At 42.6% G+C, this 144179-nt stretch overlaps 5 protein-coding genes across 8 annotated transcripts; 2 read left to right on the forward strand and 3 right to left on the reverse strand.

The window, feature by feature from the left end:
* Nucleotides 1-13162: 13162 nt before the first annotated feature.
* Nucleotides 13163-16779, forward strand: socs1a (suppressor of cytokine signaling 1a). Its single transcript, XM_071912242.2, has 2 exons — nucleotides 13163-13422; nucleotides 14716-16779. Exon 2 carries the CDS (start codon nucleotides 14773-14775, stop codon nucleotides 15547-15549), a length of 777 nt encoding a protein of 258 aa, XP_071768343.2. The 5' UTR covers nucleotides 13163-13422; nucleotides 14716-14772; the 3' UTR covers nucleotides 15550-16779.
* Nucleotides 16780-30597: 13818 nt separating this feature from the next.
* clec16a (C-type lectin domain containing 16A) lies at nucleotides 30598-88400 on the reverse strand. Of its 2 annotated transcripts, XM_078284703.1 has the most exons (23): nucleotides 88226-88400; nucleotides 87567-87695; nucleotides 86252-86385; nucleotides 85334-85482; nucleotides 81903-82008; nucleotides 77484-77607; nucleotides 76898-77072; nucleotides 76504-76554; nucleotides 75660-75776; nucleotides 69012-69261; nucleotides 66201-66312; nucleotides 65826-65926; nucleotides 64652-64771; nucleotides 64335-64444; nucleotides 60838-60882; nucleotides 58233-58283; nucleotides 57856-57984; nucleotides 56538-56658; nucleotides 46471-46622; nucleotides 44263-44467; nucleotides 39010-39180; nucleotides 36811-36948; nucleotides 30598-34933 (listed from the first exon to the last, which is right to left on the reverse strand). In XM_078284703.1, the coding sequence occupies exons 1-23, from the start codon at nucleotides 88297-88299 to the stop codon at nucleotides 34299-34301; spliced, it is 3399 nt and encodes a 1132-aa protein (XP_078140829.1). In that variant the 5' UTR covers nucleotides 88300-88400; the 3' UTR covers nucleotides 30598-34298. The 2 variants fall into 2 exon arrangements, with proteins under 2 accessions (XP_078140829.1, XP_078140830.1); XM_078284704.1 differs by lacking the exons at nucleotides 81903-82008; nucleotides 86252-86385; nucleotides 87567-87695; nucleotides 88226-88400 and having other exon boundaries at nucleotides 85334-85418.
* A 328-nt stretch (nucleotides 88401-88728) lies between these two features.
* dexi (Dexi homolog (mouse)) lies at nucleotides 88729-90347 on the forward strand. The gene is made up of 2 exons (XM_071912262.2): nucleotides 88729-89674; nucleotides 90024-90347. The coding sequence occupies exon 1, from the start codon at nucleotides 89253-89255 to the stop codon at nucleotides 89520-89522; it is 270 nt and encodes an 89-aa protein (XP_071768363.1). The 5' UTR covers nucleotides 88729-89252; the 3' UTR covers nucleotides 89523-89674; nucleotides 90024-90347.
* Nucleotides 90348-94616: 4269 nt separating this feature from the next.
* On the reverse strand, nucleotides 94617-118744 carry ciita (class II, major histocompatibility complex, transactivator). 3 transcript variants are annotated; one of them, XM_071912241.2, is made up of 22 exons: nucleotides 117484-118744; nucleotides 107148-107210; nucleotides 105876-105917; nucleotides 105653-105712; nucleotides 104978-105070; nucleotides 104114-104179; nucleotides 103089-103136; nucleotides 101529-101762; nucleotides 101375-101425; nucleotides 101034-101147; nucleotides 100643-100708; nucleotides 100270-100487; nucleotides 98631-99997; nucleotides 97876-98400; nucleotides 97515-97694; nucleotides 97174-97245; nucleotides 96964-97044; nucleotides 96781-96864; nucleotides 96136-96219; nucleotides 95792-95875; nucleotides 95392-95475; nucleotides 94617-95138 (listed from the first exon to the last, which is right to left on the reverse strand). In XM_071912241.2, exons 1-22 carry the CDS (start codon nucleotides 118676-118678, stop codon nucleotides 95066-95068), a joined length of 4884 nt encoding a protein of 1627 aa, XP_071768342.2. In that variant the 5' UTR covers nucleotides 118679-118744; the 3' UTR covers nucleotides 94617-95065. The 3 variants fall into 3 exon arrangements, with proteins under 3 accessions (XP_071768342.2, XP_078140823.1, XP_078140824.1); XM_078284697.1 differs by having other exon boundaries at nucleotides 105870-105917; XM_078284698.1 differs by lacking the exon at nucleotides 117484-118744 and adding an exon at nucleotides 111738-111875 and having other exon boundaries at nucleotides 105870-105917.
* Nucleotides 118745-121551: 2807 nt separating this feature from the next.
* Nucleotides 121552-143049, reverse strand: nubp1 (nucleotide binding protein 1 (MinD homolog, E. coli)). The gene is made up of 10 exons (XM_078284707.1): nucleotides 143006-143049; nucleotides 141065-141169; nucleotides 140780-140913; nucleotides 133246-133314; nucleotides 132807-132839; nucleotides 132570-132660; nucleotides 132324-132478; nucleotides 126326-126436; nucleotides 123977-124163; nucleotides 121552-122558 (listed from the first exon to the last, which is right to left on the reverse strand). The coding sequence occupies exons 1-10, from the start codon at nucleotides 143034-143036 to the stop codon at nucleotides 122506-122508; spliced, it is 969 nt and encodes a 322-aa protein (XP_078140833.1). The 5' UTR covers nucleotides 143037-143049; the 3' UTR covers nucleotides 121552-122505.
* Between the last annotated feature and the right edge of the window lie 1130 nt (nucleotides 143050-144179).

Below are 144179 nucleotides of genomic sequence, written 5' to 3' on the forward strand. Positions count from 1 at the left end.
CAAAAATAAAACAGTCGGACAAAGGCAGGCGAGGTCAATAATGCATTAAACCAGGCATTGCTGATGTTTTTTAGCTCGAGAACGCTGCATTACGCGCGGTAACATAATGGAGGACATATGAAGGTAAATTATGAACCCTAATGGGTGATCACCAGTAAACCTATTCTATTTACAAAACAGTATTCATTCATTCATTTCCATGAAAAGACTATTTTCATATAAGTCTAACTTCCATTTGTCTGATATTGCTTTCTATGTTGTATACAGACTCTGTAAACTGTGTAAACTGTGTGTTTCCCAAATAAAAGATGGGTAAAACGAGTTAAGGTGCTTATAGCTGCCACTACCTCCCTGAAAACACAACACAGTTATGTTCCATACACAGTGGTATGATTATTTGTATCCATGTCAACCAATCTTTAAGAATACATAAGCAGATATTTCATAGAATGTTGAAATATATGAATGAGGGATGAACTTTTTAGGTGCTTCCTAGTGAATCTATTTGTCTAAAACTGACGTATCATCTCCATAAGAAGCCATTCAAATTGAGGACAATTTTGTCTTGGCCTGGTAAAATTTTCCACTTCTGATACAGATACAGTAAGTTCCTCAAGGTTCAAAAATAGCAATTCCTCATTGACCTATGTTGAGCCAATTTACATAAGCAGAAAGTATAGAAAAAAACATCGTTGAGGCTATTCACAGTTTAGGCTGTACATTTAATGTCAGTCTATTTTAAGTTCTCGCTCGTACTGGATGTTCAATGTGACATGTAGAGCAACACATTTCTATATAGACGCAAGAAAATTGACACATATACTCTCTCTCTCTCTCTCTCTCTCTCTTTCTCTCACATGCACACACCCACCCAGCACCCGCACCCACGCATACACACACATACCATACATTAAGGCACAACCTATGTGGGGAAGTGAGCTGATATTTTTGCGCTGTTCAAGCAATGAAATGTAACCACACAGCACTTCTGGAGGAAATGGGAGGGAGATCAATGAGCATACATAGTATACAAGTGTATACATTAAAGCCACTCACTAGATCTATAGCCCTTCAGCAGAGATACAGCAGGCATTTGCAAATACTACAGGAGTATATATAAGAGGCTACAGTTAAAAGAAAAAATACTGTACCAATGCCAATATATGCTATGTGTCCCTGACTAAGACACTGAATCCTGACCTGCCCTCTTTTCTTTTTACATGACTATGAATAGGAGCATCAGGGCTTGCTATGGAAGCCCATTCCCGCCACTCAATAAAATAAAAAACAACTCAATTATGAGTTTTATTCTTGCAAATGTCGGAATTATAACTTTTTTTTATTTTTTGCAAAAAAAAAGTCAGAATTCTGAGATGTAAAGTCAGAATTGGGAGAAATAAAGTCAGAATTCTGAGAAATAAAGTCAGAAGTTTGAGAAAAAAAGTCAGAACTCTGAGATAAAAAGTCAGAACTGTGAGAAAAAAAGTCAGAATTGTGAGATATAAAGTCTGAATTCTGAGAAATAAAGCCACAATTGTGAGAAAAAAACTCACAATTCAATCGTTTTTGATTTGATTGAGCAGCGGGAATGGGCTCCCACAGCTTTCAGTTGGGCAGGTGAGGACAATGTCATTCGAAACTCGGGCGGCACCAAATAACCGCGCCGAGACGCCTGAAAATGTGCAGTGGCATTCATCGGGAGTGAGTAAGTAATGTGAGTAATCTGAATCAGTTACAGTAAAGGACCTCAAAACGCAAGAATTCTATTCTATGACATCTGGTAGCCAGCAGTTCCTCATGCTTGGAAAGCCTGGCATAACAAAATAAACTGGCAAACCGCAGTCTGGACTGATGCTCATATACAGCTATTTCTACATGTGGTCTTAACTGGTATGAACTGGTAGGGACTGGAATCAGATGTGTTTTGACGACCTGGCAGGATGACAGGTTAGCGATCCAATAAACAAGCTACCTGCGAGTCCATTTGACTTTTGTTTACAAGCCCTAGTGTGCTTGTAACTGGTCAGTGTGAACCTAAATGAACCCAATACAAAAGAATGCAACAAAGTCAACTTTTCCACTACGGTTCTGGACCACAGAGAACAAGCTGTGGGTGTGATCGCACCCGTAAACCTCACAAACGCTTGGTTCACTTGGGTTTCACTTTGCAAGAATGGCCTCATAACACTGCCAAGGCCGGAGAGGAGTTTCTGCCTCAATCCTGAGGGAGACAGAAAAAGGAGGCCGGACTGTGTGTGTGCGTGTGTGTGTGTGTGTCTATGTATTAATAAACAAAGGATAGTGAACAATAAGTCATAAAAGATCCAATAAATTTATCATGCAATCGCAATATAAAAAGCTACCTCAGTGTGTTTGTGTGTGTGTGTGTGTGTGTGTGTGTGTGTGTGTGTAAGGGGTGGGGGGTGGGGTGGGGGTGTAATCAGGATCATGGCATCACTGTTTTGAATCGTTCGGACTTCTGCAGGATCCCAGCTGTGGCATTATATCGACTTTTTGGTCGTTCTGTACAGTTTTCCTCTGTGTGGAGTTTTGTTTAGTCCTTTCTATTTTAGAGCTACTGAATGATGATCTGCAGGTAATGATTTTTTTTTCAAAACAGATATAGAGTTTTGGAAGTGAAGCTTTCATACACAGGCAGGAGATAAGGGCAGAGCTGATAATGAGGGCAGGGCTCTAAAATAAACTACCTTTTGTTCAAACGCCTTTACAGCAGGGATTATAGCAGTCAGCTGTGTGAGAGGGCTGTAACACACACATGCGGGCCTGAGCACACGCACACACACACACACACACGCACACACACACACACACACACATTTACACACACACACAGGGCTTTATCAGATTACCATCTTTGCAGTTTAACAAGGTCATGTGCTTTCAGGGAAACGCAATGAAAAGAAGTGTCGGTGTAGAGCAGTGGTTCTCAAACTGGGGTCCGGGGCCCGCCCCAGGGGACCTGCAGGGGGTTGCAAGGGGTCCCCAGCAAAATTAGCAATAGTTTAACATCACTGTAATTCACTAGAAATGATCCCAATTAGAGAATGTGTAAGAAAGAAAGATTTGAAAACCACTGGTGTAGAGAAGGGGAGAAAGAGAAACAGAGGAAGAGAGAAGAAGAAGAAGAAGTGCAAGAAGAAAGGTATGACAAATCTATGTCTCGGTGTTGCTGTTGCCTGGTGTTTCCAAGACAGCTCTCCAAGGAAGTTGAAATGTTTTTCACGCTTTCAGTACCTCAACCTTTCACTTTTAATGAAGCTGATAAATCCCCCAAAACTGCCTTCTCACCTCAGTATTCCAGAGAAGACAGAGAAAAAGAGGAAGGAGTCCTTTAAAGCCAACCTACAGTACAATACAGTACAACTGTAATCTCTTCTGAGGCTTGTGAATGTTTCAATGCTGCATTCAAGTGCTATGCATAAGCTCCGACTTCCGAACATCAAGTCATAAGTGTAAATAGGCTATGACTTGTTGCACATTCATCAGACATCAGGCCTGCAACTGATGTTTATAGTAATTAATTTGAAAAAAGTTGTGTATATTGGTTGTATAAATAAACTCTAAGCTAAATAGCAATTGCAGCTGTTGTCTCTTTAACACCAAAATAACAAGTTATGTAAACTAAAAGTTAAACAAAGATTGAAAATATAAATACAGTACACATTATGTACACAAGATGCCAAACAATACCAGATAATAATGAAATACATGTGTTTTGCTCGAATTTACGATATTTCCAACAGCATGTGAAGGCAGCATGAGCTCATCGAGAGAGAGCCAATCGGGAAAATTCGAGGGGTATTGCGTCATCTGTTGCCCTGTGTATAGACGCCGGCCGGTCAGTGGAGACGAATACTTTCACTTTCTGATTCCTGGAAACCTGCACGCTTCTTCAGCGTGAACCGCGCGGCGGACTGCATGACAGACGAGGCCGTAAGGACGCGAGACACGCACATTACACACACACACACACACACACACACACACACACACACACACACACAGTATGTAGAATGTAAACACCGCAGAAAAAAACGTACACACATTTATGTCAAGCATGCAGCATAGGCTACACAGGAGGCATTAATTTCTATGCACATGCACGTGAACACGCACCTATAATTACCTGCGAATGTGAATGCAGTTTTTCCACTATTTCACATGCACACGCACGCACGCACGTGCGCACACGCACGCACACACACACACACACACACACACACACACACACACACACACACACACAGCATTTTATTCTGAGGCAAAAACAATTATATTTTGTGCATGCATGCAGATCTATAATTGTGAGTGACCTTGTTGTGGGTGGATGTACAGTATGCTGTAAAAACAAATAACAGTAGACCAGTAATTAGTCTGTGTGTGTGTGTGTGTGTGTGTGTGTGGGGTGTGTTTATGTGGTGTGTGTGCAGCTGCTGAGGTGTCTTCCTCCCTGATAACCATCTGTCCTCCAACTGTCCAATTACACAAGAGAACCTCTTCAATAAGTTTTGGTTTGACTTCTGTTTCTTCAAAGTTCATGCCATTCATTCTGCGTGTGTGCATGTGCGTGTGTGTGTGCATGCGTGTTTACACAGATTCAAGTCAGCAAAGCTCGCCTCAGACCGCAAGATCCCGCCCATGCGCCTCCCTCCGTCTCCCCATCCCTCGCTCCTTTGCCAAACAAACCCTAGCCTCCCTCTCTTTTCCCAGAAAAGCGGACGGGAGTCAGGAAACCATAAATCAGCAGGATTGTCATTCTTCTCCCGATGATTTATTCCCTCGTAGAAAAACAAAGACCTCTAACTAGGATTTCCTTTCATCAGTATATGCCTAAGATGCCCAAGTTACCATTCTGTAGTCAGTTGGCAGCAGCAGCAGCTCAATTTTAAAGCCAAGACTTCACCGCTGGACACTTGACCCTGTGGAAGCTTGTTTTGGTTCAGTTAGGCAGCGTTCCTGGACTCCAGCCAGACAAAAACATCTCAGCAAACACAGCCATAGTCGTCCATAGCTGCTACCTAAATATCTTTCCGATATCGGTTCAAAACAGATTCCAAAGCTGCTTTAATATGAAAATTTACCGTGCCGTAATATCATATTGTGTGCAGCAGGGCAGGAGGCCACATTTTAACACAGTGCAACACACATTAATGCAAGTCTGACGCCGATAAAAGCATAAATCACAGAATGAATCACGTCCGTTTTTTTTTACTTCTTTTGAATTTCCTCTGCGATATATATAAATCGGATCCTATTTGGGGAGTATTTATGTTTCATTGTCTCAGTTCATCGGAACTGATTCACTGCTGCACCGAGACAGCTAAGCCGGGGTTTAAACTCCTGTGGAAATGCATTACTTCTGGCCGGTGGAGCGGACTACAGACTGCTGACCTGTCATCCCCAATGCGCCAATAGTAGAATAGATGCAAGAAATAACAGAGACTGCATCTATTTTTTGGATATTGGATATCAGTGGGGCTGCAGTGCTGAGAAGCTGCAGGGACGATTGAGTTAGTATTGAGGGCTGACAGTGTTGTAGTGATTTCCTCATTATGCGAACATGCAGGTTGACTCATCAAGGGGCCCAGTGGGCAGAAGTTGGGCCAATGTTGCAGCTCTGTAACTTAGCAACGGGTCACTTGTGATTGGATACGCAGGGATTCCCAAACTTTTTCATATCAAGGACCCCATTTGATAAGATTTCACATTTGTGTCCTATGGAACCCCATCTGAGAGGATTTTCCGTTAGATATGACTTGGTGCAGAGTCATATAGCTGTGTATACTGTAGGTGAGGTGGCAACAGGGTGGAGAGTGGAACCTATGAGCAACATCCAAGGAGTGAAGGAGCTAATAGTGAAATTAAACTATTGGTTATTTTTTCTGGGGACCCCCTGGAATTCCAGTAAGGGCCCCCTGGGGATCCCCGGACCTCACTTTGGGAACCACTTGTCTAATGAGTGTCATGTTCGATTTTGGAAAGTTGACACATAGGACACACAAGACTATCCTCCATGTAGAAGAAGCCATAGAAGGAGGATATCTTATCATGTTTTCACAGGTGGCAAAGCTTCAACAACGCTGTGACGTAATATTAATAATATTACAGACAGAAAGTCACCATGAGTCCCCGTTGAAAAATGCTTTGGATATGCATCATCCACCACCAGAGAGCTAGATTTCTACATTTTCTTCTTTTATTTTATTTTATTCATGTATTTTTTTGCTTATTTGTTTTTCAGATTGTCTATTTACTTGGTTGGTTACTTAGTTAGTTCTCATGTATGTACTCGGGTTTGACCAATATGGGTTTTTGAAGGCTGATACTGTTATTTTTGTACTGAAGCGACCAATATCTTATCTATTAATGTCTATTCTATCTATTAATGGAAAAGCTTCTATTAGAGTTCAGCTTTATCTCTACAGTCGCTGGCCTAGTTTCCCAGGGCTTTTCAAGTAAACCAGTTGTTTCACTTGCTGTTGCCATATTACTGTAAGCAGTTGTTTCACTTGCATATCTGCATCTCTCCTATAATGACAAACTTTCGCATTTTGCCTATTCGCAATCACAGAAAGGATGCTGACCAGCAGCTATGCAGTTAGAGAGGCTTTTCTGTGTGAAAAGGGTTCAATCCCCCATGAGTCCAAGCGGCCGGAGACGTGTCCTCAAGCGGGACAGTGAATCCCTGTCCTATCCCAGCTGACCGCTCAAAATATGGCATTGTTTTGTCAGCATTCTGAGGAAACAATGACTCCTCCTCAGTTATTCGGAATGAAATCTGGCAATCCCTGAAGGGCAACCAGCACAATGAACCCATCAGGGAGATGCTTGTTGCCTGTTAACTTATTGAACATCAGGAAGCGTTGGAAACCATTAAGGCCTCAGGGATTTGATTGGCTCGTAAGAAGGCTCTGGCGCAGCTATGAAGTCAATTTCCAAATGCTGCAGTGCTTTCTGTAATTGTTTGGAATTCATGGAAACGCTGCTGTTTCACTCAGACAACACTTCCACATTTCCACTTTCACATTTAGTAGAATTACATTTTTGTTTTTGTGCAAAGGCCACCTGGGGTGTGTGTGTGTGTGTGTGTGTGTGTGTGTGTGTGTGTGTGTGTGTGTGTGTGTGTGTGTGTGTGTTTTCCTCTTTCTGAATTACACGGCAATAAACATCCCGATGACTTTACAGCACTTATACTATAATCAGACCAAATTCATGGAACTGCAGCTTCTTCTCTGCAGCTGTACTTCCACTTTCATTCCAGCTCTTCTTCTGTTTTGAATGAGTATACAGGAACAACTGGATTAAATTTACTTGGAATTGAACCAGGTCGTTGTCGGGGCTTGCAGGTTTATCTCTGCTGTTGCATCAACTCCTACTCAGACTCAACAATAGGAGAAAAGAGACTTTATCCAGGTTACACTATATGTAATATATGGAATTAACTTACAAACCACAGCAAAAATGTACCAGTGTTTTTGGCATCTGGTAATTTTCCGCTCTCTGGTTGGCTGCTATTATGTACAGTAACAGTATGAAACACTATGAAATCACCCTGGTGCTTTGCCAAACATGCAGTAATAATAATGAACAAACCTGCCTGAGGAATTTAGGCCTGCTATATCAGTATCATCTTGCATATCACATTTTATAGACTCATGTAATTGTTTTTGACGCTGCCCACTTTTAACCTTGTGTTGTTTCTTTTATCTGATTTCACCATTCTTTTACTGTATTTTCTCTTGCTGCCTCATTTGACTACTCTTGTTTTGATGCCTTCTTGTAAGCTATGCTTTTAGATAAGTGTTACATAAATGAAGTTAATTATTATTAGCAGTAGTAGTAGTATTCTCATCCATCATCTGGCACAACGCTTGGGATGTGCCTGGTTTATTACTGTCGGTTACAGTAAAACAAAAGTGTAATATGAAGGAGGTGCATAATGTCTGCAGTGTGTTCTGCGGTGTGTGTAATGTTTACTGGAAGCATATCGCAAATGTAGAGCACACACTATTTACTGCCGTATGCATTCATTTCTTATCATCCTTGTTTGCCGTGTAGCAGTAAATGCCGATAACCCTTATCATGTCATGGGTTTATGAAATTTGAAAATGAAAGTAGAGCTCGCCTGTGCTCCACAGTGAAGCAGCTCGGCGCCTTTCTGGACATTGTCATCCAGTCGTCGTCATAACGAAAGCACATTCTGTACCGCAGCGAGGAGATAGTGACCATGTGTGGACTGTCAACTTTATTTGTACAGCCTTTAAACACTGTTACGGTGTCAAAGGGCTTCACAGCAGCCACTTTATGAAAATGACAAATTAAAATGACGCCCCGCAAACTTAGACCCTCAACGAGAACAAGAGCAAACTCCCACGAAAAACCTCATGAGGGAAAAACAATGGAAGAAGCTAAGGGAAGGACTTCATAAGGAATTCACCTTCCAGGACGGGTGATGGGTGTAACAGGCAAAAAAAGATGTAATTATCGCTGACAAAAGAAAAACGCAGGATAAACACAGCGAATACTTGCACTCACACACACTGACACGCACCAACATGAATACACAGACAAACACATATAAGCTATAAGCAGATAGGACACAAAAATGAAGTGAAGCTGAACTAGAGGCCGAGCGACTCCGTAGGGAATTGTGCAAGAATCGGCCAAGAGGTGGTGAATGGTGAACATGGATAGGTCTAAAGCCTGGATTTAAAGTTGCGTGTTCGGTTTTCAGGTTCCAGTGGAAGAATGGCAGTGTTGTTTTTCTGACTGGGAGGGAAGATCTTTGTAACACACACACACACACACACACACACACACAGAGTCCTGTCGGAGCAGACTAAAATAGAGCGAAGAGTGAAGCCTGTCCAATTCCAGATGAGACAAGTCGCATTGTATAAATCATAGCGTCTGTCTTGTTTTATAGGGATGGAAGCAACATTACAGCGAGCAGCTTTGGTTGTGGTCCACCCTTACCACCCCACCCCACCCCTGCCTCCCTCACACACACACACACACGCACGCACTCCACCCGTGCTCAAGTCGAGTGGAGCGAGCAGCAGGTCTTCCTTAGCTCCGCAAGAGGATGTCGGGACAGGTAACGACGCTATATTCTTTTCCTTGTCAGAACCAAACTATAATTAATTTTTAATCTTAGAGTAGGGGTTCCTGTGGCAAAGTTTCGACTGAATCCGGCTGGTGAGCAACCTGGCACACACCTGGCTAAGCTATCCGGCCTTAGGATATAGTGCGGTTAGACTAGCTAACATGCATAACACATCATCATCACATTTTGCTTAGCTGCCTTTGAGTAGTTGTGTTGGAACGTTTCTTTCAGAGCATGGTTTTGCGTGCCGGTGTCAACATGCAGCTGAATACTTTACCGCTACCGAAAAGATAACAGATCGGTGTGTTTGTGTGTTTTTTGCAGTGTATGGTTCACATCGACTGCATTGTCGCGGATTGGGCCTTTAACAGCACAAACACACCAGCAAAGCCCATGTGGTTGACTTTAGCACACAGAGAGCTGAAGCAAAAATAACACCAGAACAAAAGAGAAACAGTAGCAAGAGCAACAAAGCAGGATTTTCTCTGCTCTAACCCTGTCATGTTGAATTTGCACTCCTTTTGTCATCCATCCACACTGCATACTTGCATGCAAGGGCCAGGACAAAAACAAGGGGCTTTAGTTACACACATTTCCATGATGAAGCTATGGGAATTAATGAAATGTGGATGCCAGATGATTTCAAATGCAAGATGTCCAGTGCAGCTGAAATTGTTTTTATTGCATGTATTGAAATGTGTACATACATGAATGTACACACACACACACACACACACACACACACACTCTTTGATCCTCAGTCCGTCCCACTCTCTTGCCTCTCTCGCTGTTTCACAGAAATGAAACTCATGCGTCACAAACACATGCAAACAAACACTTTAGTGTGCATGCACATAATTGCATGATTATACATGATTATAAAAATAAACGGGAGACACATGCACACTGTTGCACGTCATGTGACTGCTCATGCACTCTCTCGATATGCACCCTGCACTGATACACAATACACACAGACTGGAGAGACAGACATAGCAGAGATTCAGTGGTGTGTGTGTGTGTGTGTGTGTGTGCGTGTGTGTGTGTGTGTGTGTGTGTGTGTGTGTGTGTGTGTGTTTTCTGATAGAGCCTAGTGAACAAGATACTTTAACCTGTTGGTAACCTAGCAACCGGGACACAGAGCCGACCACAAAGCAGTGATCCCAGACGTCTCTCCCTCTCCCTGTCTCTCTCTCTCTATCTCTCCTCTTACTTGGATCAGGATGTAGAGATTAGGGTGTATTCAGTATGAACCAACCTTGTGTGTGTGTGTGTGTGTGTGTGTGTGTGTGTACATTTGTGGCCTATAAATTGGAATAAAGTCCTCCTTTAACTGTACATTCTATAGTAAAGTAATCCAAGAGTTATGTTAAGTTACTGATTTTGACAAATTTAAGCAAGTAATCTGTAATGGATTGCATTTTGAAAGGAACTTTCCACACCCTGCAGGTTATGTATATGCAAAAATACATAAGATTCATGTTAAATATCAGTACTGATCATATTCACTTTTTAAAAAAATGACACCTACTCTAATTTTGCTCATTTTTAGAGGTTAGTAAGCAACTTTAAGTCCTTCGTTAACAGAATAACGGCCCTTTCACAGACTGGATCATGTATATTTTTGGGGATATTGAATGATGAACTTTATCACATTCTTCATGTTTATCAAGCTCTGGCTGGGGACCCAAAATGGGTTGCAGGCCTGTTTCCGGTGGGTCCCCATGCTGAAGGGTATTTTAACAAAAGTGTATTTTAACAGGTCTGGATCCCAGGATGATCTGTTTCTCATGTGGGCCGCTGGATGAAAAACACATGACATCAGCTGACAGACATGAGCTATCAGTTGAAGAGTTCTGTCTCATTCCCACACAGCGGGAGGCGTAAACACCCAAACAAAGATACACGACGGAGTCAACAGTTTGCATGCTGCGCTGCTGGAGGATTGATTGGTCAGATTACTCCTGGTAAAAGTGAAACTAACCGAAGGACACCGAGGCTTTCCTTAACTTTCATTCGTCTGGCTGCATGCCTGTCTGCCCCTCTCTGTGTTTATCACCAACAGCTGATTGGCCTTCTTTCCTTAACTTTCAAGTCCGCCGGTCCATCTCAGCCTCTCTCTTTTAAAGAGACAGTAAGCCTGTCTCTCTCTCTCTAACAGCGTGACATTTTCATTTACTTTAAAGACACGCTCTTATCCAGAAAGTGCAAGATGAGGCAATAAATGTCATGACAAGCCAGATCTTGCTTCATCTTTTTCTGTTTGACATGAATAGCATGACTAGCAGACTTTTCAAGAACTTTCAGTATTGTTATGCACTACTGTATGACCCCATCATCCATAATTAGACAGGAGAGGGGTATATGCTATATGGCCTGGAAAGAACATAATATAATAAACATTATACCAACTCAACTGCATACCACAGACTGGGATTCTGAGTGGAAAGGGATTGACATGGACCTTGATGAATTTCAGCTGAAGCCTCTGAAACAGCTGTTATGAGTGGTTTCTGTAGAATGCTATTAACAGCGATTGAGGAACTGTAATGTTGAAATGAACTGAACTGTTATGGTGAAATGGTTATGAGTCATCATGGCATGGCAATGGCTTTAAACTGATCTCGCAGCAAAAGCAATGAGGAGCTTTGGTTTAGTCAAGAATGAAAAAGTTTTGGTCCTTGACTTGGCTGGTTTGCTGGCTTTTTTGAGCATTTATATAGAAAAAAATGCAGTTTTGCTCTTTCCTTTGATGTGATTTAATGGTATTTGGCTTCTCTGCACTGTTGTATGTCGTCTAACTGCAACTTCTGCATCTTGCTGCTGATCTCTTGGCCAGATCTTCCTGGAAAAGGAGATTGCGATCTGAATGGGACTTACCTGGTTCAATAAAAGTGAACACGTGCTGCTGCGGAAGCTTATCTTCATCAGCACCACTTTATCTACATGCAAAATCTGCACTGCTAAAGACAGTTCAGTGGAAATACTAATACTACTAATTACTGCTACCGAATTAGGTCGATCCCAAAACCTAAAAATATAGGATTATTATTGTTGATATAAACCACTTGGGGGCAATGCTGAGGCCAGGACACCACACATCATAAACTCAGCGTGCATACAATATGATGATTGATGTTTTGGTGTATTTTGAAGCTGTGTTGACCAGAGAATTAGTCTTAAGTATATGTTAAATGTGTTTATTTTATTTTATAATTTTGTGTGTGCAGGGTGAAAAAGAGAATACATTTTGAAGTGGTCCAAACTTTAAATTAGTTCAGAATGTATATATATATATATATATATATATACAGTATATATATATAAAAAAGATTTATTTGTATTAAAAAGCACCTGTTGCAAACAAAATGCCTGTTCTGAGCTTCTATCATTATACCTTAAAAAAAAAAAAAAAAAAAAAACCTGTGGAAAAATAATAAAACTAGAACTAAAACTAGACAAAAACTAAACGTTTGTCAAAATAAATAATTAAAAAATAAATAAATAAATAAATAAATAAAAATATACTACTAAATCCACACTGGAAACTAACTAAAACTAAACATAGATGAAAATAAAAATGATATATCATAAAAATAAAAACTTCACAAAAAACCCCAATGTATAGTAACACTGGTAGGCATGTGTAGACTGTAAATTTAGCAGCCAATTAATTTAATGTTGCCAGCACGACCAAACTCAATTGCATTGCACATTAAAGCAAACCGACGCTAATGATGCCAGGATACTTTCTAATATTCCATGCAGTTGTTACTCGAACCTGTCACCTGTCTTTCTGTAAACGGCCCGCTGTTATGTGGCTTTGCGGTTTCCCCTCATTAGAATACGTTCAAAAGAAGCGAAACGTGAACAGGGAAAGGGCAGCTTGGCACTATGAGGAGAAAAACCTTTGGAGTTTCACTTTCGGTTATGGGGTTTAAAAGAAGTCGGAGTCTTGACGCTAAAATACGTGACGGGGGAGGAGCTCAATGAGTTTCAATTCTAGGAAACACAGGCGGAGCTGAAGGAGAAATATAAAGAGCGGTGGTAACGTTTCTCCAGCTTCACACAGACAACAGCAACACGTTGATTTGACCGGTGAAAATCTCAGCTAACCGGCCGAGAAAACAAGCTAGCATAACCTCCGAGCTGACGGATGTAACCTGCAGGATTTAGCCTGTGCTCTCCGCCTTTTGGGAATATTTGCGGTTCATCACATCGCCGCAGTGCAACTTTTGGGATTGCAGACTATAACGGAATCTTTAACCGCTGCAGTTATCACTTGGAGCAAAACGGTAAGAACTGGCTGTCCTACAGTAACGTTACGTGTTTTGAAGGTGAACGTGATGTGTTGCAGCCTGCGTCGCTGCAAGATTTTGTATGGTGCAGTTACAGATTGCATACACAACTGGGTGAAAATGTTGGTTCGTTACCAAACGACTCGCGCATTCCTGACGGCGTCGGCGTCGTGCATTGAGGGGGGCGTTTGCTTTCCACGTTTTGATTGGTTCAGGACGTGGAGAGAAGTGCCCAGGTGTGCTGATTACCTGTCAAACTGTTTCCAGACGGTGTGGCTTTAGCTTTTGTGTAGATGGGGAGATAAAGTCTGGCAAATGGGCTCCAAATCCATCAAGTGTACCCATCTACATTGCCTAAAAATGTCCCCGAATTACAACATAAGTCAACACATGCCGGTATTTACTCTTCTGGAATTCATCCCATGTTTTGGTTACATTATAGTACTAACTTTAGGGAGAATTTGTTGTGTCGTTGAGGAAGTTTGGCTGATAGTAGGTTATTCCCGTTGAACTACGCAGGAAAAAGCTGAATCATATACAGGGTAGGTCTGTTGATGTCACAATAGTCTGTCTGGGTTTGTGGACTCAATACAGATAGTGTGATGTATTGTTTCAGGTATGTTTTTCATCACTTTGAGGATTACCTCTGATGTCAGCAAAACAGAGTCCCACCCAAAAGTTTTGCTGTAGGCTGCAGCTTTCACTGTTTGCTGCAGGCGTGTTCAGTCAGTTTAGCATTTCTGTCATTGTCTTCCAGGAATAGTCAATTCATTCATATCCTTAAAAAGTTATTATATAGGACAAAATATGTCATTCTTCAGCCTGAAACTGTAATGGTTCAGGCTGTATGAAGCTCTTAAGTTAGTGTGTGTGTGTGTGTGTGTGTGTGTGTGTGTGTGTGTGTGTGTGTGTGTGTGTGTGTGTACAGATAGTGTACAGTAACTCAGGCTGTGGCTGACATCAGCGCTGACAGTATTCTAGCCAAACCGCAAAAAAAACGTTCCACTCATATCACACTCAGTACCGCGCACTGGAAACTGGAAAGGACTTTCTAACCACAGTCAGAACTGAAGATAACTAACTGACCATGCCACACACACACACACACACACACACATTCACAGAAGTCCTTGTCCCTATGTTAGAGCAGAGCAGAGCAAGGCCTTACATGACCTTATCTTGAAGATGTCAGTTGTTCTGCCTATTGAAAATGCCTTGGGTTGTCATTGTTAATGGGAATGATAAGAGTTTGGATGCTAACCCTCTGTCTGTCTGTGTTGTCTCCCTCAGGATGTCAGTGCGGTGGTTAGAGATGGGAGAGGGTCTGGGACCACTCTCCCCTGTAGGATGGTAGCCGACAGCACTGTGGAAGGCCATGCCAAGACACACTTGTCATCCTCATCATCATCATCCTCCTCGTCCTCGTCCTCATCATCATCATCATCATCATCATCATCATCATCATCCTCCTCATCCTCCTCATCATCTTCCTTACCCTCCTCGTCGTCACCACGTCGGCACCAGCTCACCCTCAGCCCCTGCCGCCGCGTGGAGCCGGAGCAGCTTCAGCGACGGGACGCCCCGCACCCGGAGCGGGACCTGGACCCGGAGCTCGACCTGGTGTCCATCCCCGTCCCCATCTCCACCCACTTCCCTCCCTTCCGCTGCCCGAAGGACTTCCGGCTCATCACGGACACCGCCGCCAAGCTCGAGCACAGCGGCTTCTACTGGGGCCCCCTAGGGGTGGAGGAGGCGCACCGCATGCTGCGGGACGCGCCGCTCGGCAGCTACCTCATCCGCGACAGCCGGCAGAAGGACGTGTTCTTCACGCTGTCGTACCGCGCCGAGAGCGGGCCGGTGAGCGTGCGCATCGTCTACAAGCGGCAGAAGTTCGGCCTGGCGGGCAGCGAGCGCTCCTTCCCGACGCTCTTCGCCCTGCTGGAGCACTACGTCGCCTCGCCAAAGAAGAGCCTGAGGGTGCCGTACAGGAAATGGCAGCCCACGCTGCAGGAGCTGTGCAGGCAGCGCGTCATGGAGGCGTGCGGCGGAGGGAGGCGGGTGCCGGAGCTGCCGATCAACCGCGTTGTCCAGGACTTTCTGTTGGAGTTCCCCTTCAAGCTATGACCGTGCAATGTGTTACCATGTTATTATTATTGTTATTATTATTATTATTATTAACAAGGTGGGGTTTACCAAGTAACGGGCAGCTGGAGTGGGGAAGGCCCGTCCGACACGGGTTGGAGGTGAAGACTGCATCGCCGTGGGTACGGTTGAACGCGACGCCCTGTTTTGAGCTGAAACGCTGCAAAACGAATCGTACGAGACACTCTTATCCAAGTCGGGCTTTCTCCCAAGTGTTGCTTTTGGCAGAGGCTGCGCACGACATTTCAGTAAACGTTACCTCCAGAGACTCGAGTATGGACCGCAGCTCGGTCGCACACAAGCCCGAAAAGCGGGAAAACGCTGCATTAAGAGAAAACTACAGGGGCGGCGGAGTTACGACGGAGACGGAAGACCTGCCGGATTCAGCCGTAGGGTCTGTTGTTGCCCGTTTATGTCCGCTGGTGGCCCAAAAATGTGTCTGTAGAGGGAAAACCACGGCGTCTATATGGCGGACTTTGTTCAGAACGCAACGGACTCGTAGAAGCCAGACGTGGCGGAGAGTACGGTTGAAATCGCCACGGGCCAGCGACTACGGGCTCGGTTTTGTAGCAGACTTGAACACTCTAATGTGAATGTTTACATCGCACATGAATGTTTGCCAGCACCGATGGCTCCAATACCATTCAGCATCCTTTTTTTTTTAACCAATTTCGAGCACGCTCATCGACCGCTTCAGCCTCTCCTGGAGCACCGGATGAGCGAGCTTTGCACATTTGGGATGTGGGATCGTCATTCAGAAAATCCACATGAAATGTGGTAGAGGATCCCATATAACAAAAGGTTTTATAAAAATCACATAAGCACGTCCTTATATGATTTATATATGTTTTGTGTTCATATATGTGACAGGTTTAATAGTATTAAAGCAGTATGGAACTTATAAGCTGCTTATAACTTACAAGATTCATTGGTTTTTGTGGGTGGATTATAAGTTACAGATCCTGCTGAACATATGCTGAACAAATCATGTGTGATTTTTGTAAGTCTTTCCCATGCTGGATGTCAGATGGTATTGGATTCATCAGGTCTGGTTTTTTAGCCGTACTGTATGGAGGCAAGTTGTCTCTGTTGTTCGATTGTACTCTCTGCCAAGCAGACGCAAACCTCATTATTGTCTATGAGAAATGTTTTTTTTGGTTTATTTTTATTAATATTTTTTTATCACTATTATTCTATTTTATGGAAAATAAAATGGGTTTTTAAACGATTCCCTTACTAAAGTTCTTCTGCTTTTGTTGTTTTTGACAGTGTCGTGTGTAGGCAGGTGTTTTTTTTAAACACTTCCTTACATACAGCAAGTGGGAGAAGTTAGGGGGTGGAAGGGGGGAACACACACACACACCCCCACACAGCTGTGTCCCCACTATGTCAGGCAGTGCCAGTGACAATCAGCCCGGAAGAGTGACAATGCAGCGTACAGTACTGTCACCACACTGATTCATCTCAGTAGGGTAAAGTGACAAGTGGGCGGGGTTACTTTGATAGTAAATGGCCTGTGTTACGCGCATACACACACACACACATACACTTACCAGAAACGGGGGCAGAGGTGACAGAGAGAGAGAGTCTGCGGGGAAGGATCCACATGACGAGGTGTGTGTGTGTGTGTGTGTGTGTGTGTGTGTGTTCTTGTACTTGCTGTAGATCAAAATTTCCTCACAAGGAAGTGGGAAATTTTAGGGTTAGTGGTTAGATAGATCAAGGTCAGGGGAAGAGTTACACTTCACATTCAAAGTTTCGAGTTATGAATAATACACTTTATAATATATAGGACTTATATATAAAAAAGATTATGCTCTAAAACCTTACATAAAAAACAAGAAATGGAACAAAAGGGATAAAAAGGACAAAAGAAGAAAAAAGATACAAGGAATAAAAAGGACTGTGTGTGTGTGTGTGTGTGTGTGTGTGAACTTGGGAAATTGCGCCTCACTTTTTCATGTTGGGTGTGGCAGACTGGAGCCTAGTGGGTATACCTGCATGAGTTTGAATGGATGACTCATAGGTGTGTGTGTGTGTGTGTTTGACTAGTTGTGCACACAAACAGACACTCACATTACTCTTTTGCTTTGTCGCTGTAACATTCAATGGAACCACAACCATAAACCCCCAAACTCTAACATCCAAAACACTGAAGATAAAATAATAAATAAATAAGAAAAAAAATAATACATTCTGAAGTTGATGATTCCATATTTCTAAAATATAGAAGATGCAGCCTGGAAAAAGTGTTATCACTAATGATAGAGTTACCCATTATCACTTGAAGGATAATACAGGATGTTTGTTTAAGTTGGTGCCAAACATTCTTCCTGCTTTGTCCTCACACAGTCAGTGTAGTTGGAGATATCAGCGCTCGTTTTCTACCTTCAGAAGAAGCTATTTGCTGCCATTCATTCTTATACAGCATGAAATACAACTTCCACAGAGCGAGAGAATCCACAGTCAACATGAAGACTTCACTTTGTTTGGTCAGAGTTTCTGTTTTATTGTTGTTTCATTGCACCCGACTGTGTTTTCATATCAGTGCTGTGTACATTCATAGACTCTCTGCTTCTCATCAGTCACCTGACACCCACAAGAAGAAATGGAAGTCTTCCTGGAAATAATCCCTCACTAACATATCACCTTACATACTTCATTGTCACATCCATGTCTTTTAGCCACGGCAGCAGTTTGTTTCAAGCTAAGTGCAACACTGCAAAGTCTGTATTTTAAAAATGCCGAAAAATTTGTAGACATAGACAGCAGTAAATGGGCTATAACTCAAAATGACACCAGTATTCTCCTTTAAAAAAGCGGCATAATTTGGTGTAATTTTGTGGTTTCAATAAATTTGTGAGAGTACAGTATGTGTCACTTTTTCAAATTTCAATTTGAAGTGAAACTTTTCATTTCTAACCTAAAGCTCCCTTCTGACCTGTAGCTCCAGGTCTTACCCTCTGCCTCATCATTGCACTAATTTGAACACCTGAAACCAAACCCTAAGGCTTTATATTCTTGCGGGGATTTTATGTTCTCTTGGGGCTAGACGAGCATAGCCACAGACACACACATGCACACACACACACACACACACACACACAATGTTGAGTCATACTGAATATGCTCACAGCCTGATTCAAGTAAAGCCTGACTAGTTTGACGATATAATTATCACAACTGGAGGAACCAGACTAAGCAGGCACACACACACACACACACACACGTACCACATTGGAACATGAGTTAATGTCACACTCTACGACTGATACTATCTTCAGTTTATACAAGTGTCAATGATATCAACTTTAACTTCTTGGAGCTTTACCTCAAATTGAGATCAACCATCTGATCGCAGTGTGAGTCTCTGTGTGTGTGTGTGTGTGTGTTTGTGTGTGTGTATGTGTGTGTGGGGGTGGGCTGTGTGTGTATGAATCATATGAAGCAGTTTCATTCATAGTTTTCAGGGTATTCCAGACTATTTTGAGAAATGAAAGGTGAACTGAGGTATTCTGTGACTCTGCGCGCTTATCAGCTGATTTCTGAGGAATCCTCTGCCTTGGAGTTTTATGTCCTTTACACACACACACACACACACAAACACACACACACACACACACACACACGCCCTTCCACAGAAATAAACGGGAAACAAGACACCGCAGAGAGAAAGAGACAAAAGGCCAAGGACAGAGTGGGGAAGAATGATGGAGAGATATTTTTTATTTTAATTCAATCTGACTCTCTGTTCTTGAAAGTACTTAAACTAGGACGGCACATTGTTGTTTTCCTTCAACAGCAGGCCTACACTGTGTGTTAAGTGGATTCAAATGAAATGAAAAGACTTTAACAGCATTAGCGGGGCTGATTCGTCCCCCGGCGGAGGCTATTAGCTTATCTGGCAGCCTCTCTGTGAGGCTGCGGTTGCTTGTGGTTCCTTTTTCACTGACCACATACTCTTGAAGCAACTCCAGTGTCTTCATTCTCCCCGTTAAAAATGCCTGAGCTCCTCTTAAAAAGCCAGTTCTCTAGAAGTGTCGTAACATTTGTGTAGAAACGGGCTGGTGGTGCGCCAGCAGGGTCAAGCAGCGTGTCACGCTGGCTTTGAACTTGATTTAGGAGTGAGTGTTATGCAACCGAAGGGCTCATTTAATTTCATTTAAATAATAATATAATAATAATAATAACCTTTATTTGTGTAGCACCTTTCATACACAACATGCAGCTCAAAGTGCTTTACGTCAATAAAAGGCAGATAAAAGACAGATAAAAAGATAAAATTCATATAAAAAACAAACAAAATACATTGCATTAAAAGAATCAAATCAAGTAAAATAGAAAGATAAAAGAACACAACAAATACTCCCACTTTTAGATGCACATTGTGAGTGAACCCATATGTTTTTCTTTAATTTTCTTTTCCCCTGTCCTTCCTGATTCTACTCTTGATCTGGTATTTACGTCAGATCTCACTGCCTAAGGCAAACGAGAATCATAGATTCTCCTCTTGGTCAAAAATCTCACCATCCACAGATGGATGAGAATCATACAGGGTAAAGCTCTGTCCCCCCCACATATAGTGTTCACTCGTGTAAGCATTACCAGGACAAGACCAATGAAAATTTGTACTTGCCCGTGTCAGCTCTGTTGGGATCCTGAACAGAAACAGTTAAAATGAAGGCTATTTAAAAGCTAAGCTGAAAAGATAAGTTTTGTTTGAAAATGCTTACAGAGCCCGCCTCTCTAATATTCTTTGGGAGGGTGTTCCACAGTTTAGGAGCATAGTTAAAAAAGGCTGCATCCCCAATCTTCTTTTGAGTGGGGTTTTGTACGTCTAACAAACCAGCAGTAGAAGACCTGAGGGCTCTTGATGGAATGTAGAACAGCAGGGATTCTGTAATGTAGGCTGGTCCTAAGCCATTAAGAGCTTTGTATATGTTGCACACTTTGAGTGATGACACGTTTCAGGATTCAGGTGCCCATATTTTAATAAAAGATTCTACAAGCAACAAATGGGATATTGTTTTAGATGACTGTAGCCACAAGCAGTTGCTACTGTGCTTTCTATGCTTTCTTTCACACTGACGCGGCTTACTTCTATGCAAGGCTTACAGTAATACATTATGATAAATCAAGAAATGACTTCTACTTTAACCAATATGATCCCTGTGCACATGAAATAACAATAATCATCAAAATATGACCAAGCACCATCACCGTTTGTCAGTTTCTAACATATTGTCTCTATGGCTGACTGTGTCCAAGGTCTCCACAGTCTCTGAGAACAAAGAGATGGTGTCCTTACCTCAATACTGCCCATACCAGTCTCTCGGACAGTAGGTTGTCCCAGTGCATCATATGTCAGCATCCTGGGTCGCCATCGCTCTCTCTGAGGGTAGACATTCAGCGGCTGAGGTGATGACTCATGTTCTGATTCCGAGTCTCTGTCCCTCTCTTGATCCTCTTCATCAGATGCTTGTTCCTCCTGTTGCTCAAGCGGCTCATGATCATCCTGTGTTATCTGGAGCTCAGGTTCCTCTTCTTCCCCAGTGTCAGGTAAGGCTGCCTCACCGTATCCCGACTGAGGTTCCTCCGTTCCCTCCACTTCAGGCTCACAGGTCTCCGCCTCAGGAATAGGTACAGCAAATCTCCTGCCATGGTCATGGTGGTGTGGAAACCTCCACACAAGTTCACCTCCGTCCTCTCCATCACTGTCTGTATCTGTATAGTATCTTTTCCCTCTTGAGGCCTCTTTGTGGGCTGTTTTTGATGCAATATCATACGCCTCTTGCATCCGTGCCTGCCAGTCAGCCACATACTCTCCATAGCTTTCTTGTTGCCCCTTTGCCAGCAGATTGAATAGGTGGTCTATGGGAAGTCGTGGGGTGCGTCCAAACAGCAGAAAATATGGCGAAAAAATTGTAGGCGTGCACTACCTTTGCCAATGAGTTTTTCCAGTCAGCCTTTTCAGTGTCAGTCAGTGTTCTCAGCATGGACAACAGGGTTCTGTTGAAACGCTCCACTTGTCCATTGCCTTGTGGATGATACGGTGTGGTGTGGGATCCACGCACACCACAGACTTTCTGCAGCTGGGCAAGCATCTTATTTTCAAATTCTCTTCCCATGTCGTGCCGAATTTGAGGGCAAAGTCATTGAAGACCTTTTCCACCACTGTCTTCGCGGATTTGTTTGTAGTTGCATACGCCTGTGCGAAGTGTGTGAAATGATCCATCACCATTAGTATATATTCATATCCATGCTTGCAAGTTTCGAGGTGCAAAAACTCTATTGACACCAGCTCAAATGGGTAAGTGGTGGTAATGGTGGTCGGTGGGGCTCTGGTGATCTTATTTGGCCGCTTCCTCTTCAAGCACTCACAGGCATGCATCACAAAGTGCTCCACATCACTTTGCATTCGGGGCCAGTAGAACCTATCTCTTATCAACCCGAGTCCTTTCTGCCCCCAAATGTCCCATCTCTTTGTGCAACTCCGTAAACACTGTCTCATGGTGCTCTTTTGGGAGGAGGAGTTGTTCTCTACCCCCTGCTCTCCTGTGAAGGACTCCATCATTATCCACATACAGTCTGTTCCATTGTCTCAGTAAGACTCTGACATCAGGTGATTCTGCTTTCAGGGCCTGTCCTGTGGGCAGATGGTTGCTGGCCTTGTACTGCAGGACACGTCCGATGACAGGGTCTTGCTCCTGACTCAGTCTGATTTCAGCTGGCGAGAGTGGCTTACTGGTGGGCAGTGATGTGGTGTCTCTCACTAGGTTGATGGCATCCAGGCTGACTGTAGAGATCAAATGAAGGGGGCTCTTCCTCTGCCACATTACACTGTCCACAGAAGCACAAATTACATCCTGCTTTACCTCCTCTGTGCACTGGGCCATGAATTGGTCAATGTCCAGCGGCATCTGGGAGAGGCCATCAGCGTCTACATTCTGTTTTCCAGGCCAGTACTTGATTGTAAAATTAAAATCGGCCAACTCACCCACCCACTGGTGGCCTGTTGCGTTCAATTTTGCTGTTGTGAGGACGTATGTTAAGGGGTTATTATCAGTGTATACCACGAAATGTGGGGTGTAGTAGAGATAATCCCGAAAGCGCTCACAAATTTTCCAGAATGCATATGATAATTTTTCTCAGGAGGTGTTAATGTCCTAGAGCCATATGCAATTACCTTCATCTTGCCTGCTCGTCTCTGATATAACACCGCCCCCAGGCCCTCTTGTGAGGCATCACAATGTAGTACGAATGGGTCTGAGAAATCAGGATAGCCCAGGATGGGTGGCTCTGTTAAGCAGTCAATCAGTGTGTTCAATGTGTCTTGGTGGCTTTGGGTCCAGCTAATGGGTGTGCTAGGTGGTAGACGACCCCTCTGTTTCGCACTGACCTTTCTCCCTTTTGTCGTCGGCACAGGAGGTGGAGATCTGTCTGGGGGTAAGGCCAACAGCTGGTACAGGGGTTTTGCCACTTTGGAGAAATTGGGAACGTAGGCTCTGTAATAGGAGAGAAATCCAAGGATACTGCTCACTTCCCCCACTGTAGATGGTGTTCTGTCCTTCAGTGCTTGGACTGGAGCAATCTCAGCTGGATCCATTGTATATCCTTCTTCAGAGACCATCCACCCAAGGAAGCGTACTTCCCGCTTGAAGACCTCACATTTCTTTGCACTGAGCTTGACACCGTGTTTCTGATATCTCTGCAGGACGGCTCTGATGTGGTTCACATGGCTGTCGAAAGTAGGAGAGTGGACAAGGTTGTCATCCAAGTATGGTTGGCAGATCTCATCACGAAGACCCACCAGGCAGTCTTCCATACTTCTTTGGAACTCTGCTGGTGCTGAGCTGAGTCCAAACGGTATGCGGTTCCATTGATAAAGGCCCCAGGGTGTTATAAAGGCTGTCAATGGCCGACTCTCAGGGTCCAGAAATCCCTGGTGATATGCTTTCCCCTGGTCCAGCACTGAAAACCAGGAGCTACCACGCAGAGAGTCCAGCATATCTTGGACCCTGGGAATCGGGTGCCGGTCTGGTACAGACTTCCTATTGAGTTTTCTATAATCACAGCAAAGCCTCAGCTCTCCCGACTTTTTTCTGACGCAGACGATCGGTGAGGAGTAGGGTGATCTTGACTGTGAAATCCATCCACGGTCCAGCAAATCTTGGAGGTATTCTTTCACTTCCTGGTGTAGGGGCTTTGGCACTGATGTGTAGGTCTTTTGTACAGGTGTGGTGTCATGCAGTGCGATATGCATATTTAAAGAAGGAATACATCCAACATCCTTGTCATCATAAGCAAAAGCATGGCATTCTTCTCGTAACAGCTGTCTCGCGATCTGCTGCTGATCTTCATTGAGGTGGTCTAACTTAACTGGAGGGTCCCACTCAGTTGGCTTCTGACCCTGCTGTGGAGTGGTGGTTACCGCAGTTAGTTGAATGACAGGTTTGTTTTGCTTAGGTTCAGCTGGTGTCTTGTTGTTTCCGGAGGAGTCCCCTGTAATAGGATACACTGCCTTTATTTCTTGCAGATGGCCCAGAATGGTGCGGGGGGTCAGTGTGACATCATGCTTGTTGGTATTAGCGATTGAAACTGGTATGTATACTGACCTCCCCTCGTTGACACTGACCAGACCCTCTTGGATGACCAGACCTTCAGGCAGCTGTGGTAACTCATCAGGGACAAATAACAGACTCTGTCCTGCAAACTGAGCTCCAATGTGTGCACGAGCATAGATGGTAGTGATCTGCTCAGCAGCCAGGTGTATTCCCCTCTTCCCTGCCTGCACTGTCCCCACGTTATGACTTGAATCTGGAGTCTGCAGTAACTTGAGAACTGACTTTGCCGTTTTCACTGAAACTGAGAAGATTCTGCTGACTCTCTGGCTGCTTGTCCCACTTACTCACTACTTCCTCGATCACATTGAATCCAATAATGGGTTGTTCAGCCACACCGGGGTCACTAGACACCAGCATGGGGACCAACAATGTCTTTTCTGGGTGTGTGTCACAGTCTAGATAAAACTCTATCTCTACCCAGCCATCAAATGGAATTTCAGTCTGATTTGCTGCTAACACTACCAGTGGCTCTGGCCCCAAAAGCTCAGCAAGTGGTCTGACTGTGCTGCGTGGAAGGTGTTATTTCCTCCATTCATCATTGATAAGGCTTGCCTGTGCCCCTGTGTCCCACAGGGCCTCGACTGCCACATGGTCTAGATGACACTGGACCAGACATCTTCTCCCAATAAGACTGATGAGCTTGACTTGACGCTGTGAGGGAACATAGCCGGTAGGTGTGTCACAGGTAGGTTGCTTGCCGTCTGTCTGTGGAGTGGCAGGTAGGCTGTCTCCATCGTCACTTGATAGGCTTTGTGATGGTGGTGGGGCTTAGTTGAGAAATGCAGAATTCACTTGGGACCTGGAGAACGGGTGGGCTACTGTGGGTCCCGGCTCAGCAGCCCCCACCCGTTTCCCTGCATTAGTCTCCTCTGCCTGCAGCCATGGGAAAGATGGCCCTCCTGTCCACAGCGATAGCAGTGTCTACATGACTCACTGACCTGTGCCTCTCTGCATGCCTGGCATCCCCTGGTCCATCTCACAGCAGTGGATGGCCCTGTGTCAGTACTGGGGTGTGACTTTGTTGCCCCTAATGCCTCACTGAACATTTTCTTCACTTCCAGAACATCAGCCTTAAGACCCTCGATGAGTTTAGTGGTTTCTGGGTCAGGCCCTTTACATTGTCCTTGTTTCTTCTTTGTGTTTGTTTCTTTGTTTGTCTCTGTTTCATTGTTGGGAGAAAGCTGACTGTTGCCGGAGTGCATCTCTGTGTGTATCTCATTCACTTTAGGTGGTCTTATTGTCATATTCTTTCTCAGTTTGGTTTGTCGCTCTAGCTCGAGACTGGCAGCCTCATTCATCTTATCTATCAAGACTTCATCTGTGACCCTTGGGTTGCTGAGGTGGGGTTTAAGCTGGAACTTCACTGCCTCAATGAGCAGTCCAGTCTCAATTGAGCGCAGGAATTTACGCTGGATTAAATCTGGGCTGAACTGTTCTTCTTCCTCATCTCCAGACTTCCAGAGCAGTTTCTCCCTAAGTTCCATCGCCCGGAAGAGGAAGTTCTGAGCTGATTCTTTAGGGTCTTGGGAGATGTTCATAAGCCTATGCAGCAGGTCAGATGATGAGTCAACTTTATAGTGCCCTCTCAGTATAGTTCTTAATGTGGGAAGTGTGAGGCCTCTCTTGATTTCCAATAGATCACGCAGGTGGAGGCCAGGGCTCACTGCTTTAACAACAGCCTCAATCATTTCAGCCTCAGAGTAACCCTTCTTCAATCCAGATTCCATCTGGTTAGTGAGGCTGGTGAAAGAGAGTTTCTCCTTCTGTCCGGCTTCCCCTATCTGACCACAGTTTCTGAACTCTTTTCTCAGTGTCACCTCTGGTGCTGCAGGGGGCGTAGGAACAGTGACTTCCCTCTCTCTCACTACTGCTGTGATGCTAAGTCGATCTCCCAAAGCCTCAATCTTCTCCTCAAGCACACGACGTGCCTCTGCCTGTGCCTGTTGAAGCTGAGCATACTCCTCTTTCAATGTCTCTATCTCACTGGGCTCTGTTTGTGGTATTTCTGATTTTCCAATGTCATGTTCTTGTAGTGATTGTATGAAAGACTGGAAGCGACTAAGATACTGCTGGAACACTTTGGTTTCTTCACCCTCCTCAATCTCATCTAAAGTTCTCTCTACCAGCCTAATTAGGGACCGACGGTGCTGGCCTTGGAATCTCTCCTCTGCTGGTTCACTGCACTTTAGATACTGACACACCTTGATGAGTTCAGGCTTCCCGAGTGTCCACAGCGCAGAGCTGACTTCATCCTGGAGCTGCTCCATGTCCGTCTCTTATTCAATCACGTCTGTCTGTTCTGGTTCGTTGTCTAGGTTCGTCTCTTGGGACTGTGTCTCTCTGCCGTCTTAACAGCCCCTCCTGGCTGGCTTGCCAAAAATATGTTGCACACTTTGAATGATGACACATTTCAGGATTCAGGTGCCCATATTTTAATAAAAGATGTAGCCACAAGCAGTTGCTACTGTGGTTTCTATGCTTTCTTTCACACTGACGCGGCTTACTTCTAAATGGACTGCATTTATATAGCGCTTTTCTAGTCTACCGACCACTCAAAGCGGTCTACAACAATGCCTACATTCACCCATGGCGGCAAGCTACCACGCAGAGTGCTGGCGCAACCATCGGGAGCAATTTGGGGTTCAGTATCTTGCCCAAGGACACTTCAACATGCGGACTGGACCGGGGATCGAACCACCGACCTTCTGATTAGTGGACAACCCGCTCTACCTCCTGAGCCACAGCCGCCCCTAACACGCGCTGTATGCAAGGCTTACAGTAATACATTATGATAAATCAAGAAATGACTTCTACTGTAATCAGACTCACTATTCCAATATGATCCCTGTGCACATATTCTGACATAATAAGAAAAACAAGAAATAACAATAATCATCAAAATATGACCAAGCACCATCTTTTATAACGGTTACTAAGCTGTAACATTACCAGAACCGTAAAAGCTCAAAGAAACAAAAGCTCGATCATAGGCTAACATGCGAGACTATGCTAGTAGCTATTCCTCGTGCTAAGCATGCTATGCTGGAAAACAAGTTGACATCGTACTACTACTACACACAAACACCGAACATTCAACATGGGATTTATGAACATCAAGTCATCATCAATACTTGGCGACATGATATACTTTCTCACCTGCAAGCAACAAATGGGATATTGTTTTAGATGACCGTAGCCACAAGCAGTTGCTACTGTGCTTTCTATGCTTTCTTTCACACTGACGCGGCTTACTTCTATGCAAGGCTTACAGCGCGTGTGAATGATTTCCCTGTATGGCTACTGCCACCTACTGGCTAAAATTGGTATATATCCAGCTTGCAGGCAATCTGTATCAGTCACAAAATACTGTTCAAATAACCAAAGAAATATTCAAATAACACCAAAAAATATATTATGGGGGGTGTCATAGATAGCCATACAAATTCTGAACAAAATGATAAACTGTACCACATCCATGGCGCCACATATACAAGTAAAAGAACTTTAAAATCAATTCTAAAGGACACTGGGAGCCAGTGCAATGTAGCTAAAACCAGAGTGATATGCTCTTGCTTCCTTGTTTTTGTTATAAGTCTAGCTGCAGAGTTTTGGATAAGCTGAAGCCTCTCAATAGACTTTTTTGGGAGGCCGGTAAAAAGGGCGTTGCAGTAGTCCAGTCTACTTGTAACAAACGCGTGAGTTAGCTTTTCAGCATCTTTCTGGGTTAGGAAGGGCCGCACCTCGGCAATATTTCTAAGATGAAAGAATGCTGTTCTGGTCACCTTGTTTATATGGGAATTAAAACTTAGATCAGAATAAGATAACACCCAGACTTGTTACTTCTGATTTGATCGAGGGATTCAGGTTCCCAAGTCTTGTGGAGAGTTCTTCTCTTTTGGCTTTGGGGCCGACCAAAAGTATTTCTGTCTTATCTTCATTCAGTTTTAAGAAATTTGTGTTCATCCAATCATTGATAGCCAATAGACAAGTAGTGAGGGAGCTTAAGGCATCTGCATGATTTGGCTCTACAGAAATGTATAGTTGTGTATCATCAGCATAGCTATGGAAATTGACATATGTTCTCTGATAATATCACCTAATGGAAGCATGTATAGTGAGAAAAGCAGGGGACCAAGACAGCTTCCTTGTGCAACACCAGAAGTTATATCATGTTTCTCTGATACATGATCTCCAAGACAGATGAAAAATTTCCTCCCTGTAATGTACGTTCTGAACCAGTTTAGGACGGCGTTCTTATCTAGAAGTACAGGAAAGCAAGACAGAGGTGAGAAAGACGTATTAATGACAGTCACAAATGCTCTATAACATATTGTTGTAAAGTAGGGAATTTAGCTCAGTAGGCTAATCCAAGGGAGTACCCAAACTCATGTACTCTTTCAGTTACTTTCACGTTGCTATGCCATATTTGAGGTATAAAGGTACAGATAAGAAAAAGCAAAAAAAATATATATCATAGAAGTGTCAGAATAGAAGTGTAAAGTAATGCAAATTGGTTGTTACTTTCTGTGTTTTCAGGCCTTTAACTCCCCCAGTCCCATTTATCAAACTGAGGTTCAGTTGGGTGAGTTGAGAGAGAGGCTGTTAGCAGTAGAGTTCAATTAAAAGCTATGGACAACATCTATTAAAAGTATTGACAATTGCTGATAGATTCACCCTCCGAAGATCTGACAGTTGCTTGAAACTCATTGAGAGTCACCAGGTGCTTCAGTTACAAGTCTTTGTTCCAGATCATGAAGGCTTTCTTCTCAAACTCTGGTCCAGCTTTGGGGACAGTCAGCAAAAATGAATCCTGGGGACTCAGTGATTTGCTTGCAAGACTTAATTTTTATTATTTTGTTGCTCACTGGAATGGGAGCTCAAGACCATGAGGCAGCTGCTGTAGTCAAGAGCACCATAATCGAGTCCAAGTCAAGTCCAAGACCAGGTCCAATCCAGTTTGAGTCGAGGCCAGGGTTCAAGATCAAGTCAAGATCGAATCCTGAACAAATCGAGTCCTATTCAAGTCCAAAACAGAATGAAAGAAAATGAATTGTGCATCTTTTGAAAAAAGTCGAAAAATTGAGTCCACATCCAGTAGTGTCCAAGACCTCTTGGGACCCAATTTACACAGTTCCTAAGATGACTCAATGAGCTTTGCTTTCATCAAAATGAGCAGATGTCAATGTCATGTCATTTGATGTTTTTAAATGGCGGATATCTCACTTTGGAACAGATCTCTTCGTTTTGTTCTCTTGACACACTGGGAACTAACTCTCTACCTTCAGCAGCACAGCTCCTTCCGCATGAACACATCTTCAAATCTGTCTCGCATCTCCACAGTCACAGCTCATGCATCTCACCTTGCATGTTGTAGCTGTGGTTTGGACAGCCAGAAAAAACACAAAAACACATGAAAGCGTTTTGGTATCTCTGCAGTACCAGGAACCCATTCACATGTTTACGCACACACACACAGATTTCCCTGAAGAGAGGAACCGTGATAAAACAGCAACACGTACAGACCACAAGATGACTGGAGGACTCGTACAGCCGCTACAGGAAGACGCAGCGCAAACATAGAAAGTGTAAAGGCAGAGTCACGCATGCTGGGATGCTTCAAACAAACACACAAATATCAATGTATGAGCATTATAGTATCTGAACAGTATTCTTTATGTTCTGTATGATGGCAGAATTAGTTTAGTGACACAAAAACTCACCTCTCCTCCATCTATAAAAGCAAAGAATTCATGAAATATTCATTTTTCCACTCATTGTGGGAGAATGTGTTTGTGCACTTATGTAGGAAAACATATTAACATATTTTGATGAGAATGTGTAGTGAACCACAAAGCAGTTTTCAGATATTGAGTTTTCAGATATATCCCATGTAGTTGAAGTAATATGACCATTTTAATTTGCATTTTTACACACTTCAGATGGACACGGTCAGATGGAACCTTTAATTTCAAGTCACTGTCTGTGTGTGTGTGTGTGTGTGTGTTTCTAAGTCTCCATCCAAGATTAAGATTCCCTGATTATCAAATTTACACAAAGGAACTGGAATTTCTTCTCCCACTGAAACACATCAGAGTGAAGCATTTAAGCAGTGCATCTGAAGTATACTACTGTGTGTGTGTGTGTATGTGTGTGTTCCTGGGTGTCGGTATAGGTCTCTTCTAGTGTTTTCCTGTGGTTTTCTGACTGAAACATTGAGGAAAACCTCCTCCTACAGCCAGAGTGTGTGGTTGAAATGGAGAGAGAGAGAGAGAGAGAGAGAGAGAGAGAGAGAGAGAGAGAGAGAGAGAGAGAGAGAGAGAGAGAGAGAGAGAGAGAATCACCTGAGAGGAAAATCTCTTCTGCTCTTCTGCCTGTAAACGAAACAATAACAAACTTTCAGTTTTTTTAAGTAGAATAATTTATTGCAGTTCTTTAGTTATTCCTCTGTTTCAGTCCATTAATAATAATTACAGGTTTAAAAGCCGGAAGCATTTACAGAGCATACAAACATATTACATACAGAAACACTACAATCAGAGAGACTTCTTGTTAGAATAATAGTAATCCAGGCGCGTCGCACGAGGTTCGGAGGGTGGTTGCCGACGGTTATGAGGCGATCCGTTTGTCGTCGGTCCTCCATCATGGCGGCGTGTCCCTCGTAACCATCGGCAACCACTCTGCAAACAGGCCTCTATAAGCACGGTCAGTGATCATCGTTATCGCACTGCTGCTATTTACAGATCGCAAGATGGAAATGCTATGAGAAAAAGAGCGAGAGAGAAAAAAAAGAAAGTATTGCTTTGAATTCACTCGTTTCTAAACTTATCGATGACTGTACAGAGTTAAAAAACTAAAAGAGTGATCAAGCTTAAGACTTCATGTTCGGGGCTTTACAGCGATGGCACGGAAAAGAAGAGAGAAAACGGAGAGCGAGGGAGACGGGAGGAAGAAGAGAGGGAGAAGGGAGGACAAGAAGAGTCTGAAGACACATGCACCAATGTTTCAGAACCAGTGTGTGTGTGTGTGCTTTGCTCTGAAAAGTTCCAAATAAAGTCATGAGTCGAGGATGTGATACACCGATCCCATTCAGAGACAAGCTGTCCGTTACATTCATCTCTCCCCTCATTGGCTAGCTCTTTAGATTATTGCGGTAGTAAAGCTTCATTCAGCTGATTAAAGGAGGGGGAGGGGGAGGAGGTTCCCCCCCCAGACGCTGACCTGGGAGCAGAGGCTGGTTTCCCAAAACAGAAATATTCTCCAAGTGGGTTCTGCAAGTGTGTTTCAATGTGTTATTATTATTTTGCTATCATTTATTTTCTAGGTTTCTCTCTTACTCTTCTATGTCTAGTTTGGAACGATGCCCATTTTTTGTGTTACTTTTCAACATAAAATATGCTAGTAACAACATATAATCTTGCTATTAGCATATGCTGCGGTCAAAAAAAAGAACCAATGAAATGAAAAAATACATGGCAATTTTTTTTCTTCTGGTATTTTTTTTTTTTTTTTTTACCTCAAAATCACATTATTTTCCATCAAAACTATATTGTACATAAAAATTCCAACCAATAACAAAACATAATCTTTTAACAATCCCCTCCCACTATATATAACTGCCTTTCTGACAGATACTGCTATCCCATTGGTTTACACTGTTGCTCATTATGCCCCGCCCCAACATCCTGTCTCAGCCAGAAACATCTAACTACAGAAGCGAGGCGCTCTCAAAATGCCACTTCACTGTGACTTTAAGAGTGAATAACAGCATCTGTGAGCATCCATTTATTTAGGAGTCTCCCAGTAAATCGCTTATGCATCTGCACAGTGTGAGTGTTTGGGAACCTCTGTACTAAAACATTCTTACTGACTAGCTTTTAGGTTTTTTGTTTTTACTTGACGAGCTCCTCGCAAAGACTATGATAGTGTTATACTATTGATAAGTCACTTTTTTATAATAAGAAACAAAAGCAAGACTCAGACACTTTGTGAAGATGTAGACGTTCTACACCACATTACATAATTACAAAATAATGTGGAAACCATTAAGTGTTTTGGGTAATTTGCACCCAGATCAGATTTCTGGTCCTTCCACCAGCAGTTACACTTGCAGATCCAGGGAGGCTAAAACTGAGCGCAGGTCAGCGTCTAAGAGGCAACCTGCAGATACATTCAACCCAGTGTTGCAGTGGCATTGTGCAGACCTGATGGCAAGGAAACTACTTCAAATGGTCAAAGTTCAATCAGGCATATCTCATGTTTTCATCTAATTTCTGGGTATTTGAAACCATTTGAAATAATTAGCTGTTCCTAGGTCTTTCATACAAACAGTAAGACAGCGTTATATATTTCATTACGACTGTGTTGGCAGAGGGTGGAATGCTCTATGTACAGGGTGAATGGATGGACGTCCCCTAGGCATCGACTCAAACGGCACCCTATAACCTGTGTGAATCACTGCTAACATGCAACTTAAACCCTATGCAGTACACTACTATGCATCCTCCAGACTGCACTTATGCACCCTGTGCTCCAAGTAGAGCTCCACAGCTCCATTCATATATTCCACTATTCATTCTGCAAATAAACTGTGATTATTGAATAATCTTTAACCAATACATGCAGGGTTTGGATTATGGATTTGGGAAAGAAGGTCGTGATCCAGTTCAGACCTGTTCTGGACTTGGATGGGCGATGATGTAAACGCCAATGCAGTCTTTGTCAATAAGCAAGGTCAAAGGTCAAAGGTCAAGGTCAAACGTCGATGATAGTAGAGTTTATGGATTTCTGTTGCATATCTAAAGCAGCCTGTCGCTCCAAATTTCCCAAACTGTCACCATGACTAGGCTTGGGCAATATCCATAATTTAATATTGCGATGCTGTCCCGCCAAAATATCACGATATACGATATTATCGCCGATATACGATATCATAGAAATTTGATCATAGCAAAAATAACGGCCATTTGGTGAAATTTGCTCATTCCTGACACTTCCAGGAAAACAGGCTGATTGTGGAAAAGGGAACCCACTTGATATAAAATGCCAAATTTTTCATTACAACTATGATTATTTTTGTTTTTTACTATTTTACCACCAGTAGATTATCGCGATACCCGATATTATGAAATCTCAGCCCAAGCCTAACCGAACTGTGATATCAAGTTAACGCCAGGCAAAATCTACAGGGTGCTGTTTGAGACCTACTCCCTCCTTGTTCATGATTAGTGATCAATGATGCAGCAGATAACATATCACACATGTTCTGTAATAGATACCAAGTCATCAATTGATTCTTGCAGGTAACGCATGTAAAATGTGAAATGAACGGATCATTACTTTACAGGTGGTACAAGACGAACTAAATCAAATGTAGAAGACAAACTGACTCTCACACACACACACACACACACACAGACACACACACACACACACACACACACACACACACACACACACACACACACACACACACACACATGCAGTTCTTGGTGGCAGTAACTGCTACTGGGTCAGAGATGCAGTGGTCAAAAGGCTAGTGTAGCTGACTCTGTGTGTGTGTGTGTGTGTAGCATAGTGGTGACCACCACCATAAAGCATTGGTTTGAGTTAATTCATGGTCATTTATGTGAACATAAGACAAAGAAAGAAAGAAGTGCATAAATAGCCCATGGTGTGTGTGCTTGTGTGTGTGTGTGTTTCTTTGAGTTGACAAATCATCTGTCAAAACGGGGCGAGTAAAAAACATTGCTGGTTGCGCGCCTTCACACACACGCACGCTAAAAACACTCACACACACACAACCGCACACGCGCGCCGACGTGCACAGAGACCCAAACTGTGCTCGGAGCGTCCCGTGAGTCGGACCGGCGTCCCGTCTCGTTCTCGGAAAAAGAGTCTTTCTTCATGTGCAAACACAAATGTTGAGATGCCTCCGAAAGCCTCTTGGACTGTTCACACCGCACACACACACTAACTACGGGTCGCGACATGAAAATATACTGCAGCCAAGCTGGATAGTTCAACTATCACGCCTCACTGTCCTCTGTGTGTGTGTGTAAGAAAGAGAGTGTGAGCGCATGAGTGTGGATGTGTGTGTGTGTGTGTTGCTTAGTCCAGTTCAGGAGAGTCCGGTGTGTCTGTCGTTTCAGTGTGTGTCTCCGCGTCTTCCCTCTCCTCTCTAAACTCTGCGGACTCGTCTTTGTCCCGCAGCTCTGCAGCGGGGGGCGTGTCTGCGTCAGGCTCCGCCCCCGGGGGTGTGTCTTTGTCCACAGGCTCCTCCCCCTCTTGCTGCTCAGCTGCTGCTTCTCCCTCCTGCTCCTCGCCGGTGGGCGTGGCCAACTCCGCCGCCGCGCTTTCCTCCTTGACGGTCTCCTCCGTCGGCGAGCCTTCCTCCTCTTTCAGCTCCTCCTCTCCTTTCCTATCCCCCTCCTCCTCCTCTTCCTCCTCGGCGATGGAGGTGTCCGGTCCTTGCAGGGAGTGCGTGGCGGGGAGGTGGGAGGTGCAGGGGTGCAGGTGCGGGGAGTCGGCGGGGGGCAGCAGGGTGAGCGACTCCACGCTGAGGGTGTCGGCGCTGTCGTCCGTCAGGAGGGAGATGGTGGGCTGGGAGGCCGGGGTGAGGCTGGGGGCCAGCGCCGGGGCCGGGGCTGGGGGGGTAGAGGAGAGCAGCGTTACATCCCCGCCCCCTCCTTCCCCTTCTCCGCCCGAGGAGGAGGGAGGGGTGTGCTCCAAAAACGTGCCGTCATCTAGACGAGGAGAGAGAGAGAGACACACACACACACAAGTGAACAGAGAGAAAGACCAACATTAGCACTTTTAATGCCTCAGGGTTCCCACTATGGCCCTGATGTAAAATTACATGATTTCCATAACTAAAGATATTATTCCTTCCTGGTTTGTTAATCTTGTTTTTCAGTTCTAAAGGGGTAAACAGTCTGGCTTCCATTACAGTTGGGCTTGCTGTGGAGAATAACAGCTGAAAACCACCATGTTATGCAATCAATGTGTAAAATACATTCTGCTATATTCCTGTGATATTCCCTGACTTCCCCCGGAGTATTTATCAAATTCCTTGACTTTCCTTTCAAAATTCCACAATTTTCCAGACATTCCATGACCAGTGGGAACCCTGAAACTGTCAGACTGAGAGGATTTGGGAGAAAGGGGAGCAATCTACTGTATGCAGGTATGGAGTTATGATGGAGATCTAGGCAGGTAGGTAAGAGGTACTGCAGTGTTAGCTTCACATGCGTTTGGACGGACACAGGCAGGGGGGCGACTGAAAAAAACCAAGCGGCGTGTTCACCAAGGACCTCTTTTTTATCATTGCTTACAAAGCTGCACCTTTCTAACAAGGCTGAGATTGTTTTGAACATTTGATTGGTGCAGTGCAGCTTCCAAGCAGCTTCTGGCGAGAAAAAGAGGTGCAGGGCAGACACACTGCCTTCGGGTGTGCTAGTAGCAGTAGTAGCAGCAGCAGGAGCAGTAGTAGTAGTATGTGTGTGTGTATATGTGTGTGTAATTGGGGACGGAAGTACAGCATAAACACTGCTACAGCTAAAGATTTAGTTTCAGCATACTTACACAGGTAAAAGAGAGAGGGTGCAGTATGGAAGATACAACAGAATGGTTTTATCGTTTCAGACCCACAAACAGCAACAAACCTGATAGCTTACTGTCGTCTTTTGTGTGTCTGTTTAACACTAGAGAGGCCAATGGATTTTGGGGGTATAAGACGAGGCCAACAAGCCGTCAACAGATGGTGATTTGGAAAATCTGACAACAGATTTGTACAGCAAGTGGTGACTAAGGGGAAAAGTCACACAGGGACATTTTGAGTGCTGAGATATTTCAGTCCTAAAATACAAACAGCAGTCAGTTGACTTTGGCTTGGCCTTTCTAGTGTTAACCTGTTTTCCTTTCCAGAATGTTCTGCTAATTCATGCATACAGGGATATTAATATTTGAGATATGAAGAATATCAAGTCTTTCCCAAGTATGACCTTAAGTTGGATATGAGCCAGTATGCAGAGCACTCTGGCACTCCTGCCAGAACAGCACTTGAACGGGGCAGAGGTGAGGTGTGTGTGTATCTTCACTTAAAAACTGTAAACTGGTAAAAAACTGCTGTAGCAATCTGGCTTGTGCTGCCAAGTGTGTTGTCAATCAAGGTTTTACAATGCAATGCAGAACAGTAGACAATCTCATTTATATCAAGCAGACTTAGAATGCATTTTTTCAGTTAGCGATCAGCATACTGTCTGCATGAGATGCTGTGGGATTTTCACTTTTTTCTATAATTGTATACAATATGAAAGAAAATGAAAGCAACAGCATTCTAATTCTGTAAAGTAACTAATAACTTGAAAAACTGATGCGTTAAATTACTAGTTACTATAAAAAGTAATCTGAGTACTCATTACCCCCAACACTTGTGTGTATGTCTATATGTGTGTATATGCATTGTGCATGTGCGCATGTGTGTTACTTATGAGGCTTTTTGCTGGTGTACCGCTAGCCCTACCAGTCCAACCAGTCTAATTATAGTGTTTGTGCATATAAAGAATGTATATGTACTCTGTGTGTGCTGTTGTGTGAGTGTGTGTGTGTGTGTGTGTGTTACCTGTGGGGCTCTGTGCTGATATAGTGCTGGCTGTAACAGAGTCACATCGTCCTGTACTGCCACTCCCGCTGGAGGGAGGCGAGGGAGAGGAGAGGGGGGAGGGACTGTGCTGGGACACACAGTGGGCCACCGCGAAACCTGGGGAGAGAACACACACACACACACACACACACACACACGTACGGATTACTATCATTTTGAGGAAACTCTGTTGACTTAGTCTGACTTTTGAACCCTCCATAACCCAAAAAGGTCTTCAATTTGGAGGAATATCATCATATTTCCATTCTTTGATCCTTAAAGGATAGAATTACAAAAACACACACATAAAAAAAGATTGTTTGAAGTGTTGTGTGGTCCTAATGGAGCAGATTTTTACAAAAAAACATTATACCATGCAACCTCAAACAGACGGTGCCAGACATAGTTTGTGTGTGTGTGCATGTGCATGTGTCTGTGTGTGTGTGTATGCGTGTTTGAATTTGGTCCATGCTGTAAACTGAGTAAAAGATTAACCTTAGAACTTAAAACTAATTCAAACCGACTTTATGAACTACTTGTAATTTACCAAAAACACGCAGCAGATAAATGCTAATCAGAGAAAATGGAAAACAAATAAATACAAGTTGACTTTCCAAATGGCTATAAATAAAATTCAATAAAACCAAAGGATTAAAATCCACCTCTAGATCAAGGCATCTCCTGTGTAACAAACCCTGACAGTCCCAGGAACTTTGAATACTAATGTAATTTCCACTGGAGAAAGGTATGTAAATACCCTTATTAGGTTCCAGTTCCTTATTAGGGCCAAAAAAAGAGACTTTGATAAGGTCACACACACACACACACACACGCACACACACACATACTCTGAACCAGATGCAAAATCACAGAGACTATACTGTATGCACGAGTCACAAAGAGAGTCTGTATCTGTGTGTGTGTGACATAAAAAGGGAAAGGGAGAGAGAGTGATGACAAGTGTGTATGTGTGTCTGCAATTCGATGGGATAAACACCTAAGGCCAGTAAAGGAGAAGCGAGTCCCTTGTGTGGAGAAATTCTTATGAACTGGCTTGTGTGTGTGTGTGTGTGTGTGTGTCTGTACATGCATATGTGTGTGTACACCCACTGTGTGTGTTTGTGCACACACCCATGTATCTGTTCTCTTGTTGTGCGAGTATATAGGTGTGTGTGTGCATGTCTGGTGTGTCATGAGTTGAAAGACTAAATCATCTAAACATCTCCCTCTCCCCACCTATTCAGGAGCTGCAGCGGGTCATGTGCTGCTTGCAAAATGCACTTAGCAGGAACAGACAGGGAAACGGATACGAATCTAAAGCAAAACTAGGGGGAAATGTGATTTAACATAAAAGACTTTTATGTTTGAAAAATGAAAGCAATAGCGGTCTGAGGTCTGGGGTTTCTGCAGCTGCAGTCTGGGACAGCGTCTCACTTCTACTCTAAATATCAAACTTCTGCTAAAAGGTCAAATTCAGGTTTTTTTTTTTGTTCCACAGCTCAGATGTTAACATTGTTGATTTGAAGGTCAGGGCAACCTTTTGAGGTGATGCACATGGGCAACTTTATCAACACTTAGTTTTTCTAACAGTGTATATCTCTGAGATGCAATACAGAGAAATAAAAGTTCATCATTTCTTATTTCTAATAGAGGATCCAGTCTGTAAAAGTGTCAAACAAGGACTTGCGTTTTCTATTGTTTTAAAAGTAATTATAGATTTTCTGGTATCAATCATTTTGTAAGAGGATTAATTTGTAGGAGTAATTTTTTTTTTTTACAAATGGTGGAAGTCTTATTTTGGAATGAAACTCTACTTGTCACCTCTTGCCCAAGGTGTTGCCCACACTGATTTGGCCCAGTTGGCCAACACTTCCCATCTCTATTGCATGAAAAAGTTCACCATGTCTATGTCTTTTAGTGTAGTGTGAAAAAGCCTGATTCTGGCTCAGTCCACACTGCACTACGGTACGTTTTTATGTTCACATTTTAAGCAGATTTTCTCAGAAATTAGTTCGCCAAATGTTGTCTATTTGAGAATCACTGGCACATACATTGCTAAACAGAAGTCTCTCAGCTACGGTAGATCCTGGGATGCCATGTCTAGACTCATACAACACTCCGAAACAGTCAACAGGAGTGCAGAATACAGAAAGGGGACCCTGGCTAGCCGTGTTTTACCTGGCACTTTATCAACGGTGGCGAAGACCGATCTGTTGGCCGTGGGGTCGTTGGGCGCTCGTCTCGACTGCTCGTAGAAGCGGAACGGCAGGCCGCTAGGCGAAGCGTTGGCCGTCTGACTGAAACCCAACACCTCCGTCGCACTGGGCTGCACAGGCAGGTCCAACAGAGCTGCGCACCGAGAGAGAGGAGGGCGTAAGAGGAGTGTGTATGTGTGTGTATGTGTGAAAGTGTGTATATGTGTGCAAATATAGCACCTGGAAAGCAGTTGGCTTTAAAGTAATCGAAGATGGATCACAGAGAAAGGTGTTCATTCGTTCATGTGTGTGTGTGTGTGTGTGTGAGTGAGAGAGAGGCAGGTGTTTATTTGCCTCCTGGCTATGCCCCACTTGGCAGATATCATAATTAGTTGGGCTTGCTTCAGCAAGCTCAACTAATTATGATGTTATCCGTCATACTTATTTTTATTCTTCCGGGCACTTATTTAAACTTTAATGCGGCTTGAACCGTTTGAGCTATCGACGCGGTTCAAACTCTCACACGTTCAGCATGTTCGGGAATAGCGTGCTATTACTTTTCTAAGTGTTGGGATTTATAGTTTTTTCACAATTTATGTTTAAACATGATATTTTTCCCCATAGAAATGAATGGAGAATCTTCAGCATGCTAGAGTGGCACAGGAACTCTAGAGGCTGTGATTTTTACTAAATATTCCAAGTTTTAAAACCGTGGTAGCTCCCACATTTTTCACCCTACAAACACATATCACACATCAAACTGTTCTGCTACTTCTTGTGCCACTCAAAATATATCTACCAAATATATACCAGTATCTAAGCCATAGCGTTTATAGTTTTTGAGTTACGAACATTTGTTTAACATTAGTGCAAAACTGTTTTTTACAGCCTTCCTCTCTCATTTCATCAGCTGTGTCTTGAACAGATTTTTAAACTGCCACTATTCCCACAATTTTCACAGCACATACATATATTTTACATCAAACTGTTCACACACTCCTCTCTCTCACAATGTAAATATCTAAGTGGTAGCATTTGTATTTTTTGAGTTAGGGACGTTTGTTCAACACTAGTGCTTTACAGTCATTTTGCCTTGTTTCTGCCGATTTTTCATTCTGCAAATACAATATTTGATCTGTAATAGTTCCCACAGTTTTCACACTACATGGACATATTATACATCAAAATGTTGACATACTTCTTCTCTCTCCCAGTATATAAATATCTAAGTGATGGGATATGTATTTTGTGAGCTATGATGGTTTGTTCAACACTAGTGCAATAGTATTTCTGTCGATTTTCAACAGATTGTTTCCTTTTAACTGTAGTCATTTCCACAATTTTAACAGTAGACATACATATTACATATCGAACTGTTCTGCTACTCATCCTCTCTCTGACAATGTAAATATCTAAGTAATAGCATGTGTAGTTTTTGAGCTATGGACGTTTGTTTCAGAGTATTCCACTGCCTTTTTTTCCTTCAGTAGAAAGTGTGTGATTAATAATTCAGAACACCTGGTGACTGGTGGGAGACAGGGCAGAGGCAGAGAGAAAGAGAGAGCGCAATGCCACCCAGTGGACTCAGGAGCCTAGTGGTCAGTGAAAAGGTTTGCAATGCAGAAGATTGTGGGTTCAAATCCAGTGGGTAACATTATCTTCTGACACCACCAAGCTTGAAGCTTTTTAATACCGATAGTCCAAATACTACTACTACTGCTAATTGTATTACTTCTACTCCTGATATTACAACTGCTGCTTTCACTACAAACCATAATACTACAACCTTTAAAAAGGCAGAGACACACACACACACACACGAGAAGCACCCAGCTGCAGCCTGCAGAACGGGGCGGGGCTACAGATCGGGGCGGGGCTACAGATCGGGGCGGGGCTACAGATCGGGGCGGGGCTACAGGTCGACCGCTAAACCAATGAAATCATCAATGGGCGGGATTACAGGTTCGATCTGTAGCTAACGTTAGCAGCTAGCGATCGATAGCTAACGTTAGCAGCTAGCGATCTGTAACTAACATTAGCAGCTAGCGAGCCAGTAATGATTAGCCTGGTAAGACCATCCTGATCACGTGACCTCACATTCTGTTTCGCTCCACGGATCAGTCTGGACTTCTAGCCGCCCACATTGATTTCAGTGGGCGGGAGTACTTGCCTTGACACACAAACTCCTTCAGCCAATCAGCGAATCCAAATTCAAATCCAGTCGGAAGAACGGCGAAAACGTCTTTTCCGCTGAGAAACTCCGCTAGTGCATACTCTTGTTCTTGTTTAATTGTTGTTATTGAGTCTATTTCTGCAATAACTGCACTTATGGCTGTGTTTACTCTACAAACGTTAACGTTACCGCTCGTTGCTTCGGGAGACGCCATTACTGTTTTGCCAGAGGCGGCCTGTATTTCGCGTCATCAACTACGACGCAGTCCCTGATTGGCCCGGTTACGTCATCAACTACGACGCAGTCCCTGATTAGCCCGGTTACATTGTAATTTCAGGAAATCGATGTGGGCGGCTAGAAGTCCAGACTGATCCGTGGAGCGAAACAGAATGTGAGGTCACGTGATCAGGATGGTCTTACCAGGCTAAGTAATGATAGCCTTGATGTTAACTATGCTTGTCGGTTGTGTATTGTGATGATTTGAATAGTGAGTACTGTAGTGAGTGAAAAGTAATGTTCTCTCTCTCTCTCACTCTCTACACACACACACACACTTAGTGTGAATTGTACTGTCTTTGTCATTTGAAAAAAATCGAAAAGGTAATAAATATATTTCACAATAAAACATTTTATTTTAATGGCTGGTGTTATTGACTTAACTTACATGCAACAGGGTGTTTGTGAATATATGTACGATAGGAAACTAAATTGAATAACTACCGCTAAGTAAACAACCATAGTGGATTCTCAGTTTACATTACAGGCGATCTATAGTCCCGCCCTGTTTCGTCCTCTAAACCAATGAAATCATCAATGGATGGGATTACAGGTTCGCTAAACCAATGAAATCATCAATGGGCGGGATTACAGGCTCGATCTGTAGCCCCGCCCCGTTCCGCAGGCTGCAGCTGGGTATACTTGACACACACACACACACACACAGGTGTAATTACCATTACATGTACAATAACTGATTCTACTTCCATTACAACTACTGCTGCTGCTACTACTACTACTGCTACTACTGGTACTGCTACTCCTGCTGCTGCTGCTGCTGCTGCCACTACTACTACTACTACTACTACTACTACTACTACTACTACTACTACTACTACTACTACTACCTAGTAGTAGCGTTCCTACTACTGTTCAGTTACACATTTTAACTACTTCAAACAGTGGAACTTCTAGTGCTGTAGTACTACTACTACTGCAGCTACTACAGTTTCAGCAGTCTCTCTACTACACTCTAGCTGGTTTATAGACTTGCACTGGCTTTCAGTCTTTTACTGTTTCTACTGCTACTACTACAACTATAACTTTAACAGCTACTTCTTCAAACAGCAGATCAAAATACTCAAAATGTACAGACATTTAAACACTTTGTCATGAATTCAACTGTCTTCAACCTGTCTTGCTGAAGCAAGCCCACAAATTTTCTTCAGAAAATTCTATTTCTTATTACTTTTGTATGTAATTCTACAGAAGCAAGGCCTTGGGAGGGGAAACAACTCATGGGTGAATACACTGTGTGAACCCTTGTAAACTTGTGTGTGCGAGTGCTTCCACAAAAGGATTCCTGATAACTCTTTTGTGTGAACGGGTATATAGAAGAATTCTTGCGAAGCTGTGTTTGTGTTTGGGCAGAGTGATAACTAGCGGCTCATTTGCATGTGTGCTCACATCTGTGCAGGGTAGGAAATTAACGCCATCCTGCAACCTGCAATTTCTAACCCTTAATCATGTGCTATGAAAAGACACACAAGAAATAAGAACTAATGATAGATGAGGAAGAGGTTTTTTTTTTACTTCAAGATTAATGGAATGCTTGAGTGAGCAGAGGAGACAGATATGAAAGAAGGGATATGATTCAGAGGAGAGAGTGGTACTGCTTGAGGAGATGAGCTTTCAGCACTGTTGGGGAGTAGTTTCACTATGTGCTACTAAATTGGTCGTTTGAATACAATTTGCAGTAGCTAGATGATAGATAAAATAAATACAAATTTAGATGCCATTTTATTTTTTTTATATTATTAATACTTTTGGACCATCCTCCCCTTCCCCCAACTGTAGTGCGCTTGCTGCTTCGTTTTACAAAAGTTGTCACATCTACTTTTTATGCTTGCCAGAAGAGCATCTACATGCGAAGAGACTGTAGGATTTTCATTAGGTCCTTGTTGAACTGTGCATGTCCTAGATGCCTGCTGCAGCTATTTTTCAGCACAGTTCTATTGCAAGAATACTTTTTTGAATTCAAATTCCTCTAACACTGCAACTGCTTGAGGAAGCGTTTTTTGCTAGCTTGAAGAATAATTTCAAGTTCCCTGGTTTCCTGGACAGTTGTGTACTTTTACAACCTTAGATTGTTTGATTTAGATTTTGAATATCGTTTGTTCATTGTAAGTGGGCTTAATCCTTTGTTAAGGATATAACATTGCCGTAGTAGGCCTTGTTAAGTGTATTTTAGCAATATGTTCAAACTGTTCTTCTATGTGTGTTCAGCTTGGTTACAGTCAGCTGTAGCCAGTTGGCATTGTTGACTCTCTTGGTTTTGTAGCAATCTAGACAGTTTGCTAAAACACTCACAGCTGGCAAGCATTTAACTAGTGCTAAACTAGTTTTTCCAAACAGTAGCACTTTACATTACGGTACACCAATTACAGGGTAATAACTGTGTAATTTCATAGAAATTATCAGAAACTCACAGTAATTACTGGTAATAACAAGTAACCATTTATAATTATAATGTGGAATTTCTTGGTTAATTGCTGGTGATAACCAGAAATTATTAGCATGATAACAGTACTACAGTAATTAAGTTGTGCAATCCTTACTGAATAATTGCTTTGTAATACTTTGGAAACATTTGGTTACTGGTCCTTTCCTTCTCTCTTGAATGGAACCTCCATATTCTAGTTCAGAAGACGGATGAGGTTGTTACAGTATTGTTAACCAATACCTATTATGAAAGCACTAGATAACACCATCAGGCTTGATACATTACACTGACTGCACTCTGTAGGTACTTTATTCCTCGGTTCAGCAGGATTCCCTTTGACTCACCGGCGATCCTCTGCATCTTCATGCGTCGGGCCTGGATGCGTCCCTTGGCCAGCCTCTGCTTGGCGATGATGCAGCGGATGTGGTCGGCGAAGATGAAGTTGGCCTGCAGGATGGGGAGGGGCTTGGCGTGGGGGTTGGAGCTCGGCTTGTGGATGACGATGTTCAGCGCTCTGCTGTCGTCCTCCACGCCAGACACCTGCATGTCCTGTTGGGGGGAGGGAGGGATGGAGGGAGAGAGAGGGAGAGGAAGACAAGAGCGAAGGAAAAGGGCGGGGAAGAGGTAAAGAGAGAGAGAGTGGGATAGAGCAGAAAAGAGGGAGGGGAAAAGAGTGAAGAAAGGAAAAAAGAGCGAGGGAAAAGAGGGAGGGGAAACAACGAGGTAGAGAGGGAAAGAGGGAAAGAAGGAAGGAGGAGGAAAAGAGCGAGGGACCGAGAAGGAGAGAGACAGAGGGATGAGGTAGCAAGTGGAGAGACGGGGGATGAGAGACGAATTTTGACTTGAATTATTTATGCTCACAAGTTGACACTGAAAAAGAGAGCAGAATTGACATGATATTCATAAAATACAAAAGAGGAAAGAAACATCATAGCATCAAGTACATTAAAAGTACAGAGGAAACACCACAGTAATTTCATAATAGCATATTTGGGACACTGAAGAACTTCTGATGCATTATTATTAGGGCTGCACGATATTGGAAAAAACTGACATTGCAATATTTTTTTTTTCTGCGATATATATTGCGATATGAAAAAATACAGGAATTTTCACCAAATGACTTGAATAGCTCTATCAAGCCTTGCCCCTTTAAGAAGGTGGCCTTGTGGGTAAACTGCGCGGGTGACGTAGTAGGAAGTGAGTGTGTTTTTAGCCGCAGCCAGAGTGAGTTGCAGGATGCTAAGTGAGTAAAGTTACCATAGTTAACGGGAAAAGAGCTTAGAACGTCACCGAGAGGCCGTGCATTATGTTCGCTGCTGTACCGAAATAAAGTGCCAGTTCTCCACTGCAGAGTTGGTCCGGGCTCTTAGTAAAAAGCTTGTTACCAGCTACGAGCCAGGCTAAGCTAAAATAGGCTAGCACAACACCAGAGGCTTCCCAACTACGGTTCGGAGCCGCGAAAGCTGGAAAGGTAACATACGCTACTCTTATAACAAACCCTTAAATCGGACTAAATTATGTTATATCAGACAGACTTCTCTTGTAGGTTAGTCATGGAAAATGACTACTGCGCATGCGCACATCGCGATTACGATGCTGAAACGATATATCGTGCAGCCCTAATATTGTTTCAAACGTGTCAGAAAGTCAGAAATTCCACTTTCCTACTAAGAAAAATGCAATAGAACGACCCTTCAAGATGTAGCCACGCTACGTCAACATGGCTACGTCAACATAAACAGTAAATGTTAGCATTATGTTTAACGTGTTTACAATCTTCAAAATACACTTCAGTTACTGTAGATTTTCAGCATTACATGACCATAAATTTATGAAACACCTGTGTGCTAAACAGGTGCTAAATTTGAAATGTTGCACATGCAGTTGCTAATGTTCTATGCTAACTAGCTAGCTAGCATTAGCTGTTGCTTGGGGAAATAGCATTTTATGTTCTTTCCCATTTTTTCTCCACAAGATGAACCACTGGAACACATGGAGGTTTTAATTACCACAGACAAGCTGGGAATTTCCAACTTCTGACTTTGAGGGGAACGCAACATTTAAGTTGACAAGAACTGATTTAGGTTGAGCAAAAAGTAGGAAGGGTTGAGCCAGGGAGCAAGAGAGAGAGTGAAAGAAAAAAAAAGAGATGAAGGGCTAAGGAAACGGTGAGGGAGAAGGGACAGAGCAAGCGAGGGGGGAATGAATGGGAAAATGTGAGGAAGATAGGATGACAAGAGCAGTGGGAAAAGGAGAAAGAAAAAGAAGGGAAATGGAGGGAAGATAGAGAGGAGGGTAAGGAAGATAGGAAGGAAGAACAAAGACATAAAGATATACTAAGGAAAAGTAGAGACCAGAGGAGTCAGCAGGAAAAGGAGAGAGAGGAAAGGGGAAAAAACACAAGGCAGAGCTGCACAGAAATAAGTGCAGAGGAAGAATAACAGCCAAGGAAAAGGAGGTACAGTACATGCACAAATCCATTTCCAGTACGTTTTATGATAAAAAACATTTCAATCTCTCTTTAGCACAAAGACACACTCTTCTCTTACCTGCAGTAGGCCGGCAAACTTGACCACGCCCCAACCGAGGCGTTTGGTTTCTGGTTCGACCAGACTCATCTGGTACACATCGACAGCTAGGAACCTCTGGGCCTGGCCGCCATCTTTACTGACCACCATACAGGCTATTAGGTCACTGTTATCTGAAACACATGGTAAATGTAAAGTTAACAGAAAGTAAATGGAATTTATGTATGGATGCTACAGTCTTGGCTACAGTCTTTACTGACCACCATATACCCTATTAGGTCAATGTTATCCATTCAAAACATGGTAAATATGTTATTAGCATAGCATAAATATAATGTAATTTAATTGGGGAGCCTCTAGGTTCGGTCACCATATTTCCTGACTACAATACATGCTATTAGGTCACTTATCTAGTAGAAACAAAAAAAATATGGTAAGCAAAAATAGTTTATTCCTTTGGATTTCCCAGCACCTCTACAGACAACCACATGTATTAACCATGTTGTTCAGTACAGTATGTGTTTGTTTAGCCAGTTGGTTTTAATGTCTGGGGTTTGGATAGTGGGGGTTTTACTCTAACAAGCTTTTTAGACAATAAGCTCTTCGATGAACTTGGTGGTTTCATTTCTGGGTATCCAGTATCTATTGCGCTACGGTGCGTTTAATATTAAGCTAAACTAGCTTGCGTGATAAACAGAGGGTGTGCTGAAGTGTTAGCATGCACTGTAGTGAACTAAACAAATATTGGACACACAGACATGGAAAGGCCAGTAATTTCTTGTCACACAAGGGAACGTTGATCAAAGAAGTTATTTGCCAAAATGTCTTTGGATTCCATTAAAATGACTGAATTGTAAAGAAGCATAAGAGGGAGAGCTGTCGAGTGATGACAGACTGGAAAGACTACTTAAAAAAAAAAAACCTTTCACAGAAACACACACACATGCACACACAGAGATGAGAGTTGGTATTTCACTGGAACATAATGAGATTACCAATGCAAAACCACATTCAGAGAAAAGATAAAGACTTCAAGAGCTCGCTTCTGTTTTTGTTTACGTATGTAATTCTGGCATATTAAAATGATTCATGTTTAGAAAAAAATGAGTCAACTGTGTACACAGACAAATTGTAAGAGACAAGATGGAGGGACAGTCAGATGGAAAGACAGTCAGACAAACGGTAATAGAAACATGAAGAGATAATTTCCAAAACGCAATAGGTTATATTCACTTAGTTGGAACCAACTAACCTTAATACAATACACTTATTTGTTTTACTTGTGTGCTATCTTTGACTTTGTAAAAGAAGGTGTCACTTTTTTCAAATTATTTTCAAGTTATTTTGGAACGAAAGTCTTCATACATGTGCAGTATATGCATAGAGACAGATGGACAGACACACACACACACACACACACACACACACACACACACACACACACACACACACACACCAAGAGTCTATCAGAGAGGGAGATTCAGATCGACAGGCAGTCAGTCATAGACAGAAATGGCCAGTAAGACATGGACAGAAAGACACATGGAGAGAGAATGATTGAGTGAATGAGTCATATAGACTCCAAGATGCAGATACACACGCAGTCAGTCTGACAGGGAGACAGCCAGGCCAACGTGTGCATACACACACACACACACACACACACACATACATACACACAATCAAATTGACACACAATAGACACTCCTCTCCCACATGTCTAGTAGAAGATAAAGAAATGATACACACGAATCTCTCTATCTTTACTTCAGTTCACCACAACACCCACTGCTATAGGTAAGCAAGACATGTCGAACTGACAATGACCTGAGTCGACCCACTGCCTTCAAATATCACAGACAATGACTGGTTTAAAGATCAAAACACAAAAGTACTTACGGCAAACAGACCCCGCCCCAGCTAATTTTGAAATCCAATTTCTCACAAAAACGTGGACTGTCACACATGTTCCTCCATCTTGTAATATTTATGTCCTTTAAAATTAACAGTCAATACCTTGTCTTGCTTGTTTCCCAACCACGAGTATCCTGATAATCCATTTTTGACCAGTATATTACTACTGCTGCCTGTTTGTTTTGCGTGTGAATCCTGGTTGGCTCTGTGCCTGAAAGTTTATTTCCATTTTACATAGCTCCCTTATGTAGATTGGAGATACAATGCATATACACTTTGTTGTTAAAGGATAAGGCTGGTGTTTTTTAATGCATTTCTTACCGTCAACAAATCCTATGAAAATAACAAAATCAGCAATGAATTTGTTTTGCTAACCAGTCTCGTCCATGTAGCAGATGCCCAATAAAGCCTCATGTCCCAGCAGCCATAGAACTCCTTTGTATTAAAAAACTATTAAAAACACGTCAGAGATCCATGCCGTTGCTCTGCAGCATATTTCATCATCACGATACACCGGGCCAGCCGACTTTTTCCTCAAACAACTTAATAAGCCAGCTGTAAACACGTTTGCCTTCTCAGGAAAGTAGTTTCGTAGCACCGAAAATAGTCCCCGGCGTAATGAAGAATTTGTTCCCATTTGAATTTGATTTGGTAATAACTACAATAGCCTGACTTCTTCTTCATGGTAACAGTTAACGATTTTTAAAATTAAACTATGTCTTTGTGAGCTGCATTTAAAGGTTTTTAGCTTACAATTGGAGCCAATGACTTCCAGATTGAAGGCTAAAAAGGAAACGTGGGAAGTCAGAAAGTAATGGGAGTAGAGCAAACGCATTGTTGATTTTGTTATTTTCATAGGATTTGTTGATGGTATGAAATGCATTAAAAAAAACCAGCCTTATACTTTAATGTGGTCCAAAGTGTTTCTGGCCACCTCCGAAGGTGGTTTGGATGATATCTAATTATGATCCAAAAAATGTGTGTTTGCCTTCAACCAATGCTCCTATTCAGAGCAACTTGGAATGGGAAAGCAGGAACAGGTTCAGTGTATTTCTCAAGAACACATAGCTGTTGATGAACACACAGTGGCAGATGTGTGGAGTGGATCAAACCTGTGACCTTTTGGTAATGGGGAGATCCTCTTTAACTAATATTAAGCTTGACTTTACTCATTGAAGCAGTAAAGTATTGAAAAGTACCTGCAGCCAGGCGGGCAAACCCTTAGACACAGAAACTTAGCCCGCCTACACATGAGTGGGCTGTGACCCGATGTGACAGATGACGAGCTTTAAGTCCTCTGATTTTACTCTGGTAGCGAAGGGTCGGTGGTAGCCAAATGGTCAGAGACATGAGGGGGAAGTTCGTCGGTTTGAATCCCCAGACCAGCTGGGAAAAACCCTCCCACCTCCGACTTCTACTTCCCCAGGCCGCTGCAGGGACCTCAGTCAACTTGTCTGGTCAAGAAAGGCTTAAAATAACGTGAGACGTTTGATAGACAATGAATTGACTCTACTCTACTGGCTTCTAGAATCATGAAAACAATGACGATTTCAAATACTATATCAGTTTTAAAGTAAGTCACCTAAACAGGCGAACTGAAGAGACGAACTGGGTTTCAGTGGGTGTGTTACAGTCCAACTGTCAAGCGAATTTCAAGCAAACTTCAAACAAAATACAATGCAAATTAGATAAATAGCCTTCCTGAAAGCAGAGCTGCCTCAGAAAACACCAGAATCCACCAGAAAAAAAGGGAAGCCTCTCAAGAATTTAGTATTGGGCAAGTTGTTGTTTTGTGGTATCGTCAAATTTTGGCCAAATTTCAATCTGTCTGAAAATGAAAATAAAGACATGCACTCAGCAATATTCTAATGCACAAACTAATGACCATATATTCATGATGCTGCTTTATATATATGGGAACGACAACACATACAATATTTCTAGAAGGTTGTGGTAGACCAATTCACAGACATTTCAGACCATCTAAAGCAGTGATCCCCAATAGGCGGCCCACGGGCCAGGTCCGGCCCGCGAGAGCCAAATGTCTGGCCCGCGCCGACCCATTGGCATTTAATTGAACGCACCTGTCATAACATGATGATTTAATGCTGTTCTTTCTGATAAAGCAACAGTTTTATCAAAAAGACGTTTTGTTTTGCCCCCGCACTGACTGGGTCCATTTGTAATTTTCACCGCCGTACACCGAAACTGGCCCGGTTAGGCGGAGTCAGCACTTGATATAAAAATGGGCTGCGCCGCCAACATCAAGCCCGAACGCCCCGGGGTAAATAACAAACACATCCATTCAAATTCTCCCGGAAAAACAGAGAACGTAGTTGATGTTACTTACGTCAAATGCGCGAGCATGTGCAGAAAGAGGCGAGATAGTCCAACCAAAGAAAGTGATCGGAATGAGTGTTTACATGATGAAATTTTACGTGTGTTAAGTCTCATGATTGGGTGGCCCAGGCCCACCTAGGCCCACCCACAGCGCCGCATATGGTCAACTGTCATCATAACATTTATTTTGCCAGATTTAAAGATAAGAGTCATTTCAGGTCATGATTCATACTTTCAGACCCATGTTTGAAGGTTTGATTAGATGGCATGGATAACTAATCCCATGTCATAACTCAATCCTAAAACATCACAACTCAAAATACAAGTCTTCATTTTCTTGTGTGACCCTCAACACAGGCTTTGAGAATCCCAGACCTAAATTATTATTACCACCACCATGTATCGGGGCCGACCTTGCCAAGCCTACGTCATTAATCATTCGCCAAATGTCTTCCCATTGCTATTTATTGCATCATTTCTTCATCAAGAAAACTTTTCTGGCTCAAGAATGCGTAAAAACCTTTTATGTGAAACTGAAGACATTTTATATAAATTTGCTGTTTCTATTGAGCTTTTCTAACTTGAATGAAAACCCAGCTCAAGTAGGAGAATGTTAGAGAAGCAGGAGAGCGACTGGTGGTCCGGTCACTGGTTCAAACCCTGGGTCCGGCTGGAAATATCTGGATGGGGAAAGGGACCAAGAAGCTCTGTCCTCCCTCCAAAGTGCCCTTGAGTAAGGTGCTCAAGGTGCAGCTGCTAAGCGCCAGCTTTTCAGTTCCAGTTTTTACACTGCCTCACCCTGCAACTACTCCCCCAAGCTCTTACTATAAATAAGAAAGTGTTCCAAGTTGACTTGCCTGGTCACAAGATTAATGAAGTTAGACAATGGAGCGACTGTATTCACTGGCATAAAAAAAAACAAAAAAAACCACACAAATCAATAGTGTCAAGTGTCATATTTCAGCGTACTGACATGAGGACAGGCAAGCCCTTCAGAGACAGAGAACTTGTCTGATCACACTTGGGCAGGGTCATTAAATATATGCAATGAACTCAAGTGTCTTCAGATTCTGCAACAGTGACTCCTTCTTTTAACACTCATACATTCAAGTGCCAAGGATGAAAGAGACAAACCCTCAGATGAAGAGGTCATGTCCACCCACGCGTAGGTGGGGTTTTACTTAGTGAGGGATGATCAGGCTATATTTATGTACTGGTAGATTTACCACGACAACCACGCCAAACCACCTGCTAAGTTCCACAGCAAACTTTACACACTCTTTATATTTTTAACTCACTTCAACCAGGACGGACACCTTGGGATCGATCATGTGACCTTTCAGTCCCGGGACTGTCTCTCTGACCGCCGGGCTACTCTACTCTGCAGACTGCCAAATGCTCAGTGACAGAAATTCTGTTTGCGACACACGGGCGGTTCACACTAACAGATGACTACCTTTGTTTTCCTTGACGTGGCCTGGGACTCGCTCGGTAAACAAACCAGAGGATGTGGTGACACGGGGGCGGAGGCGCATCTAATGGTCAGGGAGAGGAGCTTTGCGGCTGGAAGGCTGCCGGTTTGAATCCCCCAACCCACGAGGAAAAAAACCCTCCCACCTCCCCCACGCAATTACTACAATTAGGGGTGCATTCTTAGTCAATCTTCTTTTAAAAAACGAAGAATTACAGACAATAGAAGAACCTGGCAAAGGAAGAGAGCTTATTCAACTATATACCGGCAGGGTTAAAACACACAGATGACAGATGATGATATTTGATAAACAGTAACCGTCTCAATTGCTGAACATGTTTTCAGGTGCTAAAAAGTACCGAAAGTGATAAGTCATCACAGATGGTGAGATAGCTGTGAAGGGCTGCCATCGCCTAAATTTACCACAGATAGTACAGCAATCACTGAGGTAAACAACCCCGCGGAATTTACAATGAAATACACTCTCTGCTTATAATTCTAGGAAGTGTTTTTAAAGGTAACCTTTAACGCCATTTTAAAAGTCTTAAATCAGAAAGGTGTATAGATAACTGAAATCATACAATTCTACACTGCAGATTCTTCTCACTTCTAACAGAAAGTGTGCCGTTTTCAACACCTTCACTTTTGATCTCAACCGTCTGGCAATCGATCGGTATAAAAAGAGAAAGAAAGAAGAAGACAGATGGTGAAAGGTGGAAAGAGGAAAAGAGAATACGCAGGGGAGAGAGTGTGAAAGAGGAAAAGAAAGAGATAGAGGTGATAAGGCGATTGTGTTTGCCTTGGCTGTGGAGTCAACTACCATGTGAACTATCCAGGGGAGTTTACGGTGAACTTTGCTCTCCTCCGGCCCACGCAGAAGTTCCTTTTCAGAGAACTTCATGTAGGCAACTGATGGATTGAATTGATTTCAGAAAAGAGAGGTGGGATCTCCCAGCTGCTCTCGACAGTAAAATCTAACGTTGACACAGACACAGTCATACAGGCTCTGAACTGCAGAGTCATGTGGGGGTTCTGAAACCGTTTCAGCCAGAGATCCGTAGGAGAAATTCAGCCTCTCACTTTGGGACGCATTCTCATATAAAACATCCTTATCCTTTCACATGAAGACTCACCAGGACTACAGTGACAAACCATTTTGGGACCCCATAGTTTAAAGGTCCAGTGCATTGAGAATTGTATATGGTATAATTGAACAAAGGATCTGTCAACAGAATCAAACAGAGTTAGAATTCCAATCTCCTTCCTGGTATAATGATATCACCTACACCCAGGTTTTAATGAATGCTCTGATTGGTCGACAGTATGCGTAGTTAATCAGGTGTTCAATAGGCGGCCAGCTACTTGTTAAAGCTAGCCAAAACCTGCGTGCCTCCATCGTTGCTGGGTGCCGAAGTTCTCACATTGGATATTTGTTCCGCAAAGATAGACATGCTGGTCTGCAGCGGATGGCACAGTGATGCTCATTGTGTTAGAAATCAACATTGAACTTTTCCCTGAGTTCAAATCATTACTCTGGATCCTTAAGAGTGGGGTTGGGGGTGATAGTAGCCGGTAGGTTAGAGAAGCGAGTTTGGGACTGAAAGGTTGCCGATTCTAATCTCCCAAAAAGCTGGGGAAGTCTGGAGCGGGGAAAAAGGCAAGAAGAAACACTCTCACCCCAAGACTGTGGTTGCACTGGGAAATTACCAGATGTGAATGTGAAGCGGGGCGCTGGCCAAAAAGTGCATGAATGCTGAGTCAACTTTCCCTGGACATACAAAAAGCTAAAATAACGACTCAGATTGGTTACCTTACTTCTAGAGAGCAAGAGACTAAGCAGAGGAGTGTCGCTGCTTGTTCCTTCTCTCCAGGGTGGTTGCCCGGATCTGGCGTCATACATGAAATTATACCGACTAAAAGTGTATGACAGCTGTACAAAAAAATGTTTGTATTGTATTTCCTTCCCAGTTCCACGAAAAACAGAGGATTACTATTTTTTTTTTCCTAGATATATCGCTCACTTCCTTGTAAGCAATCCAAAATGGTCAGGATGAAATTTGCTTGAAGCCATTAGACATTTTGTGGAAGTTCCTTGAGGTCTGCCGATAACTGGAAGATGACATTGCCAAAGGCTGGGCAGCAGGTCTCGGCATGTTGTTATGACTGTTCCTGGCGCTCTACGGCATCCTGCTTTGTGCCATTTGGTTTTCTTTAAGTTTTTACAACTGATATTTCTATTGCCAAAGCCCACAATTAGCCCTGAATCATCTGATGTCTGTAAGCTTTTACTCACAACCTGTGAGTAAAAGCTGTACCGGCATCAGTTAGTAATTGCCGCCTTTATCTCAAGCTTTTATCCAGATCTACAATGGACCGGAACAATACTATTTTAATAATAATCCAAGCATCCTAGTAAGTGCAAGGGACAATGACAGCTACGCAAACAGCTACGAAACAATAGGCAAAATTCAGCGCACAGGACAATAAGGAGCTCCTTGAGACATTGCCCTAAGTGCGACTGCCTGTCCCGCAAGGCTTCAGGAAACAAGTCATTCAGGTAGCAAGTAATGAACGATCCGATTTATGTCGTCTGTTGTCAGGAATTTAAAGCCTCTAGCTTCAGCCCAGGAGGGTGTAACTACCGTGTACCTTCATGTCAACATGAGGAAATTAAATTTCAGTCAATCAATCAAGATGCTTTGCTCCTGTTCACCTTCAGGACTACGGCGCACTACAGCCAAGCCTTCGCAAAGCCAAAGCATTTTCCTCAAAACTCTCAGTGTTGCCGCATGTTTATCCTTATCCACAGTGAATAAGCCAGACAAATTTCTACTTTAAACATGACTCAGTTAAATTCTGGTGAAGATGACTAAGTGACTTTAACACTGAAGTAGTCTCCATTATTCTGGCATGTAGAGGAGCACAATACAGCAGCATTATTAGTCACATTTGTGATGAGCCACAATGTTAACATCTGGAAACTTTGTTCTGTCGACAGATCACAGTGGGTGGCAAGTCCCAACACTAACCGGCCACTTCAACTTTATTTTACTGGACTTCCAAGGACTTCCAAGTGACGACTGGTTGAGCAGACTAACTCGCCTGCCGACTAAGAGTCGTTTCCCACACGCTTTATATACAGTATACATTATGGTTGCCACACGCAGCTATAGAAGTTTGTATGATATGCAGGGTAAAATTCCATGACTTTCCCATGACTTTCCCTAAGGAGTGCTCGCATTACCTAGAAATTTGATTCCACTACAGTTCAACTACAGTTGGCCTTGCTGTGGCGAAAATGAATTCCCGCTGAATTCCTTGCTATTCCATGACTTCTCCAGATTCCCTGACTTTCCCTGTCTGGAATACATCCTTAATATTCCATTTTATTCCAGGAACTGCATGACCAGTGGGAACTCTGGGTATGCATTGTCTACTGTCCATAGTATGTCTTGCACTGTCCTTTTACACTGTACAGTATGGGAGTTTCTGTTGATCCTGTAACATATATCAATATGTACTGTAGAACTCAGTAAGTCAATGCTTCTATACTCTCTTCCTCTACATTTATTGTACTGTTGTACTGCAGTTAAACTGATCAGAAACATTGTAAACACATACATATCTAAAAAAAACAATAAAAGAACTCATTCGAGCACGCTGGTGTTCTTGCTACTTCACTGTATGTTTCGGTCACAAGACCTCCATCCGGTGCTTGAATGTGTAAAAGTTTTTTTCATGATTCAATGACACATTTATACTCTGAGAACCTGGAATGCATATAGGAGTGCGGACAGCTTTCGTAAACGAAACTCACACAATTCAACATTTCATCTCATTTTCAGTCAGTTTTGGTACATGCTCCAGTTGCAGCCTAATCATTGAGAAGTGGAGTGCTGTGAAGTGACAAGCGCATAGAACAGCACTTATCATATTTACAGTAGGTGTAAGCCAAGTCGCAGTTTTGAGAACAATGCTTCACATGCAAATGAAGGGAGAAGAGTTGCGTGCATACACACAGGTGTAAGGCGCACGCAAGTGAGGATGTGCAAAGTTCGTGCACTGTATGTGTGTGTGTGTGTGTGTAAAATCTCTCCTGCTCACGTTTCCATGCCGTGGCGTGTGTAATATCCACGGTACAGCTAACCACGTGCAAGTTTCTATAACATCACCTCAGCACCTGACTACAGTAAGAGAACAGTATTCACGTTATCTGAGCGTGTGGGAAGCACTCTGCATAGACGTCTGCGACTGTGTCTGTGTGTGCGTCTGCGTAGGTGTGAATGTTTGCATATGCGCGCGTATGTGTGTACAGTGTGCATCAGTGCGTGTGTGTGTGTGTGTGTGTGTGTGTGTGTCTTACTGAGGTCTAGGACGTCGTCTGTCTTGATAAGGTCTTCGGGTCTGGTCAGAGGGAGCTGGGTCTCAGGTTCCCCCTGCAGCTGGAGCGATAACGACCGCAACATGAAGAACACGCGGATCGCCTGCATGGAGAGGGGAGATGACACACACACACACACACACACACACACACACACACACACGCACGCACACACAGGCAGAGAGAGAACGCACACCGTTTATCCTCAAGGCCCAGCCTGTTTTGTTTATTTCACCATATTTGTATGAAACCTGGCTCTCTGAAACTGTATTCGACGGCTCCAACCCATGAAAAGACACGGGATGGATGCTGCATTTCGGCGTACAGGCTTTCATCAGGGCATTGATGTTTTTTTTTTGGGAGTGCCGTGTTGGAAGCCAGTCTGTAGATTTTGGCAGCGCACCAAACCAAAACAAGGCTTAATGCGAGAAAGAGCACTTGAAGTGAAGAGCATTTTTCACTGTAATTTCACGCGCGTTTGAAAATGTCAAGTATTTGTCATGAATAAGAATGCATGCGCACGACACGCCAAAGCAGATGTAACTGTCATGCTGAGGTACTGTGTTTACATACAGTGATAAAGGATTAACAAGCCAGGCATATTCAGCATGGTTGATTTCAGGTGTCACAACGCCTGAAAAGCAAACTGACTCGGAAAATTAAACTGATTGATCTGAGTCCTTTTCTGCGGAAGAGGACCACTCACATGTGGCCCTCTTCCATACTTTTCACTAAATGGAATGGGTAAAACTGTAATTAATTAATTAACCTCAGAATTCTGTCTTTTTTCTCAGAATTCTGACTTTAATCTCAGAATTCTGACTTTTTTCTCAGAATTCTGACTTTTTTCCTCAGAATCCTGACTTTATTCTCAGAATTCAGACTTTTTTCCTCTGAATGCTGACTTTATTCTCAGAATTCTGACTTTTTTCCTCAGAATCCTGACTTTATTCTTAGAATTCTGACTTTTTTCCTCAGAATCCTGACTTTATTCTCAGAATTCTGACTTTTTTCCTCTGAATGCTGACTTTATTCTCAGAATTTTGACTTTAAACTCAGAACTCAAATACATTTTCCACATGTGGCCCTAATCCTCATCCATACTTTTCACTAAATGGAATGGGTAAAACTGTAATTAATTAATTAATTAATTTAACTGTAATTCAACAATCTGTTGCATTTGAGTGCTGCGGTTTCCGGACTCAAGTGCCAGGTGTGATAGGGCAGAAATCAAAGTATGCTTGACTTGAAGTGTGTTTTATGTGTGTGTGTGTGTGTGTGTGTGTGTGTGTGTACCCACCCTGCGTGTCTTCTCCACGTCTCCGCAGGGCAGCCTCTTGACGAAGTCGATGCCAGTCAGTGGGGTGCCGGTAGGCGGCAGCAGTACTGAGGCATCCATCATTAGGTATTCCACGTTCAGCGGCTTACTCTGCAACACACACACACACACACAAAAATGCACGTTAACAGATACACTTACAGGCACCTGCATACAGATGGGCACACAGACATGTACAAAGACATAAAAACACACAAAGATGAACACACTCGTACATGTGCATGAGCACAGACAAGCAAGTACACACCCACCCACACACACACATTCAAATAGATCATACTCTTTTTTTATAGGGAAAACAAACCCACAAACATAATGTCAAATGAAGGCCAACTAACCGTCATGCTCCTGTATTCATCTTCAAACATGTCCAGAAAGATCTCCTCGCCCTGTGATGACATCACAAAATGAAGAGCCAATTAAAGATCAGATACAGTGGGGCGAAGAAGAGAGCAGATTCAGCTGGAGTGAAACGGCAAGCCTCAAAATCACCTGATTCAAGAATGACAAAGCATCCACGGGACAAAACACTGTGTGTGATTAGGATTTAGGATTAGGAGTTTCATCCCCTTTTGCACAACCCACATCTCAACTGTTTCAAAGCTTAAGATGCCTGTTGACACCTTCTTCACATTCTTCTACTGTGGGCCACTGAGCGGCTCTGTTGGAAATGTGCCTTAAAGGAATAGTTCGCCCAAAAATGAAAATTCTGTCATCATCTACTCACCCTCATGCCAGTTGAAACACAGGTGAAGTTTGTCCATATAACACACAGGGAGGTTGCCAGCACAACTCCATAGCAGCCTTCTCCAAAACAACTGAAGTCAGTGGGGACCAGTTCTTCAGAGTTCCAAAAATACCTATATTTACACCATAATTTAGTGCAAATCTTAACTACAGCTGACTGATTTGCAACAAATAATGGTGTATAGGTCTTTCTATTCACAGTGTGATTGTTTGGCTGTTTTTGTTTTGCAACTCTAAAGAACAGGTCCCCATTGACTTCAGTTGTTTTGAAGAAGGCTGCTACGAAGTTGTGCTGGCAACCTCCCTGTGTAGGGATGGGAATCGAGAACCGGTTCCAGTTGAGAACCGGTTCCAAATTGTCTGATCCATCGGAATCGTATGCCTCTGAGGTTCTCAAATCCTTTTATCGATGCCGGCATGTTTTTCTGACAGTTGCGCATGCACATTGCAAAAACTCATGCGTCATGACGTCAAACTCTGCTGGAAACTTGCAACAAGGAGTCATGGCGGAGAGGAAGAAACGGTCCAAAGCGTGGCTTCATTTCACGAAGAAAGATGGCAACAGTGCTACTTGTAACGTCTGTAAAATTATCATTTCTGTGTTCACACAGCGTTTTTTGATGTGGAAAAAGCGCTGCCTGGAGCGCTTTTTGTGAGGAGAAATAAGAAGCGGATCACGGCAACGTCACCTGACGTTAGCTGAGCAGCTGCTAGCTCACTAACCAGCTGGTTAGCACTTCTAGCAGACAGAACTGTTGTGCAACAAGCAAAGGCTTAAAATTCACTTATTACAACGTCCAATTTCTCCACCGGCACCTTCACTTTCTCCATATTTGTTGTTGCTATGGGAAACGGCCAGCGTCTCTGTCATCGCGATTGGTCAGCTGGGAAAAAGCGGTTCACGTCACCCGGCGCTTTTCTGAAAAGTTGAACATTTCTCAACTTTTGAAAGCGCTCCGCTCTGACGAAAAAAACGCCGCTGCAGCACTTTTCGGGAGCGGCTGCCTTTTGTGCGCCTTGCGGCCGCTTCCCATTACTTTTAATGAGAAAAGGGCGCTGAAAAAAAATTTGGCGGCACACACACACGCTTCAGAATGGCGCCGTGTAATTTGTCCTCCGCGTTCTCCCATCCTGGCTCGTCCTTCCTCCACGGGACAGGCCAGGAGCGGTGGGCAGCTTACAGCGCCCGGGGACCAACAAATTATATGGACTAACAAATTTCACCTGTGTTTCATTTGGCATGAGGGTGAGTAGATGATGACAGTTTGATGACAATTTTCATTTTTGGGTGAACTATTCCTTTAAGCCCTGATCCCAAATGTTGAGGAGAAATTCCAACATGATGTAAGATCAACAAAATGACGTTGTGGAACTAAACAGGATATGCACGTCTGGATGGACATATAAGACGAGCAGTAAAGTCGGTTAGACATGCACAGTTGACTATCTCACCACACTGGCTAGAGTTTAGTTAATAATGCCCATCAAACCATTCCAATGCCATCATCATGTCCCGGCTAAAACACTCCATGTTACTCAAAGGGAAAGTGAAAGCATTTGGCGACATCAATGACCTCAATGTGTCCTTATCAGACTGATAACCCTTGTTCACAGGGCATAGTACAAATGTGTGTGTGTGTGTGTGTGTATGAGGAAACATAACTAGGCATCACTGGGAAATTTTCTCAGTCCAGCTGTCAAAGGTTTCAAGGAAACGGCTCCTATTATAATCAGCGGACACTCAGACTCGCACACACACACACACACACACACTAACACATTCCTGCACTTGCTTCATAGTGAGGTCCGAGTAAACACACCGGCGGAATGAGAACCCCTATTTCTGGTTCACTTAAGCACACACACACACAAATGTTATTTCCTGGGCATGACAGTGGTTTAGCTATTAATTACAAGGTTTGGATGCCTGTCAAAACAGACAGTGATGCTAAACCAGATAGGGCATAATTCCACCTTTGTTATGACAGCGCTCTGTGATAGAACTTGTCTGAGTTACTTAAGGATCAGATTGGCTGTTTGCCTGTCTGCGTCTTTGTTTTTCTGTTTGTTCGCCCTAAATCATCCGTTTCACTCCGTATTTCTCCGCCTCACTGTAGCTGCTCTCCTGTCTTGTCTGTCTGACTAAGTTGTTTAAAGTGGTAAGTGGTATGTGTGTGTGTGTGTGTTACTAGATACCTTGTAGAATCTCCGCAGCAAATGCAGACTTTCTTCTCTAGCACCCTGCAAGTAGAAACAGAAAATATAAAGTAATAAGCAATAAAGCCTTTAATAAAAATACAGCAATTAATTACATTTTATGTGACTTTTGTTTTAAATTTGAATTCCACAGGTCCATGTACAAAAGAGTGGGAAAATAGTAGATAAGTAAACAGCTAAATAGTAGATAAATAAATAATATAATAAAAAAGAAATAATGATAATGTTTTTGTTTTTTTGTTTTTTTTATCAAAAAGGGTGGTGGGTATAAAAATAAGTTTTTCCATTTTCTCTCAAAAACTTCCCTATCTAACCTCAGCAGAAATGTAAGTCTTTCCATTTCATACATCTTTGATGTAATCAAATGATCAGCAGTTGAGGGCAACTGTGAACTTTGAGTTACAAAACTTACTAAGCACTAGACCACCTTAACATCAAGGCTTAACCCTGAAAACCACATGAACTGAAACGAAGGTGAAGTCTTCTCTACTGACTGTTGTTTCTAGGAATGGGTGGCAACTGTAAAACAGAATTCCTCTGAGTAAGTACTGGTGAATCCCACACATTACAGGAATACGGTGTGATATAACAGGAGCGTCTAATTGCTTAATAATGCTTCTGTTTGTGTGTTATCTTGTGCAAGGCCAATTCCTTCAAGGGCAGCAAAGATTTCATTGACCTATCGATTCTCAATTAGTGTCATTGTGGCAGGTGAAGGGCAGTCAGCGTAAGACTGGAAGTGGTTTAAGGAAGAAGAAGAAGAAATCCATAACCAATGTGAAGCAGTGTGCCATTAATACTGAATGGACTGATGCTGGAGTGTCTTCCTGCAATACCAGAGATTAGATTGGAGAATTACCAGGGTCAGCGCCAACTCATTATGATAATAACATGAAACTGAAAGTAGTTAATCATCAATAAAAATATATTACAATTTCAGTTTCCACCATTAAAAATGCAGAATATGCATATTGAATTTTTTTCATTTCATTTAGAATTTCTGCTGTAGTTAGAAATAGACAAGATGTTGATAAAAGACGCAAAAAAATAAGTTAAATAACTTCTGATGATTAATTGTGACTAATAATCTTGATTATGATATCTAGAAAAACCATCAGGATTACAATTTCAGACACAGCAGCACTATTCATTTATGTGAAACCATGACAGAGCTGGGAAATCATTGAGGCAGAAACCCCCAGTGATGCTAAACTGACTGATATCAATAGCGGGTAAGACCTGACCAGTGCTGCTAGACCCTACAGTGGAAACCAGGCCAATGACTGTAGAGAGTCAAATTAAAAACTTTATGCTTCAGTCATAAAGGAAGAGAGAGGAGGAGAGTGAAAGAGAGGGTGGGGAGAATTCCACTGAATTAAGAGGAAATCAAATTGAACTGTTTCCCAGAAGGATGAGGAAGACTATGTGAATGGCTGTGCAATCCAGGGGGGGTAGGAGGAGGAGAGGAGGAAGAGAGAGAGAGAGAGAGAGACATAGAGAGAGAGAGAGAGAGAGAGAGAGGAGTTTGAGGAAAGAAAAGGGAGGGGGAGGAAGGGTGAGGACAGAGTGGTGAGAGGAGGGGAAAAAGGGAAGTTGGGCTTGTCCGGGACATCACATCTACCGCACGATATCAGTGGATTAGCGCTTATTGAGAAACTTAACGGCAATACGGATTCTGAGGAAGTGCTTGTGTTACATGGAAAAGGGGGGGGTTGTTTCACTGAATTAGGATAACAGTGCCTCTAGAGGGCTCAATAGGGAATTACAGCTTCCTGGATTTGGCAGTGATCAGACCCTGCTGATCATGACCGGTTTGGTGCCCAATGATTTCTCCAGAAAGATCCTACAGGATTCTCAGGAAAGTTCCCATGATGGGAAAACAGTTTTTGGGAGACTGATCTTTTAGTAATAATTGTTTGTTGTTTTTATTATATGGACTGTAGATTCTTGAAATTTCAAAAAATGAAATATCCATAACTCAATATAGCTGATGTACCCAGGTTTATTTTTGGAACTATTTAGGTGAGCAACCACGTATTCATCCGCTGCTCAGTGGTTTTTAGCTGTACACAGTCTCCCATCGCCCTCCACCTTCACTTCCTATGGAAGCAGGGAAAGTAGTCCCTGATTGTTCAAAACAGGGACTACTGTTTTGAACGGTTTTGAAATACAATAATATATATAATTATAATAAATATATAATATAAAATATAATGTACTGTTTGTAAAAGTGCAAGGTGTAGCAACATATCATTTAAGATTACTTACCATTTACTTTTACAGCTGCTAAGTTCTCAATTTCTCACTTTTGTGATAATGCTAGTCGCCTACTTTCACTCAACATAGTGTATGCTAAAGTGTTAGCATGGAGCACCGGAGTGAATGATCTACAGTGGACATATGGATGATTTTGGTGTCTATGTTGTCATCACTTAATGTTTAAGATGACCAAAGGGGTCAAATTACATGACATCTTTTTTCATATTTGTGAGATAATTCTCTCATAATTCTAAGAAAAGATCTCTTAATCCTGACATAATGATCTCATAATTCTGAGATCATGATCTCAAAAAAAAAAGAAAATGGGTGGAGATGATGATGAGCTTGCATTTCACAGAGGGCCAACATGACACAGCTGTTTAATGTAATTTAATCCAGTTGTATTTACGTCTTGGTTTGAGCCACTGGGTGAAACTAGCGTCTTTGAGTAATATTGATGGCACTGCCATTCATTTGTTGACTTTGTGCTGCCACCTTAGGACCTTAGGGCTGCTCAGGCAGAAAGCCCACTCTGACCTGCTTGACTTAGATGGTGTTTAGCCTTCAAAATAAAAGCGCAAAGGTTTACACATGTAGAAATAGATTTAAACTTACTGTTTGAATCTATTTTTTGTGCAGTAGCAATGAAAGCCTTTATAGTTACAAATTACACATATTATAGTATTTTTATTTTTATGACATAAAATATTAATCTTTGTACTCAACTATTGGGTGTGACGATTAAATACAAATAAATTGGTTTAAATCTATTTCAACACGTATAAACTTTTGCGCTTTTATTTTGAAGGCTAATCCCCATCTAATGTCAAGCAGATCAGAGTGCGCTTGTTTAGGCATGATCATTCTAGGAACACAGGAATGATTTTTTACACCTTATTGTCTGGTATTTTTCAGGAATCTCTTCTTTCTTCTTCTTTGTATCTTATATTTGATATTTAAATTATATTTGTAAAGCTTGATTGCTGCTTGTTTGTCTGTCTAAATGCCTGTATATTGCACTGCACCAACTTCACCAAGTCAAATTCCTAGTATGTGAAAATGTACCTGTCGAAAATAAATCTGATTCTGATTCTGGTATGTGAAAGGTGGAAGTGTTTGTGCCATTATGCAGTGGATGTACGTGTGTGAGAAGAGTTAGTAAGTGTGCAAGCATGTGTATCTTGGTGTGTATGTGTATGTGTATGTGTATACTATACCTCCAGGCAGGCCAGGTGTACATCTTTGATGATACAGTGGTGTCCAGACAGTACAGACTGCTTTAGTAAGAGGCAGCTCAGTTCAAGGGTAGCTAGACGCACCTTACCATCTACACATAAACACACACACACACACACACACACACACAAAGAGAGGAACATGAAGACATTGATCTCCATTTCTAACAACGTTTTCTGTATAGATTTACATTACATTTGCTTTCATTTATACAGTATTTCACATGATCGATGCCGTCCAGTGTGTTTATATGTGTTGTACGCGCACGCGTGTGTGTGTGTATACATGTGTGTGTTACCTGGCTGTGCTGCCTGGCTCATAACTCTGATCAGCCTCTCTACCAGCACCAGGCTGTAGGAGCTCCTCTCCTGGTCAGGAACTGGCAACTGGAGCCGCTCCAGAAGGTCACCGTTTATACCTACACACACACACACAGGCAGACACACACACACACGCGCACACAGACACACACACACACTTTTGTTGAGAGCTCAAACAGAGGCTTTGCAGTGGAGAATTAGCTGTTTCCATATAATGACTAAATATGTAACAACCAAGCAAGAAAAAGAAGTTCAGTAGTGGGTGTAGGTGAGTTCAGTAATGATATAAGTAAAAGAACAGTCTGATAAGGTAGTTTTGTTTCCAAATGTAGGTTACTGTGACCGTAAACTGTCTTATCTTTAGCTCTAATCTGAGTTGTAGCTTGAGAAGAGTCAGCTCAGTTAACCTGAACTGTTGTTTTTTTGTTAGCTAGCTAACTAGCCTGCAGGCTAATTTAGCAAAGCAACCAATATTCATTTTAAGACTACTAGCCACTAGAAGCGTCTACACTACACTTCTACACTAGCTTCTACTCGATATGTTAGCTAGTCCACAAATCAGATGTGTTTACAAGACGGCAGCGGTTAGCTGATTAGATACTATGGTTAGCTAGCTAACAAGCTGGCATTATCTAAACACTAAATCAATATATCAGTGGTGAAATGAGCAGTTCCCAGTCATAAACAGCACAGAATTTAACCATGTCTATTCAATTATGTTGAGATAGCCAAGTTGTATATTTAGAAATGCAACCACCTGTTCAAAGTCACAGTTGCCCAAGAGCTGAGGACCTCCAATATGGCTGCCAGAGGGTGAGTAACATCACCTAAAGCCCCTCTATAGCAGTGGTCCTCAATCCTGGTCCTGCTGGTTTTCTAAACTACCAGGTAGTTAATTGCGTTCACCTGGCATCCCAGGTGTGAATCAGTCCCTGATTAGATGGCTAGAATGAAAACCAGCAGCGCCCTGGGTCTCAAGGATTGAAGACCACTGCTCTATAGCATACACCAAAATGTAAAGTATATAAAAAATGACTGTAAATGTAAAAGTATGTAAAAGTATGCGTCTAAATGCTTTGTGACCCAAACCTTGCTGCACCCACACATGTGCACAAGGTAAACCCTGCTGTGTAGGACGTCAGCCAGGCTTACCTTTGCTGTGTGAGACTGCATAGAGCAGGCAGAGGACAAACAGGGCGTGGTAGTCCTCATTGGTGCAGTCCAAAGCACTGTACACCATGTCTAGGAATGGCCTGGAGGGAGGGAGAGAGAGAGAGAGAGAGAGAGAGAGAGAGAGAGAGAGAGAGAGAGAGAGAGAGAGAGAGAGAGAGAGAGAGAGAGAGAGAGAGAGAGAGAGAGAGAGAGAGAAGATAACATCAGTCCAGAGAGACTCATTTCTTTCCTTTTATTCATTCTTTCCATCTCAAAACCATCAAAACCATTCAGTGTGGTTGCTGCTTGGTGGGGTTATCTCTTTGTTTGTGTGTGTGTGTGTGTGTGTGTGTGTGTGTGTGTGTGTGTGTGTACCTGCTCCTCTGTGCGTGTGTGCGGGTGGCTGCGGCGGTCTTCTCCTCATCAGTGATGTTCTGTTCCGTCAGCTCTGACACCTTGCACTTCTCCATCACCACCATCTCTATCTCTGTGCACACACACACACACACACACACACACACACACACTCAGATTTAGTACTTACATAAAAACACATACATTTGCGTGAGGGTAACTTTTTTTAAAAACACGTGCTATTCACATTCACATCACACACACCCTACAGAAACACGCCTGGTCGATGTGGAGAGAAAAATGGACTCACCAGTGATTATGAATTTACAGTCTAAAGTGTTTCCCTCTCTCCCTACACTAGTTCAAAACATGGGCAACATGTTGAAGCAATAAAGATGGGCCAATTTTTATATCCATTAGGGAGAAAATTACCTGAAGACCATTATTTGTCAGTTCTAAAAGTGTGTCATTTTGTCAGCCAAGGACTTACTACAAGTTAGAAGTTACCTACTATCCTTTCAAAAGCACCATACTGCAATTTGTTGACTTTTCTTATCGATCGTTTTGTAAGAGTAGGTGTCATTTTTTTTCCCCCCAAAATGGTAGATGCCTCATTTTGAAAGTGTTTGTTCCGCGGCAGCCCACAATGTTATTCACACTGAATTTTGTCCATGCAAATGTGCTCTGCCGAAAAATATTGCCTGTGCATCGTGAGCTTCAGAAAGTTCTCGGGTTGTGAAGATAGCCAAGCCCTCCGCACCCTCCCATGGGAATCTGAGAATCACTGTTGTATTAGGTTGTATCTGAAGAACACAAGGTGCGTTCCAAAGTCAGATATCGACCATTTGAAAATATGCTTACCGTCGCAAAATTAAAACAAAAACTGTAAAACTGTAAATATGTCATCCCCCACAAATGAATCAGTCCCACTCTCGGCCAATCAGTATCTTGTTTTGTCCTGTAATTGTGGCATTATCCTTGGGATATTCTTTAATTTTGAAACTGCTGGAGTGTGATGGTGAGATGCATCATTCCCTCAAGTTTAATCAAAATCCGATTGGCGGTGTTGGAGATATTGTGTGTTATCGTGAACGGACGAATGAACAAGCAAATGGAGACCGATCCATGGTCAGCGGACATTTAGCAGAAACGATGCATCATTTAATTGCTGACACATTTAAGCAACACCTAGACAGTTTGAAGTTTTCTTACAAATCAACAAAAATCAATGTCCTTGGTGTGTCTATGGACAGAAGATGGAACAGTTGGCTAATACAAACAGTATTAGCCAAGTTACAGTTACTTTTACTATTGACTGCAAAGTAGTACGTCTTCTGCAACTAAACAAAGCAACAAATGGTGATTAGATTCACCTCTCGCTCACTACGCAGTATAAGCTTTTAGGCAATTTGCACACTTATGTTATTTTAGGGCATTGAAGTGTACAGAAAACACTTTGTAACGATGGAGAACTACAACGTAAAATGTACCAACTGTTGTAGAGAGTAGACGGTGTCGCGCATGGCTAGGTTTTCACCTCTTGAGATGCAGTTTGGGACTTTGCTAAAGTCTGAGTTCAGGCTCATGATAGCAACTACCAACATGTTTTCACTGTAGCCTGTGAAGCTGTAGCTAGCTAGCTAGCAAGCCAATGTAGCTTGTTCCCTTTGCAAGAGATGGAACATTCCAGCTAAACGTCTGCCAGGTAGTGTAGTTAAATTTGTCATCCATGTAAATAATACTGAATGAATTTTTGTGAAATTAAGCCAAGCGAAATATGTTGATGCTACCTACAACATATTTCAAAATAAAAGTCATATGCTTTTTAAATTGCTTACATGAAGTAACCTCCCATACATTGACATAGGGTCAAGTCAACCAAAGGGTTGATGAAAATGACATCAACTTCGGCTCCCTATTCAGTCCAAGGAAAGAAGGAATCACTTTAGACGAGTGAAATGCTAACATATTTACTTATAAACACACACACCCTCAGATGCTAACACACATGCACACAGGAGAGTGAGAGACAGGCGGAGAGGTGAGGAGCACAGGATGGATGGTGTATCACCGTGGAGATGGACAGTCGGCTGCCACGGAGGCCGCGGCGGACGCGGCGATCAGTGGTAGCCATGGTAACCGTGGGGAAATGACAAGGTGCCAAACGGGGGAAGCAGCAGAAAGAGGGAGGCCTCGTCTCAAAACTGCCCAAAGAGGTTTTTTTTTCTGCTTCTGCTCTTTCATTTTTCATCCACTTTTTTCTTAACCCTTAAGTGTGATCACTCCTTCATTCTTTCCTTTTCCTTATTTCTCACATTTTCTCACTTTTCATATCATGCATAGTCTTCATTGTTTTAGCATTTGAGTGATTTTTCTTTCTCTGCCAGTTTGGAGAGGCTGAAGCGAGGTCTAATCCACTCTTTCTTTCCTGAGCTGACACATCACTCAATAGTCTTAAAAGTCTCATTTGTTAGCTAAAATGTACCAAAATGTAAAATATTGAAGTTACAGCAAACAGCAAGCAGAGTACATTATGATTAATAGTTAAGCTGTTATTGGAGTTAAGCTGTTATCATCGTTTTACTTTTCTGTTGTTAATTGTTATAGTCGTTCTCTTGTCAGTTTGGAGAGGAGGGCTGCTGCCGTGGTGGCCGCTGGGTAATCAGAGTGCATCATGGGAGGTCGGGTCTGATCGATGGCAGTGAAGGCACACTCACACACACAGTCCTGTACTCCCGTGTCCAACGACACGCGCGCACTCACCTTCCGCCGTCTCCCCACTCGCTCTGCTTCCCTTAGAACTCCCACCACCTCCTCCTCCTCCCTCTGTACCTTTTCCCTTCTCCCTCTCTCGACCGTCGTCCTCCCAGCCCTCCTCTCCTCCTCCCCCTCCTCCTCCTCCTCCTCCTCCACCCCCTCCTCCTCCTCCTCCCCCGGCCCTGTCCTCCTCCTCCTCCTCGCCCAGGTTCTTGTAGTTGGGCCGCTTCTGGGTTCTCTTGCGGCCCCGGTGGCGCGAGAGCTCCAGGGAGCGCTCCAGGGACTCGGGGGGCTTGGTGAAGCGACGCACACCACCTGCACTGGCCTGGAGGGGGGGGGGAGTTAGAGAGGCAGGGAAAGAGAGAAGGAGAAAGGGATAGAGAGAGGGGGAGACAGAGAAACACATTAACCAAGAGAAGAACGCCTGGAAGCATTGGCATGATAACCAATAGTCTTCGAGAGACTTTGATGCTTTAACCAAATGTGTTTTGCGAGCTGAAATTCCATTTCAACATCTCCTCTAGAAGGCGGACACATGCAGATGGCATGTGGATTGGAATTGTTAAGAGAAGGTGAACTAGCTTTGGAATGGACAGAGCCTCAGGCTGGCTCTTGATAGTGGAATGCGGCAGTCAGCACAAAATTCTATGGAGTCTGAAGAGGGTCAAAATGTCCACCATGTCTCCAACTGAATCCCTGGATTCAGTCCCTCCTAAACTGGTTGACTAAACTGGTGACGGCAGTTTTATTCAAGTTCTTGATGTATTTATTTTGTTATTTGTTCTCACTGCAGAGATGAATATTTATGAAGTTATTTAAAGGAGGAGTATCTTTTGCTTTTTCAGCCTTTCAGTCTATAACGTTTTTTTCAGTAAAAATCATTTAGTTCTAGCTTTAGCTGTTCACTTCCCAGTGTTTGTTTCCCACCTACAACAAAATGGGTCGTTTTACATAAGCAGCTTCTTTTGCTAATGAGCTACTGCGCTGATTGGCTTGCCATTCTCCTCTTAGCACTGATTGGTCGATTTCAGACAGTCCAGTGTCTACATAGACACTGGAGCAAAATCTGACTGGCTTGTACAAGGGGGCGTGTTTTATACTTGGTGACTCTGGGGAAACCGTACAGTAACATGATTCCATTTTTTTTTACTGTGATTACTTCACACCTCCAAGAACCAAAATCACCAGAAACACTAGGAATTGCCACATCCTAGGATACCCCCCCTTTGATTTTCATGTTAAACTTAATGGTGCTTTCCATGGTTTTGGTTCAAATAAAGTACAGTGGTTGTTCTGCGACATTGCTTGATGGTTTTTCTTGTTTGCCGTGGTATCATAGTATCAAATGCCTAGATATTTAGTATCTAGGCATTTGATACTATGATACCACGGTATTAGTATTGGTGTCGAAGTCAGAATTCTGGTATTGTGACAACGCTAATGGCTGGTTCATGTTACCTAGACGCATCTCCATCAAGGACTGCCTGAACAAAGAGGAACTGGAACTACTGGCTGATTCTTTTTTTTCTCTTGCCGGGGGCTTTGGACGGCTGAATTTTCCCACAGTGCCACTAAAAGTATTGGAGTTTCCGGGCGTATGGCCATCATGAAAGAGCAAGAAACATGCCAAGGTATATGGATGGCATGTCTGCATGGCATGTTCATATGGAGCTCACACACACCAAGCCACATAGCGTTAACTAGGCATAAAGGGTGAGTGAGAGAGAGGAGGAGCAAAAGAGAGGGGTGAAGCAGCTGATCATGTGATAACTGTCAGATAATGGAATAACCAAAGTGTGATAAAAGGCTCCTCTAAATGACTCAAAAATGCAATAAAACCTGTTTCTGTAATAAATTGCCAGATAATATAATAATATCTTAGAACTGATACTGAAATAATAATAATAATAATAAACACACTCAGAGATTGGCTACTTAGAAGAGACTTTGCTCTCACAGTCCTTTTCCCAGAAGACAATATCACCGCACCTCTTTACCGGAACACTCGCAGCAAAAACACAGATACACACAAACACACACACAGAAAAACACATTCACCCAAATACACACAGAGGGCCTTACAGTAAATCCTTCTTGCTCTATCATGTTGGTCAAATGCCGCTAAAACACACAAGCCACTTCCCCCTAATATATTATCAGATTAGGCAATGACCACTTGACACACACACACACACACACACACACACAAGCTGTTGTACATTATCGATGACAGGTGAAGCCATACTGGAACCAGAAGGAGCCCATTTCTCAAAACACAGTCACTCAAACAGACACACACACACACACACACACACACAGGAAACAGCTGGTACATGATAAGACGGCGTGCTAAGAAGCAAACACATTGACTTACAGTAAAACTAAGCCGCCTGCTTGTATGTTGTGCTCGGTTCTCATATCTATGGGAAACGAAAGACCGGTTATCCATTCAGACAGGCTGATGGCAATGGTTTGTGTCCTTGTTATCTTGCTAGATGAAGACGATTCTCAGGCATGTGAAATTATAACATCCAATAGTCACAGACCGCTAATCTCCGCTGCATTTTTACAGGGTTAGGGTTAGGGTTTTTTCATACCACACCTGGTATGCCCTGCTTGGTTAGAAATTTCAGGCACAGTTCAGGTTGAAGGAATGGCAGGGTGTTAGTGGTTAGAGACTGAAAGGTCGCAGGTTCGACCTCTGACACGCAAACCCTGCCTGCTCGCTTAAAAAGCCTTAAAAAAAAAATCAGGGTTCTTGTACTTTCCTCCATTTCGAAACTTTTTGCCAAACCTCAATGCTTTTGACTGGAGTTGAACATTTTGGGGTCAGAGGTCAAAATGATGGCGATAGTGGCTGGGCAGCATATCGACTAAGCCGGTGATTCTCAACCTTTTTCATATCAAGGACCGTTCATGTAGTTCACATTCGAGCCACGGACCCCCATTCCATGAGATTTTGTAATCTGAGAATATTTTTATTGTTAGATATGATTTTGTCCAGAATTCCATGACTATCTGTATTGTGGGTAGAGAGATAACAGTGAAGCTATGATCAAAACAGTCATTCTTCTACAGTCTCTCTAATTGTGTTAACTTCTTGTAAATGAAATAATGCTGAAGTTTAACGATTCATCAATTTGCTGGGGACCCCCTAGAACCCCCTCAAGGACCCCTGGTGGTCCCCTGGCCCACGTTGAGAACCACTGGACTAAGCCACAATCCCTCACATGGAGGGTCTACAAGTACATCAAATATGTAGTTGTGTGTATTGCAACTGAATAATAGCTTTGGTCCGTACTTTTCCGAACATTTTGTGTAATTTCCAGACTTTTCAAGACTTGGGTATTCTTAAGTTCAGTTTCAATATGTTTCCAGACTTTGGGGACGGGGTGTAAGATGAAAATGGAACTGGGTTGGAGTGATTGCTCTGACCTGGGAGGGGCATCAAGAGGTGAAGCATCATCTGTACGCATACCAGTCACTTAAGTGCAAGGAAAAATGCCACTCAGCCTCACTTGAACAAGAAAATGCAGGTTTAACTTCGGCTGCGGCTGGTAAGTTTATTAAGTTTATCTAAATGGCGAGAGTCCAGCAGGTTTGCAAAATAGGGGGCCGATGGATTCCGTGATGTATCATCTTTCTGTGGTAATAAGCTGGTTTCATTTGTATAACGCCGCTTACATAACATTACATAACTCTGTTACAGGACACAAAGAGGAAGAGGGTCAGGTATCGCACACTGAAACTGGGCTGGCCTAGTTCACTGTACTTGTTACGCTAAGGCAAACCACCGACACACACACACACACACAAACACACACATACACCTGGTGTACAGTGTCACAAACTGTAGGCCCTAACCTCCTTATTCTAATTTGTGCCAAGAAAACCTCTGCAGTTTCTCAGCAATACAGTACACACTTGCTGGAAGGAAGCTGTGCATTATGGGAAAAAGTGTGCCAAATGAACTGAAACCGGTTCCATTTATCTTTTTTAATCCATGCCCTTCACTCATCCCTCCTGTCTTCTCTCTCTCCTCCATCCTCTGTTCTCTCTCTCACTCCCTGGCCTTTCTCCATGTACTTATGAGAGAGGGAGGGAAGCATTAACATTAAGAAGATAGACCAAAGTACAGGACAGCCAATCAGAAAGCAAGAAACCGGTAACGTCTCCCTCATTGTAAGTCACTCTATCAGCTAAATGTTGAAAAATGCAAATGTAGAGAAGTATAGTTTAACAGAAGTGTGAATACCTAGATAATATGGGGCAGTGGCTTTTTAATTTTGAATTGTTTTTCATGTTATGCAATACTACAATGTGGGTTTCTATGTAAGCTTATGTAATCTACTTTGTTTTTTAGACCCATACATTAAAAACACTGATACACTGTTGCATCTGAGCAGTCAGGATTGTACTGTGCTGCAGCTAAATACGCAGCGTGTATACTGTCAGGCATAAACCACAGACTAGTATTGGTGTGTGTGTGTGTGTGTGTGTGTGTGTGTGTGTGAGTGTGGTGCACCTGTTTGCAGACTAGGTTCTGGTAAACCACTCACACTCTGAGCCGATGCTGAGAAATTAATGGAGGTCAGAGAGCATGTAAGACAAACCTACACACACACACACACGAATGCACACACACACACACACACACACACACACACTCAACCGCACACCAAAATAGGGCACTTGTAGGCGAAACATGTACTAATTAATGCAAACACCATGGGCACCAAAACATCTGCATGTGCATTGAAAACAAGACACTCAAACACACATGCATGCAAATGCATACTGTATCTAATTGGTGCACTTGCAAGTAAACACGTGTATAAAAAAAAGACAGAAGAAGAAGAATACAAAGGCGGTCCTGAGCAGGTTAAGAGTGCATCAACAGCGACGCCCACACACACGCACACACGCGCACAATCCTCTTCCAGGAAAGAGATCTGGGTTAGGGGAGCCGGCTCTATCGGTGTGTTCCGCCGCGTGACCTCATTTCCTGCCACATCACAAGACAAAACAGGAAGTGCCACCTGACCACCTGTGCTGAAGACGGAGCCCGTGTTTTGTCTGTCGGCCCTTTTCATCGAGGACAAATCAAACGAGAGACGTGTCTATCTGATGTGGGAATCAAACTGTGAACTAAAACACACGCAAAGAATAAATAAAATAAAATGATTCCATGCTTCTAAAACATCGTTAAAAAAAGCATTCACATTCAGTTATATGTTACAAATACAAAAGCCAATGAGGTGCATGCTCAAGCTTCTGCGGCAATTACACCAACGAAGAACAATTCATTCCACAATGCTATACTGATGCTTTGAAAATGCTCCATGCAGCCAAGTCTATCGCAGAGCTACACAGTGCGTCTGGCTGGCCCCTCTTGCGGTAGACCGACGTTGTTAATACATCGCGCCCCACACTCGCATTCACTGAAAAGGTAGGCTTCTTCTTACAACAGCCGCAAGTCTCACACACACGCACACGCGCACACGCACACGCACACACACACACACACACAAACAGAGCAGAGAAAAACCACATGGGTTCTGAGAAACGCTCACTACCTCGGCACAACCACCTGGCTTCACAAGCAGATGGTCAGAGAGAGAGAGAGAGGGAGGGAGAGAGAGAGAGAGAGAGAGAGAGGATGGGAGGAAGAGAGAAGTAGAAAAAGAGAGACGAGGGGAATCAGATGGGGAAGAGAAGGGGGAAAGAAGGAGAGGGAGGGAGAGAGAGAGAGACCCAACGAGAGAGGCACAGGGAAATAAAAAAAAGCGAAGGGAAATAACAAAGCGAGACAAACATAAATAGAGATGCAGAGAAAGGAGAGAAAAAACGACAGAGTCACACGTTTCAATCCAAGGCCCAGACAGACAGGAAGAAAGGTGGAAGGAGCGAAAGCGAGCGAGAAGAGAAATGGAAAAAAAAGAAAAAAAGACAGAACAATGTGGGTGATTTGCATATTCATGCCTTGATGTGGGTGAATCATGGAGAAAACCATGACCCTGTGCTCTCACAACCACCTACACTCTCTACTGGAACTCTGCTGTGTGTGTGTGTGTGTGTGTGTGTGTGTGTTCTTGGTTGTGCTGTGCTCCCAGAGCGTGTGTGTGTATTGTACTCTGTCTGCAGTGTGTGTGTGTGTGTGTGTTTGAGTGAGTGTACCTTACCATGTTCTTGTGTGTATCATGTGTGTCAGTTTGCAGTATGTGTGTGTGTGTAAACCTGTATGTGTCTTACTGTATTTGTGCGTGTGTGTGTTTCATATCGTGTTCTTCTGTGTGCTGTTTGTGTCAATCCGCAATGTGTGTATGAGTGTGTGTGTCATACTGTGTTCTTCTGTGTGCTTTGAGTGACAGCTTGCAGTGTGTGTGTGTGTGTATTACCATATTTGTGTGAGTGTGCGTGCACATGTGTTTGTTGTACCATGTTTTTGCATGTTTGCATATTTTTGCGGTTTGCATTAGTCTGCAGTATGTGTGTGTGTTATACCGTGTGTGTGTGTGTGTGTGTGTGTGTGTGTGTGTGTGTGTGTGCTTGTTTGACCACATTCTTGTGTGTGCTGTTCATGAGTCTGCGGTGTGTCCATGTGAGTGTGTCTCGGGGGGGTGTGTGTCTCAGCATGTTCGTGTGTGTGTGGGTGTGCGTGTGTGTGTGTGTCTGTATTTGTTTTACCATGTTGTTATGTGTTCTTGTCTGTGTGTGTCTCACCGTGTTCTTGTGTGTGCTGTGTGTGTCCGTCTGCGGGGTGAAGACGGACAAGTCTCCGTTGAGGATGACGTCGGCCAGGGCGTTGACCAGCGGCCGATAGTGGATGATCAGAAAGACCTGCGACACACACACACACACACACACACACACACACACACAATAAGGAAAAAACAAGGAAAGGGCTTTAAAACAGGAATCTTCCATCGGAAATGAATGGGACTTATGTGTCAGACAAAGTCAGGAAAAGCTCTAATACAGAATGTATTGTTTATCCTAATCAGCAGATATGTGTGTGATGCAAAATTTGTTCTTCTGCAGAAACTTGTGTGAAACGACTCACAAAATATTCCCAAAGGATTCAGCTATTACTCCTCCTTTAGCTTGTAAATGAGTGTCAGACTGTGAGTAAGGTCTCTGGAGGGGCTTAAGGGCCTGGCCTCTGATTGGTCAGCTTTACCTTACAAGGCCGAGTAAAGCCGAGGCAGAAGTATCCACAAACAACGCATCTAGCTGAAACTGTGTGTGTGTGAGTGAGTGTGTTGGGGGGGGCGGGGGGGGGGGGGGGGGGGGGAGGAAGGGCAGGAAGCTTTTATTGTCTACAGGCCACAGTGGCTGGTAAATCCCAGAATTCAGCAGCCATATTGGGCTTAAGAACCGCCAATGGATGACTGGCTACCTGCCAAAGTGGCTGGTAGACATTCCCAGAGTGATTTACTTGCAAACAGTAAATTAACACAGCAGTCACATCCAAAATATACCAGTACTTAAGTGGTGGCTGGTGGTAATTTTCCACCTTGTCACCTTTGTGTGTGTGTGTGTGCGTGTGTGTGTGTGTGTGTCTTACTTGAGACAGAAGGTAGAGGGACACCTGAGGGTTGATCTTTCTCTCTTCAGACTGAAAAACACAACCGGAAAGACCAGGAGAGGTCACACTTTCACATGTAATAGTAATTATATACTTTATTTATATTGCATTCATATAAATGCAGAGTTTAGTAATAGTAAAATACATAATGAAGAGATAAAATAGGAAAAACAATGAAGAGAAAATAGGCTAAAAGAAGAAGAAAAGTGTGAAATTAAATGCGATAAAAAACAAACCTAACCACAAGATTAAGAGTCCTACAGTGCATATACAATAACATGCTGCCTCATGGTTTTCCCTCACACACACACACACACACACACACACACACACACACAGACACACACACAGACACACACACAGAGTAACGCACCGTCTCGGGGCTGACCAGCGAGTAGACGTAGAGGGGCAGGAACAGGCGATTGAGGAGGTGGTCTGTCAGGACGTCGTTGAGGAATTCACAGTTGATGATGAGGATGTCGTTCAGGTAGTGGAGGTGGTCCAGGTGCTCTGCCACCAGGTCACTTAGCTTCCCTCTGTTCCTGTGTCTGGCAGAGGGGACAGAGGGAGAGAGAGAGAGAGAGAGAGAGAGAGAGAGATTGAGATGTTGTTCAGGTTCAGAAATTGAGGCAAAAATGTGCTTCAAAGTTCATTAAATGCCTGTGAAATTATGAATGAGGGGGAAAATATGCCCTAGATAATAGCAATACCCTTTTTTTCATTTCACCCAGTTCACATTAAAACCCTAAAATGCATAATATCATGTACTTGTGAAAAATGTAATCAAATAAGCACCAGGAGGATGCTGTGGATCACAAACTCCAAGCCCAACTTCATCTGTCAAACCTGAAACAAGCCTGACACCTAGAGGCCACAGTGAGAATAACAGGCCACTCTTGTAGGGTGATACCTAAGGTTGAATCATTTGGGACGGCTGGAGAAAGACAGACTGGACTTACTCTTCATCCGTCTGCACACACTTGTCCAGTTCGATGACGTGGCTGCCGATGAACCAGACCAGGTTGCTGAAGTACGGCACGGCCGTCTTGTCTCGGATGTAGTGCAGCATGTGCTGGTTGTCCACTGGAGAGGGGGTCAGGGGTCAGCGAAAGGGGGCCGTTACCATGGTTACCCACAGGTAACACATATACACACACACACACCCACGCACCTTGTGACCCATTACCAGAAATGTGACAATTAAATATGATAAAACAATCAAAGCCGTTCAAACTGTGAGACGAAATTAAGGGAAATTAACGAAGCAAATGAACTCAAATTAAGTCGATGAATCGGTCAAGTCAATCCACTGTTAATGCAAAGGGGTCACCGTTGGAGTGGGGTTGAGAGTATGTGTAAAGCTGGTTCAGTTTCAGATTGAAATAGGAGTGTGAATGGGGCTTCTGACACTGCAGTGAGCCCAGGACCAACTGCTTTTCTCTCTGGTTAACCCTAGACTGGGATCTTCTCTCACACTGCTGCTTTCCTAAGTGGGGTAATCCTGTTTTAGAGCTGAGCTGCGTTTGCTAGGGTAAAATTCTAAAGATTAGCTCTGGGGTAGGTGGTGCAATGTGGAAAAACAAGGCTAAAACAACCGCCAATGGCAAAAGGTTAACACTGGGCTAAGAATTTGTCAGGTTGGACAGGGGGCTAAATGAGTCGTGGTTGGACTAGACTAAACTCAAGCCGGGGGGAGGGCAGGATAGACTAAACTAGACCAGACTCAGGACAGAGGTGAACGGTCCGTTTCCACCAGAGAGGGAGACTGACATCGGGGACAAAAAGAGATATGGATCATCCAAACGTTCTCAATGCATTGGCACTGTGAGAACAGTAATGGGAAGGAGAACTACGGAGCGGAAAAATATGGGCAATGATATCTCCTCATACTGTGACCTGGGTGAATCAGCATTTGCAAATAATTCCTAGCGTTTGTTTTAATCTGTTTGGAGTAGATAAGTGGGGTGTGCCACGTAGGACCATTTAATAAGAAATTTTAGGTATTTGAGAGTCAGTTATTAGAAATCCGAACAATCCTGATGTAGTAATACCCACCCATCCGGTAGGAAAGAAATAAACGGCAAGAGTCATTTCCAAATGCTACTGCACACAGGTCCGACAGAAGACTTCGGTCATGAAGGAACAGCCAAATCAAATAAACCGATTACACAATGGGAGAAAAGCAAACACGAGCTAATCACAAGCCGTCGCCGTTAGGAGTCACAGTGCCATTCCAGCTTTGTCCGTTTGTGGATGAATTGAGAACTCATACAGAGGCAGACACCGACTAAACAACCAAAAGTAACCAATATTGGCAAACCCCATCACCAAAACAACAAGCACCATCAGGGGCTCGGCTGAAATTAAGTCTGTGGAAGCAATTAACCTAAGAAGAAACAAAAAAAAAAAAAGGCATGCAGGTTTATCTGCATGTGTGTAGGTGGGCGATACAGAATGGTTTACAACAAGAATTACAAAGATATTCATATCGGTACATTTATAACAAATAGACCAATAGGAAGAAGTAGGGCTGGGTATCGAAAACGCGATACCACACGATCTGTATCGATCGATCGGTATCGCGGCAATTTTTGGAATCAATATCAATTTTGAGGCATCAAAATTGAGTGTAAAAAACACTGACAGATATTACACAGAAATTAAACAGCTTAAGGTATCAATACGTTCTCATTCTACAACCGGTACCGGCATCTAAAAAAAACAGATGAAAGAGAAAATGTTCCAATGATACCCAGCCCAAAGAAGAAGACTAGTGAATGGAACCAACTTACATGAGACTGGAGTTAGGCAGATGGGGCGCGCAGAGGGAGGGAGGGAGGGGAGAGGAGGGAGAGAGAGGAGGAGAGGAAGAGGAGGAGGAGTGGGTAAAGAAGAGGAGGAGGAGGAGGAGGGAGAGGGGGGAAACAGACACAGGGTTAATGTGAGTAAAGGGGTGTAGCTGTGGGGTGGCTGTGGGGGGGCTGGTGAAGGTTGGGAAGGAACCTGTAGGTATCTAAACAAAGAAACCACACTGCAAAAAATGACAATCTTGGAAAGTGATTTTATCTGTTATCTACGCTTATAGAAATCAAACTTACTTCAGGATCTTTTCTGTCAAAGGATCTTACTGCACTGGCAGATCATTTGGCTGGTTTAAAGAAATTCTGCTTACTTGTTTTGTGAAAACATCACAACACAATAAGAATATCTTGAAATAATTAACTTGCTCTAAGACAATTTCACTTGCACCAAGTAAATGTCTTGAAGTAAGTTACATTACAGTGAAAAGGGTCATATTTTTTAATCAAATTATTTGCCAGTGCAATGAAATTATTTAACAAAAATATCCCCAAATTAGCTTGATAAGTCTGGATATAGGACAAAATCCCTTGCCAAGGTTGTAATTTTTTGCAGTGCATGTCCTGAGGAATCAACACAAAGAGGAAGCATCAAACATGTGATGTGCTAAAAATCTATCAATTCCATCACTGTATGATACTTTTTAGGGTAAAACATTTTGAAGTTTAAGGTAACTTTCAACAAGTGTAAAATGTAAACTCTGGTTATTAAAACTTGCATCTAAAACTCACCAAGGCCAGCTTTTACTATATACAAATCACAATGCATTCAGAATCTCAATGGTCACATCCCTATTGAATTCCTTGTATTACAACAGTCACAATTCTCAGCTGCTGGATGAACATCAGTCACAGGTGTTGGGTCTAGCTGATGCTTCCCTCTCTGGCTGATTCCTGACCACAGCATAGCACATGGCTGGCCCGGCAATGACACATTCCCCACACAATCAGGTTACTTCATATAGAGTAAACAGCTCTACTAACTAAAACACTGGAGTTAGTAGCGCTAACTGTAATGACTGTTGGTGACGCCTCTTCAGTCAACGTAGAGTTACAGAAACACCTATGACTGACGTGAGAAGGCTAACTGTTGCATGCAGGACTAGACAAGAACAGGTAGGAGGACAGACAGGAAGATATAGTTGACACATTGCAGTGACTCTATGTTGAGGTAATGTTATGCATAAAGAAGAGAGGCGTAAATCCGTGCAGAAAAGCCAAACCCACCAACTCCACCACCCATTTCCCCTTAGTCAGCCCTAAAACTGAGAAAAGGGAGAGCAGATGCAGCAAAGTGCAGAAAGCAGCAGAGCTATTGCAGAAGTCCTGTTGGCAGGCTGCTGCATTACTGCTGCTCCACCCACAAGAGGATTTCTTTTGCAAAAGCTGCAGCGTTAGTGCAGGATAGGATGATGGGTGGAGGGACTTCTGCAATGGCTTCACATGTAGTGTAGTGTGGACTTTCTCAAGAGTTAGTACATATGTGTATGTGAATGTTTTAATAGGATCTGTTTTATAGGTTGTGTGTTGACTGAAAATATGTCATATATATGTATATCACTCATCACTCAGTAATTGAGTCATTCTAATTCTATAACTAGTTAATACATCTATTTTACTTGGATGTTACTTAGTTATTTCCGGTCATTACTGTGTAATTAATGGCCTGTAATTTAAAGAGTTACTGAGTTTCCAATTTACTTCATCATGAATGTTCCAAGTGCAGACTAAGTTTATCAATGAAGTGATAAGTCACATGAATGACAATGTAAAATGAATGGCAATGGAAATTTACTGACCGCAAGAAGAACTGGTAACACTTTACATTAAGTGTTCATTAACTAATGTTAACTAATTTACTAACATGAATTAAATGACACTTTATACCAAATTACATGAATAACACACTATTCATGTTAGGTAATGCTTATTGTGGCTTACTTACTTTACTTAATGGCAGGATATGTTTGAATAATACATGATGAGTTAGGGTTTCAATTTAGAAAATACATTGGCATTAACAAACATGTATAACAACATTACTTAATGCAGTTGTTTATTGTGCATTTAATATGAACTCATCTTTGTTAATGTCACTGTTGATGCGTAATTCATGTTAGTAAACACATTAGTTAACATTAACAAACATGTATAACATTAATTGATGCAGTTGTTCATGTGCATTTAACATTAACTACTGTTCAATTCATGTTAGTAAATGCATTAGTTAACATTAGTTAATGAACACTTAAAAACCATCTCCATTGTTTGCAGGATTGTTAAGCACGGTCACTTATGTGTGATATCTTTGTTTATTTCAGCAGGCTGTGTGTGTGTGTGTGTGTGTGTGTGTGCTTAGTCAAAGCATTACCTGTTAGTCATGCTCATGCACCAGAAGCAGCAGCAAGAAGAAGGAAAGAGGACGAAGCGAAGCAGTAGGCAGTCCCGGCATCCTGTGTGTGTGTGTGTGTGTATGCGTGTGCGTGTGTGTGAGCGTGCATGCGTGTTCCCGGCACTCACCTTTGTAGACGTTGAGTGTGATGGTGCGGACTGCGATGCGGACCATGCTTTCGGGGTGGTTGAAAAACTTAATGGCCTCGGTGTACAGGGCAAAGTCATTAGTGTGCTGTGTGTGGGAGACAGAGAGGGGGGGCGCCGGTGAGCAAGGCACTGCGCTGCACCGCCGCGCTCAGGCCACAAACAACCACAGAGAGAGAGAGAGGAAGACAGGCTGAGGGGGACAGACATGCTGCCTCGTATTCCCTTTGGATAGGAAAAAGACTATTGTCTTCTCAAGTGTGACATCATTTCTGGGATTCTGGATCCCGCCTATTTTTGATCTCATGGGTTCCTCTAATATGCCTTTCTTGATTTGTTGAGGTGGATTCTGATTGGTTTTAAAACTGCAATGAAAAAGATCAAATAAATTGCTAGCGACACTTAGCTTCGCATTCAAGCAGATCGTGGCTCTGTGAAGTCAGAACATCTGCACCATTTTTTTTTTTTTATTCTGTCACGCATTAAAATATGTACTAACTTCATCATACGTCATTTCTACTTAAATTATTTCACCCACTTTAAGGACAGAACGAAACGGGGAAAAAAAGGATCCAGATGGAAATCGAAAACCCCGAAATGACGTCAGCACTTGAGAGGACTATAAGATAATAGGAGAGTAGCCTGCTGGTATCTAGTACTGCAATTTATTTGAGAAAGTGTTCTACATTGGGAATATGATATTTATCATTCCATTTCTGTTAAAATACAATTCTAGATAGAAACAATAGAATGGATCTACTGTAAATATATCCCAAACTTTTCTAGCTCAGCAATAGTATGTAGTATTCCAATTCGAAGGGGAAATAGGATTAGGATAGAGAAAGAATTAATGAGAGTAACTATTACTATAAGACAGAAAAGGTCTAGCCTAAAACATCTCTTAATACTGTAATAATACATTGCTTCTGTACAGTACATGGATGTATTATAGGTAGAGTACTGCTGGTGGGACTAAAAGGAAAAAGACAATTTCCTTTCAACATGTTGGATAGACAACAATTACTGTAAAACAGTATGAGATTGAAGGTAATAACCCTACTCGCTGCCTATTGGACCAGCATTAGTTCACTCAAATCCCATTGAATTCCTAGGTTTGTAATGAGTCTTTGTAATAGCTGTAGCAGCTAATTAGAAGTGACAAAAATCCAATCATATGGACTTACAAGTATCTGAAAAATGATCTTGAGTCTGTTTTGTTGTTGACTCATAGTCATCCATAATACTCACAGTGTATTATGGATTTCACATCAAAAGATGAGTTTGTGGCACAATAACAATCTGGCAGCTATTGATTTTGGGTGTTTTTTGGCCCTTATGGTGATCCATCCTGACACAATGATGCAAACAAAACAACTTTAGCTGGAGGTTGTACGCAAAATGTCTCCAGTGAATGTTGATTTTAAGAACTATCTTATCACTTAGTCAACATGTAGCAACATGCCAGTGTGTTGAATTTAGTAAATGTTAGTTATTTAGTACATTTAGTACAGTCTGCAGCTCTGCATCTTACAGAGTCATCTCTCTCTGTGTCAGTGCCTGTTCCTCGACCCGGCCGTTCCTCAGTCGCCGAGACCTCCGGCCAATCACAGTCCAGGGTCGGAGTTCAAAAGGTCACCCGGAGGTCGCGGCGAATGAAGAAATCTGACCCTGACACCGAAACCAAGCCAAGAATTTAAGTCCATAAAATACGACTTGTGTAGATCTGACAGTTGACTGTTGCTTTTGTGAAGCAAAAAATAGACCATATCAAACGTTTTTCTGCCCTCAGATTGACCAAATGTCAACCAAGTAGCTTATAACTCTAGATCCATATGAGAAATTTCATACTAAAATCTATCATAGGTTACTTAACCATATAAATGCCTGTCAGATCTACACAGTGGGTCTGGTTTTGGCTTCAGGGGCAAGCAGAGCGCTACCATCGACAGTACACCAATAACTTTCCCCAGGACACACAGGCCAATGCTACGGCTATTAATACTGCTGGAACAATAAGGGTTAATAACATCAGAGAGTATTAGGGTGTTATGCATTCTTTGTACCATCTACTAACACACACACACACACACACACACACACACACACACACACAGTTCCCTAGGGCTGTTCCCTATTAATGACTTGCCCAGTTGAATCAGATTCATCAGGTCAAGTTGACTGTGAACTGATTTATGATCATGATAAAAAGAGAAAAACATAGAAAGCCACTGGATGTGAATATGATCAGTCCTCTGCTGAACTAGGACCTTGTATTGGACCAACAATGCCACACTTTTACATTGGCATTTCACACTTATAGTTATACACAGAATGTAAGTGTCTGTATAGGCTACTGAAAGATGACAAAGATGACAGTTGATCTAGCTGCTGAATCGACCCAGCTGCACAGGAAGCTGCTGTTTGACACAGGAAGTCTGCAGCCAAAGATTTGTGGATGAAAGTAGCCTAACAAGTGCATACAAGCTTGATTTGAAGGTTGCAAAAAATGCATGTGAAAAATGTGAAATGTGCCCGAATTTTGAAAAGGTAAAATAATTACCCTTAGAAAACTGACCTTGTGACGCAACAATGATTTAAGAATGAATTTGATATTGCTGAAAATATTGCGATACTCACAAAATATTGCGATATTCAATATTATCAGATATCAGGGAAGAGTGAAAGTGAAGAGAAACTTAAAGAGAATTTTTATACTCCATTCAAGAGATCTCTATTCAAGAGATTAAAGTAAAGAGAAAACTAAAAGAGAATTTTTATTTCTATTCAAGAGATTAAAATTCTCTTTAAATTTCTCTTTACTTTGCCATCTCTCGCTATTCCCCTTTAATTCCATCTGTCTTTCCAGCTTCAAACCTTGTTCTACCTTTCTCTCTTCCCCCAGACCTTCATCTGTTTTATTCCTGCCATCTCTCTTTTCACATCCAGGTTGTGGAAGATGTGGATGTTGAATGTGATGGGCAATTATCTCCCAAATTTACTCTTCCATCGCTCTCTTTCCTCTCCCGCCACCCCTTCCTTCTCTCCCTCCACTCATTTCATTGCTCAAGTAAGACTGGGCAGCTTGGTACCCTTCCATATTTTTCCTCTGATTTTTTTTCAAACCCTTCTTTCTCTCCCTACATGACATCCCTCCAGCTCTCCCTCCCTTTACCGCATTAGAGAAGTGCTGCACAGTTACGGCTGTTGAATCTGACTGACGGTCTGTCATTTTCTCTCCCTCCCGTTCTCACTAATTCGTTCCATCGCTCCATTCCTCCGTTCTCAGCCTCTCCTCCCGTTACAGACATGATGCGGTTCTTGACTTTGACTGACAGCCCCTTCTATGTTTCCCGCCATTCGTTCCATCTCTCTCTTTCTCTCTCTCTCGCCCCTCTCATCCCTCCATCCCTCACCTCATTATAGAAGAAGTGCACGGTGTGGTTGTTCAGCTTGAGCGACAGGGTCTTGAGGAAGGAGATGTAGTAGGCCATGATCTCCTCGTCCGAGAAGTCAAACTTGTGGACGATGATGGAGTTGACGTGGTTGTTGGACAACAGGTAGTCTGTGGAGAGGACAGGAGAGGAGAGGAGAGGAGAGGAGAGGAGAGGAGAGGAGAGGAGAGGAGAGGAGGGGAGTGGACAGGAGAAGAGAGGAGAGGAGAGGAAAGGAGAGGAGAGAAGAGAAGAGGAAAGAGAAGGGAAGAGAAGAGGATAGAGAAGAGAGAGAAGGGAAGAGGAAAGAGAAGGGAAGAGAAGAGAAGAGGAAAGAGAAGAGGAAAGAGAAGAGAAGAGAAGAGCATCTTTATTGTCTAGGCTTTCTGAGACTGACTTAGATCACAATCATACAGGATGCATCTTTTTTTTCTTTACTGTCCAATCAGATCAACGGAGAGGCGGGACTTGTGCAGTGACTCTTGTAAACAATAAACATGGAGGACAGACTGGTGATCACCCAGAGCTTTAGAACTCTACTAAGCAGATTTACCATGATCTAGATAGAAAACAGCAACCTGGAGGCAAATTCCTGCTGCTCTTCATATTTCTGGTAACTTGTTTTCATGGATTTTTATAGTTTATAGTAATTGCATAATTTGTTGTTTTTTTGCAGCTAGCACAAAAAAACAGCTGGTTGAGTGACTGACAGCTGATCGTCAGCTTCTGTGGTTGCCTAGCAACAACACAAAAATGTAGTCTTGCATTGTTCACCCTTCAAAACGCATCCTGTGTGATTGGACCCTTAGGATGCAAGATGTTCTAGGCAATGTATTGAAAGCGCATACACACACACACACACACACACACACACACACACCTATATATACAAAGACTTACATAGGGAGGTCTCATGGCTGATGTTCTCAAACAGTATGTTGAGGGTCTGGAGGAGCTGGACACAGACGTAACGACCGGACTTCTGGCGTAAGATGTTCAGGAAGAAGGCGAACATGTTCTTCTCCAGGAAGAAGCTAAACACACACACACACACACACACACACAGGATTAACATCATCACAGGATTAACATCATCAAGACATTGTCTGGAAATGTAATTACATTATCATGGTATCCTGACTGCGGCTCAACGATTTACACAAAACTCAGGACGATGGCTAAAGATTGCGTGATCCGACTCGTAATAAAAGTTCAACTCTTAATCAAATATAAAACATTTTTGCTCAATTCTAGAGTCCATTAGAATGAGAATAAAATATCCAGAAGCTATTAGCCTGGAAGTTAGGGATTTAGGATGACAGCTTACTGCCTTATTCTGGCACCAAGTACTCCTTCCACATCATGCGAGTCTTTTTGCTCTATAAAATTATTATTTTAGGCCATTTCCTCTTTCTGAGTCATGTAATAAAGCCAGGAGAGCTGGGAGAGAGAGAGAGAGGCGATGACATGCGACATTAATTGCAGGGCTGTTTCTGATGAGCCTGGGTCCCTGGGTACGACTGAAGTCATTACATTTAGAATGCAGGTTGAATGAGTTCAGGTCCATGACTAAGCTTGCTGCAAGTCTGTAAATGCATTCCTTTAGTGATTAGAAGGAGTGTAAGAGTCAGATCTCACAGACGCTGCATAAACAACACAAAGAGACAAATTGTTGCCTATCAATAGGTGGGAAGCTGAGTATGCATTCTGTACAGCGTCCGAAATTAACGTCAAAGTTTGCAGAAGTTTAGAAACTATTGCTTTGTGCAGAGCCAGTGTAACAGGCAGCATATCAGCAGCCTGTTTGATACAAAGCCATTGTTTTGCTTTGATTTGATTGGCTCACAGTCAGAAAGAAAGAGGGACATGGTCACCTCACAGCAAGAAGGACCCAGATTCGATTCCTGGCCCTTTCTGTTTGCATGTTCTCCCTATGTTCGCATAAGTTTCCTCCCTCTACCGTCAAAGCGCTCTTGATCAAGACATGTGACCTAATCCTCAACTGCAGGTGGTTGTATTATGCACAGCTCATTGGTTTGAAAGCGTGCATGTGTGTAACTGCATGAATGTGAGGCTGAATGTGAGTGTTCAGCAAACCTTACCTGTATAAATATAGGTCAAAAAAAGCAAAAGCAAATATGAAGCTGTCATTGTACAAGAGGCACATCTACATACTTGTATTCACGCTGGAGGAGAAATTTTGACTAGGACTTACTCAAACACAGAGCTGTCATTCTGGTCGCCCCAGATGAGGATCTCTGTGATGGAGCGGATGGTCTCCACCAGCAGGTTTCTGTTGTGGTCCGTCACCGTGGTGTTTTTAGTCAGGACATGGTACATATATCTGAAGGACAGACGAGAATGGAAGGGAGAAATGTGGAGGGAAGCGGGGAAAGAGAAAGATAAGGAGGAGATAGAGAGTTAAGTCTGAGTGTGCATGTGTGTGTTACAGTTATCCCTGAAGCCACATCAGCTAACATCACGTAAAGCTGTGGCTTTGCATGACACAACTTACACAATGTCATGCCACACAGATTGCCGTAACACCCTGTGTCACCACAATCAAGCCAGTAAAACTTACACGCCCTTACAGCACCTACTGTCCAGGTTGCATGCAACTGGACAACTGCAACGCTGTTTAGCCATGAAGCTAGCTATAATAAGCTAGCTCACCTGACAGTCTACCTTGCCAAACAAAATAGAAATGCCATGGCAACGTTAGCTGGTTTTGTTAGCTAGCTGGACAGCTGAGTAGCTATACATTTAGCATTCCTTCGCTGTAGGGCTAACGTTAACGTTGACAGCCGTGCTCAACCGATGAGAGGCTAACGTTAGCTTGGTAACCATGATCTAAAGCTAGCTAACGTTACTTACTTCAAATGGTCCAGGGAGTGGATATTTTTCGTTTTCCCCTGTCCTCCAACCCAGCTGCGTGACCGCCCGAACATGGTTGCAGTTTTAAAGGGACTGATGCTTTTTGTCAGGTGCGTTATTTTGCTAAGGTTAGTGTCCGGAGCGATCCATTACACCCACTTCCCCGTACACATCTAAATACAGATAGCTAGTTAGCAAACAGAAGGTGATCAGGCGATAGCAGCAGTGAGGGGGTCATTGCGTAACAGGGTTAGTGAATAGGAAGTTTGGGACTTGCTGTTCCTGCGCTACAATAAACACTTGATGCGACATACAGGAGTGAATTGAAAAAACTACAATATTGACTTCCCCGTTTAGCGGTGACGGTTAAAATGCGCGACGTGTCCGCGCGAGGGCTGGCTATACTGATTGACGTTTAAAGTGACCAATCACAACAGAGGCTGCCAGAGGCGAGCCAACCAGCTGCGGAGGGTTCAGTTGTCGCTTTGTAGTCGGGACTGTTTTGATGCAGTTGGGGAAAATGTTGGCAGGAAAATATACTAAAAATATCGTCAAAGGCGTTTATATGTGATTGTTTCGTAATGTAATATAAACTACCCGTCACGGATGCGTATACCCGAGAAGTCAAAATACTTGCTTTATTGAAGAGTTCGTATATTTTTTAGCGTGGAACGCTACTGTTTTTAGCCATAGCAAGCTGGCACGTTGCGAATTCCGCAGCCCCGAGGAACGAATGTCAAGAATGCGTCGAGCGAGCGCGATATTTTGATACACCGTTTATTATTAGCTATGAACGTTACGCGTTTGAGTACCGTTTTTTCTGTCGTGTTCACGTGGACCGTACAGATAAAATAACGTCTCAAAGCTGCCTTTCAATCACTGCTGCAGTCAGACGAGGGCCGAAATGGACACCTCAACTCCATCACCCCTGGCACATTTCTAGCCGTAACACCACCAACCGCCTGCCACATCCCGGCTCCGCTCTGCACAAACACATGAATCCAAACCTCGGCTCTCTTTCTTTTCTATGACACACCCAATTTATGCTCAGCTAGATTCGGTGGAATCGCTCTTGGACGAACTCCCCTATATGTTTTATCTGGGCCTGTTTTTTGTGAACGTCCTGATCCTCTACTATGCCTTTCTGATGGAGTATATCGTCCTGAATGTGGGGATAGTGTTTCTGCCCGAGGACATGGACCAGGCGCTGGTGGACCTAGGGGTGCTGTCCGACCCGGCCTCTGTCCCCTACGACACGGACACAGAGCTGGATGTGTTTGAGGGGTATCTGGAGTGACAAGGCGGTCCAGGAGGAGGCGGAGGAGGAGGGGGAGAGGTGATGATGCAGAGGGCCGATGGGAACACACCCTGGTCAGTGATGAGGGGAAAGACCGTCTCAGAGCGGATGCTGCTGCTGCCTTTTGTCTGCACAGATATCAGTGTGAAAAAGTAAGCAGGGTACAAATGAGAAATGCAAAGAAATGCACCAAAGTTATGTATAGTTTAGGTTTTGTTTTGTCTGTAACATGCCTCTCATCACGCTTTTTATGGTTTGTTTTTAAACATTCATAGGTCTTATGTGTCTAGGGAAAAAGTTTTTTATTTTATTGTTTTACATTTAGGTCCACACAGGCACTCGTGAGAATTCCACATAACATTTTTCCTCATTTCTCACAGCACCCCATTTTCGAAAATGTCACTGCCACTGCAAACTTGTTTAATTAGCTCAAGGAAACTGCAAAAAGTGTTTGAGAGATCAATTATCCATTGTAACGCTTGTTTCCACGTGTCCACACAGGTTGTCTCGTCTCAAACGAAGGTAGCCCGAGGACAGATTCAGCACCGCCGGCCATAAGGACAGCGATTGTCTCACGGGAGAAGATTATTCTCTCCTGGATCAGCTGTCAGTCAATCTGTTGCCATTTGAATCGCAATTCCCATCGGTCGGACACCAGGGGGTCGGCGCTGGCGTCCGCGTCTCCCACTCTGAATGCAATCGAGGAGATTTAGACTGACGCACAAGTTGCTCCGAGTGGAGAGACGCTCTGCTGCTTCCCGCAGATGAAAAATGAATGTTACCGGAGATCTGGGGCATGTTCAAGGTCACCTACACGGCACCCAGGTCAGACACAGCGGCCGACGTCATCGACTGATTACACAAATCTCAGACTGATGGACAATGTGAGTGATTGTGACTTTATCGTCGAACGCCAATCCGGGCATTGCAAAGATCTGGCAGCTGACCGCAAAATGAAATGACTCGAAATGTGCAAGTTCGGCAATGATATCAGTGCGATGGACATCTCAGAGGAAAACTGTCCATAAAAACTCAAGTTTGCCACACTTAATCACACATAGACCCACTTGTTTCAACGATTAATTTTTCAGAACGCAACAAGCGAACAAGTTTCACATCGCCGCTTTGCAGGCTCACTCATCCTTAAAGCGTGATTTGCGGCCGTGCGTACGTCCGCGTCAGGGATGTACACACTCTCAGGAGCACTGTCAGGAACTCTGGGCCCGCTGACAAGATGGGACACCGTACACACAGGCCGTAAAACCACAGGAAAGCCCTACTAATGCGTCATTTTCGGGACGTCCTGCAGCCCGGCACCCCCGTGAACCAGGAGCGCCGCACTCTTCAATACATCGCAGAAAGTATCAAAGCATCAAGGAATAGTGTCTTTGATATGGTTTCTGTCGACCCACATCACACCATTAATCGGGTCATATGCAAATGTTTATTTTTCCACACTAAAAAGTGATAACATACGACAGCCTCGATCAGAGCCGGGCCAAATATGTTGGAAATGTCAGTGCAAGAAGTGTCAAAGAAACCTCACTTGAAAGAGAACCTCAAAACAAGTGCTTCAAATATTTGACTTCTTCATCTTGTTTTCTTTTGCTTGAATATCATCTTTGAAACGCTACAGATGTGTGCGAGACACACAGGCTAGACTCTGCGCATGATCTCGGTTGAGTGTTTTTGTTTTTTTATCTGCTTTCGATGTGAGAGATTTCTATTTTATTGCACTTTCTCTCCCTTTTACTTTGTTTGTTATGAATTAATTTGACTGGAACACGACTCCACTTCTATGAAATATATATTCTTGGCAGCAATAATAAACTGGATTCAAGCAATGGGGGGAATGAAAGACAGAGTCAGAGTCATCCACCTGAAAGTGCCCCATATTAGTTTGTTCGATTTCTATCAAATCTCTTTGTAATGGGATAGTTCACTTGAGATTGACTTGACTATAAGACTTGAAAGTACTGTACATAGATCTGTGTTCAGAGTCAGAAGAGCACTTACAGCCCTACATAAATAATCAACTAATCAAGTAAACTTTAAATTTGGAGTGTACAATCCCTTCAAGGCAATACAGCAGAACCATGTTTCCCCCAAACCTCACAATAAACCAGCTTCTCTACCAAATAAGCAAATTGTGCATCATAATTTGCTTGTTGTTAACCAAATAGATAACTAAAACTGTAGAGGCAAAAGCATTTCATAAATGTTCTTACATGCATGTTTCATATTTCATTTTTAATTCTTTTTTTTTGTGTTTAATTGTAAAGGAGCTTTGGTCCAGAATGTCAACGCCTTTCAGTGCTGTGAACGTTTTCGTCTCCCAGACAAAACCTCGTCGAAGGTTCTACTGTATTTAGTTCAGATGTCACTCAAGACTACACTTTGCTTACTCAGCTGGAATCGGTACACTAAAGACGAATCGCTTTAATACTGAGCACTGCTGGCCATGCTAATCACATGATAACACCCGTACCTGTATCGGTATACACACAGTTTAAAGGTTTATGCAGCAACTTAAACTGTGTATAATGGGAATGTAAAAGGATTGTCAATGTAGAACAAATGAATAGATAACAGTGCAGTTGCATCATGTCATTCTAAGCAGTGTTTTTCAGAATCGGTTGGTACCATGGCTCGACCGATAAGGGTTTTTTGAAGGCAGATGCCAATATTTTTTGGATTGATATTTTTGGATTTTCCCATTTTGGAATATTCTCGGCAGGATGGAAAGGCCTCTGAAACGCCACTTAGACCATAAAACACTAAAACTCAGGATAAAAATGTTCATGATAATGAAACATGTTAATGCATACCTGGATGGAATCTGATCAAAATGTCACATTAGAATCAATTCAAGGGCTTCCTATAGACAACCAGTGTAATGATCAATTTTACAATAAACATATACAGTATATAATCAATCTGCATCATGTGGGAGGTGGAAACTGACTGGCCAATATCTGATTTTTAATAAAAGTCCGATATTGGAATCCAGAGTTGGGCGATGAGAAGATAAAAATGTCTCCCCGTGTTATTTTTGAGAAACCGGTGGCTTCAACAGCCAAGATGTTTGACTGGCCTTTGGAACTTGTGAGAGAACTCAGATGGACAGAGAACGATGATGGATGACACTGTTTGTGTTGGATATCTCATCATCATACAGCCTTCACCCAGCGCTTGTGTTCTCCCTCCACCACTGTTTCCTCGCAGACATGCACATGCTATAATAAGCTATGGATCGTAACAATAAAGTTTTATTTTCCAATGTGTATTTAATAAACAATGAGTGAATGCCAATGGGATTTACTTGTTTTATTTGAACGATTGCCACTTTATTTCTAGATAATCCTACAGTAGATGGATAAATACAATAGAAAAGCAGTTCTTTGAGGTTGATGCTCTCCATCTCAGAATGTTTGATCGCTATTACAGTAACCAGGATGACCATGTTGGTACAGCACACCGTTTTGTCCACAAGAGAGCGCTAGTACACTAATTAGTAGAGCAGTAGGTTTTCTGAAGACTTCGAGGCCTGTAATGGAAATCCTAATATAGATCAGACGGGTTATGTGGTTTTTGCAAGTAATTCTTCACACTTGTTTGAATCTGCTTGGAGTACCAGATCAGTAGGGTTTGCTACAGCGCAATGAGTGCCAGAAATAACCACAGTATAGTGTTTGAGTCAGTTTGGTATACTTTTTCTTTGATGAATAACTGACACTTATCTAATTTGTCCTCATGTGATACATCCCAGCCATCTACTATTCCAAGAAAAACCGATAAAGCTAAGAATTAATCAGTAATTTGCAATACTGTTTACAAGATACAAGATTCTGCCTAGACACTACACTACTCCATACTTACTCCACACAGGTGTGCATACACCCAAGGATTGGAATCAGATTTTTTCAATCAAGGTCAAGGGAAATACATTTGTATCAAATTCTTCTTGGGTGTATTTATTCTTGTGTTTAAATGCGGCTTGTTGTTCCATTTAAACACAAACCAAATGCATTTGTATTGGAATTTTAATTCTAAGAGGGGTTCATGTATCCAAAGGTGATGAAGCACATAATGAAAAGACTTGGGACTTGAACTTGGATTGAGAAAACAGTCAAAAGTTTGGACACACCTGATTGAATATACAGTGTTTTTCATTCTCTTAAAGCCATTTTGATCTAAAGGCTTCTGCTTAAATGCTTGAAATGTGTTTCTTAGACAAATATAAATAGTGAAGTTGATCCTATGTATGAATTTCTTTCCAAAGCCTTTGCCTTTCCATCAAGGCAAAGGACGGCTACTTTAAAGAATCTAAAATATAAGATAGTTTTGATTTTTTTTCACTCACTGCATGGTCACTGCATAATTCCATTTTAGTTATTTTATAGTTTTGATGTCTTTACTATTATTCTAAAATGTGGAAAATAGCAAAAATAAAGAAAAATGTGGTGTGTCCAAACTTGTATGTATCATGTATTTTCATATCCCTCTTTCTAAACTCAGTTTCACAACTGTGGTGTAAAAAAAACCTGACATCTAGATTCTAATCCTTTACAAATCTATGATGCACTTCCACATGAAGGTTGATGGGTACACCAAGTTGTTACGAATCATTTAATCATCATAATTGATTCTTAGTTAATGTGATATTTTTGTTTAATATTCATTTAATCTCAAAGCTCACGTAAGGTCAATGCAAGGAACACCGGCAGTGTTAGTTAGTGTGTATAGTCACTTAACAGCTTATAAACTAATCAGACTGGCATTTCATGAAAACACCGACAAAGGTCTCAGTTTGCACTAAAAAAACAGAAGAGAAACTTGTTGGGAAGGAAGTGAAAGGAGTGTTTTTTTTAGCAAACCAGTCTACAAGCAGCCGGGTGTGATAGATAACATCATGCTGTTACTGATATGATCAAAACACAATCATAAACTGGTGATGGAGTTCTCAAAACAGAGTGACGAGGATGAATTCATCAAATACAAAAAATCGGTAATTATTAGTGAGGTTTTTTTTTCCAGTTTAGTCAAAATATGAAAATACGAAGGACTCAATGAATTGGTTGAAATAAATTTTATTCATAGTATAGTGTCAGTGCATTTTGAAATGTAAAGCAACATTTTACAGCCACAAAAAGAACGCAACCAGTAGTTCTTCACAAGTGCAGGTTGTATAAAATCTAAAAACTAGCCAACATCATCAACAATACGATAGATCATAGTGCAAATCTGCTTGTAACAGGCGTTACCACAATGTACAGTACTGAGTATACTGTATGTTCCTGAGAAATTCATTATTCCCTATGATTAGCTATCGGATAAAGCAGGAAATCTCTCTCTTTTTAGTGCGCTCTCTCTCTCTCATGCTCTCTCTCTTTCATCCTGTCACTGTCTCTCCACATGCACACACTCAGCGCACGAGAAAATGTAGCTCCTGAAATTACGACTATAGTAATGTGTAGTGTAAACAAAAGTGCATAGGCTCGTACTGTGGGAAAAGCAGGTGAGAAGGTTTTGATCATGTTCTATTACGAAAGGATCCTGTGGTCCTGCTGCTGAAGCCTGTCAAATACTCCAGGTGGAATATACTCGTTACACATCCTGAGAGGAGAGAAGAGGAGGGGAGGGGAGGGGAGGGGAGGGGGGAGGGGAGGAGAGGAGGGGAGGGGAGGGGAGGGGGGGAGGGGAGGAGGAGAAGAGAGGAGAGGAGAGGAGGGGAGAGGAGGGGAGGGAGGGGAGGAGGAGAGGAGAGGAGTTTAGTTTTAGTTTCGTTTGCACAGTGACAAAACAGACAGGATGATCACACACACACACACACACACACACACACACACACACGCTCGCGCGTTCTCACCTCAAACTCTTCATCCATGGACAGTTTTTCAGACTGGCTCCCAAACTCTGTGCTCCAGCGTCTGTCAGCTTGTTATACGTCACACTGCCAGACAGAATACAACAAGGTTACACTTCACACAACTGGCTGACAGAGACACAATGTCACCATGTATGTAAAAGACATCATTTGATCAACATATTCCTCAGCAAACTAGAGACAACAAATTTTATCATAGTCATTTCAGGACTGTAAATCAATGTTTGCCCTCTATGATTTTGAAGCTGGAGACAAATACATTCTTTATTTATCACATGGGGAAATTCAGTCATCACAGCAGCAACACACACACACACACACACACACACACACACACACACACACACACACACACACACAAGACATCAATCTAAAATCTTACTCCAGGTCAGTGAGAGATGCCATGTGAGGAAGGACCGCAGCAAGACTCTCTGCTCCACCATCACAAATCAAACTACTGTAGATACTGAAAAACACAGAGGGAGGGCAAGAGGAGAGAGAGGGAAGTGAAATTAGCACTGTGTGTGTGTGTGTTATGTGCATATGTGTGCATGTGCACTTCTGTGTGTGTGTGTGTGTGTGTGTGTGTGTGTGTGTGTGTTATACACCTATATGTGGGTCTATGTGCCTATGGGGGCGTTTGTGCATGCGCTTGTATGTGTGCCTGTGTGTAGATGTGTCTGTATGTGTGTGTGTGTGTGTGTGTGTGCCTGAGTGTGCGTATACCTTAGACAGTGCAGAGAGGGCAGGGTCTTCAGCGCGGGTGCCAGTTTCTCCAACCCCTGGTCTCCTATACAGTTCTGGGACAGACTGGAAACCAATAGGAGAGAAGAGACACAGTTCATACACATACATAGAGATTTTTTCATTTTTATAGGACTGCATGGTTAAATAAAGGAAAAATAAAATACAGTATAATCTCTGTGGGACTACATGATTAAAGTAGTGCCATTTCAAAACAACAAAATCCACACAATATTCATTGAAAAGTGGGTTACCCTTTGATTATTGATCCAAGGTAGCAGTTGAATGTTCTCAATGTTCTCAATTTATCAATCATGTACATAGGCATTTTCACAAGGATTCATCAATTTTTCCTATCTTGGATTTTCTTTGTGGCATGCACATGTTATATTTGTTTATAGTTGTTTTTTATGAAAGGGAAGGACTATTCAGTATTTCACAAGAAAAAAAGCAAAATATGTATTTTTCCTATCCTACAAATCATCTTTCAAACCCCCAAAATTATCCTGTGACCCCCTGGTGTGTCCCGGCCCCAGCTTGAGAATCACCCCTTTAAGGAAACTTAAAAAAAAATAAAATAAAGAGATAAAGAGAAATATCAGAAAGAGGCTAACATGTATTACTTACTTGAGTATCTGCAGAGAAGGCAGTGAGACTAAAGCATTAGCCAACTCCTCTGCTCCTCTGTCTCCTATCTTACTGTTCTCTAGACTGTAGGAAAGAGAGAGAGACAGTTAGATACTAGGCACACACACACAGTGGAGATGGATGTAATGAAAGAGAGCTACATGTCAAAGTGTGTATACTGACTCTAGGTGCTGCAGGTTTTGTAGACCTGGCAGGAGCTCCCAAAGCTTAGGAAGAGCGAGCGGACCATTCTCTGGACCCAGCCTGTAGGGAGACAACACACCTTCATCATCATCACCATCACCATCACCATCATCATCATCATCATCATCATCATCATCATCACAAGCACTGATTTATAGATCAATTTGATCAAATGTCAGAACTACTCACTCCAACTCCAGCTTGTGTAGCTCTCTGACTGCTGGCACTCCCTCTGCCAGGATGGAGTCTGATTGACTGGAACTACAAGAGGACACAACACACATTTCACAGTCCAGACAGAGGTAGCTTGTATGTTACAAAGTATATCAGAGTTGGTGTGTTCTGTGTCTTGCTCTCATTCTCTGTTTTATGGTTAGCTGTCATCCATCTTGCACTCTCCCTACTCTTCAAATCATTTGTGCGAGACAAAAAGAGACAGAAACGGAGTGTATAATGTGTATAAGGAACCAAGTAGTAAGGAGCTGTGTGTGTGTGTGTGTGTGTGTGTGTGTGTGTGTGTGTTGCCTTACCTGTCCGAAAGTCTCCTGTGTGTGTGTATGTTGACCAGCTTCGCCAGGTGCTCTATGTGACAGACCTGAGTGGCTTTCAATGGGTTGATCTTGAGTTTAGACACCGCCCCTTTAAGAAGCTCCTCTTCTCCACTCTGCTGTAGCTCCTCCCACAGGTTAATGACATCAGCAATGCATGCCCTGGAAGACACCCAAAGGTTCAATCTCAAAAGGTTTGACAGATGAACACACAAATGAACAATGAGACAAATCCATAATCCATAATTCATTTCATGCATGCAAGTTAAAGTTGTGTTTAAGTCAATACCAAGCCACATTCTACCCACCCTTAGAGGGGTGAGATGCATATTGTAACTGGTACCTGAATGTGTTGATGTTGCAGAGCCCCACCAGAGCTCTGAGTCCAGCGATCCGTATCCCAGTGTCCTCCAGTCCCAAGCAGAACCGTCGGCCTTCGGTTCCACCCCGTTCTAGAACCTTCCGTACCACAAACACGTCCGGCGGGCTGAGCGGAACTCCGCGGAACGTCAGGACCTCCGGGAGGTTCTGCGCCAGGTGACCGGCCAATCGCGCGCCGCCGTCGCTGTGCGCGACGCTCGCCTCGTAAAGGTAGTGGCACACCTCCAGGAGCTGGGCGGGGCTCAGGTCGCCAGGGCAAAGGCCCTCTAGGTGTTTCGTTACTATGGCCTGCTTGGCGACCACCGTGTCCCTGGAGGCTGTATTGGTGTCTACGTGATCTCTCCGCAGCTCCGTCCTGTTGAGGAACAGCAGGCCAACGACGAATCGCTGAGTGAGTTCAAGCTCCTCCCTTTGAGGTCGGCGACGCCCCCTCGGGCCTGACTGCAAGGGGAGGGTCTGGAAGAGGAAAGTACGGTCCGATACAGTCCTGGAGAAAGAGAAAGAGAGAGAAAGGGAAAGGAAGTCGGTGAGGGTGAGACAGAGAAAGTGAAAGAGAAAAGAGGTAGAGAGTGAAAGTGATATGCTACCTCACAATCCGACAAGGGACAAAAAAAGATAAAACGGCATAATAAGAGTAAACCGGGCCATGAAATTTTGAATCCAAATTTAGTCTGGCTCTAGCAGAACTTCTGGTGAAACTGAACTGTTGCATTTTACCTTGACAGAGACAGGTGGACCCCTGCCAGGTAACTCTGCAGGAAGGGGTTGGCCCATGAGAGGATGTGGTCATCACCGAAATTATCGTCTTCACTGCCCGTCCTCTCTCCGTTTCTCTTTCTTTCTCCACTTCCCGCTCTCGTTCTTTCCTCTTCCTCTCTGTCCTCTCTTCCTCCTCCTTCTCTCTCACCAGCTGAGACACCCTGCCTCCTCCTCAGGTGGTGAGAGTGGAAGAGTCCCGTCCTGAGGCCGACCCCCCTAAGTCTGGCAGAGATGGTTCGTCCCGCGGGCAGGAGAGACGAGTTGCCTTTGACCGCCTCCCAGGCCAACGAGCTCAGCTGGGACAGCAACTGCCTCTCCTCCACTCTATCCACTTCACCTTCTCCAGCCTTCACCTCCCCGTCCTCTTCTTCGTCCTCTTTCTTCTCCTGTTCTTCCGCTACCTTTGTCGTTTGGCCGCGAGAGCGAGTGCGCATCTGTGTTCTGACGTTGGTCTGACTATTTTTGCGACACCTCTGCGTGGGAGTCCTGCCTACCCTTTGTCTCTGCGTTTCTTTTTGGGAGTGTGTGTGTGTTTGAGCTTCAGCACATGTGTGCGTGCTCCTACACTCACGTTCCATTTTCAGCCGAAGCGCTTGACGGCAGACCCCGGTTAACGTTCTCGGCAGGACCTCCGAACCTTTGCACTGTTCTACAACCGAGCACACCAGCCGACACAGTCCAGGGTTCCAGCAGAGGTTGAGAAGATAGCTGCTGTTCTTCAAGCAGTCCATAGCAGAGGCCCTGAGGGCAGGATCGGTGAAGTACTGGGAAACATAGGTCTCTACATCTGTGGAGGTGAAGCCACAGACCTCCAGAAGGCTGTCCACCCGCCGCAGCAGCTGGCTGGCAGCGCCTCTCGGTCGGGTAGAGATCAGAAAAGTGCAGCCTGGGAGGAGGATCCTCTGGAGGATGGCAGAGTATAATTGTTTTACTGTGTGTGCCTGTTTCTTACTGTCCTTCGGTAGCGATGCCAGATCTTTTTCTTGAATCTGGAGTAACACTTCATAGTCCCGCAAGTCTTCAAACCCATCAAAGATGATCAGCACACGCTTCGGGGCTGCGAGGACCTGAGCGAAGACAGACTCGGGGTCCGGGCAGGAAGGGGCGGAGGGGGAGAGTTGGAGTAGGAGGGTCTGAAGGCTAAAGGTCGGCTCTGTTAGAGTGAGAGCTTTGCCGTCCAATAAGAAGACAAAGTCAAACTGGGGGAGGCAGTCGCTGGCCCAGTCGAGACACAGCTTCCTGATCAGGGTGGTCTTTCCCATGCCAGCGTTGCCTAGCAACAATACAGAGCGTTTGGGTTTGGCTCCGGCTGAGCCCTCAAAGATCTGAAAAGAAACAGTTGAACATGTTGGTACCAGTGAGGTGCACACCAGGGATTTGACCAGTGCTTTTGATGCTTTCATCAGTCATATGATCAAATACAAATACTGAGCTGCACAACACTTTACGATATCTGCCCAAGATTTCTTATCTTATCCTACATTTATTATAATAGAAATTGGCTGTGGTCAATAAGTACATGGCTTGATGATGACTGCAGGGAAAAACACATTTTATCATGGGACTGGAACTTGTCCAATAAGAGTGAATCTCTGACCTGACTCCGCCCCAGGGAGTTCTTTTGCCGCTCTGCATCTCCCATGATGATCAGCTCCTTGTCCAGGCATTTGTTGGTGTTCTTACGAGAGCGAAAGATCGTTCTCTGGACCACCTGCGCGTCCACGTAATGAGGGGTCAGGCTAAGGCCTGCCTCCATGTCCTGGCAGGTTTGTCTCATGTGAGCTTTGGCTTGCTGAAAGTAGTCCTTCACACTCTCTGGAAAAACACACACAGAAATGCACAATCGATACCAAGCTGGTTTTCCATGAAACATAATTTGCATTTCCAAGAAATTGCAGGTAAAAGTTATGATGAGATTTAGGTGTGATGACCATACAAAAGAGAAGATGATATGCCATGTGGTAACTTACGTGAAATATCTAGGACAGTGGGGGACTGACACCGAGGGAGAGGTGATTCTTTACAAGGGGACAACTCTGAAACACAGCAATAAGACAAGTCATGATATTGTAATATGATGATAAACATGGTATGAAATGTAGTTATCCAGCGAATATAGATGGTATAGGTATAGATTCTTTGTGAAATTATTGTGGGATGTAGGATTACAGAGGGACTGATGTCTTAGACGTCGGGGTTTGATTTTATCAACCACATAAACAGGGAGAAGGGAAGAATTTCTCAGCTGTACAGTGGGAACAGACAATATTACTCACACAGTATGAATAGAAGGCAAAGGATGAAACAGAGAAAGGACTGAGAGGAAGACAGTTTTAGTCCAAGGCAGATACTGACACGCACCCATATTGGGGGAGAGTGGTGGGGCCGAGGGGGGAGACAGGGCTTTGCTGGCGGTGTCTGACTGAGATTCTGATGGAGATGAACCCATGACGGCTGGAGCTACCGTACCGTCCACTACAAACAAAGGAGAGGAGAGGATTAGTAAGCTGCATTCACACATACACACTCAGCTATTGGTAGATGGTAGGTAACTAAAAAGTACTGACTGTAAATGTGGAACCATAACATCCATAACATTAACACAGTGAGAAGATCTGCATACATGCACATGAAGCAGACAGACGGGCTGACACACACACACACACGCACATGCACATGCCAGATCAAAGTGTTTTACTCACCTGGGGAGAGAGGTGGCATTTGGTTTCTGCAGGGTGATGAGGCAGCAGGCACTGTATTGGAAACATAGGTTAGAATATGTTGATAGAATATAAACAGACACACACACACACACACACACACACACATACAGTATATGTATGAACACACACTCACCTAATATGTATGTAGGTGTAGCAGCTGTATTGGACAGTGGAAGTCTAATGAATGGATGAGGAGAGAGCCTCAGCGTCTGAACAAACTGACTTCCTGGAGTGTCTGGGAGGGTGATAAACTGGATGGAGGGATGGATGGAGGGATGGATGGAGGGACTGAGCTGTATGATTCTTGGTGGAGGTGTGGAGAGGGACACCATCCCTGCTGGACTCAGTTCTGATCCTGTGTCACTGCCTGTGAAACAACCAGAGACAGCACTCTCTTCATTCTTGGTCAACAGGCTTTGTTAACCTTGAGCGTATCAAAGAGGTATTTTGAACAAGGAAAACAAATATTTCAATTTCCCTAAAACAAAAAGGGATTTAGGATGGAATAATTTTGTGTGATTGAGGCCCTCATACATGGAGGACACAGTACCAGTAATGCTGAATCAACGCATCTCCAAAAAGCAAACATTTCAGGAATTACGAATGCTGACGTTCCCATGCATCCTACAGGGAAATTTCAGGTTCAAGCAACCACAGGCTAAATAAAATAGATTTAAGTTCTCATTTATTAAGCATGCTTGAGATTGGAAGGTTGTTGGTTTGAACCCCAGACCGACTGGGCAGGAAAACAGTAGAAGAGTGTGATTGCACTGGACTAGGTGTGAATCTGTGTAAGAATAGGAGCGTGAATCATCAGCATAGAGTGTAAGTTTCTGTAGCTTTGAGTGTTTAATGCCTTGCTGCAAACCAAATATCCCATGTGGGACAATAAAGTCTCGATCTCGCACATGAAACTCACTCAATATTTAACACAGCACCACGATTACAATTACAAGGTTTTTAGCCCACTGCTACGAAACAAGACAACCAGTCATCTGATATCTATAGTATCTGATATCTGAAGTACATTCAGCTAGAGGAAGCAGTGAGGTGAGAGTTCTTGTTTTGGTTCATCAATGTGACCTTTCATCTTGATTACCTAAAAATTCAACTTCCTGTTTCTTGATACACAATCCAAAGCCGTGAAGGAAGTAAGATCACGCATGGCTGACCTACATCCCCTTTAGACCCAAGTCCAACATTATTAGCCTCACATGATTCGCCTCGTCTCTAAGCTGCAACAGATCAATTATATAAACACTGTTAGGTCGTCAGCATAGAGCCCAGATATTCAACCCCTGACCCCTCCCATCCTCTTGAATTACTGAAGCCTGTAATTACACAAACAATAACATCAAATTTTCAAAAGAGCGACGAGGAGGCTAGCTAATCAATCGTTTGGGAGTGTCTTGAAATTCCAATGGGCGGGGAGTTTTTGTTCCAACACAGAGTATGTGCTGGAAAGTGAGCTTTGAAAGGCAGAAATCGCAGCAGCTGGCCAAGTAATCGTGGAGTCATTGGTACTGACCAACAACCCTATCAACCCCCTGCAGATAAATTACAGTCATTTTGTGATATAGGGCAGTAAAAGCTTAGTTATTGCCCCTTTAAGATGTTGAAGAATTCCTTGTAGGCTGTCTGTCTATTCCTTTAAGAGCTGCACTAATCTTCAACAGGAGGAATTGAATCTTACCTTTGGTGACAGCTGGCTCGACCTTTGCTTCTTTGCTCTTTGCCCGACCTGCAAGAGTTAAAGACCCAACATCAAAACATGGCTCCTAGCTAAGCTCTTCTGAGCCGCACCACCTCCTAGGACATTCAGGAAGCTGAAGTTTATACTTAAAGGACAAGTTTGCCGATTTTGGACCTATATTTGTCTCTTACATACCTGTAGTACTTGGACCCACAGAAAATATTGACTCCCGAGTCAGCTGTTGGTTGAAACAGCGAGCTTCTGTTGCTTCTTGCTGCTAACAATGAGTCCAAATGGGGTTTGTCGTATGTAAGAGACAAATTTAAGACCTTTACTTTAAGACCAAAGGTGATTGGTCCTTTGGAACGGCCTGCTTGCAGAGCTTAGGCTGACAAAAGCAGCGTCATCGTGTAAATCACTTCCACATTTGTACCAACAAGCTTTTATATAATTTCTTTTGACCTATTTTATTCTCTTTGTATTTGACTGTTTCATTCTTCTAAAACACTATTTTAAATTTTTATCTGGCACTTTTTTTGTGTACCTCATTGGAATATATCGTTTTATTATCCTTCAAGCCCTTTGTAACTCATTTATCATTATTACCAGATCATTAAACCAAAGGAGAAAAAAGCAATGTTGACAATAAATATACCTGTCCTGCAAATAGCGTCCTCTCTTGTAGATCATGTTAATATTTGGTGTGAGATTGCATATTCCGTCTCTTGCAAATTTACTGCCTGTTCAATGTAAGTAATCCTCATTCTAGGTTGAGGATTAGGAGGTTGAGTGAAGTGCATGCACATGGAGTCTATTCTGTTATAATGTGACTGACTTGACCTGAAAATGATTGGCTGATAGGTCAAACAATGTTGTGCGTTCAAATCTGTCTGTGTTCGAATCCGGCTAACATTGAATTGCATCATTATTGCTCCCACTTTTCCTGGCTGATGAAGCAGAAATGTCCTAAAAATAGTAAACAGATAGACAAATAAACTAATTAACAAACAGTTTTGATTGGTCACCTGCTCCTCTTTGCCGTTTTGGTCTGGATGGAGTGTTCTCATCTGTACACCGTTCTGATCTGGGAACTAGAAAAGACAAAAATATATATAGAGGAAATGAAAAAAACAGCCACGTAAAACTGTGGCTCCGCTTTGAGATTCATGTTTACTGTTCAATCAGTGAAACAACTTGTTGGCATGGAAACTTCCTTCTAATCAATTTAAAATAACTGTAATAACATGTGATTGTCATTTTGCTCACGTAAACCCCTTTGATTCCATCGACATCGCATCCTGTCACACACCAACATTCCACTCTCATTTTCATGTGATTTGAATATTAGGGGTCACTGGTTATTTCCAGTATGGGTGGGTACGTCTGCACTATATACAGCATCAACCTTTCCAAGAAATGCTTTAGCTTAATATAATAAGCACATAACCATTGTCAGATGAAAACCTTCAAAAACTCTAGAAAACATTTTAAGAACTAAGAAAAACAGCTGCGAATATATTTTTGAAATTATACAACAGCTTTTGGGCTTACTGGAGCTCAGGGTCATGTGTTTATCCAGCACAGAAAGGAATCAGGTTTTCTCATTGAAAAACACCAATATTTTGGGCCGGTGGTATCTTAAAGATTAGAGAAGCGCCTTCAAGGTCACTTGAGGTCCCTAGATTTTCTGGGAAATCTAGCCAGGGAAAGTGAATGTGTATATGCAGCCATTCCAATGAAACTTCTCAGTGGCCAAAAGTAGGAAACTGTGGTTGTACTGGGCGGCTCCCAAGTGTGAATGCGTAAAACTGTGTGAATGTGAAACAGGACGTGCTGAGAAGCTATATGGTTTTCACATGTCAATCATCAGTTGGCGACTGGTTATCTACCTCTAGGCCTCTTTCGCCTGGTAGGTGTGCGGTCTTTCTGTCTCTGCTCCGGTCTGTCTGGGCTGGGCAGCGCTGTTGGCACGGCAACGTCACCTGCGAGCATGAAAGAGGAAGTGACAGTCAGCCGAGCAGCCCGCAGACACAGTATCCCATGGTATTATTACGCATCTCAGTATTGAACTGACAATCGTGCCGATGGAACGTGTTTCTCCAAACATCTTGCTCGTGTCTGGCAGAATTGTCCATCTAAGTTGATCTCAACAAAATAGTAGTATCGCAATCTGAAGGGAAACACTAGTATTGCTGGTGTCCCTTGGGATAAGATGATTTCCAGTTTCAGATGCCATACCAGTGTATGACATCATCTCCCTAGGTGTAGGTGGGTTTCTCAACCCACTTCACTGTCAATTTCCACTTCCGCTGCACTGGTGAACGTCACATGATCAAAACACTGTAATGTCTAATAAAAGTTCTATTTATTCATCTACTTTTCTGTCTTTTGTATGTGTCTTTCTCCCAATCTGTCTGCGCACCCATCTTTGATACTGAAAGTAAAGAGAGTGTACAGGATTGTTTTTGTTGTTTTGGCCCTTCTCTTTTTTCTCATTTCCTCTCCCCCACTGCCTGTCACCTGTTTGAGGAAGTAATCATGAAATCAGAAGAGGAGATCTTTACCACTGTCGTCTAGGTCTTCTTCACAACTCCAACTGGCAAAGTCAAAGATGGCTTCTTGGTCTAGGGGAGAAGAACGGATATCAGTCAAAGGGTCACGCGCTGTGTGGTTGTTCATGCGTGTGTGTGTGTGAGTCATCCAAAAGAGTATGATTGGGTGTGAATGTCATCTTAGATACAGTATGTACTGTATGTGTGTGTATGTTTGGTTGTGACTCACCTGAACTCAACAACATTTTCTCCAGGTATTGCTCTATAACCTCCAAATCTGATGACAAAAACATAAATAATAAACAAAATAATGAGGATTATAAGACAAAACATTTCATCAGCTAGTTTTGCCAAGCCTGGAACCAGACCCGTGAATCCCTCGTTTTTGTTTTCATTCGTCTTTGCTTATTAACCGTTTGAATTTCAAAGATTTGACAAGATTTTTATATAAAACGACACCTGTTGTATGAGTCTAAATCAAAGTGGGGCTGCTACAGAGTGGAAACCACAGAGATTTGCTCTTTTTGCACAGATAAAATTCTGCTGTCGGTATGGTCACAGGCAGGAAATCTTTTCTATATAACCCGAACCCACAGAAATGAAAAGTCAAAACAGCGAAATGCAACTGACATTTACAACCGTACAACCAGCCAACGTTAGATCTTTTACCTCTCTTGTCTCTTTGGTATCTTTTGGTATAGAACTATCACAGACCGGCCAGGTTGGTAAACATGAGCGTGCTGTGTGCAGTTTATTGACATCACATTACATGCTTTCTGCGTATTGAAGATCAAACGGTTACCTCTTGCTGATATTTGAAGCTGCTTACGTGCAAAGTTGCCTAGTGGAGCTTTAATCCTAGATGGGTCCTGGTCAATCGAAGCAACAAAGAGTTGCTTTACTCATGTTGCTTTACTCAAGGCTAACAGCGTCTTGAATGCTTGATATCTGTACACTCAAATTGCCTCCTCAGAGGAAACCATTGACAGTTTGAATAACTTCAAATGATTGCATAGTTAACAAATACAAGGAATAAAGAAAATTAGACAGTCCCAGGGTTGGGACAAGCTAATATTTGGTGAGTAAATGTAGCAACATTGAGATGAAAGAGATGATTGTAGGGTTAACCTAGGACACAAGCTCTAGAGGTTTCTAGAGTTTCTAGAAAGTGTCTATGTGGAGTGGGCGGATATAGTGTATGTGGTTACATAGGCAGAGGGCATAACCTCTAGACTATGTCTGAGCAATAAACCTCTTTGCTATCATCTCCACCTCTTGATTAGTCATCATTTCAACCATAACTACTTTCATACTTTCAAATTTCATCCAGTTAGAAGACTTAGAAGACTTCTTTCTAGCCAGGTGTTCATGGTATTTTGTCCATTCAGCACTGACAGCAGCTCCTTGCCACGGCTCAGTCAGTTAATTCATGTTAGAGTACAGTACAGACAGACTGGCGAACACAAACACCTTCCTGGCACAAGGGAGAACATTTAACAACATTTACCTGGTATCTCTCCATAGTCCGGGTAGGGAGGTGGGTCCAAATCTACTTCCTGCATTTTAGTACCTGATAACATTACACACACACACACACACACACACACACACAAGGAGAGAGTGAGAGAAAGGCAGAGGAGAAAGAGACAAATATAATAGTCCTTCATAAAATGGCACATAAAAATATGGGGCGCAACCTGTGAACGTTGCATGAGCGCTGCCTATTGAAGTTTTATTGGCTTGAGTATACTGATTAGAAGTGACTCTCATTTGTTGTGACCCCTTTGTGTGTCACAACAAATGCTCACAATAGAATATTACATATATATACTATATATACTATATGTACATTCTTTGGTTACTTCATATATATACATATATTTTATGTATACTCTTGGCTATTTCTGTGGATATTATCATGGATGATGGAAGAAATTAGCATAATTATCTAATTCCTTTGTGTCTGAATGCTGCTGGTTTATGTCTAGATTCCTGGGTAGCAGGAGGATGGGGTTGGGAGGAATGGGTGGGTTGTACTGGTAGTTTTGTTAATGTTTGTTTGCTGTTTTTGTGTCTGTTTTTGTGTTTTTATCTATGTACACTACCTTGGTTCATCATGTTAGGGGTTAGAGGGTGGGGGTGGAGTGGGTTGGGGGAGGAAAACAAGGGAAATGGGGGGGGGGGGGGGGGGGGGATCTGTTGTAGTACACTTTGCTTTGTTTGCCTTGTGCCACTTTTGTGACTGTGATGGTGCTTCCCCTTCCTTATACACACAATAAATAATTGATCACAAAAAAAGCAAATGCTCACAATGCTGCTGCCCATGCTGTTTTCCAAAAGATAAAAGCCAAGGCACTGCCCTTGGTTGTGTGGACATTAGTACCAACTGTGGGCCCATCTCTCGACCTCATTATGTTTCTCTTTGCCTCATCTGTTTTCTTATGTCATTGTCCATGTTACTGTCCGTTCCACTGTCTGTCCTGGGATCTATTGCACCCTCAGCCATCCCTCTTTATTTTGCCCCTTCCATTTTTTTCCTATTAAGGTTTTCTTGGGAGTTTCTCCTCGTCTTCACTGAAGGTCTAAGGCTGGTGGTGCTGGTAGGTTAGGCTAGATAGAATAGATAGGCAGGTTATGTCTTGCTAAATCTTGCTGTTGTGAGTCTTTGTTTTGCTTCCTGCTCTGCGGTTGATTTTTGATCAGTCAGATCTACTGTAGGTAGGCTCTTTCTCTGCAAAGTCCTTTGAGACAGGCTTGTGATGAAGGACTATAGAAATAAATGAACTTGAACTTGAAGGAATGGCATATTATGGGAAGTGAATGCTTCGGCCAAATGTCATCTGCTGAATCATCACTAGCAAAGTTGTGTCCATATGTGCAGCCTACGCCCTGAAAGTGCAAGGATTTAACATTCTAATTTCCATATTTACTGACGTGATTTCTTATTTTGATGCCTTGATGTTAAAGCACACTGCAGGATTTCCCCCATTGTTTTTCCCTGTGTGTGCAATCAAAATAGGACACGCCCCCACGGGATCAGCTGGGAAAAAATATACCTGGCATTGAACCAGCTAATCAACTGAAAGTGACGAGGAGAGGTGATATGAATAATGAAAATAATGCTATTAGCAATAACATATCGTTTTACATGTATAATGTCTGAAGCTGAGTAGTCTCGCATTGCCCACACCTTTCCTCACACTCCAATTAGCACTGCCCACCAATCATACTCAAACACAAATTAGCAGCTTTCAGTACAGACAGAGGTTAGACAGCCAACACATAGGAGTGATACGAATAATGAATGCAAATTTGTTTTTTACATCCACGTGACTGATATCCAGTGATATACAAAGTAGGCTTCTGACTCCTGAAGCACAGCCTCCAAACTGAAGCATTATAACTCAATCATTTATTTTAATCACTTGTTGGTTCGTTTGTCTTTCAGCGAGATGGAACTGCATAGTGGAAGACTCACTATCCGCAGAGACCGAAGGGTCAGGGAGGGCAGCAGAGAGAGAAGAAGAACAAAGAGAAAGGGCGGCTAGTTTGTGGGAAGGAGAGAGGGAAGTAAGAGATAGTGGAAAGAAACAACAAGCAGAGTGTGTGAGTGCGTGTGGGGGGGGGAACTAGTGGAATCCAGAGGGTGGATTGAGGAAATAGAGCAATTAGTGGGAAATAAAAATTTCTAATTCTCAAAGGATTACAAATACGTCCAATATTACAAAATGCCACTAGAAAATTCCAATGGAAATGGTTATTAGTGTTGGAACCCTTCCAACACCATTTAAGCACTGTCTTCAATGTGTCCTCCTGTTTTGGTTTTGTTGTTGTTGTTTTATTAAGTAAAGGAACATGATCATCAGTATTTTTGCCAGCTTTGTTCAGAAAAAATAAAAGTGCTGTAACCCTAAATTGTAAATTAAAAAAAAAAAACTTATTCAAAAAAGAAATGTATCATTAAATATTTGACTTGATCTATGTAATATAATGACTTCACCGGTAAACTGCTTATTCAAGACATCCTTATTTCTTGAACATAATACTTTAACATTGCTTAAAAACTTCCACAAGGGCTTCATTAAAAGACATTTCAGATGTTAAATCAAAAGGTTACATCATTAACTTTAAGGGTCAACTTAAGTGGTTAAACTTTTACATTCTATGCACAATTCATCTTAATTTGAGGAAAAAAATCCTAGTTACTCCATAAGTAAGGTAATTATTCAAGTAAATTAAGGTGAATTTAAGGAGGTTTAAAGGTGTAAGATTAAGGGACTCTGTTCCCTAGTGTGTTGAATAGATTATTTGGTTTTATTCTATTCTGTAGCTTCAACTTAGTCTTACTATGATGCTATGTTATTGAGCAGCATGTAGTTTCATTTGTTTCCCTGTGTTTTCTGTCTCTTCAGGCATTCCTGCCAAGCTTTTTACTACATAGCACAAAATGGCCATAATGTAGCCGCAGGGGTTTGATTGGGTTGTCGATCAAAACCAAACTCTATGATTTTATTGATGCGGATTGCTTTAATACTGATTTCTTCTGTCTGTCTTGTTGTTTAGGCGGGATGCCTTCACAAGGCTCTAGGGGTTTTTGATCTCACCCACGCAATTGGTTCACTTGTCTATTCTGTTTTGTAGAAAGCTTGTTTCATTGTGCAAAAATAGAATATAGCTGAGATTTATGGCTTTCAAATTCACTTTCCGGCCCGTACTGTTTTTTGGAACAAAAACTCACCCCTGGGAATTTCATGACACTCGCAATCGGAGTGGGTGGATGGGTGGTTTTACTGTGACAGAGATTTGTGTGGGAGGAGACGACTTATGCCAAAGTTGCTACTATTCCTGGTATAGATGTTATCCTGTCCTGTCCTGTAATGTGGGCATTGTGGAAGACTTGTGACTGTAACTGTGATTAAAGGCTACACAAATATGCTTGACTTGACTTAAAGGCCCAATTTGATATACAAATGTAAACAAAAGGTATCCCTGCCAGTGCTGTACAAAGCTATGCGCTGAAAGAAAAGAGAAAGAAAGAAAGAAAGAAAGAAAAAGAAAGAAAGAAAGTTCAGGGCTTTAAGAAAACAATAGAGACAGACTGGTGGCAGAGAACATGGCCTCCAAAAATCAACTGAGGAGTATCAAACCACATCTTTATACTATGTACAATAGGCTACGGGTGAGGTTCAGGTTCAGGTTCAGGTTACTTTATTTGTACCCATAGGTAGATTTGGTTTGCAGTAGAGAGTCATTCATCTTGACACACATTTTAGAAACAACACAGACAGTAGACAAACATAATAAACAAGAAGAAGAAGAAGAAGAAGAAGAAGAAGAAGAAGAAGAAGAAGAAGATTCAATTCCATTTGAACCCACTTTGGAAGCAATGGCAGAGGGAACATTTTGTTACCTGTGTGACTATATGCATAAAAACAAACACTTCAACTATGAGGAACTAGTGAGGTTAAATATAGCTCAGTGGCCATGTTGTATCTGTCTAGTTTGCAGCAGCCGCAACTTTACAGTGCCAATCACTTAACCACATCACTGCCTACATACAACACATGACAAGAATAAGACAAGCTGCAAGAAGAAAAACGTCTTTACCAGTGAAAGACTCAAATGACTTGCTTCTGCCACACCTGTTCTTAACCCTTAGAGGAAACTGTGTTAACGAAGAACCATGCACCATGAACCTACATCTGTCTGTTGTTATGTGGCTAGACAAGTCCCTTGATTCCCTGGAAGTCCCCATACATACCCAATCTTCACCCAGCTTCTTCTAACCATCACCTCTCCCCTCAGTTAAGCAATTACTTCTATATTACATAAAAAGCATCAATTAATGCATTTTTGATAAGTGATTTTTGTTTATAGCCTTACTTCTTATAGATTACCCACCTTTTTTATAAACATAATTACATTTAATTAAACAAAACAACTTATTAAAACGTATTTTTAAAAAAGAGTGCATTCACAAAAGATAGCCCCCTTTCTATTTTGCCATCCATGCCAGCTGCGTGGCAGCATGCAAAGTTTTGGAGACGCGACTGCCGACTCGGACTGTCCCATCCCAACACACCCGACGCCCATTCACCTGTCGCGGCGGCCCGCAGCGTCTCCATCCGCGTCTGTGTCTCCATCTCTGTCCTCCGGCAGCAGGCCACTGGACTCCCCGCTGTATATTCCCTGTGCGCTGAAATAGCCACCCGCGCTCTGTGTACACGGAGCTGTCCTCAGGCGACCTACAGCTCCACTCTGTGCGAGACCAACCTGCCCGCAGTCTCGACGCTCCACTTTTACTTTCACTCTGCTCCTGAGCTCCACTGAGCTCATGTTTACCGCAGATGGCACGCCGAGACGGTTTGGTGTGTCGAGATGAGCGGTTAAGGGGCTTACAGTGATGATTAGTTAAGTGCAATAGTGAAACAAACTGCAATTTCTGTTTCAATTTCAGTCATGTTGTAGGCCCCAAACAGTCAAAAAAGTTGTCGCTTTTGCAGCCCTCTGCATTGTTGCATTACTCATAAACTGTGATTATGTTTTCCTAATGAGTCGTCGTCGTCTCACACTAGTTAGTTAAGAGTTAGGCTAGTTAAGAAATGATGTAAAGTTTATGCTACTTTCTCCGGGTGGAAGATTTTTTGCTTGATTTTTTATTGAGGATGACAGCATTGGACATCAAGGCTGGTCACTGGGATCATTCACATGAGAAGTAATGTAAAAGTAATGTAAGGAGTAGCAGGGGCGGAAATTACGGGGGGGACAGGGGGGTCCGGACCCCCCCTTCCTGGGACTAACAGAGAGTTGTCCCCCTCAATATATCATTGTAAACATAACTATATAATTTTAAATAATATAATAATATGCATTGAAAGCACTTGTGCTAATTATAGACGCAAAACAATGCCTTTTTATTTTCGAAAGATTGAGTCCCTCTCTCATACGCCTCACAGTGGTTTGGTCCACTGCCTACCTGCCTCCCCGAACCCCCACACACACACATGAACCCCCACACACACACATCAGCCCTCGGTACGAGTGTGTGTGGAGGATCTCTGGAAGTGTGTCAGTGGTGGCTGACCTCCAGTAAGTAGCTGAGGTTAACTTAAAACAAAGGATGTGTCAGACATTTTTCTTTACTTCTACCACTCAATAGAATAAAACACATTCACAATTGTAATCAGACTACATTTTGTTCCGTTACCTCGCGGTTGAATCTTGTGCGTCAACGTGTTGGCACGAGCCGCGTCTCCTAATGCATGTATGTGTATGGAGGCAGGAGGTCTATCCACAATTAAAATCATCATAACTCGCTGAATTTTCGACCGATTTTCAAGCGGTTTGGTTTGTTACAAATGCCAGACATGTATTTATGATACAGGATAGTTGGTTAAATTAAAATGCGGGATTTCATACCAAAATACTTTATCTTTTGTAGATGGTAACAGTAATATTTCTATAATATAATATTTAAGATTAACTTACCCTATGTAATTAGGTTCTAAGTATATTATTTTTTTCTTACTGCATGTAAAATGGCTGCCACTATGTTATTTTGTTCATAATTTTGGAAATAAATGAAGACTTAATTAATAAAAAAGACATAATTACAACAAACATTATGTTAAATATAAGTAAGTTTCTGGCAGGCTTCATAGCGTTCTGGACTTTTACACATTGACAGCAAAACATTAGAGATCTGCTTTTTCGGGAAAACAAAATCTAATTAGGCATATATTAGCTTTAGTTCAGTTAATGGGTGTTGCATCTCACCTACTACTGTAAATAACCTGCATGCTGTGTGTGTGTGTGTGTGTGTGTGTGTGTGTGTCTATTTGTCAGCCAGCCAGGTCAGTTAAAATGGCAGAGAAAAGAAAAACAGACATCCGATCATTTTTCAGTGCACCGAAACGCCAAGTAGAAAGACCCCAGTAATATCAAAGGCAATTTGATAAAATCTTCATAAGAAAGGAATGAAGTGCTTATGGAAATGTTTCATAATGGACCTCTATATACATTTAATACAACAGTACTTTTGGCGGCACCTTTGGTGTCCCCTTCAGGAATTGCTCTTGAGAATTTTTTCTGTTTATTGTCCCCCCCAACAGTGAAATGAAATATCCGCCCTTGACGAGTAGTGTAACTAGTTACTGCGCCTGGGGAGGGTTAGTAATAGCCAAGGGTGGAGGGTGAAGTAGCTAATTACATTTACTCACGTTACTGTAAGTGAGTAGCTTTTTGTGTATGTAGTAAATGAGCTACTTTTAGGCCTATAGTAGATTTTTACACCAGTACTTTTACTTCTACTTAAATAGAATATCAGCAAATTAACAGTACATCTACTTGAGTAGGACATTCTACTACTCTTTCCACCACTGGTAATAGCTATAGCTACTAATCAGGTAAGGAGTAGTGTAGAGGCCCATAACCTAATGACTGCCTATAATGTACCAAATTACATGATACAACTACATGTAATGAAGCCAATAATGTAATAAATAGGCAAAATCAACAGTTATAGCTAGTTATGTTGCAAGATTCTATCACATTATTGGCTCTTTATTACTTAATAGGCTTTAGTATTACATTTAGTTGTAGGCAGTTATGTTACATGCCTCTATTTTTTTTTTTTTTTTTTAACATGGAGACCTAATGTATCCCAGAGTTTCCCTACCATTGAATAGGTGCAGTGGGTCACCTTGCCTTAAAGAGCTGCTAACCCACTTAATAGAATTTCCCTAGTCTGGATTTCAGTGGAGTTTTAGTGTCCCATGATGGTCTGAATGCTGTTTCAGAGAAGAAATTTTGGCGGAAACACCGAATACCTGGAATGTTTTGGCATGAAAATGGTCAAATTTGAAGATGTTGAATATCGGCACAAAATGTCTAATGGCTGTCAGCCTTCAAAAACCCATATTGTACCGGCAGTTAACCTGTGGTTTCATCCAGGAAAGGAAGGAAACCATGCAATTCCGTTTTAAGCCCGCAGTATACCAAGGCCATGCATGTTTATTACATGTTTATTATGTTATCATGACTTTTTCTCTCTCATATCCACAGGTCAGTGAACACAAATTAACACCAAGTAATTAGTGATGAATTGGTGAACTGACCAGTGAACAATTTGTCCAATAAAGGCTGAGAATGGAGCAGCTGAGCTCAAACTTTGTCTGCAGACAAATACGATGCAATGTGAGTGAAGCATTATTTTTCTTTCTCTCACTTGGGCACACACACACACACACACACACACACACACACACACACACACACACACACACACACACACACACACAGCCTCTTGCTCTGGACAAGGAAACATGGGGAGTTTTGGCTAGACTGGAAAGTACCTGCTTCACCTGCTTATCAATGCCAGTTTGGTAGCTCACTTATTAAGTGCCATGCCAGCACATATGTTACATCACACAGACACACACACACACACACACACACAAACACACACAAATACACACTGCCTTGTTCTGGACAACGGGAAACATGGTGAGTTTTGGTTAGATTAGAATGTACCTGCTCTACCTGCTTGTGACAGTGACAGTTTGATAGCTCACTTATTAGGTGCCACACAATCACACAAACAGACACACACACACACACACACACACACACACACATTCCTTCACTATCATGTCATCAATACCTGTTTGTTCACTCGGTGATACCATACTGACAAACTATTTTCTCATCAACAATCACAATGGAGATGCATGCACACATGGACACACATGCACATACACGCCCACACATACACAAGCGCTTGTTCATACACACACATTGCCTTGAATATTGCCCTTGGTAAATATTAAAGTAGCCTACTTTGTACTCGCTGTTACTGTATTTTAAGCAGTATCGTATGGGAAAGAAAGACAAGATGAAAAGAGGCAGAAGAGAGTGAGTACGATGGAGGAAGGGGGGAGGGAAGTGAAGACAATGGGACGGGGGAGGGAGGGTGGGAGGGAAGGAAGGAGTGGTGGGAAGGTTAATTTTCTTGCAGTTATGTAACAACTTTGATAGGAGTCCCTTTCCTGAGAAGCCATTTCTCTGTGACGCAGCAATTCTATTCTATTCCATTCTTAATTTTCACATAGAAAATACATTATGGCAAAATGCGTATGTGGGTTACTGGAATTCTTAATCACCTAGTGGCACTGAACACCATAACACATTACAGCCCCAGCCAACTTGGCAAGCAGGACACTGATTAACACTGCAACGGGACATGACAACACACTGTGGCACTTAGCAAAACATGATGAGCACCCAACTATATAACACACTATTTGTAGGAATTTAGCCAGATTTCGCACCGATAGGCAGAGCTTTTGAACTTGGTGAAAATATGAAAGAATGACCAGTACATGACCAATTCTTTAGATCATTCATTTTTGTTCCTTGGTGTAGCATTTAATAAATCACTTCTAGCTTTTGCTCATAAAAAGAAAGGAAAACTGTCATAGGCTCAGGTTTGGCCTTGTCTTGCTGCCAAAACCTTGTGTCATGTACATCAGTAGCCAGACCTCCACAGTGTAGTTCAGTGGGGCTTTCCAGGGTCCAAGCCAACTCAACTTGTATTAATAGTATCAACGCTTCAAGAGCAAGTGTAGGCGTTAGACAATCCCCCCATTTGCATTCTAGTTGATGATGAACCTATTTCCCCGATTTGAACCAGATACAGGCCAGCAGAGTAGTGAAATTGTGAAATCGTTGTAATGTATGACGGAAATCACTATTTGTTCATTTGAAACTGTGGCCCTCTAGCTCAGTGGTTCTCAAACTAGACCCCAGGAGTCCTTGAGAGGGTTCCAAGGGGTTCCAGCAACATATTATTTAGCTGTAAGTTTATTATTATGGATTGACTTTTCTGATCAGAGGTCTAACACTGCACTATCATCCCCCCTCCTACCTAATAGACAGGCAGCAAACTCTTTTGGGATGGGGGTCTGTGGTGTAAACTGCATCTAACTGGGGGTTCTTGACATGACAAAGTACGGGTGCCTTTGTTCAAGCAGAATGACCCGCTCTGTAGGCAACAAGGTGCAAAAAGACGAAGAGATTAGTTTTGGGAGAAAATGACACTCCCTGCCAAGCTCTGCTGTGATTTGTTGAGAATTCCAGCAGGGTGGGAGGATGCGATTCCTGAAATTCCCTCTCTGGTCGGAACCTGTTTGTTTATTAAGTTAAGTATTGTTAAGTTATTTTGTGACTCCGGGACTCTCCACACTCAAAACGAAACTGAAAGATAGGCATGCGATAACTGCCGAACCCTGCCAAAGCATTGGCCTAAATTATCCTAAACACTGTTCATGCCAACCACAACACAAGGGCTCTGCCCAAGAGAGGTGAAAAGAGAAACGGATAGGGAGATATGAAAAGTAATACGGAGAACTGTGAGAAAGCAAGAAAAAAATCGAAGGTACAAAGAGAAGAGATGTTGGCTGAGTGCCAGAAAGCCCTGAAGAGCACAAGAAAGTTAAGAGTAATGAGCAAAAAGTGTTCATTTACATTTCAAGCATTTCGGTGTTGCTCATATGCAGGGTGACTTACAGTGAGTGCAATAAGCTTCAATTCCTAGATCACCACAACATTACAAGTGACCAATACTGAGGAATGAAAGGATCAGAGCCACAGCGGCCTGTCATCATTCCTGTTACACCAGACAGATCACAGAAAAGAGAAGTGGTAGAACCAGAAGGAAGAGAAATAAGGAGAAAGGTGAAAAGGGAGGAAACTCTCCAGAATTGGAGGGAGAAGAGGAGGAAGACGTGGGAGAGGGGATATGAGTCACTGAGGAGAGGGTGACGTGAGGATTTGGACCAACTTACCCCAATCTGTGTCCACCCCTTCCTCCTCTTCCTCTTTACTCTCATGGGAGTCTGTCGTTTGGTCAGTGCTGCAGGAAGTTGCTGTGTTATCAGCGGCCCTGTCAACAATGTCTAGGCTGTCTGCAATGTCGTCTATGATCATACAAAGATGTGTGTGTGGATACGATGTGTGGTCTAGTGGGTTAGCAAGAGCGTCTTTTGCCATACAGGGAGAAAGTAAAAGTGCTAAGTCGTCTGTGAGTCCGGCGTCTGTGCTGCATTGTGTGTCTGCTGTCAAACAAGGAAGGTAACTGTCCTCTGCTGTGTCTGTCGACCTGTCTGTAACCTGGCAGATGCTGAGATTGCCTGCCAGTCCTTCTGTGTTGTTGTTTCTGTCTGCTGCTGTACAGTCTTTAGCAGATGATGCAACTCTTGTCCCGTCGCTTGTCCCAGAGACGCTGATGGCTTTTGACGTGTCAGTTGCTCCATCTGTATCCAGAGTTAAACCTGGGTCTGTGATCTCTATGCTGTCTACCTCTGCACTCTTACAGATGGAGTCTGTTTTTTTGTCTGTGCTGCTGTCGGTTGCTGTGCTGGTATGGGCATCCATTGGTATTCCGGTGTTTGTTTTGTCTGTACTGTAGTTGGTTGTTCTGTTTTTGTTAAGGTCCAATGTCATGCCTGTGTCTGTAAACTGTCTGTTGTCGTGTTCTGGACGAGCGCAAATGTCCTCTATACTAATGCTGGATAACGGTGAGGTATTGTCATCTGCCCTATCGTCTGTACTGCTGTCAGTTGCTGCGTGGTCAGCATTGAAATCCCACATTAAGACAGCGCTAATCGCAATAATGTCATCTTCTTCTTCAGAAAGGGAGTGGTTTTCATTTTGTGTTGCTCTGTTGACAGCATAGGAATCTGGTGTCCTGCCAGCACCTGCAATTTCTGTTTCCTTGTCCATATGAATAATAGGGTATTGTGTTTCATTGTCTGTTGACCTGTTGTCTGTTGTTGTATGGCCAGGAGTCATACAATCCACTAGGGGCAGTAACACCCTCTGTCCCCTGTCCCAGTGCTGCCACAGAGGGAGAGCTATCCTCCTAGCCGTCTCCTCTACTTCCTCTAACCATTTCTCCTCCTCCCTCAAATTCCCCTCATCTGTTCTTGGGATCTCCCTTTGCTCTAGACTTCTCACCAGTTCTGTCAGTTCTTCACCCATCCTGAGATTGCATTGGTGGTCATGTACCGTCGGTGTAGATTTAATCCTGTGAATGAGATGGTGTTTGTCCATCGCCGCCCCCCCCATCCAATGGCTCTGTTGCGATTGGTGAAGTGTTGGTTTAGGATTCCTTCCGTGATTCACTTGGTGATCATAAACTGTTGGGTCACCCGTTGTTGACCTTTGAGACTTCACTCCACCATTGAGACCATGTTCGTTAATTGTTTGCCTAGATTTCTTGCCTTGACATTCATCCATTGTTGATATAGACTCAGCCCCGTGGTTGTGGTCACCGATTGCGGATTCTCCGGACTTCACTCCATCACTGACACAGTATTCATGAATTCCTGATCCACATTTCATCATCTCATTGAGCAGAAGTTCAAGAAATGTCTCCCTAGATTGAATACCTTGGGTGAGGTGCTGCTCCTCAATCGCCTCACTCAGCTGATGTTCCAGAAACGGTGTCGATGCAATTCCCTTGGTGAGCCAGTGTAGACTGAAGCTCTTGCCGTAGTCCTCGGAGATGACCTGTTCCTCCACCAGACCCTCCAGCAGAGCTTGGATCTCAGTAGGAGAGGCCCAGGTCAGAGCCAGCCGCACCCTGCCCAGAACCTCCTCGAACTGGGCCATGGCTACTACTTCCACCTCCTGGGCTTGGAGGTCTGGCAAAAGGAGACAGCCAGCGGTGGTGATGGTTTGTGTGTGTATTTTGAAGGGATACAGAATGACTTAAGTCCAGGAGGCGTGCTTCTACATGGAGGGAGGTGTGCATATAATTAAGGGGGAGGTCTGTTGGAAGTATTGTTTCAGTATTTGTGTGTGACTGTGTCTGTGCAAGTGACTTTTTAGGAGCCGGAGGCAGAGACATCTTTATTAGGAAGTGAGGTTTTTATATGCTTAGATAGGAGGTCCATTTCAGGGAAATACTGTTTCAGTTTTATACTGCTCATCAGCCTTGCTACAAACACACATAACCATGAACCGTGCATCCAAGCACAGACTCATGTCCCTATAAACACATTTAAGAGGTACACATACAGTACAGGGTTACACTAAGAAGAGATAGTGATGCACATCCAAAGTTTTAAGCAGGTGGTAGATACATAAAGCTAAAAAAAAACAAAACTATCTTTTCCTATTTCATTCCTACACATTGTATGCAATACATGTAAAAGTACACACACTACACACTTTAACTTTGGACAATATCCTCAGGAGTGCAGCACTCACACAGCACACTCGCTTGTACAACACTGAGAAAAACATATCCAATGCAGTGATATAGTATCCTTATAAGTTATTCATGATTCTGTTGATGGCAGTATTTTGGCAATACCTTTCTGAGAAATTCACCCTTTCTGAGAAAAGTCTCTCACAGCATCCCAAAAGAATGAATCAGTAATTTCCTTCCTGTTAAAATCAGGTTCTACTAGTCTGTCTGTCTGAGTGATTTAGGGACTTTCTTTAACAGAAGGTCTTGATGGAGGAAGTACATTTGTTCATTAACCAAAACAAAAGAAATCTCCACCCAGCACTCCCTACCAATTCACTCATGATTAAAATATGCTTACTGGTGTACAAAATCACACACATAAACACCAAGTCACACATAATCAATCATGGATGCCCACATGCGCACTCTCTTTTCCTTTTCTCAGAAATACAAGTGTGCAAACCGGTGTCACCATAATATGCAAATAAGGCTACTCTATCGTCTCCTATTTCAGGGTTTGGATCTGGTTTCACTAAAAAAACGACCTAGATGCTAGAAATTCTTTCATACATGCTCCACGGCCATGCTTCAGTTCCTACTTATCATGACTCCTGCTACACCTGTTGCATTGTAACATCAGATTTACAGTAGATGGTATCTGTTAAGCTGATGATGGATGGGAAACTTTGGGTTGAACCAATTTCTGCAACGGGGCTAACAGGCTGCAATGTGGCGAATTCGAAGTATTTTTAGAAGAACGTATAATGACAGAAAAGTATAACGAAAAGAATAAAGTTATCAGAAAAGTGTAACGAACAACCAGGTTAGTGAGAGAGGAACCCAGTGTACATCCTTGGTTTATCTCACAGTAACTACTTTAAGGCCTGGTTGCAAAAAAGGTGCTGATTTGAGTCAAGGGTATATTTATTTTACTGGTGCAGTCATAGTATTTTGCTATGGATAAGAGTGTCAATGAAATGCTAAAAATGTAAAATGTAAAACAAGAGGTGATTTCTAGGAAGTATGGGTTTGAAGTCTGACTATAATTTAAAGCACTGCTACCAACACTACCATAAAAGAAAAACTACAGTGTATGGGACAAGATAGAACCTTATTGATCCCCTTGGGGAAATGCAGGATATGTGTGAAACCCACTGTCTGTGTGTGTTTGTGTGTGTGTGCTGTTATTGTTGTTCTGTTAGCAGGATGCAGATGGAGTTTCACATGTGTTTTTCAGTGAACCCTAGAGGAACCACGATAATGTACGTCAATGTACACACACACACGCACACGCACGCAGACAGACACACACACAAAACTATGATAGTGATATGTTACGAAATAAAGACTTCGGAGTAAAGACCTTGTGGAAAATAGTGTTCGTACTGCCTGTAATCAAACTGCTGATCTAATGTAACTGTCAAAAAATGCTCCACGCAGCCATATTTATCATTCTAATCTGCTGGCAAAACTGTATGGAACTAGAATAGGTTTCAAAGTTGAGACAAAAGATGCAGATACACTGTGTGTGTGTGTGTGTGTGTGTGTGTGTGTGTGTGTATGTATGTGTGTATAGAGTTCACTCGTGGCATCTTAGATCAATGTGCAGATGAAATAAAAGCCTTGGTTATTTTGATTGTCAAAGCCTGGGCTGCCATTTCAGGTTTAGTGATAATTTATTTTTATTAATGAGTCAAAGCAAGTGCATCATATGAAACAATATCTTCTCAACAAATTATAACAAATCATTACAACACATTAAAACACAAGCCATCTAGATCTTAGATTACATTTCAATTCCCTAGACATGAGCTGAAAAAAACAACCTGCGAACCATCTAGATGGTTCACGAGGTGAACATCTGGGTACATGGGTACTTTCCTTTCAAATGTGGAATGATTACGCTCACTGATGAAGCAACATCAAATGAAAAGTCCAATTTCAATACATTTGCCATTGACTGACCATGTATTTAGAGGATTTGATCAATTGGTATCCTGCATGGGTTAAAGTCCCAGCATATTACTTTCTGACCCTGCTTACTATTTATTGTCTGCAACCAGGGGAAGTGTAGAGCAGTGGCTCCCAAACTGGGGTCCAGGGACCCACAAAGGGTCCTTGAGGTGAGCCTGGGACCCGTTTTGGGTGCCCACCCATAGTTTAAGAAACACTGATGTAAATGTTTCAAACCGCCTGCCATATCAATTACCCCTCAGGGATTATATGAGTGTATTTATCTGAGTAACTAAGTATAGAAACAATTTCATGTCACATGTGACAGTGTTTCCCCTATTATTTTATGGAGCAGTGGTGGTTTGGGTATTTTTTTTGGACTGGTTTCATTTCCATCCCTCTTTAGGTTGCAGTTAATAGAAGTGACAGCCATGTGACTGTATGCAATGCATTATAATGAAGTTGGTGAGACAATTTATTGTCAAGCTTTGGTACATGTTGCTATATCACTGTTAAGGGGCTACGTTATGTAGTTTGCAGTACTGTGCGCGATTTATTTATCATTAGTTTATAATCAGAATCCTAATGAATCTACCTGCCCCTCATCATGTGATCTGTCCCTGTGTTCTGGCCCAATATGGCCACCGTCACAGCAGCTTCAGGTGGGGCTCTGCTCCTCTGTCTCACGGTTGAGACAGTAGTCCTGGACACCTGGTGAAGGAGAGAGGAGAGGAGTATGATGATGATGATAACGGTAGTTATGATGAAGATGATCAGGATGATGATGAAAGCGATGACGAGTAGGAAGTGCACCAGACGTCTTCACTTCAACCACACAGTTCTTTCCACTTTTAACTAATTTAGGGAATCCAAACACACAAACGAACAAATATGTCTCTGTTGCTAAAGGTCTGAGTGTGTTTGTGTGTGTGTGTGTGTTCACTTTCAATTCACTGTCTTCAAGAGCGCACGAGTGAATCACTGTCTGCGACACAAACCACGTCTGATTCCTAAACTTTAATTAAATACAGTAGGTAGGGTTTTTAATTTCTATACAACTCTCTTCTTCCCCTTTAGTTGACTGCTTCCCATTTATCAAATCATCACTTCTTCTTTCATTCACTTTAATCAGGAATTAGACCGTCAACGAAAACACGCAGTCATCAAAAACAATAGAAAAACTGGAAAATGTGTTTGTCTGTATGTGTGTGTGTGTGCGTGTAGCTATGTTTGTGGGCGTGTGTGTGTGTGTGTTTCACTCCCATACTCAAGAATGTGATACAGACAACCCGAGTGGGAACAGACTTCGTAAGTGGTGTCGTCATTTTGGGTGTCAGTGTTGCCCACGTACGCACTTCCGAATCTAACAAGATTTCTCTATGAGGAAAGTGAATGAGGTTTTCACATAATCGTCCTGTCTGTGCTATGGTAGGCTTTTGAAACTTTTTTTAACTACATACATTTGTCTCTCTAATGGCACTGGGTCCATTGAATAACTAGCTAACACTGGCGCACATGTAATTTGCGTCACCTGCTGGTGGGATTCCTACTCTTCCTGAGTGCCATTAAGGGGCAGTCACACATACATTCGCCCAATCGCAACAAAAAAGGATGTGACGTTATGCTTTGTGTTGGGTGGCATTTCAAACTTGTAGTGGAAGAGATCACTAGAATATAGCTACCATGGTTTCTATAATAAATGACACTTGTTGTTTTTATCCGTCCTTCGCATAGTTTTCAATTGACGTCAACAGGAAGCGAAACAAATCTCTGTGTAGGTTGGTGCAAATGTGGCCGTGCCTTTAAAGAGACATGAGACTGATGTGAAAACCCCATTCATTCTACCCATAGAGAAATCGTTTTTGGATCCGGAAGTCCATATTTGGGCAAGGCTGACACCCTAAATTACATCAGATTTTCAAGGTCTATCAGTGGAGGCAAAGGTAGGAAAACAGGAATCCTAATCAGAAAAGAATAAGTGCGTTTTGCATCTAAAAAAGCAGCAGTCTAAGAGAACTCAGATTAACATCCTACCTCTGTCACCTGTATATTTATGAGCACCGGAGATGCCAGTGTGTGTTTGTGTGCATGCGTGTGTTGTGTATATGTATTTCTGCATCCACACTCACTCTGCACAATACTGTGGTAGACTTTGGTAGCAGGGGAGTCGGGCACTTCGTTGAAGAAAGACCTCCCCTCATCACAGCTGCGTCCTATCCGGGGGTCCAGAGGTATCTTCCCCAGCAGAGGCAGATCTAGATCCATACACATCCGCTCAGCGCCCCCGCTGGTGGGAGGGAAGATCTCTGACGTGTTCTATAAGAGAAAAGGGAGAAGGAGGGTTTTCAGTTTTAAGCAGCCTTTACTGTGCAGTGGGGAAAGGTGCGCTTACGGTTTGCGTATTACTTTGAGATTTGGGGAAAACAGTACTTCAAATTTAAAAGCTGTCGCAGTATGTCTGACGAGAGAGAGAGAGAGAGAGAGCCAGAGAGAGAGAGAGAGAGAGAGAGAGAGAGAGAGAGAGAGAGAGAGAGAGAGAGAGAGAGAGCCAGAGAGCCAGAGAGAGAGAGAATGGACACGTATTTAACACCATTTGGTCAACACTATCTAATTTCTTGGACTCTATCCAAAGCACCCTACAGTACCATGAGTGCAGGCATTTTTAGTATTTGTAGCCCCTAACTCGGATGGTGTCAGCACCGTTCTCTATCCATTGAGCTTCACAGAACTACAACTGGACAGTAGCAGTTTAAGTGTCCTCCGGAAACACATCCGTTGTGTTGTGGCTCACTTCCATTTTGTCGTGACTATTTGCAGCATTTCTGTATTTGCATATGTTTTCTGAGCTTGCATCATGTCTGCGACCTCGCGGCGCGTTCCTAAAATGTAGCGCATGTGTTGTCCAGTTGACGTATACATTTTCTCAATTCGCAGTGCGTTTCGGAATTTGCAGCGCGATGGGCTGTCTTGGCCACCATATGGCCCAGAGTCCTCTCCCAATTTCATCTTAGAGGACAAAGATAACGAATGAGGGGAAAAAACAGAGATAAAAATAAAGGCAAGACAGAGATGTGTAATCTGGGTGTGTACGCGAGTGAGAATGAGACTGTACCGTTTCCTCATTTGTGTGAGAGTTTGCGTGTTGGGCACTCTCTCTTAGGCTTCGTGTCCACCAGGAACCTCTCTTCACTTTGCTAGCTTGTGTTTCGACCCAATTCTGAATGGAAAGGACACGCTGTTGCATGTTCCTGATAGCGCCGCTGACAGCTTAGCGCATTTTTAGTGCTAGAAGATAAAAATATTTTACATTTTAGCAAAATAAAGCGATGCTTATCACTGGTTTGCAATAGTCACTTAGCAACAACCAGCGCAACCCCCAGTATTTGTTCAGTGCTGCCAGCCAGTGATCACAGGGGTAAAACAACAGAAACACTGAACAATATATGAATATCCAGTTGGTAACAAGGAGTCGGGCCCCTAAGAACTGCTTCAGCCCTCCTTGAGCTGCTGTCACATAAGTCCTAAACTGTGCAGTTTTTCTTGAGAATGTGTCAGACATGTTCATTCAACTCTGTGGTCATTTTTGTGGTTGTAGTGTTATGCTATCGCTGCTGATCAGCTGCTTTAATTTGTTCCTCTTTACTGATTTCGCAATTTTTGTGACTGACGCACCTGCAACAATTTGGCCTCTTTGGAACTCGGTTAGCTGCCTCACGTCGCTTGGAAAACTCACACATAGAAGAGGTAATGATCACACCTCTTTAATGAAAGCTGTACGCTTTTGAATGCGCAGGGCGAGAACATTGCATTTACATGCCGCAGTTAAATAGATCCTGTGGTTCAAATTCTCTGATTAAACTGAAAAAAAAGGACTACAAGCACATTGCCCAGGTTTTTAGAGCTCCATCAGAAACTTCCTTTATACAGTGAATAGGTGTTCACCAATCAATGTTTAATTCTCAGTTCAAAATGTCTCTATTTAACAATTGATATAACAACGATATATCCAAATTAAATATATCGATACAAAAATGTGACAATATGTGGGGCAGAAAAATGAATCACACAATGAAAACACAATGAATTGTGTTAATCACTACCGTTTTTCCACAATCAGAAAATCAGTGTGGAGGGGAACTGTTCATTGGAGAAAACGGTGCCAGGGAGCTCAGTGTCACTCGGAAGGACTACAATAACTACAAAGTGGAACCATAGCATATTAGCATTTCCCTCTAGAATGATATTTATACCCCAAGTTTATATACATATTTTTTATCCTGCATTAGCGACACCCCAGCGAACGTACAGTACATGTGTGAGTGTATATGTGTGTCTGGGAGTGTATCTACATGCATCATGCTTGTAGATAGCTTGTACATGCTTGTGTTTTAATGTGTTGAAATGATATGTTATAATTTGTTGAGCAGATATTGTTTCATATGATGCACTTGCTTTGCACATGTGCAGCTGTGAATGACCTTGCATTTAGGACAGACGAAGCCGCTCATGTTCTCCACCACTCCGATGATTGGCACCTTGACCTTCTGACAGAACCTGATCTCCTTACGCACATCCTGCAACGATACCTCCTAGAAAGAGGGATAGAGACAAACAGAAATAGAAAGAGAGAAAGAGAAAGACAAAGAGAAAGAGAGAGAGGAGCGAGGGACAGAAGATACCAGAGAAGGCGAGAGAGAGGGAGAAAGGAAAGAAGAGACTTTGGTGAAAAGAGAGCAAGAGAAGGATGAGCATGAATCAATTATCGCCTCCCGCAACAACTACTGTGTGAAACTGTATAAATGTGAGGCACTGTTGAGAAAGAGAATGCTTCTCTAGATAAATAAACAAAAAACAGGCCCATAGATGGGTAATTCCCACTGTGTGTGTGCGTGTGTGTGTGTGTGTGTGTAAGTCGGTGGTTAGTGAGAGCAGTGGGAATGAGGAAGTGATTCCACTGCTGTTAGACCTCACCAGTCTATTGTAACAGCGTGGGTCAGCTAAGGTCTGCAGTAAGAGTGTGGTCACAGAAATGTCTTGGTCACACTGATAAAGGGTAAGGGTGCTCTGATCAGGATTTTTGGGGCCGATCACCAATCGCTGGAAGCAGTATCGGCCGATACCGATCACCCATCACCGATCACGGGGTCTATTTGAAGCCTTCTATTCATCGTGTAGCATTATTTATTTATTTAACTATTCTTAACAACATTGTATATTAAGTATTAAAATTAAGAGATGAGAAAGTATCATGAATTGACAACTGTTTATTGGCAGGCAACGTGCAACATATTCCACTCTCTCTCTTAGAGACACAACTTAAACCATAGCAGCCTACACTTGGTTATTGGGAGCAGCTTAGATCTTAACAAATATAGCTTTCCTGTGGAATAAAATAAATAAAATTAAAGTTAGAATAAAAGCTAAATGTGCACAACACACCAAGTTATAACAATAAATTATATATAGGCCTACTGAGGCAACAAAAATCAATTCCAATAGACGGAAAACACAGGGCCTTTATCAATTTACTCCAACTTTAGAGACTATAAAAACTGCAACATAACAAAATATTTTTCAATATTAATCTGGATTGAGGGAGCAAACATTCAGAGTCAGAGTTAAAAAGTAAATATTAATGTTTTCAGTCCACTCAGTGGATACTGACTAGCACCTACAGTAGCCTATATACAGCTAATCTGCTAGTCTCGGAAACCCAGCTGTATTCCGAATAACGTTAATAACCCTTAGTTCTTCTTTTTGGGAATTCAGCCAGTCGTCTTCTTGGCATGGAAAAAAAAATATCCCTCACGCCCGCGTGTGCAATGGGAGGCGAACAGACGGGTCCGGTGAGAGAGAGAGAGACCGCACAGAGACTACTTCTGTTTGGATCTCTTCCCAACTCGTCTCTCCCTAACATTTTTGCAAATTTATTGTCTTTTTCAGACACCTGGTAGAACTGCCAGACCGGTGAAGCCATTTTAGCGGCACGTAGAGAAATTGTCTCGCGTGTTTTGCGTCATCTGATCGGCGCTTCTGATCGGCCTTTATTTTACCACCGATCAAACTATTTAGAACGAATATCGGCCGATAACGATCGGTGGCCGATCGATCGGAGCACCCTTAGAAAAGGGCTATATCGACGATAGGGAAGCAAATTTTCTGAAATTTCCTTAATCGATCGTCGGTCACGTTAATGACCAATTAATCAATTAATCATTATGTAAAAAACAGCTTTTGACATAGAAAATACAAAATGCGTGTTTTTACACCTGTCTTTAGGCCTACTCAACAAGTTACTCAACCAAGCATAATTCAAAAGAGTCGGGACTCCCGACAACGGACGTCAGTGTTTCCCACAGGCTGAAAATGTACTTTCTTTAGGGTTAATTACTTTAAATTGTCTTTACATTGTGTCCAACGGAACCCAACTGGCGGAATATGCAATGAAGTCTCTGCACTGCACTCATGTTAACTTTCTGAGTGTTGAGCAGCGTTAGAATTGTCTGATTGAAAAGTATCAAGTTACTTTTTACCATTTCAACACATGCGAGGTCGGAGAAATTGTGAAATTTTATATTTTTTTACGAACGTTTTCAGAACGGGAGACGGACTGTCAGGTTGAGTACAGAGCTACTGCATCGCCAAATGACAGACATGACGTGATGCGCACATTAGACGCATTACAGAGCGATTTAGATCAATTTCTATACATTGATTAACTGTTTATGTATTGGAAACAATGGCACGACAATCTACTGGTTTATTTAAGAATAAGAGCGTATCTACGTGGTCAGGGATGAGTCCAGTGCGCAGCCTGGTGACAGTCAGTCCATCCGCTGAAACACTCGCTCCGGGGGAACAGCTGTCCCGGGTCGGGTGTCGCACCAACTTCGCCAGCCGGGGGAATGCAGTCTCTTTCATTGTGCTTGTAGAGGTGCTGTATTTCAACTTTGTATTACAATGTTTACAATGAACACTGTTGTCTTTTCGGGTGTAATGCTTCCGCCCGCTTGCTTGGCTTTCTTCTTCCATATATAGGCGGTGAAAGTTAAATTGCGCCCTTGTGGCGGTAAGTCATTTCCGAAAAAAAATGAGAAATAGCACATAACGTACATTATCCATTAATATATGCTTGATCGATCAAATTATAAACGGTGATTAATCAATCGTCGATTAATCATTAACATCCCTAATCGATGACTAAAAGAGTAACACTACTACATACTGGCACACATAGTACAGGGTCAACAGGGTGACACATTCAGTGAAGGGGACAGTGCAGGACACATACATATACATATGGTGTACATATACTGTATGTACACCATCACGGAGATCCATTGGTTAATTGTCTGTGTGCAAATAATGGCTAAGGCCCGGATCTACTAAAGGTTTGCGCCAGTGCAAATCGCATTGTGGGTGCTAAAACCTTGTTTTCTGATCTACTAAGCCAGCGCACAGGGCATTTGCGTCTGAAATCATGGGTTGATCTGTGTGCGCCATTTTTTGCGGTTTGGTCTAATTGCATATGCATTTGTGGGTGTTCCAAGGCTGAGGCGCAAAATAAAGGGAGGGATTTATGGAAATTGGCACTGGACGTGATTTATCAGAAGGCGGTGGCCGTTAACACCTGCTGATTGCGCACGGAAATTAAGACCTAGGAAAAGCATGTCTTATCATTTTGCGCATAGGATAGCTCTGCCCAAACTGTCTCTGGAACCGGCTCCAAGATCAAAGTGACACAGTCATCTACACAGCATAACATGCAGTCATTAGATCGCAGGGTTTAAACAAGTATGCTGACTTAAAAATGTACAATTTAAGCCTCACTGGCAGACAACATGCAGACTATTACCTAAATATACAAAAAAGAAAAGTCGCAGGCTCTTCTCTGGATTTGCTGACACTTATTATGAGCCAATATCTCCACGACATTGCCTTGATGAAAACAATGCAGCTAAAACATGTGTGCGTAATAACTGTCACTACAGTGGAGAGGTGTGTGCGCGGCTTCTCCAGCTATATATAACCATACCTTCACCAGGTCTCCATCTCTCCCACACCTGGCACCTGAGTCTCAGCCAGGCTCTCCTGCACTTGCTCCTATAGGGAGTTAAGGCTCCTCTTTGGCTGTATTTATGGTAAGCATTTTCCAGCACGTAAGTATCATACCAGCGCTTTTTACCTCCACTAAATCGCGCTTGTGGTGCCCAACTGCATTCACTTTATCGTTGTTCCAGAGTGACTTTTTACGTGCAGGTAAAACAGCTCTTCGGTGTTTTCTCTGCCACCAACACTTCCAGCTCCACTGGAGAGACATTTGCGCTTCTTTTCCCCATCATTATGTTGCCACTAATGGGCTATTGTGCGCATTGCTTGGCCCTTGTATTAGCACAGTCGCAATTCTAATTAATTATCTGCGCCTCCACTCATTTGTGTGCCCTACTTTAGTAAATACCTTGCGCTGGCGGTACCAATTGTACCCGCAACTGCGCCGGGAATTGCGTCATGTTAGTAGATCCGGGCCTAAATATATAACTGGGCAAGAAAAACAGAGATACCTGCGGTGTGGGTAGTCAATTGAGTAATGTTATAAGTAAAAGTAAATAGTGTGATAAGGTAGATTTGTTTGCAAATTTAAGCTACTCTGCTCAGCTACTCAGAGCCAAGTAATATGTTTAGAAATGCAATATGGCTGCCAAAGGGTGTATTACATCACCTGAAAGCTCTCTAAATACATTCTGCATTCCATCACAATCTGCATTTAGGTCAGGCAGCAGGACTACTGGAGCAGTGTCTTTATGTGTGTATGATTATGTGGGTGTATATGTGTAAGTATGAGAGAGAGAGAGTAACTGTGTGTGTGTGTGTGTGTGTGTGTGTGTGTGTGCGCGTGTGTCAAAGTCCAAATGACACTGTAATATGGTAACAGAGTTGGTTTGATTAAGAACTGTGGTGGCTATTGTTTTGGTGACTGTTATGGTAAAAACACACACACACACACACACACACACACACACACACACCAAACTTTATGGTGTGTGTCCTTTTTACATGAAGCAACCATAAATGTTCCTTGTAAAACCAGGTCAGAAACACGGTATACAGTCTACAATGAAAGGCTGACAGTGTTTTAGTGTGTGTGTGTGTGTGTGCTATGTGTGTAAACATTGCGTTATATAATTTTATAGGGCGTCATAACAGTCTGCTTATCACTGTGGTTTAGTAGTGATTTATTGTTTTAATGGTATAATAGCATCCTCTATTGGTTGCCATACAATAGGCTACTCAGACAGAATGGATTATGAGACAGATGTCTCATTAAAGAATAAATAACAAGGGAGGGTGAGACTCCAAATTGAAGTCTCTGAAGACTTAACCAAAAGCAAGTCACTGGAGCATGTATATTTTGTATATAAATATGTATATTTTTAGATTAAAGGAGAGTAGACAGTCTACTCCTACACATATGTTTTCTTTACTAACAGTAGGAAAGGCAAGAGAGAAACTAGAGACGCAGGATTATGGCTAAAATGATTAACCTGATGATTTACTTTTTTGGTGTAACTTCTACTTCAGTTAGTGATTTCCTACGTTTCCCAGAATGCCTTTTGACAACCCCCAGAGAACAGGCGTGAACTTGTTGCATTCAGCTGTGGGTTATATGTGCAGGTGGAGAGAGTGATGGTGATAGCAGAGCAAGCGTTTCCAGTTGAGAAAAAGCTGCACCCCTTACTCAAATCACATGTCTTTTGGCTGCATTGCATTCTGGTCTATTGTGGCTACAGTCAGTGGAGAAATTGGTCTCTCTCTTCTTCTACGATGGATTTCTCCCTGTATAATTGTTGAATGTCTCTTGGTGCAAAATGGTGGCTCTAGAAAGAAGCCCTCGCTCTTTGATTGTGAGGGACTGACACCAAAACACACCGCTGATGTTTTAGAAAACTGAAAAACATTCTGCTATCAAGCTCCATTGCAGCTGCACTGGAATTATCTCAAGCAGTTTCTCCACCAACAGTAGCTTCAATAGGCCTTAATGTAATGGGTGTAGAGGTGTAAAGGGTGCAACTCTCACTTTCTCTCAACTGGCAACTCTCGCTATTGCTACTACTGTCACTATCGTTATTGCTCTCTCCACCTACACGTAAAACCAACGGCTGAATGCAACAAGCCGAGGCAAGTTCTCTGGGGGTTGTCGAAAGGCATTCTGGGAAATGTAGGAAATCACTAATTTATGTAGAAGTAGACAAGGCAAGTGGAGGGTAAATGGTAAATCACAACACTTCATCACAAAATAACTCCTGGAATGCATTGAACATCACAGGTTGATGATATAACAGCGTAAGAGAATCAAAGAGTGGAATTTTCCTTTAAAGTTAAAATAATTTAGTGGTTTTAGTTTTAGCCATCACAAGTAGTCATGCAGCAGTAATTGTTACATAAATGTGTGTGTGTGTGTTTGTGTGTGCATGTTACCTGCGGTGTGGTGATGATGACGGCGCCGTCGATGCGGGCAGAGCTTAGGTACTGGACGATTGACAGGTGCTCGTCGGAGGTGCCAGGGGGCGTGTCCACGATGAGGTAATCCAGCTCCCCCCAATCAACATCCCTCAAGAACTGCTTGATCATCCCTGATTGGAGATACACACAAGCAGGGGTTACAGTGGTATGGAATTTGGAAAATGTGAAACGAACATTGTATAAACACACACACACACATACCGTTCTTCTTGGGTCCTCTCCAGATGACGGCGTCGTCAGGGCTGCTAAGTAGGAAGCCAATAGACATGACTGCCAGGTTGTCCTCCACATACTGGAACGAGCACACACACACACACACACACACACACACACACTTACTTTATGACTTTACCTTTCATGGGAATCTTTTAGAGAGACAAACATTAAAAACTAAAGCTAACAACGCTGTTTAAAATGAATATTTCCAGTCAGACTCACCACAGGAGACCAGCCTGACCCACTCTGGTGAACCTATGGAGAAGACAGCAGAAGACAATGTCAAAGCCAAAAAAAGTCAAAAGTCAAAACACTTGCAGTTGCAGATGAGATTATTTCAGGTCTGGATACAAAGCAAGAATGACTATGAATATGTAGCAGCAGATCAACAGTTACAGTTCTAGTTAGTTCTAGTGTACAACTATATTTTCACATTTGTACTGATTGTGAACCTTGTTTTAAAATAGAACTGCATTTATGATGGGATGTAAGAATTACACACAGCACTATGGAGAAGGGAAGACATTATAACCATTACTAATTCAGGCACAGGAATTTCAGATTGGGCCTTTAAATTGAAGGTAATAAACAAATAAATAGAAATAAATGTATTGCTCTAAATTATTTTGGGAGTGGTCGTAACTATTTTGGGACTGCTTACCTGTTCTCCCTCCATGCCCATGATCCTAGGAATGGATGGACCACAGATATCTACGTCCAGCAGGGCCACCTGAGAGAGACTCCAGAGAGAGAGAGAGAGAGAGAGAGAGAGAGAGAGAGAGAGAGAGAGAGAGAGAGAGAGAGAGAGATGATAAGTGCTGGGGGTGGAGAAGCTGATCTCTTGCCATTTCTCAAGGGCGACAGAGAACTGCAAGACTTCATGTTACTACAGGAGAGTTTACTGCTGGCACAACACTAGAACAAAGTGACTTGAAGTGTGGAGAGATAAGACTGGAAAGCAGTGAGATTAGGAGGGTGGCTGACAAGTCTGTATCCCACTTCTGACTACCAGAGACTCCGGCTGTAATGTATTAGTACTATCAATATGTAAAGACATAACAGAAACAGCCAACTAGTCACTCAGCTATTGGTCATACTGGTTAAGTTCTTTGGTTCAAGCTGTTTTCAGTACATGTGCCTCTGATATTCTGCGATTGAGTATCGTTATTGTCATGAATAAACCAAAAAACTAAATTTTCCTGCCCACCTGAAGTGTTTCTCCCACAGCTAGAACAGTCCGCCATCAAAAAGGTATGAAAAGGGTGAAGCTGCCATGCAGCTACCCTCTCCCTCTTTGATTTTGGGAAAGCAATTATGATCCCAGAGGTAATCTGTGCAATCTTCTTGGCAAATAACCTGATGTTGCAACAAGCAGCTATACCTTTCTAGGCTGACAACAATATGTACCCATAATGCTGTGCGAGAAAGAACGTGGACATGGAAGAGGGGCGAGAAAGACTGCTGCTAAGACAGCTGACAAACATGTAGTCCCGGTTCTAACCAGCAGAGGGAGACAGAGGCCACACTCTTCACTCAAAATGAAGAATCTAGTCCAGGGGTCACCAACCTTTTTGAGACTGAGAGCTACCTGAACGGTAGAGAGTAATATGGAGGGCTACTTGTTTGATATAATCTTCCCGAATAATATAAATTTGCTCAGTTTACCTTTAAATAATGAATATTATGCATTTAATAGGTTACATATATTAGGAGACTGTCTGTCTATGTTCACTAATTACTGTTAATGATTCCTCACAATCATTATTAATAATGTTTTACCAAGTGATCATAGGAAAACACAGATATATATATTTAAACATGCAAGTTTAATGATTTCTCTGTTAATCTCAACAATTAGATTGAAATAATTCAGACATGGCATAGTTTTTTTCCCATATTCTCACACATAACACAAACATTTCACTTTCACTGCTCTCATCAACCGTGTTTTTCAGTGAATAAGCTCTGATAAACCCACTGTACACTACCAAATGGCAGACAGACAGAGTTAGCTGTAAAGGTCTTTTAGTGGGAAGCTTGGCATTGCATACTGTTCACAAGTGCATTGTAATCAGGGATATAACTTGACACTGCAACTCTGATTGAGTCTTCTAGATGTGCATCAGTAAGGCGTGTTCTGTGTTTGTTCTTAATGAAGTTCATATCAGAAAAGGCTGATTCACACAGATAGGTTGAACCAAAAAGACAGGCAACTTTCATAGCTGCTGTGAATACACCTTTGTACTTTTCTGGGTCCACAAGGCACCAAAAGTTTGGCGAGCCCTGGTGGGCTTTGAGGTGAATGTCACTTTGCAACGTGAGAATTTCCATCTCTACCTCACCAGCATCCAAGTTGAATGCTGCACTTAGTTGCTCAGCAATGCATGTCATGTCCACTTGCATGAAAGGATTTGAAATGAATGACACACATGGCTCCAGCTTATCAAAGTCACAGAACCTGTCTTCGAACTCTTGCCCAAGTCTATTTATGAGTTGAGAGTACTTTTCTGCAGCCCTGTCCAAGGCCCCAGATGCAGAAGCATTGTCATTCAGCACTGACTGCACAGAGGGAAAGTGCAGCAATTTCTTTCTCTGTAAATGCACAGAGAAAATGTTCATCTTGGCTTTAAATGCGTTTACAGCACTGATCATGTCAGAGACAGTCTTACCTTTGCCTTGCAGTTCACAGTTCAAATGGTTCAGTTTCCCAGTGATGTCCATTAGAAATGCAAGGTCTAGTATCCACTCAGTGTCCTGAAGCAGCGAGGCGTCCTCCCCTCTGGATTCCATGAACTCTTTGATTTCACCCAAAAGTGATAAAAAACGCTGCAAAACCCTTCCCCTGCTGAGCCATCGGATTTCAGTGTGTAGTAACAGGTCACCATATTCAGCTGACAGCTCCTCCAACAGAACCTTGAATGACCTGTGTTGTTTAGCTTTGGCGCGGATGCTGTTTATGATCTTTATGACCGGAGTCATTATGTGATCAAAGCCCATCACTTTTGCACATATCGCCTGCTGGTGAATGATGCAGTGGTAATGTAGAAATTTGGGGAAATCTGGGTCACCTTTGTATTGCGCGACGAAGCCTGTGTGACGGCCGGTCATCGCGGGGGCACCGTCTGTTGTCACAGACACCAGCTTTTCCAACGGTACCTTTTTCTCCACGAAATACCCCTTCACCACGTCGTAGATATCAACCCCCCTTGTTGTTGTCTTCAGGGGCAGTAGTGTCAGGAGTTCCTCTTTCGTGGATAAATCATGGAATACCATTCGTACAAACACCATCAGCTGCGCCGTACTGCTGGTGTCCACTGACTCGTCGCACTGGATGCTAAACCACCTGCACGTACTCAGATCTCAGTCCAGCTGCTCTGTCAAGTTCTCGGACATAGCTGACACTCTTCTGGCGATTGTACTTGCCCCCAATTGGACGTCGGAGAGAGCGGAGATGACTTCGGGCCCATTCTTCTCGTCTTTGAACAAGGTGTTTGCGATCACTGTCATTGCTCCTTTCAGTACATCGCCATCCGAAAAAGGTTTCTTGTTCTTTGTCAAAAAATGTGCAGCTCTAAACAAAGCTTCCGTTGCTGCTTGGGACTTTTTCACCGGCCTGGTGAAAAAAGATTGCTGTTTGCCCAAAGCTGCCTTTAACTCACGGGCTTTTTCTACCCATAATGAGCTACCTGGCGGGTAGCTAGCATTGAAGTTCTTGTGGCATGTACTGAAGTGCCTCTCTATGTTGTGTCGCTTCGCCGTCGCCACAGTCGCCCCACAAATGAGACATACACTCTTTTCTTTCACTGTTGTGAAGAAGAACTCTTCCTCCCACTGCTCGTGAAAGTGGTATGTTTTTTTCTTCCGCTTTTCTGCCATTGTTCACGCCGTTAATAGCCTAACTTAGTTAGCTCATCATCGTAGCTAGCTGGCATAGAATCAACGAGTGAGAAGGTGAGAAGAGGTGACGCGCGACGTAACGTCAAGCTAAACTTTGACCCCAGACGGGGTATAAATTATACATACATAATAAATGTATGTTTTTAAAATGTTATATGCAATGTTAAACTAGTTATTTTCTACATTCATGCAAGTGTTATTGAAAAAAAAAAAAAAAAAAAGACAATTTAGGCTATTTTTAGACCGAGCTCTACCGGTGACTCATGCTATTTTTAGAACGTGCCCTGCGGGCGACTCACTGGCTCCCTGCGGGCGACCAGGCGCTCGCGGGCACCATGTTGGCTAACCCTGATCTAGTCTTACCCTGTTACCCAGACAAATTAAAATGCTGATGACATGTGTAGACACAAAATTAGCAGGCCTACTATAACCAGGGTTCCCACACCTTCTTAAACATCAAATTCAAGGACTTTTCAAGGACTTTCCAGGCGCAATTCCCTCAAATTCAAGGACCCAACACGGCATAGTTTGAGACACGGATCAAGGTTAATTACTGTTACAACACTGAGAATTTTTATAATGAGAACTAGCAGGCTTTACAGAAGCTCACAGACAACAATTAAAAAGAGAGAGAGGCTTGAATGTGTGAACACTTCTCAACTGTGCTGTGTTACGGTGATGGCAGACTATGTGGTCTCTTCCTTTCTCTAACACAAATATATAAATTCAAGCACTTTCAATGACCCATGTCTATTTACGTCTATTTTCAAAAACTTTCAAGGCCTTGATTTTTTTTTCTCAAATTCACAAACCTTCAAGGATTTCAAGGAGTCGTGGGGACCTTGTATAACACATTTTGAGCTTTGACCTGTAGATTGAAGGAATACACCAAATTTTTGGCAGATTCGCCTGTTGGTCAGTTTACCTGTTACATGATGACAACATAGACATCAAAATCATCCATGTGTCCCCGGTAGATCATTCACTCCAGTGCTCCATGCTAACACTTTAGCATTTAGACCTTTTAGTTTTTTATTATACTGCCTGCAGATTCATACATTTTAAAATTCAAATACCACCAACTGAATATAGCTGATGTCAGGCTTATTTTTGGAACTATTTCAGGTGAGCAACCACATATTCATCTGCTGCCCAGTGATTTTTAGCTGTACACAGTCTCCCGTCACCCACCACCTTCACTTCCTATGAAAACAGAGAAAGTAGTCCCTGGTAGTTTAAACAGTTATTTTATCATGTTTTGTGTTTACTAATCTCCTGCACAAACTGCCAGACTTAGCTGCATATCATTTAACATTAATTACCATTAGCTTTACAGCTGCTACAAGTTGTCATTTCTCACTTTTGAGATAATGCTAGTCGCCTACTATCACTCAACATTGTGTATGCTAAAGAGTTAGCATGGAGCACCAACTCAAACAATGTACCAGGGACATATGGATGATTTTGGCGTCTATTTTCTCATCACTTAACAGGTAAAGTTAACCGACGGGCCAATCTCCCCAAAAGGTTTGGTGTATATTCCTTTAAGAAGAAGAATGAGAAGGCTTTTTTATATTATGCTGTTCCCTAGAAAGACTTCAGTGGGAATAATGCTCCCTTTCTGCTCTACTCTCCTGGTTTCCAACTTTCCATAGCTGCTACTGTCAGGAGAGAGAGAGAGAGAGAGAGAGAGAGAGAGTCCATGCAGTTTGAGAGAGACAGAAAGAAAGACAGACACCAGACAGACAAACAAAAAGAGAGAAAGACTCTACTTTTGCCCTCTGATCTGACCTGGACGTCACCTCACACTTCCTCCATGAGAGCAAACCTCTTCCTGTCATACAGCGCGACGCCCTTTGTCTTCCCCCCTCCTGTCTACTGTCTAAATAAGCTTTGACTCTCAAAATCCTCTGAGGTTCCTATTTTCCATTTAGAAATAATTGAATCTACAACCTTATGTATGTGTGTGTGTGTGTGTGTGTGTGTGTGTGTGTGTGTGTGTGTCTGTGTGTGTGTGTGAGAGAGAGAGAGAGAGACAAAGCCAAAGCCTTTAACCTTGCAGGAATGTGAAGTATCTTCCTGGACTTCCTGCAGGGAATCTGGTGAGATTACAGATGGTGCGTGTGTGTGTTCGTGTGTGTGTGTGTGTGTGTGTGTGTGTGTGTGTGTAGACAATGGAAAATTGGGATTTAAGAACTAGGTCACTGAGTTCCCATTCCTTTAGCAGTAATCTGTCTGCTAAGGAAATGGCCCACTTTCTACTGAAGGACCACAACCGCCGCTCTTACAGGCTAATGTAGTTTCATTAGAGTGAATCCTATTTTTTAAATATAGTTTTTGTTTTTAATGAAATAGCATATTGTGAGGGACAAGAAATATGAAAGAGAGAAGATGGTATGCACCTTAGGGCTGTTGAGAAACCAGAATGTGGAACCTGAATTAATTCCTCCACACCACAACCAAACCAGACTCATATCGAAGACGGGGGAATGTGTGTCGCGTTGTACTTCTTTGTTTATGAAGACCAAATGCTTTCACAAGGATAAAAAGATGAGAAAAATCCCCCAAAGTGAGGACATTTTGCCTGTTTCCCTGTGTTAGGGTTAGTGTTTGAATTAGGTTTAGGTTGGAATAAGGGTTAAGGTTAAGGTTAGGTGTTAGGAATTGAATGTAGGAAATGGAGAACAAACAATGAACTAACTTGATTGCCTAGTTTGCTGTTCTGCTTTCAAAGACATATCATTCTAGTCCAGTAGGTGGACATCTTTATCCAGCAGAGCCACCTTACAGTACCGTGAGTACACACATTTTTTAGAACGGGTGGCTCCATTGGGAATCAAGTTTCTCCACAATCAGTCAATAGAGACCATAGACCAAAAACACATATGAACTAGAAGGGCACTCGGAGAGCGCAGACCTCCGCCAAGGCCAATAGTCCAGTCTTCTACGAATTGCTTGTTCGTGAGTCGGATCCGCTATTATTCGCAATTATTGCTTGTTCGTGCTATTATTGCTTGTTCGTGAGTCGGATCCGGATCCACTCCAAAATTTAATGGGTTCTTCCTTGGCCCATGCTACACCCTTCCACGAAGTTTCATGAAAATCGGGCCAGTAGTTTTTCCGTAATCCTGCTGACAGACAAACAAACGGCACCGAAAACATAACCTCCTTGGCGGAGGTAATAGACTTGCCAGCTTGGTAATAAATGTATTTTCAAACAAAGCTATCTTGTGGAATGAGCTAAAAACTTGAAACGGGGAGGAAGTATGATTTATAACACAATTAGAATCATCCCGGCTAAACATGAAGAGCCACGACAAAAACAACAAATGTTGATTTTATATCTGACGGACATCAGATATCAAATATCTAAGGGTGCAGGTTCCCCCATTGCATCAGAAATTAAACTGATAACTATATCCACTCTAGAAACCCACAAAAATATCACTACTAAACTACACTTAATTTCAGACTGAGTTCATGTAAGGTCAGCAGAATACTCCATTTAATCTCAAAGACATAAATTATGCCCTCTTCTAGTTCACATGCGCACACAAGAATGTTAGCACTTGGCACAAGGACACAAACACAGGCACGGACACACACACACACTAGTCCTTTCAGTGCCTTTATCAGCAGGAAGTGGGAAAATAACAGCTGAGGAGCACCACGAAGCTGCTCCTCTCACGCTCACTTTTCCCTACCCAAAACCACTCTGCTAGACGTGCGTGCGTGCCTGTGTGTGTGAGAGTGCATGTATGCAAATGTATATTCTCTTCCTAACACACCAACCCTCATCTACTATCTCAGAGCCACCAGATCAATTCTACAGCCCAGTCTAGTCAGAGGAAAGAAGGGAGAGGAGGACAAGAAGAGGGAAAGGATGAATGACCAGGACTGGTCTCTGCAGAGCCACAGTTCAACAGGACTGTCATCATGATCCACAACAAAACAGGGGTTATACCCATTGAAAATACAGCATCATTGTTTGGCTTTAAAGCGTTCTCTGTGGACCTTTATATCTGGTGGGACAGGACAAAGATATAAGGCTTTTCATGAGCCTGGGTCCCAGAGGAAGAGACTCTATCACTCATCAGTGATCAGTAAAAAAAAAAAAAAAAAAAAAAAAATCAATGATCAGTAATCTGTGACCACAAAGGGAAGCCATTTGACAAGCCCCACTGGGCTTTTTTGGCCTCCTGCACATGCACTCCACATTCTGTATTGTATTTCTTTTAATTCTATCATTTTAGACTGTTATATATATCATGCAAAAAAAGATCAAATTGAAATAATACCTCCTTGGTGATGTCGCTGGCCAGGGCGTGGGCCAGGTGAGCGCTGAAGGTGCTCTTCCCCACCCCTCCTTTCCCCGACAGCACCAGGATCTTGTGTTTGACTGTTGCCAGCTTCACCGCTATCTCCGCTATGGCTGTGGGGAGAGACAGGGATGTCTTGTGTGTGTGTGTGTTTTAAATGACCAATCCCATAAAATCCCATAAATCCCAGATGTATTTGTCCAATTGCCCAGCCCAAATGCACATACAAACGGATAAAGCTTCAGGATGCGATAACAGTCTTACCAGGGTCGGGGGCCTTGGTGGCTCCAGAAGCACACAGTTTCTGGTTGGGACAGCCCTGGCATGCTGAGACCTTCCCTGCCTGCTCGCTCTTCGTCCCGGGGCAGTCTGAAATGATCACCAAAAAACACTCAGAAAACAGGTCAAATAACCAAAATCATCTTTATATCCCTGGGATTCATAACACGTTTTAAGCCTGGAAAAAAAAAAGACTTAATTAAGAATGTGGGACCCATGACTCATGAAAACATTGCTAGTATTTTGTTGGGAGGAGGTCTGTGACCCATTGTGAGTCCTCAACCATTGTTTCAGACACATTGCTTCACCCTACTGACTTCCAAACTGAACTAATATGAGACTGGTATCAATATGTCTGCTATATCAGCATTTCCTAAAGTGTGTCAGAATCCAAACCAAGTTTTTGTTAACGTTAAGTATAGGTCTAGACTGGGTCCCAGGGTGGAAGTACATTTCTTTCAGTGGGGTTCTGGGCTGAAGATTTTAGGAGCCACTGAGACTGATGCAACTCAAACATTACAAAACAACCGGACTTCTCGACTGCGGAGTGATATGATTTGCTGTGAATCGGCGGTTTGTTATGGTTGTAAATTCTCACGGTTACAACAGACCTCTTCATTGGCCAATAACAATTTAACAAAGCTATCACTTAGACTGACGCAGTATTACATCAGTTATAGGTTAAGTAATCACATTCCTGAGACCTTTTACAACGGCCTACAGCTCTAAAATGCGACTTAAGCTATTATGCTATCGTTATATTGATATTACTCTAGTTACACCTTAACACACAGTTTGTTTTCCCTCACTTTTACTTGGAACTAACTAACGTTACCTCATTTTCCTTTCGCCTGTAGTCCTCTAGTTTCCTGTGTGATGTAACGCCAAGAAACAGACCATGAACCCCTCGTTTCTGTTCATTTCAGTTCAATAATTGGTGTTATATTATTTCCAAGGAGGTTTTATAGATAAATTCCCATACTGACTGTCTTGCGGTAATGAGAGGACCTAGCATGAGTTTGCTAACAAATGTGTTAAGTTAACGTTACCCACCATGACTCAGCAAAATTACAGGGAGTCTCGTGAGGACTTGTCACACCATTACATTCACAAATATTTAACCATCTCTTGTTTAGGAAAAAACGGCCAATATCCGTCATTATAGTAGTTAACTAGTGCTGTCGTACATTGGGGATTCACAGCGAGAACTTAGTTGTTTAACTTAATCAAAATTCAGCACCAAGTTGCTTCCTACCTGATTAAACTTCTTTTGGAGTGTTGCATTAGTTAATTCAAACACTAAAATACATCGAAAGCATGATTACTCTCATTCAAACGTTTATTGTTACGGAGGTCAGTGGCGTAATGAATAACGTGTTACATTTCTTATTCTTGTGTCACAGAGTTGCTCTTGACATGTAGGTTAAGCCCTCACGAAAAGCACTGAGTGACAGTATATAATAATATATAATTCAGGATACTACTATATAAATATCACAGCAGAACTACAAGTCCCTATAGGAATAGTAAAGTTATAATTATACAACAGGATAGAAAAAAATAGTACGACGAGGTTATTGTAAACCCGCTATTGAGTAACTTATCACAGACGCAGCATAAGTCCCTATAGGGATATGACAGTTATACCATAGGCGATAGAAAACACAATTAAGTGCGATAAGGTCACAATAAATTTACTATTGAGTAAAACAGACACACTATAAATCCATATGGGAATATTAAGGTGATTTTATTATATGCAGGTGAGGTAACACGGGAAGGTAAACCTAGACGACCGATTTTAATACATTAATATATACACGCCACAACCTTACAGGGTGACAACATTATGAAACGCCAAAGTCGAGCCAAATATGTTATCTTGTAAATGGAAAAATCCACAAGAAATTAAGCTTTAAAACTCACGCTCTGCCGCATTATCAGGAACGTCGTCCATGTTTGGTGTTGGTGTCCTCCCGTTAATGTCTTCCCCTCTCAAAGGTTCCGGATACGCACTACTAGAATTCCTCCGTAGTTCCTTGGTCAGAATCACAAAAGTTATTTCACATCATATTCGCTGATATAAGCCAGTTGCGTGAAAGAAATGTAATATTTTCTTTTCAGTTTATTGACGATTCTTGCCTTGGTGAAACAAAATATTAAAAGAAGAATTTCCTAGGCTTGACAATTCTTTGAAAAAAGTCTGTCTTTCTTTGACAGCGTCTCTGCTGTCCTACAGAGAAACCTCACCTCAATCCATATGAATTGTCCTACTAATTTGGTATAAATTAACTCACACATCACAGGACCTGAGTTTATGTATTTATTTTTTATTTTATTTGTTTAAAGCTGTTGTTCATATGGGTTTTATTTGTATTAGCCTAAGAGCCTAAGCCTAGAACTTCTTAATCATGTTTGGATTAGTCCTAAATTAGGCCTACTTTATTGTGCATTTAATGTGCAAGTCAATGAGTGACAGTGACAATTGAGCCACAGATTATTAAATTAACCTATTTTGATAGATTAATCCATTCTTTGGTTATTTTACCATCTTATATTGTAACTATTATATCAACCTTTGAGGGGTGGCAGGGTGGCCTACTGGTTAAGTAAACTGCCATTCAAGCCCCTATGTGGGTGATCATTACTGACTCACTACCAGCTCCAGGGCTGCTGCTCTGTCCCTGACCCTGACCTCTGACCTCCCTGTGGAGGGGGGAGAGCAAGGGATCAATAAAGAGCACATAATCATCAACATCAGCTGCAGTAGGAGCAGGAAAGTCACTTTTCTGTCCCTTTTATTATTAGGGTTTAGGCTGTTTAACTCTGTGTCCACTAGGAGGGGCTTGTGATCCAGTTCGGAGCCGTTTCAGCCACCCAGACTCAGCCAGTGTGTGTGTGTGTGTGTGTGTGTGAGTGTGTATGAGAGAGAGAGAGAGAGAGAGTGAGAGAGAGGGGGGGGGGGGGGACAGAGAGAAAGATTGTCCTATTTTCCATGTCATTCCTGTGAATATAAAGCATGTAGAGTTGAATCACATCAAATCAAATCAAATCAAATCAAATCAAATCAAATCAAATCAATCTTTGCATCATGTGTTAG

The sequence above is a fragment of the Centroberyx gerrardi genome, chromosome 7 (genome assembly GCF_048128805.1).
Source record: "Centroberyx gerrardi isolate f3 chromosome 7, fCenGer3.hap1.cur.20231027, whole genome shotgun sequence".
Taxonomy (NCBI): Eukaryota; Metazoa; Chordata; class Actinopteri; order Beryciformes; family Berycidae; genus Centroberyx; species Centroberyx gerrardi.

Excerpts from the sequence above, each read along its gene's own strand:
- ciita (XM_078284697.1), bottom strand. The coding sequence starts at position 118,678 with ATGGGTGAAGAACTGACAGAACTGGTGAGAAGTCTAGAGCAAAGGGAG. Across the intron at positions 96,865-96,963 it reads CAAAACCTGCAGCACCTAGA|TCTAGAGAACAGTAAGATAG; the intron begins GTCAGTATACAC and ends TCTTTCCTACAG. Across the intron at positions 95,876-96,135 it reads CCCTCTCTGCACTGTCTAAG|TATCTACAGTAGTTTGATTT; the intron begins GTATACGCACAC and ends TGTGTTTTTCAG.
- socs1a (XM_071912242.2), top strand. The coding sequence starts at position 14,773 with ATGGTAGCCGACAGCACTGTGGAAGGCCATGCCAAGACACACTTGTCA.
- nubp1 (XM_078284707.1), bottom strand. The coding sequence starts at position 143,036 with ATGGACGACGTTCCTGATAATGCGGCAGAGC. Across the intron at positions 132,840-133,245 it reads TGGGCATGGAGGGAGAACAG|GTTCACCAGAGTGGGTCAGG; the intron begins GTAAGCAGTCCC and ends TCTTCTCCATAG. Across the intron at positions 124,164-126,325 it reads TCGTCTGTCCTAAATGCAAG|AACACGTCAGAGATCTTCCC; the intron begins GTCATTCACAGC and ends TTTCTCTTATAG.
- dexi (XM_071912262.2), top strand. The coding sequence starts at position 89,253 with ATGACACACCCAATTTATGCTCAGCTAGATTCGGTGGAATCGCTCTTG.
- clec16a (XM_078284703.1), bottom strand. The coding sequence starts at position 88,299 with ATGTTCGGGCGGTCACGCAGCTGGGTTGGAGGACAGGGGAAAACGAAA. Across the intron at positions 69,262-75,659 it reads ACAGCACACACAAGAACACG|GCCAGTGCAGGTGGTGTGCG; the intron begins GTGAGACACACA and ends CCCCCCCTCCAG. Across the intron at positions 64,445-64,651 it reads GAGCCAGGCAGCACAGCCAG|ATGGTAAGGTGCGTCTAGCT; the intron begins GTAACACACACA and ends GTTTATGTGTAG.